The 144,179-nt window shown below is 40.5% G+C and overlaps 1 long non-coding RNA gene across 1 annotated transcript; it reads left to right on the top strand.

Annotated features, from left to right (window-relative positions):
* Positions 1-7,612: 7,612 nt before the first annotated feature.
* On the top strand, positions 7,613-66,114 carry Gm32232. The gene is made up of 4 exons (XR_866197.2): positions 7,613-7,700; positions 9,885-10,063; positions 23,078-23,155; positions 65,868-66,114. It is a non-coding gene; the product is annotated as a predicted gene, 32232 (long non-coding RNA).
* Positions 66,115-144,179: the final 78,065 nt, after the last annotated feature.

Consider the following 144,179-nt stretch of genomic DNA (forward strand, 5'->3'; position numbering starts at 1 on the left):
GGGGATTGCATTGAATCTGTAGATTGCTTTTGGCAAGATAGCCATTTTTACAATGTTGATCCTGCCAATCCATGAGCATGGGAGATGCCCCAACTGGTAAGAAGGACACATGCTCCACTATGTTCATAGCAGCCTTATTTATAATAGCCAGAAGCTGGAAGGAACCCAGATGCCCCTCAACAGAGGAATGGATACAGAAGATGTGGTACATCTACACAATGGAGTACTACTCAGCTATTAAAAAGAATGAATTTATGAAATTCCTGGCCAAATGGATGGACCTGGAGGGCATCATCCTGAGTGAGGTAACACATTCACAAAGGAACTCACACAATATGTACTCACTGATAAGTGGATATTAGCCCAAAACCTAAGATACCCAAGATATAAGATACAATTTCCTAAACACATGAAACTCAAGAAAAATGAAGACTGAAGTGTGAACACTATGCCCCTCCTTAGAAGTGGGAGCAAAACACCCTTGGAAGGAGTTACAGAGACAAAGTTTGGAGTTGAGATAAAAGGATGGACCATGTAGACACTACCATATCCGGGGATCCATCCCATAATCAGCTTCCAAATGCTGACACCATTGCATACACTAGCAAGATTATGCTGAAAGGACCCTGATATAGCTGTCTCTTGTCAGAGTATGCCTGGGCCTAGCAAACATAGAAGTGGATGCTCACAGTCGGCTATTGGATGGATCACATGGCCCCCAATGAAGGAGCTAGAGAAAGTACCAAAGAAGCTAAAGGGATCTGCAACCCTATAGGTGGAACAACATTATGAACTAACCAGTACCCCGGAGCTCTTGACTCTAGCTGCATATGCATCAAAAGATGGCCTAGTCGGCCATCACTGGAAAGAGAGGCCCATTGGACACGCAAACTTTATATGCCCCAGTACAGGGGAACGCCAGGGCCATAAAAGGGGAGTGGGTGGGTAGGGGAGAGGGGGTGGGTGGCTATGGGGGACTTTTGGTATAGCATTGCAAATGTAAATGAGCGAAATACCTAATAAAAAATGGAAAAAAAAAGGATATAATGTACCAAAATTAAATAAAAATAAACAGAAAAAAAAAAAAACCAAAAAAAAAAAAAAAAAGAATGTAGCTGGGCACAATTTTACACATGCGGGCACTATCTCCAGGTTTTCCCTTTCTCGGGATTAGCAAGGTCAGGTGAGGTCTCCCTCCATGTATTACACCATTCAGCTCTCTTAAACTTTGCTCCATTTAACCTGGCTTTGTGGTTCTCACTTCCTATCTTAGATTTCCAAAGGAATCTGACCAAATACGGGGTAAGATATGAAGACTTATGCTTCCCCAGATGACAATAGTTAGAGCAATGACAATAGAAGAAACACTTGGTTTTATGAACTTATGGAAGCGAGGAAGCTACACTGTTTCTTACTCCAAAGAGGTAAAGGTGCCATGTTGGAATGAAGAGATTTAAGACCTGGTGAGGGCTTCAAAATGTGTGGGATGTGTATGCCTCACAAGTGTATGAGGCGATGCAATTAACTGTAGCAATGTACTTGCCTGATACTTTATTTTTTCAAATTATGACTCATGTATATAAAGATACAGTTTTTACCAAAGATCTGAGGGCTGAACCCAGGGCCTTGTGCTTGCTAGGAAAATGATACATCACACAGCAAAAATCTCCAACCCATCTATATAATATATATGAGCATCTAAATGTATTATGTATATATATTATGATGTATTATATAAATGTATGTTTTAAAATGCCAAAATATAATGCTGTAAATCAGGATATTCAGGGAGCATTGGTCTCTAGTATTCAGAAAAGGCATGTAGTATGCCCGTGGTGGACGCAGATGTGTACTCTGCCTTAGCAGGAAGTTCATTTGTCTCTGCAGATGAGCAATGAGGTTCTTTCCTCTCTGACATTCACTTCCCAAGAGATTTCTCTCTTCTGTGTCAATTTTAAAGTGAATACATACCTTAAATATTTTTGACAAACTAAAGTTTTACCTTATTTGAAGGCAACGGGCAGAACAGACACAACTTGGAACGTCAGAAAATCTTTTTATGTTTCCATTTTTCTCTATCCTAAACTTTAACATTTGAGGGCCTTATTTACCACAATTAAAAGTCCCCGTAAGAGTGTTGCCTTATGTGTATGTGCATGTGTGTTTGTGAGTGAGTGTGTTTGTGTGTGTGTGTGTGTGTCTGTGTGTGTGCTACCCATTCTGCCGTTCTCTTGGGAACCTCTCTGTGAAGGGACTTAGTTTCCACTTGGCTCTCTGGGAAAGAAGGCAGGGAAGTGTTAGGGTTTGGATCTTACATGCCCCAGTGTCGCATGTGCCAACCTGTGGCAGTATTAGGAGGTGGTGGGATCTTCAGAGGGAAGGGCTTAGTCAAAGGCAGGTCAATAAATGCATGCCTTTGAAGGGGATATTGGTAACTTGGCCCCTTCCCATATCTCCTTCTTTGCTTCCTGTCCACCATAAAGAACACAATATCAATCCAATATTTTCTCTTAAAGCAATGGAGCCAACTCACAATAAGACCGCTGAACCCAAGAGCCCAAAGAAACGTTTCATTCTCATAAGCTGACTTATCTTAGGCTTTTGTTACCATGATGGAAATCTGAACAGCACAGTTGCTCTCCGCAGCTGAGAGTCGGGAGGAAAGAGGGATCAGCCTCCTGCTCAGCCTCCTGTTGAAATAATCACTGACTGGATTAACAAACCCACAGTGGCCACAATAATGCTGGAGGAGGCCAGCTTCAGCTGTGTAGAAAATGCCCTAGGCGGTGTCTCATTGTTTACATACTTTCTCATTGCCTGGATGCTAAGTGTTTGTTTGGAAATGTATGAAATATCTGCTTCATTCTAAAGGATCAGACATGCTAAAACATGGTTAGCATGGCAAGGACAGGAATTAAGAAACGTTATCTTTCATGCAGCTAAAATTCCCAAATGAGTTTGATAAAATGTTAGAATGTTTGTATCAAACATGTGAAAGTCAGATGGATATTTCTGGTTAATGCAGAAAGAATATGCAGCATTTCATATAATGATGATGATAACACTGGTAATAATAAAAACATCAGTAATGACTTCATTACCGCTAACGGATTTATCTTTTGTTCTTTAATATCTCAAATGGCAGATACAATAGATTAAGAATTCCAGTGGCCAAAGGGAATTTTCATTGTCACACACCAAACCCGCATTTTGTTTAGATCCTGCAGCATTAGATGTTGAAACAATTTCATGGTGTGTTTGTTGTATATATGTGTGCTGCATGCACATGGGTGTGGACATGCACACCCCATACACATTCATGAAGAGGCTGGAGTGTGACTTCATGTGTCTTCTCCTATCATGCCCTCTGCCTTACAATCTTGAAACAGGGTCTGTCACTGTTCCAGAAACTCACAGATACAGCTAGGCTGGTTAGCCAGCAAGCTTTTTTTGATTAGATTCTCTAACTCAGTGTTTATAGTTAAAGACATGCACAGTCATGCCAGACTTATACATGGTGCTATGCATTCTAACTCAGGTCTTCATGGTTGCAAAGCAAATACCCACTGCCCCATCTCCCCCACCTTCTGGATGTGCATTAATCTGGAATCTCTTGCAGAGATACAGGAACCAAACCCTGGCCAGTCTTCAACCGATCTAGCAGAAGGTAATCTGAGCTTAAGGGAATTGCATATTTCATGTGATCTTCATTTGCATATTTTATGAGATCTGCAATTGCTATTATCTGAAAAACAAAACAAAACAAAAGCACACAAACAAAACAAACACTCAATGGCTCCTGAGCAAAACTTCTCTTTCATAATCATATCCACAATCCTTAGAAAAAAATGACATGGGCTGCATTTAAAAATCACAGTGATGCTTTGCTCTTAAGGAAGAAATCTTGTTTGCAACCCCAAATTACCCCTGTCTCATTCGAACTAGTGAAAACATTTATTAAGGTAATTGCTCCCTGGAGCATGCTGAAGGGGGAACACTACGGGATCACTTAAGAGAAGAGATAGCTTTCAGAACTATGCGGGTGGTTCTGAAATGTTACAGTGCAGCAAAGTGTTCCCACTTCCTGCATGCCTCTGAGCAGTGCAAAAGAGAGTATGAGCAAGGGCTTGGCCAGCGTGCATCGCTTCAGGACCGGAAGGGTCTGTCGGGCTGTTCTCATTAATGACCTTCAGGAAGAGAATTTTCAAACATGGCATGTTGAAAGCAGACTTGATTTGAACATGTTGTGGCTCTCAGAATGTCACGGCCTTTGGAAATGCAAGGCACTCAAGACTTCTCCACCTGATCAAAAATGGCACCAGCATCAATTAACGCCAACAACTGCAATTAGGAAGCCGCAGATGAGTCGGGACATGAGAGGCTTTAATTTCTTTTTGCCCAGATATCTGTTCTTGGTGACACCTGTCATGTTTCATTGACGTGAATACTTTCAGAGGCTAGTCACCATCTTTTTGAAAATTGCATTTCTGACCGGAGCTCCCTAGGCACAGTATCAATTTATCTCCATTTGCAACAGCTCCCTAGAGCATCCCTGTTTACTCCCAGGCATGGAGCATTTCATTTGAAGAAGGGTGCAAAGCAAGAACTAGTTGCAGCCATGTAGCTAAATACCAACTTTAGGAGAAATAAAATAAAATTATGTAGAGTAATAGGTATCGTAGACACTGAGTTAGAATATGGCGGCTATGCTTGGGACCATCTTCCCCACTACCAGTCAGAGAATGAGGACCAAGGTAAGTGGTCTCCTGCTTTGAAAATGTCACCTATGAGATTGAGAAGCAGCTTACATTATTATATACCATGATGAGAATGCTATATGGAAAAGTTGCTCGGAATAAGAATCACCCTTCCCTGTGTATATCAACTTTTAAGCCATCATTCATATCTATGCTGTCAAACATGTCACCCTGAAGGAGTCAAGAGGGTGGGACTTAGAGTAAATATACATACTCTTATATAGACATAGAGACCATGTGCACATAACATTAAATACCATGTTTAAGTGAAGCAGACAGAAAAGTGTGTGAAGATCTCTTAGCTCGTAATATCTGAATTCTAGCTGCTTCCATCTCTGACTTTCTCAGGAGATACACTCATTTGACGACATCATTCTCATTTTTTAAAGAACTTGGAAATTGGAGGAGTCAAGTGCAAATACAAGCTTATTCCTGGTTCTCAGCTTTGGTCAGATAAATTAGAAGACTACAAGACAGATAGATTGAATGCTGTTTTTGCCTTCTCTCTTGCTATTGGAAGTCTATTGAGAAAACAATTATCTAGATCTTTCCTTTCAACTTACAGTAATCCATAAACCTTTGCTATGAGGATGCATATTGAATGCATACCTTTATTCCAGCTTCTTAGTTTCTTCCTTGCCTAATAGAATCAAGCTTAACACATGAAATCTTGATGGATGATCCTAGGTAGTTAATCGAATCTTATCTTTCTATTAATCTAATTTTTTTGTCAAGATGCAGTCTCAGCAGTTTATCTTCAGCACTAATCAAATTCCATTTTTAATCCGCGTAAGTTCAAATGGATTTTAACTTCTGAACATTTTTCTTTTTCTCCCAGCATTTATCTGGAGACAATTCTCCACCCACAAACACTTCCCTTATACTGACAGTTATCCACACGTTTCTCCTCATGGACCGTATGTGTGAACTGTACCTGAGAGCAATAGGAGGCAGAGGTGGGAGAAAAGCTCAAGCTTGGGAGGTAATAGCAGGCTGGAGGGGTGCAAAAGCTTAGGACCCTGTCGTTCATCAGACAGAGTCCTCATTTGTACAGTGACACGTCCATTCCTGTCATGACTGAAGTCATGACTATACCAGTGAGCAAGAGGAATGGATGTGTGACACAGAGTTGACACTGACACTAATTGTGCTCCTTCGGCATTCTAACATTTGAAAGCTGCTATTAAATAGATAATAGTTTATGATGTTTGGAAGAAGAAATGAACTATTTAAGTGTGAATTCCGGAGTGTCGTCCTTTTGCCACTTGGAAGACTCTGAGAAAATAGACTAAGGTTAGCGTGGCTATGGTATTCTGGTGGAAGAGTAGGCACTGCAGAGGAGGAGACAGTGGGGAAACCACTCCTGCCTGAATACTTGGAGTGGGGAGAGAGGCCTGAAGGGTCACTCCTCCCACTCGGGTGACAGGAGCTTCTCAGGTATCCTCAGCCCCAAATGGGTGAATTTCATTAGGAACGAAAAGAGGGAGACCATAAAACCAAAAACCATTCAACCTTTGTTCAGTATAGCGCTTTGTTCTCGCTGTTGTTTCTTTCTAGTTTGACTAAGCAACTGGCAGTTGTGCAGGGTGGATATTTGTATTTAAACTAATTCAAGTTAAATAAGTAAGATGATTCTTCAGTATACCAGCTACAGTTTGAGCGCTCAGCAGCTACTTGTGGCAAATAACATTGGGTGGTGTGGTTCTAGACCATGTACCTGATTCAGCAGGTACAGCATGAGGACATTAGCACAGCCCATGGAATATAGCCCATGTCCGGGCCATATAAATGCTGGGTTAAGGGTCTGGATCAGAGCTCCATTGTAAGCTTGCGGTGGGTTGATATTACTCACACTCAGTGCTTCACTGTCCTTGAAATTTAAGTAAAGGTTAAGAACACTCATTTTACAAGTTACAGTAAAGTTCTAAGAAACCTGAGCTAGGTATATAACCCAAGAAACAGCCAGCAAATGGCATGTGTTTAATAACAATAACAACAATAACTCCTACTTTGTAAAACGACAACAACAACAACAAAATGCTGGTTAAAGACACACTATAGATGGGTGGTGGTAGTGCATGTCTTTAATCTCAGCACTCAAGAGGCAAAGACAGGCAAATCTCTGAGCGTTCTAGCCCACCCTTGTCTACAAAGTGAGTTCCAGGACATCCAGGACTAAACAGAGAACTCAGTCTCAACCCCGCCCCTTCCAAAAAAAAAAAAAAAAAAAAACGAAAAAAGACATCAAATAGTGAAAACTTCAGTGTCGCCTTTCTGGTCTAGCACGAGAGGCCAGTACTTGGGGAACTCTTTCCAGAGAGGTATCAGTTCTGTCATAGTGAGGTAAGAGACATCTGAAGTGCATCTGGCTAAACCGAATCTAGACTTCTTCACACCTACTTATAAAGATATATTTGCAGTTAGATTTGGCCATAAGAGAGAAATCTAAGTATAAGTAATTTTTTCCCACAAGAAACTGCAAAGGTTAAATCTTCATTTAAATGCATGTTATACCCTGAGCCTAAGGACCCCTTTCCTACCAAAACCACTTTCCTTTGTGCAGTTATTAATACAAGAGTAGGTTTCTCCCCCTACTTAACATGCAGAATGTACCGTGACAAAAGGTGGCCCCTAGGCAGACTGAAGGAAAAGAAACAGCCGAAGGATTGCTCATTACAATGACAATAAGATAATGCTTTCCAGCAAACAATGTTTTCTTTTGTTTTTCTTATCCTGATAGGAAACCCGTGAAAAGCTATTCAGTACATCCTCTTGGGTTACATTTCAAATGAATCTCTGACAGCCATTTTAGAAGTCCTCAAGTTGAAATGACTATTCTTCAGATTTTAAGAAGAGCAGCTTGGATATGTATCACTGTGTGGCCGGGTTCTGGGAAAACTGCGGGCACCGGAGGAAACCATTCAAACTCCTGGGTGATTTCTAGTGAGTCATCAGGTGGTGGTGTCACCTCTGCTTCAGCTGCCGCAGTGGCTTCTTTGTTTTTGTGTGTCTTCTTCTTGTGAATGCTGTCAAGTTCCTTTGCAAAATGTCTCCTCTTTTCAATAAGGCCGAGGAACACTGTGCACAGTGCAGCTCTGGTATGTTTCTGGGACCCCTTGGCCTTAATGGGAGCCATTCAGATTCCATCTGCTCTGAGCTACAGAGGGACTCTTTGGTCAAGCTAAGGCCCTGTATGGGTGCATCAGTGACTGGCATACTGTCAGCATTAGACTTGAGAAGCATATTTGTCCTGCTGATGATGGTGACAGTTTATGAATGAGTGGATTTTGATAGTGGTTAATTAGAAGAAACTTGATTGCAGCATCTGTTGCCCAGCAGCAAACGGTCCCTTCTGTGTGTTGTTCAGACAGTTTTCCTTATGGCGTACAAACTGGCTAATAGAAAGGACCATCGATACCCCAGGGATGAGAAGACAAACTTTCACATTTTTTTCTGACAGCGGAAGGTCTGTCTTTATGAATCATCTTATCAACCCCCCCCCCCCAATAACTAAGAACAGTAGCAAACCCTGATGCTTGTGCAAGGCTTTTATGCTGGCTATTGTTCTAAACACTATATTGGAGTTTATGCGATAGAGGGACAAGCTTCCTAACATTATAAACATCCCCAATTAGAATACATTCTCTTAAAATGTAGCTACTGAAATTTGAAGAAGATGGTAACAAAAATCACATTAAATGTTGTGACACTTAGAGAATGAAGTGATATTTGGGGCAATCTTCTAAGTTTCTAGTCAGCTCCAGTTGGGTATCAAGGTGCAAGAGCTGGAAGACCAGTCAGTTTGCTATGAAGTTGTGTCTCCTAGAAATGTCAGAAAAACTACACCCATATTGCCTTACCAACATGACTGCCTAAAAAAGGCTGGAATAAGGATGAGAGCAACAAATATGCGAATGTGGACCACCAATTGCTTATCCTATATCAAATGATCATTCCTGAAAACATATATACAAGTAACCTGATACTGACTGAGCAGGTTGTATTTATGTATTTAGGAGTATATGTATACACACACACACACACACACACACACACACACACACACACACCACCACCACCACCACCACCACCACCACCACCAACAGTAACAACAATTAAAAACAGCCATGAATTTCAGAAAGGACTGTGTGTGAGGATTTGGAGAGAGGAAATGATTAGTGGAAAATTATGTAATTGTAATATAATCTTAAAAAAATTATAAACAACGAGAAAAAGAAAGCAGGTTAGTATTCTGGTCAAAAAGCAGGCAACTAAAGGATCCTGGTGTTACACTCAATTCTAGCAAATCCCTCTGTTCCAGAGTATCCAGGTTTTTTGACTTGCTGACCTATGCAGTTATGTAGATAATTTTATGATATGTCTAGTATCAAAGCCGAGCCACTTGCAATAGTTAGCATCATCAACGTAGACATCACAAGCAGACCCGGGTAACAAGCAATGCTCCACAACTCCAAATAACAGGGCACAAGTCCTGTCTACATCTTTTAATCTAATCTCACCTTCTGTACCAAGTTTCTATGATCCCATAACATAAGACACTTTCTATGGTGTGGGTTTTTCCTGTTTAGACTCCTCAACCAAACTTCCTTCACCTTCTGATCTTGGCATTATCCCACTTTGAGCACATTTCTAGATCTTTCCATGCCTCCATTTTGTCATCTGTAAAATGAAGGTGATGGCTATAGTGTGTATCTCCTTAGGCAGTTGTGGTGATTAAATGTCTTAGTGCACATGAGAGACTTAGTACAGTCATTTGGCATTTGGCTTTGTGAATTATCAACCCAAATTATTTATTTCCTGTACTGTACACACGGCCTCAGAAGACATTTTTTTCTGATGCTGTAAAAGCTGCCCACTGCTTCAGCCCTGTACTCCGGGAGGCTCCAGATATCCAGGGAAACTAAGGCACGGAGAGTGAGCATGAGTGATAAGAACAATTCATGCCCCCGCCCGAGGCCTGGGTGGGGCAAAGCCATGGATAACTATGAAAACCAAGCCATAGAGAGCATGTGTGCGTGCAGGTGATAAAGGAAGCTCATAAAGCCTTAGTTTTGATTGGCTAAATTTAACTTAAAAACTCTGGTCTGGTATGGCAAAATCTCTCAGATTTGGGCCCAAAGGAGAAACCGCAAGTCGAGATCCACATGCCTACGGGGACGCCAGCTGCTCAGAGGACAAAGCTTGCACCACCACCGCTCAGCTCCAGAGCGTCAGAAAGCAGGAAACATGGAATCGCGTTTACCTGCGCACTGCCAGAGCCAGGCCACACCTGCCAGACCGGAAAGGTTAGTGAGGAGTTTGTGTAAACGAGTGTGGGCCCGTTTTACCATTTATTTGCCATTTATGAATCAATAAAAGCTGTTAGAACCTTTCCACCAAGTTTCGAGGATTTGTTTTCTGCCCTGTTTCACGGCAGTTCGAGACATGTACTGACACCATTTTTCCTGCCTTCTGTCTGTGCTTGGCCTCTTTACCAGGGATAGCAGTGGTAAGCATAGCTGGAGGTTTGTTTGTTTGTTTGTTTGTTTTAAATAAACACTACAATTGAATACTTTTAGGAACTAGAGTACAGATGCAGCTATTATTTTCTGTCTCCAGAGTTACTTTCCCTGAAACTACAAAACTCTGCTGACTCATTTCTTTCCTAATTCACCTTTTCATATGCAACTAACAACAAAGAGTACATCACGCCTCAATTCTAATCCAACAGGCATGGTGGGTGTGATCGTGGTGGGGTGAAGGTGGGGGAGGGTACTAGAGTAGGAGGAAGATGATGAGGAAGAAAAGTTATTACAAAGAAAAGTAAACACAAAACCAAGCCGAGCACAGGGCAACAATAAACATCTTCACAATATAAATAAAAAATGGTGTAAGGCACTTGACCCTTGTTCAGTCTTTGTGTAACAAAATGTGTGAACAGGTGAGACTCAGTGGCAATGGCATGTTCAAAAGAGCAAGTTCAACATTGATGGCTAGAAGTTAAATATCAAAAAGTTTCTAGCCTAATTTCTCTTGGCAGACTGTCTATGCCAGGGATAAACCCACAGCTTCAGTTATTTTTCTTGTCACATGGACAAAATACTCAGCAGAACAGTTGCAATGAGGAAAGGAATTGGCTCAATGTTCTGGGGGATTTCAACATGCAGGAGAGGACATGGGACTGAGAAGCTGATAACAATCACAGACTTGGAGAGTCATCTACGATCTACCCTTTTTCAGGATGTGGCGCATGGCCAGAAAGTGTGCAATGAATAGGGTGTTTGGGTGTCTGTTTTGAATGCATTTCTCTGTGCACATAGTGTAGAGACAATGGAGCTTCCAGGTTAAGGTGTTCACTTGCCACCGGCAATTTTTGTTAATACAAGGAGTCTGTTCACAGGGCGTTAAGATAACATGCTTTGAAAGTGTATTCAAAGGAACACATTTTTGGATAAGCATGTCCTGTGAAGTCTGCTTCTCCCACATGGACTTCACACTGTTTGCCTGTATGAGCAGTTGTTTCTGAACTCATAGCCAATGCAGCTAAACGCAAGAGGCTGGCTTGCATCGACAAGGCATTGTGCAGGTCTTCTGTTTCTCCGCGCTGCACTGAGAGTTGCTCGGATGGTTCAGTACAGCAACCTTTGTCTTTTCCATGTTCTCTTAGAGGAGACTTGGCCATTTGTGTGTGAGCCATTTGATCATTTATCTCTTCCACCCTCAACAGGGAGTACACACTAAAGGGTTTCCTCCACAATGGCCAGGCCACCCCTGGCTGCTTTTTCACTGGCTCACATCACATCTATTTGTGCTATGCAGATGTCTGGACAATTGGAGACAGAGAGGCATCCTGCATCTTGTGGGCTGACTGAGGAGACTAAGATGGCAACATTCAGAGGACCCTGGCCCTCTGCTTCTCAGGCAAAACCGTGTACAATGGGCCTTTGTTGGTTGGCATGGAAGAGTCTTTAAAGGACTCTTTAATCAATGCAGATCCTCAGGTGAACTCAGTCCCCAGGACATCTTGGCTGGGCTGCCGCCTGGCTTCTGGAAGCAGGCTGAGGTGGTGGTGATATTCCGCTGGAGCTGTTATGCAGAGAAATAGAGCTTGGCGAATATCTGCTTTTATAAGATCTCAAGATGCCAAGACAGACATTTTTAACATCCTATTTTCCATGTAAAGGTAGCAATGCTGTAATCCGGAATAGGAGAGAAGAAAGCAAATCTGAACAGGAACATTCTCAGCAACTGAACCAAATAGAAGGGAGCAGGATGGGAAGCAGTGTAGGTGTGCTGAAACTCATCAGCAGCCTCAAAGCAGTGGTGCTAACTGCTAGCCAGAGACACACAAGGCACAGGGCAAGTTAGTGCCGGGGATGTTTGGCAGATGCATTCCAGATAGGATGGGCAACAAAAGCTGGACCCAGAGTCCTCACAGTCAGTACGATGGAGGATGTCATTGAGTGTAACCAAGACTACAAAGAAGTAAAGAGAGCCTGCAGCCAGCATGGTATGCATGCCTATCTAAAAAGAAGCAGGGGATGGTAACCAAAAGTAGAGCCTGTAGCACGACTGCCCTGGTGTGAAATCTGCACCTGGAACTTACTATCTACTCACAGTCATACTTCTCTGTGGCCCGGTTCCTTTAGCTGTAAAATGGGGGTGTTCACCCTAGAACTTACCGAGCTAAGTTGCTATAAGGTTATGTGAGTTGAATGGGTTTTCAAGCATATTAACAAATTGTGTCTGGTAATGATGTACCGCATGCATGACTGATGACTAAGTAATAAATAAATTATGACTATTTCTAACACATATTTAATATTTGATCATATATTTACTCTTCCTGTTACCCTTTGGCACTATGAAGGTACAGCAAAACACACACATTAAGAACTTGTTCTCGCCCTCTGGTTGGAGAATCAGGTCATAAGGATATAAAAGGTTGAATTGTTCCAAATAGGAACAATAGCATTCAAAAACTGCACATTAAAGTATATATATACCTTGCAAGATTAACTTCTGGGTGAGCACTTCAATGGCCCTGGTGGCAGAGACTGCAAAGAACAAGAAGTCATTTGTTCCTTGACCATCATACCAGATCTGTGATATGATGAGGAAGGTCCCAGAAGGGTGCAAGTTTCACTCTAAGCAGCCAGGCATCTACCCAAGAGTAATTCATGTGATGGGAAAGAAGATGGATCTGAGTACCTTTTTACTGCTGACAGGTTGTTCTGGTCATTCACTCACACGGCCAGTGCCGTACACATTCATTTTCTAGCACAGCCACATCTTGTACCAATTCATCCCAAGGCTCTGTGAGTACAAAGACTCGTTGTTAATCTTCACAGGGTGTTTTTGTACTCCATCCAAAAGGAATACATCCCACAGTAGAACAGAAGGAATACATAAGGCAGCCGGCTTCACTTCCACATCACCAGAACAACAACTTAACAGAATTTTAATGTTAAAAAAAAAGGCTAAAAATATAGTTAGTTGTGGCCACTAGCAAATAGGACACAAATCATCACAAAGATGAACAACACGGAGAGATGCTACATTTTGAGTGTCTTAGTCATTCAAACCTCCATTCAAACCTCAAAGTGCAGTGGGGAATCAAGAGCATCGGCATTTATAATCTAGTGTATGGTAAAGAAATGGGCTAGGGTGAATATGGCTTTTTTATAATAATGGCTTAAACATTCAATTCTTTTCTTGAGACTCTGAGCGATATTAGTAACAATACGTACCCCTAAGTTTCATTGATATAAAAATCCCCCCTTGACACTGTAACAGGAATCTCTAGAACTGATGGCCAGCCTAAAACATGAAACCCTATATCATATATACAGCCCATAGATTTATGAAACCCTATATCATATATAAAGCCCATAGATTAGTCAATGATCTCCTTAGAGTTGTCATACAGTTTTTTAAAAAGAGAGAGATGTAAGACATATATAGAAGAAACACTATTTTCAAAGGCACAGCCGAGTGCTTTTCATATGGTTGTATATCTGTGCAACCCTTACAACTGATTCTAAAATGGTTTTTTATCCTTTAAGCTCAATATCTTTTAACAATCTCTCCTCCTTCATCCTTTTTTTACCAACCATTGGCAACCCTTAGTCTACTTTTTTTTATCCCTATTGATTTATCTGTTCCAGAAGTTTAACACACAAAACTAATTATGTAAGATGTGACCTTTTATGTCTTAACTTCTTCTTGGTGTAATATTTTGAAGTTCATCCATGTTTCATTCCTTATTATGGCTAAATAATATTCTATGGTAAGCTATATCACATTTCATTTCGTCCATTCATAAATTTACAATGTAACAGCACTTGGATTGCCTTCATGGGACGACTATTGTGAATCAAGCTGCTGGGGATTTCCAGAATGTGGATATAAATTTTCATTTCTCTTGGGTACGTAATGAAACTGTAGAGTATCTAAAGCAATAACAACTTTTCTCTAGAAGATGTGCCATTGTACACACCACCACTTGTGTCTGAATATCCCAACTCCACTACATCTCATGAGCATTTGCTGTTTACAGGTCACTCTGGGTTGTGAAGTTGCATCTCAGTGTGCTCTGCATCTGTGTTTCCTGAGGCTGAGCATACCAAACATTGGTTCTTGCGCTTATGGTCCATTTCTATATCTTTCTGGAATAATTGTTTATTCACACTGCTCCTCTATTGATTCTTTAAGTGGGTGAGTTCACTTTTCTGTTCTTATTTTAATATTTCTTTTTATATTATAGATACTACCCCTTTATCAGATACATAATCTGCTGATATTTCCTTCGACTCTGTATGTTGTCTTATAGAATTCTGACTCAGTTTGCTTATTATAAAGTATTCACTGGTATTTGATACTGGGGTTTCTAATCTCTTTGTCACCATTTGGGACATCCTTTTTAATATCTTGATACTTGTTGAGATAATCCATTACCAGGCTTTCCCTTCTCATGTGTTAATTAGATAAGAGTCCTAGAACATGGAATAATACCTAGATATACAATACAAGACAGCAATGCCCAGACTTCCATATGGGTAAAGAATTCATTAGTTCTGATGATATGTGTTTACCATAAAAGCCACATTTAAGACTAATTCCACTCTAGTTTTCACAAAAATTAGTCTGGGGATTATGAGAAGGAAGATTAATCTAGGTGTTAAATACACCATTAAGATAGAGTGGGCTGAGTGAACCATCTGTGTTGTAGAGTACAGATAAACCCATAGCTTCCTTCACTAGAGATCTCAGTGTGCATAAGGTGAAGATTTCAAAAAAAAGGAATGAAGAAGAACCTTCCAAAATGCAGACCTGGGCTTGAGACCTTCTTGGTCTGTAACACTACTTGGTTGTTCTGTGAGAATGGGACCCTCCTCCAGTAACTACAAGGGAAATGCAAGTTAAGACCCACAATGAGATAGGACAGCGATAGTAACAAAACACAAGAGACAATAAATATCAAGAATGTGCAGACTGTGTGGGATTCTTGAAAACCTAAGCACTATGCAGTGCTATGCAAAACATTGCTAAGATACAGGATCAACTAACATGTCACCAGTGGAGAAATGGATAAAGAAAATGTGGTAGACTGTGCATAAAACAATACAATTCTGCCTTTAAAAAAATAAAACATCAGTCAGCTACAGCAAGGCCGATGAACCTGGGCCACTTGCCACAGTCCAGAGCTAAGCTGAGGACAAGCACTGAAGGTGAGCTCCTTACACTGGTAGTGAGCAGAATGGGCACCAGAGCCATGAGAGAGCTGGTGGGACTGAAACGACTTTTGATCAAGGACAAAACGTTTCATCTGGACAACAGGAAATAATTTAAGTTCCTATTGTATAAAATAGGTGACTGTGGGTAGCTAATCACTTAGTCTATTCTTGAAATGCTGAGATTTCATTTGAAGGTTCTCATTACAAAACAAAAACAAAACAAAACACCTCTAAGTATGTGAGGCCAAACATTAATTGGTACTATTTATCCAGTCTGCATTGTGTACATATATTCCATTATGTTATAAATTACAAATGTATTAACATTGATCCATTAAAACATAAGTATTCAGGGCTGCAAATACAAATCCATTTTAAAATATTTTTTTTTCCATTTTTTATTAGGTATTTCGCTCATTTACATTTGCAATGCTATACCAAAAGTCCCCCATAGCCACCCACCCCCTCTCCCCTACCCACCCACTCCCCTTTTATGGCCCTGGCGTTCCCCTGTACTGGGGCATATAAAGTTTGCGTGTCCAATGGGCCTCTCTTTCCAGTGATGGCCGACTAGGCCATCTTTTGATGCATATGCAGCTAGAGTCAAGAGCTCCGGGGTACTGGTTAGTTCATAATGTTGTTCCACCTATAGGGTTGCAGATCCCTTTAGCTTCTTTGGTACTTTCTCTAGCTCCTTCATTGGGGGCCATGTGATCCATCCAATAGCCGACTGTGAGCATCCACTTCTATGTTTGCTAGGCCCAGGCATACTCTGACAAGAGACAGCTATATCAGGGTCCTTTCAGCATAATCTTGCTAGTGTATGCAATGGTGTCAGCATTTGGAAGCTGATTATGGGATGGATCCCCGGATATGGTAGTGTCTACATGGTCCATCCTTTTATCTCAACTCCAAACTTTGTCTCTGTAACTCCTTCCAAGGGTGTTTTGCTCCCACTTCTAAGGAGGGGCATAGTGTTCACACTTCAGTCTTCATTTTTCTTGAGTTTCATGTGTTTAGGAAATTGTATCTTATATCTTGGGTATCTTAGGTTTTGGGCTAATATCCACTTATCAGTGAGTACATATTGTGTGAGTTCCTTTGTGAATGTGTTACCTCACTCAGGATGATGCCCTCCAGGTCCATCCATTTGGCCAGGAATTTCATAAATTCATTCTTTTTAATAGCTGAGTAGTATTCCATTGTGTAGATGTACCACATCTTCTGTATCCATTCCTCTGTTGAGGGGCATCTGGGTTCCTTCCAGCTTCTGGCTATTATAAATAAGGCTGCTATGAACATAGTGGAGCATGTGTCCTTCTTACCAGTTGGGGCATCTTCTGGATATATGCCCAGGAGAGGTATTGCTGGATCCTCCGGTAGTACTATATCCAGTTTTCTGAGGAACCGCCAGACTGATCTCCAGAGTGGTTGTACAAGCCTGCAATCCCACCAACAATGGAGGAGTGTTCCTCTTTCTCCACATCCACGCCAGCATCTGCTGTCACCTGAATTTTTGATCTTAGCCATTCTGACTGGTGTGAGGTGGAATCTCAGGGTTGTTTTGATTTGCATTTCCCTGATGATTAAGGATGTTGAGCATTTTTTCAGGTGCTTCTCTGCCATTCGGTATTCCTCAGGTGAGAATTCTTTGTTCAGTTCTGAGCCCCATTTTTTAATGGGGTTATTTGATTTTCTGAAGTCCACCTTCTTGAGTTCTTTATATATGTTGGATATTAGTCCCCTATCTGATTTAGGATAGGTAAAGATCCTTTCCCAATCTGTTGGTGGTCTTTTTGTCCTATTGACGGTGTCTTTTGCCTTGCAGAAACTTTGGAGTTTCATTAGGTCCCATTTGTCAATTCTCGATCTTACAGAGCAAGCCATTGCTGTTCTGTTCAGGAATCTTTCCCCTGTACCCATATCTTCAAGGCTTTTCCCCACTTTCTCCTCTATAAGTTTCAGTGTCTCTGGTTTTATGTGAAGTTCCTTGATCCACTTAGATTTGACCTTAGTACAAGGAGATAAGTATGGATCGATTCGCATTCTTCTACATGATAACAACCAGTTGTGCCAGCACCAATTGTTGAAAATGCTGTCTTTCTTCCACTGGATGGTTTTAGCTCCCTTGTCGAAGATCAAGTGACCATAGGTGTGTGGGTTCATTTCTGGGTCTTCAATTCTATTCCATTGGTCTACTTGTCTGTCTCTATACCAGTACCATGCAGTTTTTATCACAATTGCCCTGTAGTAAAGCTTTAGGTCAGGCATGGTGATTCCACCAGAGGTTCTTTTATCCTTGAGAAGAGTTTTTGCTATCCTAGGTTTTTTGTTATTCCAGATGAATTTGCAAATTGCTCCTTCTAATTCGTTGAAGAATTGAGTTGGAATTTTGATGGGGATTGCATTGAATCTGTAGATTGCTTTTGGCAAGATAGCCATTTTTACAATGTTGATCCTGCCAATCCATGAGCATGGGAGATCTTTCCATCTTCTGAGATCTTCTTTAATTTCTTTCTTCAGAGACTTGAAGTTTTTATCATACAGATCTTTTACTTCCTTAGTTAGAGTCACGCCGAGATATTTTATATTATTTGTGACTATTGAGAACGGTGTTGTTTCCCTAATTTCTTTCTCAGCCTGTTTATTCTTTGTGTAGAGAAAGGCCATTGACTTGTTTGAGTTAATTTTATATCCAGCTACTTCACCAAAGCTGTTTATCAGGTTTAGGAGTTCTCTGGTGGAATTTTTAGGGTCACTTATATATACTATCATATCATCTGCAAAAAGTGATATTTTGACTTCCTCTTTTCCAATTTGTATCCCCTTGATCTCCTTTTGTTGTCGAATTGCTCTGGCTAATACTTCAAGTACTATGTTGAAAAGGTAGGGAGAAAGTGGGCAGCCTTGTCTAGTCCCTGATTTTAGTGGGATTGCTTCCAGCTTCTCTCCATTTACTTTGATGTTGGCTACTGGTTTGCTGTAGATTGCTTTTATTATGTTTAGGTATGGGCCTTGAATTCCTGATCTTTCCAAAACTTTTATCATGAATGGGTGTTGGATCTTGTCAAATGCTTTTTCTGCATCTAACGAGATGATCATGTGGTTTTTGTCTTTGAGTTTGTTTATATAATGGATTACATTGATGGATTTTCGTATATTAAACCATCCCTGCATCCCTGGAATAAAACCTACTTGGTCAGGATGGATGATTTCTTTAATGTGTTCTTGGATTCGGTTAGCGAGAATTTTATTAAGGATTTTTGCATCGATATTCATAAGAGAAATTGGTCTGAAGTTCTCTATCTTTGTTGGATCTTTCTGTGGTTTAGGTATCAGAGTAATAGTGGCTTCATAAAATGAGTTGGGTAGAGTACCTTCTACTTCTATCTTGTGAAATAGTTTGTGCAGAACTGGAATTAGATCTTCTTTGAAGGTCTGATAGAACTCTGCACTAAACCCATCTGGTCCTGGGCTTTTTTTGGTTGGGAGACTATTAATAACTGCTTCTATTTCTTTAGGGGATATGGGACTGTTTAGAAGGTCAACTTGATCCTGATTCAACTTTGGTACCTGGTATCTGTCCAGAAATTTGTCCATTTCGTCCAGGTTTTCCAGTTTTGTTGAGTATAAGCTTTTGTAGAAGGATCTGATGGTGTTTTGGATTTCTTCAGGATCTGTTGTTATGTCTCCCTTTTCATTTCTGATTTTGTTGATTAGGATTTTGTCCCTTTGCCCTCTAGTGAGTCTAGCTAAGGGTTTATCTATCTTGTTGATTTTCTCAAAGAACCAACTCCTCGTTTGGTTAATTCTTTGAATAGTTCTTCTTGTTTCCACTTGGTTAATTTCACCCCTGAGTTTGATTATTTCCTGCCGTCTACTCCTCTTGGGTGAATTTGCTTCCTTTTTTTCTAGAGCTTTTAGATGTGTTGTCAAGCTGCTAGTATGTGCTCTCTCCCGTTTCTTCTTGGAGGTACTCAGAGCTATGAGTTTCCCTCTTAGAAATGCTTTCATTGTGTCCCAAAGGTTTGGGTACGTTGTGGCTTCATTTTCATTAAACTCTAAAAAGTCTTTAATTTCTTTCTTTATTCCTTCCTTGACCAAGGTATCATTGAGAAGAGTGTTGTTCAGTTTCCACGTGAATGTTGGCTTTCCATTCTTAATGTTGTTATTGAAGATCAGTCTTAGGCCATGGTGGTCTGATAGGATACATGGGACAATTTCAATATTTTTGTATCTGTTGAGGCTTATTTTGTGACCAATTATATGGTCAATTTTGGAGCAGGTCCCGTGAGGTGCTGAGAAGAAGGTATATCCTTTTGTTTTAGGATTAAATATTCTGTAGATATCTGTCAGGTCCATTTGTTTCATAACTTCTGTTAGTTTCACTGTGTCCCTGTTTAGTTTCTGTTTCCACGATCTGTCCATTGATGAAAGTGGTGTGTTGAGGTCTCCCACTATTATTGTGTGAGGTGCAATGTGTGCTTTGAGCTTTACTAAAGTGTCTTTAATGAATGTGGCTGCCCTTGCATTTGGAGCGTAGATATTCAGAATTGAGAGTTCCTCTTGGAGGATTTTACCTTTGATGAGTATGAAGTGTCCCTCCTTGTCTTTTTTGATAACTTTGGGTTGGAAGTCGATTTTATCCGATATTAGAATGGCTACTCCAGCCTGTTTCTTCAGACCATTTGCTTGGAAAATTGTTTTCCAGCCTTTCACTCTGAGGTAGTGTCTGTCTTTTTCCCTGAGATGGGTTTCCTGTAAGCAGCAGAATGTTGGGTCCTGTTTGTGTAGCCAGTCTGTTAGTCTATGTCTTTTTATTGGGGAATTGAGTCCATTGATATTAAGAGATATTAAGGAAAGGTAATTGTTGCTTCCTGTTATTTTTGTTGTTAAAGTTGGCATTCTGTTCTTGTGGTTGTCTTCTTTTAGGTTTGTTGATGGATTATCTTCTTGTTTTTTCTAGGGCGTGGTTCCCGTCCTTGTATTGTTTTTTTTCTGTTATTATCCTTTGAAGGGCTGGGTTCGTGGAGAGATAATGGGTGAATTTAGTTTTGTCGTGGAATACTTTGGTTTCTCCATCTATGGTAATTGAGAGTTTGGCTGGGTATAGTAGCCTGGGCTGGCATTTATGTTCTCTTAGTGTCTGTATAACATCTGACCAGGCTCTTCTGGCTTTCATAGTCTCTGGTGAAAAATCTGGTGTAATTCTGATAGGCTTGCCTTTATATGTTACTTGACCTTTTTCCCTTACTGCTTTTAGTATTCTATCTTTATTTAGTGCATTTGGTGTTCTGATTATTATGTGTCGGGAGGAATTTCTTTTCTGGTCCAGTCTATTTGGAGTTCTGTAGGCTTCTTGTATGTTCATGGGCATCTCTTTCTTTAGATTTGGGAAGTTTTCTTCAATAATTTTGTTGAAGATGTTTGCTGGTCCTTTGAGTTGAAAATCTTCATTCTCATCCACTCCTATTATCCGTAGGTTTGGTCTTCTCATTGTGTCCTGGATTTCCTGGATGTTTTGAGTTAGGATCTTTTTGCATTTTCCATTTTCTTTGATTGTTGTGCCAATGTTCTCTATGGAGTCTTCTGCACCTGAGATTCTCTCTTCCATCTCTTGTATTCTGTTGCTGATGCTGGCATCTATGGTTCCAGATTTCTTTCCTAGGGTTTCTATCTCCAGCGTCGCCTCACTTTGGGTTTTCTTTATTGTGTCTACTTCCCTTTTTAGGTCTAGTATGGTTTTGTTCATTTCCATCACCTGTTTGGATGTGTTTTCCTGTTTTTCTATAAGGACTTCTACCTGTTTGGTTGTGTTTTCCTGTTTTTCTTTAAGGACTTGTAACTCTTTAGCAGTGTTTTCCTGTTTTTCTTTAAGGACTTGTAACTCTTTAGCAGTGTTCTCCTGTATTTCTTTAAGTGAGTTGTTGAATTCCTTCTTTATGTCCTCTACCATCATCATGAGATATGCTTTTAAATCCAGGTCTACCTTTTCAGGTGTGTTAGGGTGTCCTGGATTGGGCGAAGTGGGCGTTCTGGGTTCTGATGATGGTGAGTGGTCCTGGCTTCTGTTAGTAGGATTCTTACGTTTACCTTTCGCCATCTGGCAATCTCTGGAGTTAGTTGTTATAGTTGTCTTTGTTAAAAGATTGTTCCTCTGTTGATTTTGTTACCCTCTATCAGCAGGCGTGGGAGACAAGCTCTCTTCTCTGAGTTTCAGTGGTCAGAGCAGTCTCTGTAGGCAAGCTCTCCTCTCTCAGGGAAGGTGTACAGTTATCTGGTGTTTGGACCTCCTCCTGGCTGAAGGTGAAGGCCCAAAACAGGATCTTTCCCAGAAGCTGTGTTGCTTTGGCCAGGAAGGTGGCCAGTTGTCTGGAGTCGAAGATGTCGCAGCCTCAGAAGCTCTGTGGCTCTTGCCGGGAAGGTGGCTGGTTGTCTGGAGCTGAGGATGGTGCCGCCCCAGAATCTCTGCGACTCTCTCGCCCGTCCCAGAAATGGCTGGCACTCTGTATTCCACACGGTCACCCGTGCAGCCTGCCCTCCGCGGAGTCCCGGAGCCAAGAAGGCTCCCGCCGGCGCCTGTGCCACAAACCTCTCAGGCCAGGCAGACCCCCGTGCTCTCACCAGGAAGGTGGCCGGCTGTCTGGAGCTGAAGATGGCGCCGCCCAGAAGCTCTGCGACTCTCTCGCCCGTCCCAGAAACAGCTGGCACTCTGTATTCCACACGGTCACCCGTGCAGCCTGCCCTCCGCGGAGTCCCGGAGCCAAGAAGGCTCCCGCTGGCGCCTGTGCCACAAACCTCTCAGGCCAGGCAGACCCCCGTGCTCTCACCAGGAAGGTGGCCGGCTGTCTCCCATTTTAAAATATTTGCCCAACATGTATGGGGCCCTTGTTCGATCCTCAGTATTTAAAAAAAATATACGAAATACCTTCATTTTACAATAAAGGGAACGACATAGCAACAACAGGCAGGCTCATCAGCCATTTATCTTAAGCATTTTGCTAAAAGGCTTTCCTTACAGCAACACACACACACTCACACACACACACACACACACTAGCCTGCATCTCTATTTTGCAGTAAATGCACAGCTTATTAATGCTACAGGAATTGACAGGTTGGGAGGTAATGTCAAATTATTTTTAAAGTTCTTATATCAAATTCTCTGGGATCACAATAACCTTTCATCTATTTAAGAACTCCTAGTGTAACTGCAACTGGCAAAGTGTTGCTTGAAGATTATTTAATAAATCCATATCATTTTTTTCTACAAATAAGACATTGGGATACAATATGAAAAGTCATATTTTACAAACAGGTACCTTTAGTCATTTAAATTATTCTTTAGGATTTTGTCTTTTATCTTTAATTGTGAAAAAGCACCTTCCCCTCCCCCCTAAAAAAGGAGAGAAAATTAGAACAATACAAATGACTGACCAATTAGATGAAAAGAGCTTTATTAAGTTCTGAGTATCTCACTGGGACCAACTTCTTTCACACATATCCATTTAGGTCCTTCTGCAACTAAAGGGAAACCATCAAAAGTGTGCTTGTAATAATAGAGCCATTTTGCTTATTTTAAAGGTCAATGGATTTAGAATTCCTCTCCTAAGGCTGCTGGATACACACCTGTAGGATTGAAGCATCTCACTGGTGGATGAGGTAATGGGATGCTAAAGCCCTCGGGAGGGGATGGGAGCTGGAGGAGATGTAGCTCATAGCAAGAAGCTATCCAAGGCCTTGAGGTTCAAAATGATGGGCATATCCAAGGCAGTCTTAAAATGTGCTATTGAACAGTATTAATGGAACTGGGGAGTGCTTGGTTCCTGGACCATCTATTCACTCCCAGTTTGTGTTGGTTTTATTTCCAAAGGAGAGGTCAACCTTTCCACAATAAATTCTGTGGGGCAAACTACCCTGAAACTCACTGGCTTCAGTGATCTCTGTCTCTTAGCATCCTTGCTTTGGTTGGGAACTAGCAGGTCTAGGCTGGCTTTGACTCCTCCCTACAGGTTGAAACCTGGGCTGTCCCAGGAGCTTTTTTGTTTTTCCTGAACAAACTAGTCTCTGGCTTAACTTCTCAGAGCAAGCCTCAAACATAGCACATGGACATGTTCTACTTGCACCATACCTCTTCAAGAACCAACTGAAGGAAGTTAAATGGTGTGCCCTCTGTCAGAGCTCACAGATCATACTCTGGCTATACAGGGTTATACATGTCGAGTTAATAATCAAAAAGCACAGACAGAGAGAGATGAGAGATTTGGGCTATACCATTAATCTACCATACCCAACATGGTGGGAATAGATGGTAGGATTACCTAATTCTGTGCCGTCACCTCACTGTCGTTTTGTTGAGGGGTTAACTTGGCCCTTCTTGACCCTGACATTTCATCTGGTCCTTGTTCTCTTAGACTGCACAGGACTTCCCACCCCAAGGAGTCAGAGCAGTTGTTCCTGTCCTTCCACTTAGGGAAAACATCTGCAGGGCTGTTTTTGTTTTTCTTCGGTTGTCATCTGGATGTTTGGCAGCATGTCAAAGTTTTACTCTGAGAAGTCTGAAGAGTGAGTGCAGTTCATGTATTACTTCCTTTCCAGTTATAATAATACATCGGCGTCTCCCTCAAAAGCTCCCCCTGGGATGCACGCTCGAAAACATGTTGTAGGGGAAGAGCGGAGTAAATCCTACCTTGAGCTCCTTTCTAACAGCGTATTCCCACACACCCAAGCCAATGGCCCCATTTCTAGCCACCTCAGGCGTTGTTTTGTCACATTACAGTGACATTCTGGTGTGTAGGAGACCATTGGTGGCTTTAGGGTTAACAACCACAGGAATATATTTTCACAGTATTCCTGTTCCATAAAGGACACTCATTATTCTATGAAGGTGCATATTTGAATGGTAAGTGCCCCATCTCGGTGTGGCCATTTGCCTATCTAATTGTTAGCCCCTTTACTTTTGTTAGGGAAATTTAACTTGAAGGCCAGTGTTTGAAAATTTGGAAATGATACACATATGGTGAGCTATCAACCTTATGAATGATGCTAGTATTTCCTGACATTTTTTTCCTCTCTGAAAAGATCCCAAAACGATTATGAAGCCAGATATTACTTTAAATCAAATAAAGTACTAGCGGTATCACACACTGATTCATTAATAAACAACACATTTGCTTTGTTTCTCCAGAGCTGATATTTTACATCAGCAAAGTTCTAGAGAATTGAAAGACTAAAGTATTAGATACAGCTCAGGACACAGTCAGGTATAAAGAGTGTCTTGTGTCTGGTGGAATAATATATAAAGAGAGCTAAGACAACAAAGAACAGTAGAATATTTATTGTAGAATAAGACAGATCAAGGAGATTGAGAGGAAAGGAAGTAATGGATGCAGACCATGAAAGGAAGCAGCTAGCATAACACCGCATGGCTTAGGATGCTACGTCACACGGCGGCACCCTCCAGTCTGGCTGTAGACACTCTGACAGGTTGGGGTCATAGTGGTCCCTTCCACTATGTCATGCACTGCTGGAGAGAAAAGAGCACATCTTCTCTTTACTTTTTCCAGTCTCTGGTTTCTAGAACATTGTTTGACTGGGGATACATGCTCAATACATGCTTGATGGAGAGAAAGTACGAAAATACATGGAACCTCTTGAAGAAGAGCCTGATATTTCAGGACACTGTCAGACACTGAGGTGTCTACCTGCTGGCATGGTGGAGAAGGTCACAAACTCTGAATGTCTTTTAGAAGACAGGGGCTGTAGGCATGTTTGCAGGAGAAATACCTATGTCCTGTGATAATGCCATAATCTATTCATAAATCTGAGGAGGGGAGGAGGGAGAGTTTACCTAGCAGGAGACTTAGACATTAGATGGAGACATGGAAACAGAGGAAAAAAAAGAATAAACAAGCAAGATTCCCTTGTGAGTGTCCTAAATATTGAACTAGAAAACCTTATACATTCTTGAACCCAGAAATTGTACGTTTGATAGAGGCAAGGTCACATGATCCTCACTGTGGAAAGGCAGGACGAGACAGTTAGGAGGTCTGTGAGGGCAGGCCCTGGTATTCACTTTAATGTGTTGCAGGGATGTTGAAAAAAGTCCTTCTTAAAGTCCATTTGAACAGTGCTTAAAACCGAGATAAATATGGAATGCTGTGCTACCTTGGTTTAGTATTAGGAAATACTCAGATGCAAGTAGTTCACCAACTTAAAGGAACTCTTTCTAATCTTTGCAAATCCCCAAGAACCCTGTAAGAAATTTGTAAATGGGCTCATTTGACACTTCCAAATCAAAAGAGATATTTTCCCATCAAAAGAGGTATTCTGTCTACTCCAGAAAAATTAATGACACATCAGAAATACATAAATTATAGAACCCCTAATCAAAAATAAAACCATTAAGTGAGTCCAAATCTTGTTTCATAGGCAGTGTGAAGATAAGAAAGGGCTACATTATGGGACAGAGATGTGGGAAAGAGAGAGGAGATCGAGGAGAGAGAGAGAGAGAGATCTCCACTGACTAATAAAAACTGAAGCATGTGTGGAGAGGGGAAGAGAGCACAGATTACCTTTGAATTAAGAAAATAAGAGCCAAGTGTACTTTGTTGATCTTTGAGAAAATATTTGAAACCTAAATAAGTTGCTAAAACACATTCTGGAGAGCACACAAAATGAAGTTGTCAGGGGACATGGACTGCAGAAACTCCAGCCCAGACAGTTTCGTCAGTCGTGTGATAACGTCTGAAAGAAACAAGAAACTCTCGGTCTGCTTAAAATGTTTCTGAGCATAGAGGAAAGAAGGAAAGGCTGTAGTATGTATGTATGCATGTATGCATGTGTGTATATTTTATAAAGTCACTATTTTCAGAACCTTTTAACAAAGCACGACTCAATAAAATTAAATTAAATATTACCTATAACATCAGTTCCAAATTCAAATGGAATCTTATCAAATAAACTACAGTTACATATATAAGAACGATTATAACATAACCACCTTAAATTCAAAGCAAGGATTCAGGGATATCTAAACATAAAGATCTGTTAAAGTAGAGTAGTGCACAGAAAGCAGTCACTTCAGCATTTTTATATGTGGCCAGAAACCATTTGATGAATTTTTTTCTAAGACAGAAACAGAATCAAGATTCTCTATCATAATACTGAATCTTCAGGACACTAGATAGTTTCCCATTAAGCTAGATATAAACGAGTACTGCATAGCAGGACAGTGTTGGCTAAGATTATGTAGGCATTGGCAATTATCTCTGGCCAGAAAAGAAGGAGAAGGATGAGAAAGGTTACAGGGAGAACCTTGATTCATTATTGCCAGATTGTAATAACACTGGATTATGTAAAAAGATCAACTTTGGCACAATTATGCATCCAGAAGGTTCTTATAGATTACACATAAAACTTTATTTCTCACAAGCCGCAGAAGTTGGAATGAAGTACAAAAAAAAAATCTCACCTATCAATAAAATATAAAGAACCTAGAAATGCCAGACCTTTATCTATTTGAAAAACGTGAAATGTTCTGTCACACCTAGGACACTGGGGTAAATGTAAAGACCTGGCCAAGCCCGGGTGAGAACCTGGACTTCCTGTAGACGGAACTGGCCCTCTGTTTTCACCATGCCTCACATATTGTCTGTTTGTCTATCTCCTAAACACAAAAAGAGTACATCTGTTTGTTTTCCTCCCAGGGGCATGTTTTGCATTTTTAAAGGTACTGCAACTCCTGGGTGGCATATTTGACATACACCTCCCTTAATCAGTTAAAAACTTCAATACCAGGTAAAAGAATAACAATAATTCCTTGAGACAGATTCAGATTGGGCAGGAATGTCCTCAAATGAAGAGACACAGAACCCAGGAGTCATACAATTAAAATGTATAGGCTTTGCATAAAATAGAAATGTTTTCACTATTAAGAACACAAAAAATGTTAGAACAGAAGCATACAGAAATATATATTTGCATTTTATATGTAAATATAAAATTGATAGTCCTAGGTAATATTGAGTCCTAGTAAATCAACAATAAAGATGCCAGTGACCAAAAAACAAAACAACAACAACAACAACAACAACAAAAACAGTCAATAAGCACAGAAAGAAAGGAGACAAAAGTGGTTTATAGTTGTGAAACATGCTCACCCTCACCTGGGGGAGAAATTGTTTCTTAGTTATCACACTAGCATTATGTTTTAATGTGTCACAGGGGTGTATAGGAGCAAGAAATCTTAGCCATGCTTATAGATGTCTACATCAGAAAGTCTGTGTTAGCAAATTTTATCAATTGGTGTGAAATTGTATATTCTTTGTATTGCTCTGTTTCTCAAGTGTTGAGATAAAGCCATGATCAAAATTAATGTGAGAATGGAAGGGATTATTATTACATCTTCATGTACATAGTCATCCATCATGAAGGGAAGCCAATGCAGGAACCTTGAGGCAGGAACCGAAGCAGAGGCTATAGAGGAAAATTGCTTAGTGGCTTGTTCTCATGGCTTACTCAGCTTGCTTTTTACACAATTCAGGACCACTTGCATAGGGGCAGCACTGCCCACAGTGGGCTGTGTCTTCCTATATCTGTTAGTAGTAATCAAGAATTTACCCTATAGACATGCCCTGATGATTTTCTTCAGCAATGGTAGCATAGAAGGCTGGGCTGCCAAAAGAAATGGATGGGGATTTTGAAGAATTACTGTACTGTGTTGTTTTTACGAGGGTAACTATTTTGTTTGTTTGTCCTTGGTTTTGTTCTTTTGAGAGTCTCATTCTGTGGCCTAGCCTGAGCTAGATCTTACTATGTATCCCAGACTGCCCAAGATCTTGCAGCAATATTTAAAAGAAAATCTCTTGTTTATTTTTTAAGTAAAGGGATTTGTCTCCATGTAGCAGCAGACTTTGAAATTTTAATTCAATAGAGCTTTTTTTTTTTTTTTTAAGTAGCATAATTGGCTGCAGAGGTCAGAATAAGATGAGATGATCTTCCTAGTATGCAAATTATCTACCTAATTTAAAGAAAAGCCGTACTCTAAGTAGAAGCAGAAATACTGAGAGACAACCTTCAGGAGAGATCCAGCATTGCTAAAACCAAAAACATAACCCATACTTAGTCAGGCTACAGTTCTTGACTGGTTTCCAAAGATGGAATGAGTCTGAAGAGACTGCATCCTGGCATTACTGTGAGTCTCTCATCTAACAACTAGAAGGCCATTTCACCACCTCTGCATGCAGAAGAATCCTGTTTCTGCTAATAGACTGGAAGAAACAAGTGATAATCTATCGCCTGCCTTCTCAGCACTGGTGTTCACATGGCCAAGCTTGGACACATTCCGCCATGCATCCTGTGCCTTCTTGGTCCCAGTAACCACCTTCATATAAGCTCACCACTGGGGAAGTGTTTTTAAGCACTTTTGGCCAATGGGCCAATCAGATCCAACTGTCGAATCTAGCCCAGCACAACAAATGTGACTCGGCACGGTGCTTGTCACTGCAGACAGAGCAGATGTGATGCTATTGATGCCAACTTTAAATTGTTTCTGAACATTTTCACTTCCAGAGCTACAGAGAGCCAGGTCCACCCTTGGCTTTGGCCTTGAGCAGCCCCCAGAGCTGACATTACCATGTTGTTACTAGAATGGTTCAGTTGTCTCTGATGTTAAAAATGTGTAAGAGCTCAGACTGTATAGCAAGGTACCATTGACTAGAAATTGCAAGACCTTCAAAATACTAATTCTGAGCATGGTTGTGTGAGCAAATAATTCCAGATTTGGAAGGCAGAGACACAGGGAGTGCTACAAGTTCAAGGCCGCTCTAGGCCACACAATGGGCTATGAGAAAGCTGGAATAATATAACAAAATCCTCCTTCAGTAAAGGAGAATATTCACTTACAGGTCAATTCAAAGCACAGAGACATGTCCTAGTCTATGGTATGGCCAGAGGCTTTCAATTATAGTTTACAAATTTTGTATTAGGAATAGATTCTTTTTATGAAATGAAATTCTAGGTAGACTCTCATCATTCAGGATACAGACAATGGCTTGCAGTATAGGAGATGAATAGACTTGCAAGTGGCCTTCATCTCTATGTAAACTGAATTGCAATTACAGGAGCCATGGGAGTCAATTTGCACTTCAGTGGTTTAAGTGGCACCCAGTGTGCCTTTCCTGTTCTTGCTCTCTCTGCTTTCTGCAACATTCTTCTGTCCTCTTCAATCCCCAAATCATCAAAAAAAATTTTTATCTTTGATATTAGGAGATTCACTCTGAGAATCAATACATTAACCTTGATCCCCGGAGTTAGAGTCCTTATAAAGTATACAGGGTATTAAAGTACACAGGGTGTTTCCTAATACCACAAGCAACATGGCTAAGTGGATTTTCACTTTTCTTATCTTAAACTCATTATATAAGCTATAATATTAGACAGTATAAGCCCCGGCGTTGATAACCTATTATTTATAATAATGACCTTAAGCAAAAAGAAAAACTAATTACTAAAAATGATATCAGAGTGACAACCAGTCTTCAGAAATGTGTATTAAAACTGGATTAAAATAATGCCTTCCATGGAGTAAGTATCAAATAACTTGGAAAGAAGAGTTGATAAAGACTGCTAACTATGCAATTGTGATGGCTAGTCTTTATTGGCAACCTTATTGGAACTAGAAGACACGTGGAAACCCTCTCAGATATGTCTGTTTAGGCAGTGTCCAGGAAGGACTATGAAGAGAATATCCACCATGAATGTCCAGTCCCATGCCTGGCTGAGTCCCCCAGCAGAGTATAAAGGAGAAACAGAAATAAGCTCCACAATTCTCCAATCTTGGTGTCCTGTCTGCCTCGAGCTGTTACTTCCTCCCTCTGTAATGAACTGCACTCTCAGACTGTGAGCTAAAACAAGCCCTTCTTCCCTTGCCTTCATCAAGTGCAGGAGCACTATGCCTTGAATCCATTTCTTGCTAGTACCAACACACAATTTGAGCTGTTTTCATGGTAGACCCGTTATGCTATGGCTTCCCTTCTCTGTCAGTCAAATGTTACTAACCCCTATGAGTCCAGAAGTATGAGATGACATACAAGAGGTCACTTGTTTTTCATGAATCTGTGCTCTGCAAAACCTGATCCGCTTCATATTTGTGTCATTTCTGTCAAAAAAGGGACTTTTGAACATGTCTGGCCTTATGACTTGGGGAATCTGGTAGGGTCTTAGATATTTGTGTCACTCCATGAACAGAAGTTCAGTGTCTCATTGGGAGCTGCTTTGAAAGGAGTAGGTTCTCCCATACCCAGCTCTACCTGACCGTCAGCTGCCCTGCATTTCTGCCATCAGCCTCTTATTGACTTGGCATTCAAACATCATGGACACCTATAGCAGTCTTCTCGGTCTTGTGAGTGGAGGGGCAGAGCCATGTGTGCAGTTAGTTTGAAGCCAGTCATGGTGATTCTGGAATGTCTAAACAGAGCCTGTTTCTTATTCATTTGCAGATTGCAGCTATCTTAGTACAGCCATTTGGGGGGAAACTGAAATATGGGGGTATATGTAGTTTGTGGATGTTGTTATTTTAAAAATGAACACATGTGAGTTGTAGTTATGGGGTAAAATGAGATGCTGAGATTCATAAGCACAGTGTGGAATGGCTAAATGGAACTGATGTGTTTATCAACTCACATGCTTATTACCTCTCATTTTCATGGTGAGAACACTTCACATCTACTCTTTTTACAACACTCAAGGAGAAAAAGAGCATTCCTGTGGACCTTAGTCACTGCTTTGCATGGCGAATCTGTCCAACTTATTGGGCCTACATAATTGAGATGTAGCCTATGACAATCGCTCTTTTTTCTCCTTCCTTTAGGACATCACAAACACCACATTAAACTCCCGTATTTATGATTCTCACATAAATGTGACCATGCAATATCCGACTGAACATGCAGATTTATCACATTAAAATGTTATCCTCAGGTTCCATCCACGTTTTTGCAGATTGAAGGCTTTTTTCTTTAAATTGGAATGATACTATATTAGATGTATTCTTTTTCAACTTGAAGGTTGTCTGAAAATGACATTCAGCAGAAAAGACATTTTCCATTTCGAGGTTTCATCTTTTCCTATGTCTTAGGTATGTTGTAGTGGCCTGCAGAAGTGCTGGGAACTGCTCAAAGGTCCAGCTCCTACTCACCTGATCATCAGGGTGAGCAGCCTCCTGACAATCCCAGTGTGTTGAGCACCGAACTACCGTAGGGGAAGGTTGAGTGTGCACTTTGCACTTTCTTATGTAACTATGTATTCCCATAGGAAGACAAGGAACACTGTAGACCCAGAATTACTGTAGCATACATTCGAGGAAATTCCAATTGTTGTCCACAATGGTGATTGTACTTTCAGTCTCCATCAATGATGTGCAGAGAGAGGTTCCGTTTTCTGTGTGTGTTTACCAATACTGTAGTCCCTTACTCTTTTAAATAGTCATAACAACTATGAAGGAGACTTCACTGTGAGTTTAATTTGCTTTTCCCTGGTGCTTAGGGATGGTGAGTAATCTGTATGTCTTCTTTTGAAACATGTGTTTTCAGGTCTTTTGCCTGATAGTAGTTTTTTTTTAAATTTCTATTTATTCTTCTCTCATATATTACATTAGACAATAGTTTCCCCTCCCTTGTCTCCTTCCAGTCCTTACTCTCCTTTGCTTTCCAGTTCTCACTACCACCTTCCCTCTCCCCCAGAATCACTCTTTCTCTGTTTCCCTTCCAAAAAGAGCAGGGCTCCCAGGAATATAAACCAAACATGGCATAACAAGTTACAATAAGACTAAGCACATACCCTCATATCAAGGCTGGATGAGGCAACCTGGTAGGAGAAAAGGGATCATAAAAGCAGGTACTAGAATCTGAGGCATTCCCACTGTTAGGAATACCAAGAGAACACAAAGCTATAAACCTGTATAGCATATATACAGAGAACCTAGCTTGCTGGTTCAGTCTCTGTGAACCCTTATGAGCCCTGATTATTTGATTCTGTATAGGCTTTGTTCTTGTGGAGTCATTGGCCCCTCTGGTTCCTGCAACCCATCCTCCCTGTCTTCTGACATATTCTCCAAGGTCCAGCTAATGTCTGGAATTGGCGCTCAGCATCTGTCTCTCTCAGGTGCTAGATAAAGCCTCTCTGATGGTAATTATGCCAGGCTCCTATCTATGAGTATAGCATAATATCATGAGGAATCATTATTAGCTTTTTTGCCAGTAATGTTTGGATCTTTCCTAGGTCTATGAGCTATCCAGTCTCTAGTTCCTGCCCCTCCAGGCAGTGTTAGAGGTAAGCTCCCTCTCATGGCATGGGTCTCTTGGTGGACCAGTCATTGGTTGGCAACTCCCACAATTACTGTTCCACATTTACCGCAGCACATCTTACTGGCAGGACAAATTGTAAGTTGAAGGTTTTGTTTCTGGGTTGGTGCCCTAGTCCCTCCTCTGGAAGCCTTGCTTGGTTATAGAAGATGGTTAGTTCAGGCTCCATACCCCTCAATTATTAGGAGTCTAGTTAGAGTCACCCTGTAGATTCCAGGGAGTTCCACTACACTAGATTTCTACCTTGCTCTCCAATTCCAGGAGTCCTCCCACTAGGCTATCTGTCCACACCCCACCTGATCCCTCCTGTTCTCATATCCATCTGCCCCTAGTCCACTCATGAAATCTATTTCATTTTTCCTTCTCAAGAAGATACTTACTTCCTAACCCCCTGAGCCCTCCTCGTTACTTAGCCTCTCTGTGTCTGTGGATTGTAGCATGATTATTCTTTATAGGTAATATCCACTTATTAATGAGTACATGCCATGCTTCTCTTTCTGAGTCTGAATTTCCTCACTAAGGGTGATTCTTTTCTAGTTCTATCCATTTACTTGCAAATTTCATGATTTTGTTGTTTTTAACAGTCAACTACTACTTCATTGTGTAGATGTACCACATTTTCTTTATCCACTCTTCTGTTGAGGGAAATCTAGGTGGTTTCCAGTTTCTGGCTATTATTAATAAAGCTGCTATGAACATAGTTGAGCAAGTGTCCTAGTGGTAGGAAGAAACATCCTTTGGATACAACCCCAGGAGTGGTAAAGCTGGGTCTCAAGGTAGATTGATTGCAAATGTTCTGAGAAATTGGAGTATTGGTTTCCAAAGTAGCTGTGTAAATTTGCACTCCGATCAGCAATGGAGGAGTGTTCCCCTTCTCCACATCCTTGCCAACAAGAGCTGTCACTTATATTTTTTATCTAAGCCATTCTGACAAGTGTTAGATGGAATATCAGAGTTGTTTTGATTTGAATTTCCCTGATGGCTAGGATATTGAACATTTAAACGTTTCTCAGCAATTAGAGATTTCTCTGTTGAGAATTCTCTGTTTAAATCTGTAACCCATTTTTAATTTGATTATTTGGTTTTTGGATGTCTTCTTTATGTTTTTTGGATATTAGCCGTCTGTCAAATGTGAAGTTGGTGAAAATGTTTTCCCAGTCTGTAGGTTACTCTTCTGTCCAAATGAACGTCTCTTTGACTTATGAGTGCTTCTCGGTTCCACGAGGTCCCATTTCTTAACTGTCAGTCTTAGTGTCTGTGCAATTGGTGTTCTGTTAAGGAAGTTTTTTGTTTGTTTGTTTGTTTGTTTGTTTTTCCTGTGCCAGTGCATTCAAGACTATTTCCCAGTTTCTCTTGTGTCAGGTTCAGTGTATCTGGTTTTATGTTGAGGTCTCTAATCCACTTGGACCTGAGTTTTGTGCTGGTGATAGATACGGATCTATTTGCATTCCTCTACATGCAGACATCCAGTTCGACTAGCACCATTTGTTGAAGATTCTGTCATTTTTTCCAGTGTGTATTTCTTATTTCTTTATCAAAAGTCAGATATCAGTGTGTGAATTTAAGTCTGGAATTTGATTTCCTTGAGTGATCAATTCCATGCCAATACGATGCAAGTTTTATTACTATAGCTGTGTAGAAGAGCTTGAAATCAGGAATGATGAAACCTTTGGATGTTCTTTATTTTGCAGGACTGTTTTAGCTAGTCTTTTTTTTTTTTCTTATGAAGTTGATTATTGTTTTTCTGAAGTCTGTAAAGAAAAAAAGTTGTGTTGGAATTGTATTGAATCTGTAGATTTCTTTTTGTAAGAGCCATTTTTTACTATATTAATCCTACGGATCCATGAATATGGGAGATCTGTCCATCTTCTGATATCTTCTTGAAGTTATTGTCATAGAGTTACCACAAGTTATTTTATATTACTGTGGCTATTGTGAAGGGTGTTGTTCCCCTGATTTTTTTTCTCAACCCATTTGGTTTTTGTGTATAGGAAAGGTACTGATTTTTTCATTTCTTTTTGTTTTTGTTTTTTTAAGTAATCTTGTAACTCTCACTTCACTGCCAGGCTGTATCAGCTGTTCTCTGGTAGAAACCTGGGGGTCACTTATATGTACTATCATATTGTCTGCAAATAGTAATACTTTTGACTTCTTCCTTTCAAATTTGGTCCCCTTTGATTTCATTTAGTTGTCTTATTGCTCTAGCTAGAACTTCAAGTACTCTATTGAATAAATACAGAGAGAGTGGGCAGCCTTTTCTTGTTCCTGATTTTAGTGAAAATGCTTTGAATTTCTCTACATTTCATTTGATCTTGGTTATTTGCTTGGTTTAAATTGCTTTTACTATGTTTAGGTGTGTCCCGTGTACTCCTGATCTCTCCAAAATGTTTATGATAAAGGGGAGTTGAGCTGTGTGAAAGGCTTTTCCCACATCTACTGAGATGATCATGTTTTTTTCTTCCGGTTTGTTTATATGATGGATTACATTAGAGGAGACAATCCCTGTGTCTCTGTGATGAAGCCTACTTGATCAAGGTAGATGATCTTTTTGAATGTGTTCTTGGATTTTGTTTGCAAGTATTTTATTATGGATTTTTGCCTCAACGTTCATGAAGAAAATTGGTCTGTAATTCTTTTTCTTTGTTGAATCTTGGTGTTGTTTGGTTTTCAGGGTGACTGTGGCTTCAAAAAAAATGAATTTGGAATGTTACTTCTGTTTATATTTTGTGAAATAATTTGAGGAATTATTGATATTAGCTCTTTTTCTTAAGTCTGGTAGAATTCTATGCTAAAACTCTCTGCCCTGGGCTTTTTGTTGGTTGGGAGACTTTTAATGACTACTTCTATTTCCTTAGGGTTTATAGATCTATTTATACTTTTTATATGATCTTGATTCAACTTTGGTAGGTGGTATCTATCAGTAAAGTGCCCCCCCCTTTTTTTTTAGATTTCCAATCTATGGAATGCAAGTTTTTGAAGTATGGCCTAGTGATTTTTGGATTTCCTCTGAGTCTGTTGTTATATCCCCCTTTTCATTTCTGATTTTGTTTATTTGCTGTTAGCCTTTTAGTTAGTTTAGATAAAGGTTTGTCTATCTTATTGATTTTCTGAAAGAAGCAACTCTTTGTTTCATTGACTCTTTATACCATTCTCTTTGTTTCAATTTATTGATTTCCCCAGCAGTTTGATTATTTTCTGCTGACTACTCTCTTTGGTATATTTGATTCTTTTGGTTCTAGAGCTTCCAAGTATCCTGTTAAGTTGCTAGTATAAGATCTCTCTAATTTCTTTATGAAGACACTTAGTGCTCATGCTATGAACGTTCCTCTTAGCACTGCTTTCATTGTGTTCCACAGATTTTGGCATGTTGCACATCCATTTTCATTGAATTCTAGGCAGTCTTTAATTTCTTTCTTCATTTCTACTTTGACCCAGAGTCATTCAGTAGAGAGTTTTCCAGTTTTCATGAGTTTGTAGGCTTTTGTTGCTTCTGTTGTTGAAATTTAGCCTTAAGGCATGATGATCTTATAGGATATAGGGGGTTATTTCAATATTCTTGCTTTGTGACCCCATATGTAGTCAATTTTGTAGAAAGTTTTGAGAGGTGTGGAGAAGACGATATCTTTTGTGTTTGGGTGAAAGGTTCTGTTGATATCTGTTACCTCCATTTGGCTCATAATGTCTATACGCTCCATGATTTCTCTACTGAGTTCTTGTCTGGGTGATCTGTCTATTAGAGAAAATGTTGTACTGCCATCTCTCACTATTAAAATGTGATGTTCGATGAGTGATTTAAGCTTTAGTAATATTTCTAGTTGTGGCATAGATGTTAAGAACTGAAACGTTAACCTGGTTTAATTTTCCTTTGGTGAGTGTGAAGTGTCTTTTCCCATCTCTTTTGGTAAAATTTTGTTTGAAGTCTAAATTGTTAGATATTAGAATAGCTACAAGAGCTTGCTTCTTGGATCAATTTGCTTAGAAATCTTTTTCCAACCATTTACTGTGAGGTAATGTTTATTTCTGATGTTGAGGTATGTTTCTTGTGTGCAGCAGAATGATTGATTCTGTTTTCATATACATTCTGTTAGCCTGTATCTTTTTACTGAAGAATTGAATCCATTGATATTGAGAGATAATAATGACAAATGATGTTTAATTTCTGTTTTGTTGTTGTGGTGGTGGTGGTGGTGGTGGAGGTGGTGGTGGTGGTGGTGATGGTAGTGGTGGTATCTGTCTATCTGTCTATTCCTTTTTTTTTTTTTTTGGTTTTGCTGGTGTGAGGTTATTTATTTCCTGTGTTAACTTCCTTGGGTTAAAGTTTCCCTTCTACTATATACTGTAGGACCAGATTTGTGGATTGATACTATTTAAGTTTGACTTTGTCAAGGAGTATCTTCTTTTCTCCACCTATAGTGATTGAAAGTTTGGGGTATAGTAGACTGGACTGGCATCTTTGGTGTCCTAGGATCTGTAATATATCTGTCCAGGTCCTTCTGGCTTTTAGCACTTTCATTGAGAAATAGAGCATATATCTGCCTTTGAATCCTACTTGGGTTTATCCTCCTTCAGCTTTTACTATTCTTTCTTTGTTTAGTACATTTTATGTTTTGATTATATGTGGTAAGGGGACTTTCTTTTCTCATCTAATCTATTCGGTGTTCTGTAAGTTTCTTGTATCATTATAGATATATCCTTCTTTAGATAATGAAAATATTCTTTTATAATTTTGTTGAAAGCATTTTCTGGGTCTTTGAGTCAGGATCCTTCTTCTCCTTCTTCCAGTCCAGTTATTCTTAGGTTTGATCCTTTCATATTGTCCCAGGGGTTTTTTTTTTTTTTTGGCTGTTTTGTGTCAGGACTTTTTTAGATTTAACATTTTCTTCGACTGGTGTATCCATTTTTTTCTCTCATATCTTCTACAACTAATATTCTCCCTTCTATCTCTTGTGTTCTGACAGTGATGCTTGTGTTTCTGTAGTTCCTGTCCCCTTACCTAGAGTTCTATTTCCAGAATTCCCTCAGGTCTTGGCTTAATTGTTTCTATTCCCATGTTCAGGACATTGACAATTTTATTTCACTTCTTGTTCCTATTCATTTTTGTTTTCCTGTCTTTCTTTGAGGAATTTATATGTTTGTTTATTTGTGTTTTCCTGGATTTCTAAAAGATATTTATTCATTTCCTCTTTAAGGGCTTCTATCATCTTTACAAGGTTGCTTCTAATATTGTTTTCTTGTGCTTTAGCTGTGTTGGAATATTTAGAACTTGCTATAGTAGGATAGCTGGGCTTTGGTGGTTCCATATTGTCATAGTTGTTTATTGTGTTCTTGAACTGGCAACTAGGCATCTGTCTTGGTGATAATTGTAGCAATAGGTGACAGTTTCTGAGTTTATCTTTGTTGGATGGGTGCTTTCCCCCTTTGTTTCTGTTTTCTTTTTGGGCTTCTGCTTTTTGTGGCCTAGATTTCTGGTGGCTGAGTGACCTCTGACCCAGATGGGGCCGGGATGGGGGCTGAACTCCCGACAGTAGCTTGATTTTTGGTCCAGTGTCGGTGAGGGATGTGGGGAGATCTATGCCTGAGTTGGGGTTAGAGTACAGTGATGAAAAAGGAATAGAGGCTGGGGTTAGTGTGGAGTGATACTAGGAGTGTGCAGGAGGTCCATGGATAGACCACCCATCTGGAGTTCTGGCAATAGGTGTGGACTTTGGTCTAGCAGTGAGTCTCTGCCTGAGTTTGGTTATCTGTTTTTCTGGCTTACGTGGCCTTCCTGTACTCTTCTGACCAGTGTGGCCCACACCAGCAATGAGCTTTTGTTGTTGTTGTTATTGTTCTTGTTGTTTTCTTGTTTGGTTTTTAATTATTTTTATTTTCTTGCTCTTGAGTTGTGTCTGTTCCTTACCTATTTTATGTGCTGATCTTTCAACAGATGAACAGTTACTGAATATTTTTGACATTCTTTAAAGACCATGGTGTGTTTGTGTGTGTGTGTGTGTGTGTGTGCATAAGCCATAGCACACATATGAAGGTCAGAGATAGAATTTCAACTTCTCTGTTGTTTGTGACAGGTTCTCTTGTTCACCGCTGCATTTGCCAGACTCCCTGAATGCCTATGAGCTTCCAGGGTCTTCTCTGCTATAGCAGCCCCCTTGCTCCAGAGCCCTGGGATTATAAAAGCATGATACTGCATCTGGCTCTACTTATGTTCTGAGGATCTGAACTTGGGTCCCAGTGCTTATGAATCATCCCCTCAGCTAAGTTCTCTCTCTATCCCACGGTTTCATTTACTGGGTATACTAGTTTTAACTCTGACATATGATTTATTTGTCATCCCATTTGTTTTCAGTACTTGTAGAGTTAATATTTTTGACAAGACCCATCTCATGAAACTCTGTTTTGAAAGGCATGATAGTGTACATGTATAATCTCACTTACTCAGGACACTGAGGCAGGGGACTAGCATGAGTTTGAGGCCAGCCTAGCCAACATAGTGAATGCAAACAAATCTAGACTACAGGGGGAAGTCCTAGTTTTAAAAAGAAAGAATATTTTTTGTCCTATGAATCTTTAATATTTAATCCATTTACCATCTGGAGTTATTGCTGGGAGCCGGTATACATAAAAATGAAAAAAGGTTGCAGTTTCATTCTTCTGTGTGTAGACAGGTAATTCTTGCCACATTATTCTTTGAAAGGACTGACCTTTCCTTATGGTGTGTTCTTGGTTTGTTGAAATTCAGGTGCCCATGTTTGTGTGGAATTTTTTCTGTTCCTTTCATCCACATGCCATGATTTCCCTTTGCTTCTGTGGTCTCTCCCATAGCTTTCTTTCTCACTGCTTTGTATGTGGCTTCTATACCATTCCTCCAATCTCCAACTCATGTTCTTCCTCTCCCTCTATGAGTTTGAAAGATGTCTTAGTTGGGGTTTTACTGCTATGAACAGATACCATGACCAAGGCAACTCTTATAAGAACATTTAATTAGGGCTGGCTTACAGGTTCAGAGGTTCAGACCATTATTATCAAAGTGGGAGCATGGCAGCATCCAGGCAGGCATGGTGCAGGAGGAGTTGAAGTCTGTTAGGAGAACACTGGTTTCAAAGCAGCTAGGAAGAGAAGCAGCTAGGAAGAGAGTCTTAAAGCCCACTCCCTCAGTGATACACCTACTCCAACAAGGCCATACCTCCTAATAGTGCCACTCCCTGGGCTAAGCATATACAAACCATCACAAAAGATATCATTGTAATTGTGCATAAATTAAGAACAAATGACCCCTTAGGTAAAGCCTGAAGTGATCAATAAGAAACACAGACAGCATGCTTTGATATGTCTGTTTTATCTACCTGATGGCCATGTGTTTTTTCCTGATTTTTTTCATTATCTTCTGACCGGGTGAAATGGTTGGAAACACAAGTTATTAGTTAATGAAGAGTATTGGAATGGTCTTATAACTACACTATTTCTAAATGAAGCTAAAACTTTAAATTGTGTCAACTATAATATTCTGTAAACGTTGTAGTTATATATAGTCACTCTTGAGTATGCATCCAGTCCACATCAAGGAAATTTATAAAAAAAAAAAAATTAGTTCCAAGTTAATTTAGTTCAATCTCATTACATAAAAAGCATTAAAGGGCTGTTAAACCATAAATAAAAATATTATGAGAAAACTTCCAATACAGAATTCCAAATAATATTTTCTAGTAGAGAAGCATATTTCTTTTGAAAATGGAATACTTAACTTAGAAATATAAAATGTCTACTTCCTCTAAAATGCTTCACAGAAGAGGAATCAAGACAAAACTAATAATGAAAAAATTGCACTTCAAATGGATTTTATCTTTGGTGCAGTCTCTAATAGTTCAAATTAAGCAAAGACTAAATTACAAATGTTGACTTTTGGTGTTGGCTGCATTTCCAGGGTCTTTGAAATGTTTGGAAATCAGTCTGCACATTTCCTTTCCTTTCTGTTTGGAGAGCACATTGTTGCCTGCTTCTCTTTGATTCCAACATCTGGAATCACTAACTACACAGCTGGGAAGAGCTGCCAGTGATATTTTGTTTTCTTGACTAAGAATCAGAACCTTGACCTCAACAGAGGGTAATTATCTGGGCAACCTAATGATGAGAAGTGACAAGGCGGAGGCTCAGGCACCAGAAGTTGTGAGATAGGAAGCTAGTTTAGGGCTGTGTTTCACTGACTTCTACAAGATGTTACAGGATTCACACTGTTTATCAAACCTCCTGGGTCTCTGTTTGCTCACACATGCCCTAATGCTGCTGAGGGACAGGAGTCCAGACTACTCTCTCTCCACAGTCACCCCCACTGTACATACAGTACACCCGAACCAACAGAAAGTCAGGAAAGAATCACGGTGTATCTGGAGAAAATGGAGGAAAGGGGAAACTGAAACCAAAGGCTAAAAGGAAGTCTAAGACAATGAGGATTGTAAATCGATGGAAAAAATTGTTTTAATATCCTAAAGCTTCCCTTAAAAAGGAAATAATATAATAATAAATATGGGCTCAACAATCTTTCCTATTTTACCGTTTAAGCCACAAAGGGGAGTAAATCAGAACCAATACTTATGCAAAAAAAATGGACCATGCTCAGCAGACATCTGTTGTGGTAAGATCATAGTGTGGGGCATTCAGGATGCCACAACTAGAATGAGGTTACACACAGCATGGACGAACCTCATGCAACTAACAAGAAGGCAGGAAAGTCAGGCACTAGGGGCTTGGCTTGTATGCTTAATCCACATGGAGTTCAGGAGTTTTGACTAAATATTGCAATAAGTGAGACATCATTAAGCTGGAGTGAGAACATTGACTGCAAAGAACACAGGGAGCTCCTGGGATGCAGGCAACATTATCCATCTTTATCTCAGTGTCCACAGAGAAAGGCTATGTGCATCTATTAAAATTCTTCATGTGCACACAGATTTGTGTTCCTTTTACTATAAGTCAAATATGAATTACAATGAAAAATTATGTGAGAACTTAATAATGATATGTAATCAAAGTGTGAAATTGCTATAAGAATCAATGATATATGAAGAAGTGATTATCATATTTGAAGAAATTTCTACTCTGGGAAGAATTCCTAAAATATATAAATATGTCATTTATATATTTAAATATAAATATCAATTCCATATTTAAATATGAATATATTATATATTCATAAATATATATGTAATATGTTAAAATAGTAATATGTAACATATATGTGCATATGTGTGTTGTATGCCTGTGTGTATGTGTGTGTGTGTGTCCGAATCCAAGCATCAAAGCATTTAAATGAATGAAGTCACTTGAAGCAGACACCATGGAGAACTCTGTTTGAATTGAACTGACTTGATTTTTAACTGTGATCCTTCTCTTTAGAAATTGATTCGCCTGATCAAGGGAAAACTGTAGGTATACATGTGAGTCAAATATTTATCTTTGAACTTATCCTAAGTTTTAACTTGAAATTATTCTGGTATGTACAGAGGATTTGCATCATGGCCAATAACATTTTTATTGTTGTTCAATAGACAGGTATGACTGATCACAAAATAATGAGAATAATGATGTTTGGCTCCAAAAGTATTCTGAAGGCTAATTTAAAAGAGAAGTCACAAAGATCTGTAATTCTCTTCTAGTTTAATGATTAAATGTTTATTGCTCCTGACAGCTTGACAGATTTGTATGGGCAAGAAGACTTTGTCAAAAAAAAAAAAAAGTCAAGATCCAGAAACTAAACAACTTCATATCCATTTTAGCAATTCCAGTGGGAACTCAACAGTGGCTCAGCCTATTCTCAGGAATTATGAGCACCTCAATTACTGTGGATTGAGAAAGTCACACTAAGGCCCCTATCTCTACTTTACAATTAGTCTCATCTCTCTTTAGAGGAGGCTATCTTCCTCCACCTTTGTTACAAGGAGCCCACTAGAAATCACCATTCAGACACAGTTGATTGAAAATTGAAAGTCTTTATTCCAGCTGGCTGGACTAATTTCAAATATTCAGGACCTAAGTGTAGCTCTGAGCATTTAAACTGAAGGTTTTTTAAAATCTATTAATTTTTTATTTTATTTATATGAGTACACTGTAGCTGTCTTCAGACCCACCAGAAGAGGTCATTGGATCCCATTACAGAGGGTTGTGAGGCACCATGTGGTTGCTGGGATTTGAACTCAGTAACTCTGGAAGAGCAATCAGTGTTCTTAGCCACTGAGCCATCTCTCCAGCCCCAACTGAAGGACTTTTTAAAGGCAAACCTCACACCTTGCTACATTGCTCAGTAGCTGCAGGGGGAGGTTTCACAAGCAAGCAGTTTAACAGAAGCTAAAATAAGCAGTTAGCTGGAGGGCGCTTCTTCACAAGCAGGCAGTGTGACCGAAGCTAAGGGAAGTTAGAAGGGGTGTCTTAGTCAGGATTTCTATTCCTGCACAAACACCGTGACCAAGAAGCAGTTGGGGAGGAAACGGTTTATTTGGCTTACACTTCCATACTGCTGTTCATCGCCAAGGAAGTTAGGACTGGAACTCAAGCAGGAGCTGATGCAGAAGCCATGGAGGGATGTTCTTTACTGGCTTGCTCAGCTTGCTTTCCTATAGAACCCAAGACTACCAACCCAGAGATGGCACCACCCACAAGGGGACCTCCCCCCTTGATCACTAATTGAGAAAATGCCTTACAGTTGGATCTCATGGAGGCATTTCCCCAACTGAAGCTCCTTTCTTTGTGATAACTCTAGACTGTGTCAAGTTGACACAAAACTAGCCAGCACAAGAGGTATCTTGGGCTCAGGTCCTAGAGTAAAGTTGGGTAACTTCCCATCAGGTTTTCTGTCAAGGAGATCATATCCTAGTCACACCTGAAATGGCCTCATCAAGAGCATAGGATGGAGGAACCTCTGTGCTGTCTTGCCGTGTCATACCCTCTCAGGTCCTACATTACACCAGGGCACACCTCCAATTTTCAAATCATATACTTGGTTTAACCAAGCAAATATTCATTCTGAACACACATTCTTCACATCTGCCACTCTGTTTTGACTCTTCTATTTGCAAAATGCAACAGAACTTCAGACAATGTGATCACTGGCCCACTTCCCTATAGGGGAATGTTGAAAGGGTTGTCCAGGATCTGCCTAAGCCTCCATCTCTTGTTTGAGAAATGGTGATGTAATGCTTACCTTGCCAGATTGCTGGGAAATGTTTAAGAAACATTCTCGGCCAAGATCCGGGAAGATTCCTTTCTTTGCTATGTCTTGTGTTAATTACTTGGCTCATTGAAGACATTTTTCAAATTCTTAGAGAAGCCCACACTAATTTACCTCACAGCCTTTTCATTTCTGCTGTAGATGGTGTTAAATATTGTTCACAAGTCTTCTGTGCTAGATGCTCACCCACCTTCTTGTTGGGAAACTTCTTTACAGAGAGTCAAAGCTCGGAGGAAGCAAACACTCGGCCTTTCCAGCTCTACACCCTAGAGTCAAAGGCCTGAGATGAGAGCTCATCTTTTTGAATAAAAGTATAAAAAAAAATCAACATTTACATTTACCTTGGCAGAATGAGATACAAATGTTTTGACAAATATCCTATATTTATATAATAGTGTAGTACACAATATTGTCTGGCTCCATAAAGCATTTCTGCTCCCTAAGCACGAGTGGACATGGTATTCTTAACATAGTCTCATGGGGGTTATTGGCTTAGCAACGTTTCTATTTTATAGATTCAAACCAGCCCAGAGTACACTATTCTAGTTGCTAATAAATATTTGCCTTGTAATTGAATTTTCTCAATTTCTGAATCTGGGCTTTCTCTCCTTTTATTAACTTCATAAACAAAATTAGGAAAGAAGGTTTTATTATAGATCAACCCGATGCTGACTGAAGTTTGTGCCACTCACTTCCTTTAACAAGCTATGGTGACATTCCCTGTGATCAACATCAAATAAACTTCAAATCAAAATGCAATATGCTACTTCTGAGGTATGCTATCTTCCTTCCTGGGAAAGCACAATAAATTTTGAGCTGCCTATTTTATAGCCTCTAATGGGCACTTAGAGATTTAGTTGGTTTAATTAAAGCAGCATACGTGTAATTGCTAGCCCCAGTGCTAGCAATTCTGCATTCATTACAGGGGAGCTGGGGTGACAGCCAGTGTCTCCCAGAGCACTGAAATGCTTTAGCTTATTTTTTTAAAATCTTTGTCATTGTTGCTTCCTTGTCTGACATTTTTTAGTTTTAGTGTGTCACTTACAAAAATTACAAAACAAAATTCTGAGACTCTTGTCTAATCTACCGAAACAAGTCAGTAGCCCAGTGCCATATCCAGTTAGGTTGTGCTCACAGACCAGCATGTAAACATGACAGCCAGATGAAGAAGGTAAAGGAGCTGGTACTTCTACGGGCCTGAGCATTAGGACCCTCCCAGTCAAACTGGGTAAAATTGGGGTGTACGCCCATGCCCCAAAGCTGCTGGCACACAGTTTTAGAGCTTTCAAATAAGTTCCCAAGCTAAGTCATCCTGTATGGACTTGACAGTTGAAAGCAATGACTCATATTTTAAAAAATGTGCTGCTCAGTTCTCTTGCACAACTCATCATGAGTTGAGCTCACTAACTCATTCATGTTCTCTCCTTCTTTGACTCAATGTGGATTGCTGGATGGCCCAGCTGCCTGTGTCTCTCTCTGGGCATCAGAGAGAAGTACTGAGTAATGTCTGGCAAAAGTACTCTTTGTGAGCTTTTGTAACTCTCTAGGTCCGTGGGTGGAGCTAAGTCATCCCCAGAAGAGAACAGGGTGCCAGGGTTTATTCCATGTGGATGTCTTCAGAGCAATTAGGTTATGCTGTAATTACTGAAGAGCCTTTTAAATTCCTGCAGACACTTTCGGACAGACTGGCACCATCTTTTTGCTTCACATTTCTTGGTCTCTAAAGATACAGAGTTTCTAAAATACAGAGTCTTTGCTTCTTGGTGCCATAGAGCAAACAGTCATGGTCTTGAAGTACTACCAAAGAATTTTTGATGTTTTTAACCACACAAAAATATCAAGAAATATTATTAAATATTTTCTCATGTGAACTGAAACATTTTTAGGTAAAATTAGATATTTTTTAACATATCCTTTGCCCCTTTTTCGTGTTATTTATTCAGTATCAGTTTGGGAAGTTCATAGAAAAAAATAAAGCAATATCTATACACATTTAAACAATAAAACATCTACGAAACTAGCAGAGGCTAGGCACTGCCTCCTCTTCTTTTTTCCCAGCAAGTATGAGGAGATGGTGCAATGCCGCTGTCAGACTGAGCATATGTGTAGACAAACACATCACTGGAGACAGAGACATAGAGTTTTAACATGCTAGACAGTGGATTTCATCCCACTAGAACGCACTAATTGATATACATCTTAAATTTAGATATAAAATTGATTCTATATTTTTACAAAGCTTGAAACACAGAAGTGTAATTTAGTGACCCAACAAAACTTGACTATTTAAAGAAAACCATGTTGCTATTTTAAAAATCCAAGCTAATCATTAATGTGTTTGCCACTCAAGTCGGGAACATTAGTTTTATCCTCAGAAACCACGTAAAATGAAGGACATGGGTCTGAGGTTACAGACCAGTGGACAAAGCTCCTGCTACATAAAATGAGGGCCGGAGGTCAAATTCCTACACGTCACATATATCTGGTTGCAGTACTCCCTGATACTCTTAGTGCTCCTGCAGCAACATGAAAGGCAGATACAAGAGAATTCATCGAAGCTTACCAACCCTTCTAGCCTGGTTACAATCCCCCACCACAGTTCCCCACCTATACACACATATATCAAACATACACACACAAACACAATGTGGTGGCTTTCTGGAGAGGAAAGACATGTTAATCCTTGGGTAGTCAGCTCACCGGCAGTCAGCCTAGCTTAATCCGTGAGTACCAGACCAGCAAAAAGACCCTGTCTCAAAATGCAAAGTAGTCAGTTTCCAAGGGCAGCACCCAAGACTGACTTTGGGCCTCCACATGCATGTGTACACACATGTATATGCATACACATGTACCTACATACATATAAGCATCTGTATATATGAGCACATATATGCACACACACACACACACACACACACACACAAAATACAAGCCAAATCATATTATTAATCTAGAAAACAGTCACAGTTTAATTTTAGATAAAAAGATCCAGGTTACATAAATAAAGTGTATGTAAGAAATATAAGGACACGTATACACATTGAAAATAAGGGACTTCTAAAAAGAGTCATATTAAAATATGAACAGTATAGAGATTTTGGATTTTCTAAAATTAATTTCATATGTGAATTGAATTTTATGTTTCCCACACTGAATGTCTATTCTCTTAAAGGAAAGCAACAATTACTTTATTATTATTATTATTTTTAATTAGGTGTCTTTTTCATTTACACTCCCAATGCTACCCCAAGAGTTCCCCAAACCCTCCCCCAAACCCTCCCCCCCACCCACTCCCACTTCTTGGCCCTGGCGTCCCCCTGTACTGGGGCATATAAAGTTTGCAAGTGGCTCTCTCTTCCCAATGATGTCCGACTAGGCCACCTTCTGCTACATATGCAGCTAGAGACATGAGCTCTGGGGTTACTGGTTAGTTCATATTGTTGTTCCTCCTATAGGGTTGCAGACCCCTTCAGCTCCTTGGGTACTTTCTCTAGCTCCTCCATTGGGAGCCCTGTGATCCATCCGATAGCTGACTGTGAGCATCCACTTCTGTGTTTGCCACACACTAGCAAGAAAGGGAATCAACATAGTAAAACAATCCATTCAAATCTCCTGATGAGATCCTGATATCAAAACATCTGGCTGATTGAATTGCCCAGCATCAACCCAGCTGTTTGGTGAAGCATGCCCACATTGGTTCATTTAAGAGCATGCTCTCCGCGTAGCTCAAAGAGAGGCCTTTTCCCAGTTACCTGATTCTCTGGGTCCAGGATGAGCTGACAGCCTTCAAGTGAAATGTTACCAAGGCTGGATGCTAGGTCTGTCAGGGTAGCCTTCTCTTTGCTGTGTATAGAGACAATTTTCAGGCAGAGGTCCAAGGAATCCAGATGTTAAAGACCATGAACAGACACGGGACAGTTCATGCCCTTAAAACAGAGGAGACACAACAAAATAATAAGCAAAGTCAAATGGCTGCAGGAAAACAGCTCTTTGAAGGGTAAGCTTAAAGCATATTTGTTTATTATGGAAGGTCAAATCTGGAAGCCCTGTGCCAGTTAGTCAGCTTTTCCAATTTACTCAAACTTATTTAAACTAATATAGAAATTGCTGACATGTTAGCAAAACCAAAAACAAAACCTTGGATTTTTTACCATGTATCAGTTATTACCCTAAAGTGTGCCTAATTTTTTGGATCATTTTTCCTTTTGAGAAAAGTAGTGACCAAATGATAACACCAGGAGGTATTGACCTTCCTTCTTTCCCTTTCTTTTCTGTCTTTATTTAGTCTCACTTTCAATGACTGATTGGACCTAGGATTTAGCCAGGGAATGTGAACATTCTGCACAGCCACGCCACCTTTTTACCAAGAAATGTGGAGTAGATTCACAGTCAAATGAGCAGTGCTCAGGATCATTGTTAAAAAGTCACACCTTAATAAAGTATGTCTGTGCTTACTCATCAGATTTGCTGGATATTTCACTCCCTGTGTCTGTCTCTGTGTCTCTGTGTGTGTCTCTCTCAGTGTGTGTGTGTGTGTGTGTGTGTGTGTGTGTGTGTGTGTGTTTAAAGAAAAAGAAATTGTAGGGTTCTGAGAGATCGCTTCATGAGTAAAGGCCTGTAACCTAATGACCCGAGAGAACTGACTCCTACGAGTTGGTTGATATGGCCACACAGGCTGTGGCTGTGGTATGTGTGTCACAACACATATACACAGGAAAGTAGATAAATAAATACCACCACATATGGAGTACAGAACCATAAACCTGATAATCCCCAGGCCTACATTTCATCCTTCTCCTGTAGGCATGGTAATAAACAAACAAGCAGATAGTTCATGGCTACAAAGTAAAACCTTGGTTCTATGGGTTTAAGCTGACCTTAACAGCCCAGGGTAGAATAATGTTTATTTCTACTGCAAAATGTGTACTATTTTTTTTGAGAATTTTCTATAGTGTATTGTGATCCTTTCTTCCCACAAGCCATCCTTCTACATTCCCAGACCCTCTTCATCTTTTTCCCCCACTCCCAATTTCATGCTCCCCCTTTTTAAATAAAATAACCCACTGCATTTACTTTGTGCTGCCCATGTTTTCATGAATATGGGCTCATTCACTGGATCATGGCACATCTACCACAGGCTATATATACCCTTAAAGAAAACAGACTTCCCCACAAGAAGTCAGCAACTGTGGAATAATGATTGTAAAGTAAGACATTCAGAATGTCCAAAGAACTGTCTGTCAAATTGGTGCTATTTCACTATCAAAGGAGCCTGACAGATTTCCTTAACTAACCAGTTAATGATAGCTTAATAATAAATAAAAATAATTAATTAATAACTTATTTATTTAAATACTATTGAAAGTTTTTTTAAGTGCTAGGTTTTAGACAAAACTCAACAGGCAACTAATCAGGTATTTATATGGAAATGGCTGACCTAACTAATGGGAATTGTTCTCTAATTGGCTTCATCCCTATTGTTAACATGTAGCTATGTGACATGTTACATGCTACACAAGCCCCTGTTATATTGGTTTCCCTGGTCTAATCTAAGTCTCCTTTAATGGCCAGTACTTGGTAATTTCTAGGACAGTATGTAGTGTGCTGACATGGTATTGTAGCATGTAGCTTTTGCTACCTTGCTTTAAGCTCCGAGGGGACTGTGCTACCAGCCCCCCACCCAGAGAATAGTGGAACCACGAATGAAAAAGAGACACACACATTGCTCAATTTCAACCTATGTTATTGACTCAATTTCTGGGCTCTTCTAAGCCTTCCTCAGCTAATACGCCATTCCCAATACTCTTAGCTCAGCACCTCTCAACCTGCCCTCAGCTTCAGTTGCTCAGTTACCTTTAGTCCCAGCTCAACATCCTAATCCCCCCACCTGGAGACATCCTCCTCCTCCTCCTCCTCCACCTCCTCCTCCTCCTGCTGCTGCTGCTGCTGGTGGTGGCGGTAGTTCATGCTGCTGCTGCTGCTGCTGCTGCTGGTTCATGCTGCTGCAGCTGCTCTACATCTTGCCTCCCACTCTAGGGACCTGGAAGACCTCTTTCCTTCTGCTCAGCAATTGGCCCTTGACATCTTTACTGATAGATCAAGAACCAATTGGGGACTAGGGTCTTAGCATCAAAACCACCCCCCTACATGTTATATCTTTTACAGTCATCCTTGCAATAAACTATAAGGCCCATGAAGTCACATATTTCTTGCAGTGCACCTGTCAAACCTATTCACTTGGACTCACGACAAGCATGCATCAGGTACTCATGAAATCTGCTGTGAATATTCGATGCTTTGTGTGTACCACATTCAAATGAGATTGCAGACACGCTCATAAATATAAACCATTCCATTTTAATGCACAGGCATGTTAACCCTGGCGTTGTATGGTTTTGTCTCTCTGGAAGGCTGCTGAATGTTCAGGCTCAGAATAACCTTCATGCTTACCTTGTGGCTCACCTTCCTCGCTGGGCTTGTGTGCACTTATGTAAGATTTAGGCAATTATTTCTTTCCTTGAGGCAACCAAAAAACAACTTTTTATGACAGTGGGTTGACTTGTATTTATGAGACATTAAGAGATTATGTTGTGTTTTGCTCTTATTTTCTGTCAAAGATACAGACAAAATTGGGTACACATGTGGGCTCTTTCCTTCCTTTTATATCCCTTTCCTGATTTCAACAGGAAAGCAGGCTTCTTGCTTTCTCTCCCCACTCCTCCTATGCTGCTTCATTAAGCAAATCTGCTGGCAAACAGCCTGTGCCCAGGATGCTCTTAAAGTTCAAGCTCATAGTGGGCCTACACCAGATGTTACCTGGGCATGGGGAGTAAAGAGGTACATTTGACAGGAAAAAAAAAAAGATGAGAAACTACATAAAAGAAATGCCAGTGGCTAGATTCCATCCTCCCACACCCCTGTAATTCTCAGTAGGAGCTGGTGGGTAGCTGTAGACTAGAGTGCAGAATGAGATATTGGGCTTTCACTTTAAGATGCTCACTGTTTCTTTGTTGAGAATGACAGTAGGCAGTGGGAACACAGCAGGGATAACTGTTGGGAACTACTACACTCATCTGAGGAAGAGATAAAGGTGCATTGTCGGGTATTGTAGCTCATGCCTATAGGCCCCCAAGATACTGGGTTCTGAGATGGTAGAATCAGAAGTTATAATGTGAGACAGGATGGTCTGGGCTAGACAGCAACACCTTGTCTCAAAGAAACAACAACAGCAACAACAAAAAAAGATGACAGTGACTTCAACTAAAGCAGTACTATAGGGCTGGGGAGAGTATTCAAATTTTGAGAAATAGGCCTTTTAGTAAAATTACTTTTTAAAAATTCTGGTTATAAAATAAACTCTCATAAAAATAGTACCAATTATTTACTTACTTATTTGCTGACTATAGTTCTTAATGTACTTCTTTTAACTTTTAATTGAATAAAACAGTTGATAAAATAATGCATTTCACTATGACATTTAACTACTATCTTCTACCTTAATTTTTTTAATTTTTATTTTATTTTATTTTAATTAGGTATTTTCTTCATTTACATTTCCAATGCTATCCCAAAAGTCCCCCATACCCTCTCCCCCCACTCCCCTACCCACCCACTCCCACTTCTTGGCCCTGGTGTTCCCCTGTACTGAGGCATATAAAGTTTGCAAGACCAATGGGCCTCTCTTTCCACTGATGGCCAATTAGGCCATCTTCTGATACACATGCAGCTAGAGACCCGAGCTCCGGGGGGAGGGGCGGGGGTACTGGTTAGTTCATATTGTTGTTCCACCTATAGGGCTGCAGAACCTGTTAGCTCCTTGGGGACTTTCTCTAGCTCCTCCATTGGGGACCCTTTGATCCATCCAATAGCTGACTGTGAGCATCCACTTCTGTGTTTGCTAGGCCCTGGCATAGCCTCACAAGAGACAGCTATATCAGGGTCCTTTCAGCAAAATCTTGCTAGTGTGTGCAATGGTGTCAGCATTTGAAGGCTTATTATGGGATGGATCCCCGGGTGTGGCAGTCTCTAGATGGCCCATCCTTTCGTCTCAGCTCCAAACTTTGTCCTTGTAACTCCTTCCATGGGTGTTTTGTTCCCAAATCTAAGAAGGGCCAAAGTGTATTCAGGTGACAGCAGATGCTGGTGAGGATGTAGAGAAAGAGGAACACTCCTCCATTGTTGGTGGGATAGCAAGCTTGTACAACCACTCTGGAAATCAGTCTGGCGGTTCCTTAGAAAATTGGACAGAGTACTACCGGAAGATCCCGAAATACCTCTCCTGGGCATATATCCAGAAGATGTTCTCTTACACGCGTTCTCGCAACCGGCCAGGAAGAACACAACAAACCGGAATCTTCTGCGGCAAAGCTTTATTGCTTACATCTTCAGGAGCCAGAGAGCAAGAGAGCAAGAGAGCAAGAGCAAGAGAGAGCAAGAAAGCAAGAAAAAGAACAAGAACAAGAAAGCAAGAGAGAGAAAATGGCAAAACCCCGTCCCTTTTAAGGAGAATTATCCTCCGCCTAGGACGTATTACTCCCTGATTGGCTGCAGCCCATCGGCCCAGTTGTCATCACGAGAAAGGCAGAACACATGGCGGGAAAACTGCCCCTGCACGTGTGCAGATTATGTTTACCACTTAGAACACAGCTGTCAGCGCCATCTTATAATGGCAAATGTGAGGGCGGCTCCTCACAATGTTCCAACTGGTAAGAAGGACACATGCTCCACTATGTTCATAGCAGCCTTATTTATAATAGCCAGAAGCTGGAAAGAACCCAGATGCCCCTCAACAGAGGAATGAATACAGAAAATGTGGTACATTTACACAATGGAGTACTACTCACCTATTAAAAAGAATGAATTTATGAAATTCCTAGGCAAATGGATGGACCTGGAGGGCATCATCCTGAGTGAGGTAACCCAATCACAAAAGAACTCACATGATATGTACTCACTGATAAGAGGATATTAGCCCAGAAACTTAGAATACCCAATATATAAGATACAATTTTCAAAACACATGAAACTCAAGAAGAATGAAGACCAAAGTGTGGACACTTTGCCCCTTCTTAGAATTGGGAGCAAAACACCCATGGAAGGAGTTACAGAGACAAAGTTTGGAGCTGAGACGAAAGGATGGACCATCTAGAGACTGCCATACCCAGGGATCCATCCCATAGTCACCCTTCAAATGCTGACACCATTGCACACACTACCTTAAATTTTTTAACTAATGCAAAATACATAAAATTTTATATATTTATGGAGATGACATTATTCTCCTGGTAGAAGTACATAATATATAATATTATAATCAGGTTTATATACCTCTCAACATTTATTAAATAGATTTTCATATTTCTTCAACTTTCAAAATCTCGATGGGTGTGGTAAAATATACCTTTGATTCCAGGACTCTGAATGCAGTACAGGCTGATGCCTGTATTTTAATCCAGCCAGGTCTTCATAGTGATTTCCACGATACCCAGAACTACCCAGTGAGACCCTGTCTAAAAGAAAAACAATTTTTTTCAGAATCTTTGTTCTACCTTTCTGAAAGATTTATTGATTTATTTTGTGTATATATGTGCATAAGTTGTATGTGTACTGTAGGCATGCAGGTGCCCTTACGTGCCAAGATCCCTTAGTTCTGGAGTTCCAGGCTACTGTGAGCAGCCCAATATGGGTACTGAGAACTGAACCCAAGTCTTCTGCAAGAGCAGCTGGGAGTGGGGGGGCTTTTACTAGTAAACCTTTTCTTCAGCCCCTTTTCTAGCTTTTTGATGTCCACTGTTTATTTTATTTTTGGTTAACAAATAATAATTGCATTTGTGGTTTATACAACATGCTGTTCGACTGACAAATAATAATTGCATTTGCCTTGATCATGTATACATTGTGGAATGACTAATAAGCCTATTAACATGCCTGTCACCTTGCCTTTTACCTGTCATATTTTAATGTTGAGGCATTGTAAATGTACTTAGTTACTGTGAAATATACAATATCTTATTTATTACCATAGCTATATTAAATAAGAATCAAGACAGGGTCTCTTTTGGCTTCTTTCTCTGTTGTCTGAGTCACCATAGCATATTACAGGGTAGATTTGAGCCTGATCCAGTCTATCCATGTAGACACAGCATAACTAACAGAATACCTGGCCTTAACAGACATGGATCAGAGATATGATCCTTTAGCTGCAGACCAAATAAGTTGGGGTAAATACAGGTCAGGGCTCACTAAGAGTCACACTGCCATTTTACCCTTTGGCAACCTCATATGGAGTCGTTGACATTTCTTTGTCTTTGTTGTTTAAACAACATTAAGTGCCTATAAGATGGACTTAGTACAGGAAGGTTTACAGAGAGTTCTAATATCCAAGCCCTTTCCTTCTTGGACTTTTGCAACATCTCTTCAAAAGTCACTTTTACCATGTCCACTGTGATAGTTTTTTTTAATTGAAAATTAATTAAAAAATTTAAAATTTGATCACTTTTCCACAAGGGATAAGTTTGCCTTCTGGGCACACAACTGTATGTTCTAACAATCTTCCATGGGGTGACTCATACGGAAATCCGATGCGGATAACCACCCCTGAATAATAATTTTTAGGTCCTTCTTTACCTAATGCTCGTGTTCCTTAGCAGGAATGCAGTCATGTGGGTGAGAACATGCCAACTGGAAGGCAATTGGTTTGTTTTTCTAGCAGACTGGCTTTATTAGGAGGCCCCTAATGTGTTACACGTTTTGTTACAAAGTGTGACAATTTATGGTGCATTTTGGGGATTTCAGAAAAGGGAGAGATCTTGCAAATTATTATCTGTGACAGAATTATAATTTTACAAATGATTAATCTCAATCATCCGTCTCTTTTCTCTCTTGGGTTAAGCGAGAAAATTATATCCTACAAAATTAGCTGTCAAAATGTGAACCTGTGGTTTGGAGTATTTGTACATGAAGAAAACGGAGAGAAGATCTTTATTAATGAGCTGGGTTAAATAAATAGAAAGGTTACTGCAGGAAATGCGAGATGCACTGCTCTGCTGGACCAAGTGCTTCACACATTCTCAGCAGTCAGTAATATTTACCAATTCGGGTCAGGACAGTATGTCTAGCACGTGTTTATGAGCATACCCTGTCATCTACATGTGAAGTGCCCCATTTGGACTGGGTGTAAAAGACAGTGTGATGTTACTGTCCATTGTCATTGGAATACTAGTGACTAGAAATATAAATGTTAACAATAGAATTCCTGGAACAGTATTTGAAAATGGAGAAAATTGGGCACATATCCTCAGACCAGTGTTTATGTCAGAGGGTAGTGGTTTGGGGAAGGGGAGATTATTTGAATAGAATATTACAAAACATATCGAGAATCATGTAACAAACCAAGCAGTCTTGATCAAGCTCAGCCACTTCCCCAGTTATTATTGCTGTGCAGCCTGGGGACAAGAAACTCTAGGGAACTCATGCCCCAATGGGGTATGTCTACCACTTTGTCTTGTAATTGTGTGTGTGTGTGTGTGTGTGTGTGTGTGTGTGTGTGTGTAATCTCCCAAGTAGTTAAACTGCAGACTCAAATCTGAAAGGATCATAGATGGATTAAAACAAACGAAGAATTAAGAACATTTATAGAGAAGAAAATAGGAGGGTGTACTGAATAGAGCCAATGACGAAGAATACCTGGCTCATCAACTGTGCTGTTTTACACCTAAACAATTCATGTCCTGATGGATGTTTTAATCTATGAAAAGAGCAGGAGCCTTTATGTTTCCAAGCTCACACAATAGTGAGGAAGAAACAAAACAAAGCTGAAAGACAGAGCCATTGTGAAGGGTGACTTTGTCTGTGGCTGCTCCTATATAATGTGATCCTGTATTTTCTAATTCTTGCCTGTGCCTAGTGATCCTCATAGCTTTATTTTAAAAAAATGAAAATTTAAAAACTGGAGGCTTGGATTCTACCATACTTTTTTTTTTTAATTCTAAACTTGTCAGAACCTCCAAGACTCAGTATATTTGAAAATTGCACAGGTCTCCACAAAGGTGGCCTGGACTGAGGATCCCTGGCTGAGGACGGGCTGTCCTTTGTTCTGAGGGGGGCAGGAGAAATGCTCAGTTGGCCCCCTTTGCACCTTTCATTTCAATCTGCATCTTAGCTGAAGGAATAGAGGCACCCAAATGAGGTACCTCACCAAAACAGGAGTTGGTCATAAGGATATGCGTCTTAGGACTGCAACCTGTCATAACAGAAGGCCACTCTGGAGGTCACATTCAAGTTCCTTCTCTTCCCCTAGTCATGTGGCTGCATGAGTGCCCCTCCTTCCCTTCCTCCCTCCTCCTTTCTTCCTTCTCTCTTTCCTTTTTTCTTCACTCTTTTTTTTCTATCTTCCAATGCCAACGATTCCTAAATTATCCCATATCTAGTTACATGGCTGGGTTTTTCTCTTCAGTTTCTATTTCTTTGCTCTTTATATTCTGGCTTTGGGGGGGGTCAAAGCTGGACTCTAATTTTTGCTTTCCAGCTTCCATTTTCTCCTGACCCATGAGGACTGTCTTAGCTCTTTACCATGATGACCATCTCTTTAGCTCATTACCTTCTTCAATATCAAGAGAGACTCTTCCTTACTCAGCCCATTGTTTCTCAAATGGCTGCATCTTAGTTTACTGCTAAAACACCAAGGGTCAAGTGTCCTCTATAACACAGTCAATCCAGGACTTGGTCTGGGAGTCAAGATGAACAAAGCCTGGCCGCCTCAGGAAGATCTCTTCAGAACTATGGTAGGTACTTGGCATGTCATAGACTATGTCTCACCATCTGCTGTGGATTTGGGCTTTTTAATCGACAGTTAAATGTCTCATCTTCTAGTTTTTTGTAGTTCTAAGACTACGGTGCATTTTTAGGTTGTGAACCTGTCAGTATAATGGCCTTACTTTTAATGTCCAAAGCTGCCTGTTCCATTGATTGTATATTTATAGTCTTTGTCTTTTTGCCATTGTTATTTCTTCTTTCTCCCTCCTTTTTCTCTTGACTCTTCTTTTCATCCTTTCCTCGCTTCTTTTCAAAAGAGGAAAAAAGGCTCATTGGGGACTATTTCATGTGCTATCACATGTGATATGAAAATCATAAAGACATATTTAGTGCCACCAAGAGGCTCACACTTGAGTACGAAGCCATTATGTTCAAACTGTGCTTGCTCCTCAAGTGACTTTTCCTTCTTCTCTTTCAAAGTTTGCTAATTTCTTATTACTTCCTTACTTCGGGGTGGAAAACATAAGAAACAGATGCCAATGTTTCTTTTTGCCTTTTGTAACTGCTTAAAGTCATTGCACTGATGTCTGTGTGGCCAGGAAATCGAGAGCAATGGGCGCATACCCCTGAGGACAGGAGAGAAAGGAGAAAGAGTCTGCAACAGCTGGGGAAAGTGTATCCTCAGAATTGTGAAGAGCTTGTCCTTCCTGTGCAGTTCCCTATGGAGATGAGTCATCTCAGAACAAACCATTGTGAACTGTTCAAAGAGATTCCCAGTCTCCCCACAGCCCCAAAATAAGCAGAGTCCTTTCACCCAAAGCTCTTGTTTATGCTAGATCACTTGTAGGGACTAAGAAATGAGTGTCCAGAGAATCATACTACTGGGTTTCTCCACAGAAACAAGCACAGAGTATTTATGTTGAGGAATGGGAGAGAACTTTATGCTAGCTGGGCAAGGGATGGCTTAGAATGACATTTAAAGGCAAAGAAGACACATATATCTATTCTTGTAGGACTAGGATGAACTGTTTGTAAACTCTGAAATCCAAAATGACCCAAAAGACACAGCCTGACATGATGGCCTGTGAAAGAATCTCACATATATGATCATTAACAGGATCATAGAGTAGTTTAGTAGTGCGTACAAATGAGTTTTGCATCCAAATGGTGATCCTGTCTCTGATATCTCTTTTTGTATAGACAGATATTCAAAAAGCTTGAAAAGTAGCCCACATTTCTGGCTTGAAGAATTTCATATAAGGGCTATTCACCCTGTACATGCAAAAGATATGACGGAAGTGCAGCCATTTCTAATGGCAGTCGCTCTAACACACTCTCCATCCATGTGAGAGTTGGTGATTGAGTCCAACAGAAATGCTGGCTTCTAGTGTGAATCTGTACTGTGTTTCTATGGCACTGCAGTTAAACTAGCACAAGAGACTAGAGAAAAAGCACACTGCAGAGCTACATGCTATGGAAGGCATTTTTGAAGCCTCAGGAGAGAAGCCATTGAGGGTTGGGCTCTGCTCCCAGGAGGTAGGGCTCGGTTCCTCACTGTTCCCACATCCGTTTGGTTGTCTGGCTAATTCACATCCCTGGAAATGTGACTTTGCTTCTTCTTTTGAGAAACAAAGGAAGTACTCCGTGGAAATTCTGGGTGTATTGATTTTGTCCATGAAGAGGTGTTCATAATTTATTAAATATCTTGTTAGATGCATGTGTCATCAATAATTTACTTGGATAAACAAACTGCATTTGCTCTGTGCCTAAAACATCCATGATGGTGGTTATTTTCTATGTTTCAAAAATCATCCCTGGGATAAATGTTGTCTAATTCCCTCATAATATAGGTACTGTTAAATACAAAGGCATGGGTAGCATGGTAGGCGCTGTGGATAAGGGATGAGTAATGGGCGAGGTTCTTCTATTCAGAGAGAAGACAGTACTGTGGAGGAAGTCCATCATCACACAGACCTGCAAAGGTTATGGGAGATGCTACCAATGTCATGAGTGGTGTGTTGAAGGTTATTAGCATTTGTCACCCTGAATATGACATTTGTCAGGAAGATAATTAAGAATTTGAGGGAATGTGAAATCATTAGGGGCAGGAACAGTTCTGCCTCCCATCTTATCTACCCATAGCAGGATATAAATGTCCCCTGGAGACAGTTGAACTCCTCACTCTTTACCCATTGCCCCAAGGAAAGGAGAGTGACTCTGACCACAAAAGATAGGGAGTCTCTTCGAAGAAGGTTGACCCAAACTAGTCCTCACTAAAACACCTTTCTCCTGCCAGAGTTTTATAATATCTGTTCTTTCATTTTTCCTATCTTATCATTTCCCAAAGCCCAAACCTTCTTCTTTTTTTCTTTGAATCTATGTGCATGTAGATCCAAATAAAAACTGCATGTCTCTTTTCTGTTAATCTGTCTTTTGATAACTACATTTGCAGGCCGCTAGAGAAAAAGTTAGGTGCTAGAAAGCATTGCCTCCTTGGGAGACAGTGTTTCATGGGATACTGAAAGCCGTGGGCTTGTTATATGGAAGATAAGCTCAAGAAATGGAGACACGTCATGAGAAATGAAAAGTTGAGTGAAAAGAGGAGCAAAGTTCTGAAGAATGAGCAAGGGCCAGTGCGCCCTCCCTCCCTCCCTCCCTCCCTCCCCCCCCCCTCTCTCTCTCTCTCGTACCCTTTTATGCTTAGTCATTTCTTATGTGTTACCATTCTAAGAACCTTACTAGTGGCATTTAAACCATGATTGCACAAAGCTCTTTGGTACTAGCAACTGACATGGGAAATAAAAGCAAGTGCTATCACATGTTCCATGTAGATATAATGTACAATTTTGAGCACCCCCTACATATGAAACGCTACACCATAACTTCTGTGGTCTTAGAATGATTATGGCGCTAACTTTCATCTTGTTCAAAGCAAATATTTTTGCCAGTATCCATCTCTATATCCACAGTTATTGTTTCTTGGACATAAAAGTTAAAGAATCTACACTGTTTACACAGCTAATTTCTTATATTTTTGGTTGTGAGCCTAGCCTTTCATGACTGAGCCATCTCTCCAACCCGCTAATTTCTTTACTTAATTAGTTCACTGTAGTTAGTGCTTCCCCTGCATAACTGTGGACTATAGTCTAGTGTCTTCCTCGTCTTAATGATAAAAATATTAACTCTTACCGCATTACTTAGGTAACAGTAAAAAATCAACATTGATGTCACATCTTACTTGGGTTCGCTGTTCTGATCCATCCATAGACGTATAGTCTCCAAAGCAGCAGCATCTCCGTTACAAGCTCATGGAGACAGAGTGATCAGGTACAGCCAAGCAAAATGGCTATCTGCTGTGCACGGTGCCACACTCTTCCCTTCACTCTCAAGTTCTCACTACCTCTACCATATGGCTTTTTGAGTACCTTAGGGTTAGGATTTTTTTTTCTGATAGAAATAGGCTCCAATTCTCTTTCTACTCATCTTTAATGATTGCGATTACTGAAAAAGCTACACAGCCAAAGCTATTCCAAGAGTTTGTTTTGATTGTTTAATTTAAATGCTGCCTTCTCTCACACAAAGCTGAGTTTGAACAGAGTAAAATTGAATTAGATCATAGGCAAAACATGGTATAGATATACAGGCCTCACAGACACACACATGGATCTATTTGAATAGAACATTATATAGAAGAGAAAAAGAGTGACAGATCTTTACCAAAAATAAAGTCTTTTTTTTTTTTAATGTAAGTTAGAGGACACAAGTTTAATTTTCCTCCTTTACATTTGAACTGGACAGGACAACATGTTTCCTAAGATAAGTATTAAGATGAAAAGAAGTAGCTACTTAACAATGGAGAAACTGTGTCACTCCGGCCTTAATCACTGTGAGCACTACTAATGATGAAGTCTGTTGATATGAAGGACCTGCAGACAAGTGCCGGGCATATACTGTACATCTGAGGTATTCTTTCTCAACCCAACATCCCTGGACTAAGCTGGAGAAAAAAGTAAAAGAAAAAAAACAGGTAAAGTCGATCTTGAGCACTTTACAAAAGAAACCTTCTTCCAAAGGCCAGTGTTATTCAAGCAAGGTAAGTCTGGAGTTTAGTCAGCAGCAATCCATCACTGTCAGGTTCTCGGTCTTCACAGATGGACTGCAATTATGTAAGATGTTAACTGGGAGATCTAGGCCAAGCATAGGCAGTGGGATGTCTGCAAGCTTTTGTGAATCTGAAATTGTTCCAATTTAAGTTTCTTTTAACTAAGAAAAGATGTGAGTGCTATTTTATCTCAAACAACCAGATTCTTTATTTGCAAAAGGTTTTGCAAGCCGATGCAGAACATAGTGCATAGGTGTTGGCTCTTTGTACTGTGCCAGGTGCTGTGCTGTCTTGGCATAATACTCACATTTACAATATAGGCGCTGAATACAATCCCTATTCCCATTCAACAGATGAGACAATTAGACGAGTGACATGACTTGCTAGATGTGCCCCTACTGATAAATGCTACACAACACTCACAAGATGTATCATTGGCTAAGAGACTGGTACATTTAAAACTAATGGAAGAGACCATTAAAACTAAATTAATGCTACATTAAAACCGTAGAATTGAATGTTGAAAATCAAGAATTTTTACTGTGTAGCGTATTCAATTATGAAGAGAACCCATTTTCTAAATGATTGTACTTTTGTGTGTATTTGCTACAAAAATTTAAAAAATGCATTGTGCCTGGGGTTTCTTTCCATCAGCTCTTCCCCTTCGGACTCTTGATTTCTGATATAGAAACTCAAGCAACTGTGCATTATCTCCAGCAAGTAATTCTGCCCAGTTCCCAATCCCACTCTGCTCTGTGCACAGAGGGAGCTCATTGTACAGGACAGCCCCCAATAGGAACTGTGGCTGGGCCGCTCTGCTCAATCAGCAATGTTGGTCTGAATCAATCGTTCCTGGGGTTGAAATTTACATTTGAAAAAGTATATTCTAAGTATCACAGACACAACTCTTAAAAGAAAAAACAGTCCAGAGATATGCCCAGTTTCTTGTTATGTGTGTTTTGTTTTGTTTTCTGTTGTGAAATTTAATATTTGGTTTAAATATTTTCATTCTGAACGGATCCAATTAATTAATTCAGTAGTACTTTTATCTTTGCCTAAGTACTTTCAGAGAGGAAATAACACACACACACACACACAGAGAGAGAGAGAGAGAGAGAGAGAGAGAGAGAGAGAGAGAGAGAGCTCTCAGAGCAAATTAACAGGACAAAATGGATCCATCTGTGTTGACACCTTATGTGTTTCAGTCCCAGATTCCCCTTAACTCCTATCTTTTGTAAGCCCCTGATTGTGCTCTATGAGTGTTTGCCAGAATTGCTATAACTCCAAGCCTCTTCAAACACAACCCTGCTGTTTGCCTCACTGGCTTGCAGTAGCTGTTTACACAACATGCAGATAAATAGAAAACCCGTTCTGCTTATTTTCAGCACACACATTAGCAAAACAGAAGTTAATGAAGGACACCAGCAAAGGAAGACAGTGTGTTTAAGAAAATGCTTTTCCGCAGGAGGGGAAAGAAATGTCTGCCTGTGAGACTGGAGGGCTTATCACTAATGCAGAGTCTCTCTCCAGCCTGGGACTTTGTCTTCCTCCCTCCCACAAGCTGCTCTTTCAAGCCTGATGGTTTGCTTTGTAGTCTTCCCTGCTCTGGAAGGGAGTGCTGGAGCCGGAGAGTTCATTAGAGGTGTTTCACAGTCGCTCAGATCCCAGGGTCTCTGTCTCATCTTCTCAGATCATGCTGCTCATGGAGGGTCTTTCTTTATTTTGTTTCTTATCCGTGCACTGCCAGAAGTCTACAAAGCCCAGCCTCCTGCCTGTCTCCATTCATACCAGAGGAATGCTAGCACAATTCAAAGTGTGTCCTGTGCCTGTGGGCAGTTTCTGGCTGCAAATCAGCTTATTGTATTTTTTTAAAAATTCAACATATTCTTGAGAATGTGGCATTGAAGATGAAAATCTTAATTCTGAGAAGCATATTACAAAAAGGGATGAATAAAATAAAGAGATAAGAGAGAAAGCAGGAAGAGAGAATAGAACAAAGAGAAAACAGACAAATGGCAAGGGAGATGATCAGGATGGATAATGTTGTCCGGAGAGCTGATCGGTGGGAATCAAGTCTTCCTTAAGCATTGAATTGATTTCTGTACATTTGTTTCTTTTCAAAAAACCTTTCTTCAAAGCCAATCAGGATTGCTAATGTGTCAGTCTCATTTTGGTCTCAGGAAGCAAAGCTAAGCCGAGGGTTGTTAAGGGCTTTGTAAATCAGGAGTCAGAACCCATTCTCCACCAAGTGGTCCTTTCTCTCTCCTCTTTCCTGAATGTGGACCCTTGATTGGAGCAACTTCTTCTAATCAGATGGTCTGCTTTGAACCCCCGGCTTTCTGCCTAGTAAACCAACATCCATTGATGATTTTATCACTGACTTTTTTTCTGTGGTTGAAGATGGTCATTTGCAGTGTTCACAGGAGCCGCCTGCTCAAAGAGAACATGGTTAATGCTATTTAATGAGAACTGTACATTTTTATGGATCCAGAGAGGAATTCATCTCATTTTCCCACTGATGAAATGAAACTTCTGACACCCCCTAGGACATTGGGATGAAAAACAGACTGAACACTCTGACTTGGAAACTTCTAAGTTCACATGTCTGCCTGAATGGAGCTTTTGGTTCACTGAATCTTCGTTACGTTCAATTCTCACAAAGTCCAAGACAAATGTCAGGGCAGGTGATGTAGAAACTGCCCACAGATGCTCTTTCTCATGAGAATTTGAGAACTCCCCAGAGGCTGCTGTTACTTGCCTAGAGTGCCTGCCATTTGTACATCTAGGTGTAAAGTTAGGACAAGAATTTATGTGAGGGCAGCCCTACAGCCACATGAGAATATGTGGTATAGAACACAGGGATGGGGGTTTGTCGTCAAATGTTTGCAGAAGCAAGGAGTGATATGGGTTCAGATGAATAGAAGGAGCTCAAACTAAATGCTGCCCTTTGATGCAATCTTTTCTGACATAGTCTGTTTCCTCTGGAGCCAACGATGCACTGATGCACTCCTGGGTCCCTCTGGGGTGATGCTGCCGTTCTAATATGCTGCCCTGCTTTGTTCCAGTTGCTGTGCTTTTCCTGTCGTTTTCTCCCCCTTATCTGCACTCCCTATCTTAGACTGGGGAGCTCTTACACTGTGCATTTGCAATTCTGTTAGTTTTCCTCTGCAGCCAAATGTGCTCCCATTCTTGTTCACCAAGTATTAATAAAAAGGGTATGTGCCCAGCAGGGGATCACATTCTCATTTATCTCTGGGCAGAAATGTGAAGAGGGGAACGGTCTGATGGTCATTATCTTAACCTTGTGTGACTGCAGACACTCTGAAGTCCTGGAAGAGACGTGTAGACCAGGAAACCCTCATTACATTTTTCTTTGAGCACCAGACTGTTGAGCAGGTCCCCAGTCCATTTCTTAGCTAGAACACGTCACAATAAATAAATATAAGGTTATTTTGTAGTCCAGACAATTGAGCTTCCTAACTTAAGGGCCGAGAGGCATACAAGTTCCATGCTCTCAGTGGGAGTTACATACTACAAGTATCCTTCTCTGAAATTCCTCCCTCCCTCCCTCCCTCCCTCCCTCCCTCCACCCCATTAAAAAGAAACATTAAAGGTGACCACAGTGCACCTCTCCTGTGAGGTCCTACCCTTCCTATGAGAGGAAGCAAGCCCTACATGGCTGCCTCGATAGTATGTCTTCAGGGCCAGCATTTTCACATTCAGTTTCTCTGCAAACCAAATTCAAACAGAAGTGGAAGGAAAGGGGATGAGTGTATTGATATTATCCTCAACATGATTATAAATAATTCTGAGACTTTAGTCTCCCAAGGAGAACCCTGATGGCACAGTGAATAGCAATCACACACATGTGAGGCCATTCAGTTGTGTTCTCTCTCTCTCTCTCTCTCTCTCTCTCTCTCTCTCTCTCTCTCTCTCTCTCAACTAGTTCCACACTTAAAAAGTCTTTTAAGCATTTCTGAAGATGCAAGTGAATTTCATCAATAGACAGCAAGGACCAGATTATTTTTAGTCTAAGGATCTTAAAGTAATAAGATGAATCAAATTATTCTGGCTGCTCCCTCATGACCACATATCTTAACTCAGTAGAAAAGCAAGGGAAAGGGAAAGAGACAAGCTCTGGTCACCAGCTCCTATTCTGAAGAGCTGGTGGGCAGCTAGTAAAAGCCTTGGCTGAATACTGATGCCAAGGAGAGGGTGCCATAGAGGGAAGGGTATATGGCAGATGTGGAAAGGTGTAATAGGAAAGAGGCTAGAAATCGAAGTATTAGAGGTACTGTTCTCACAGGCCACACAGTTTGAAAAGAGATTTGATGGTTAGAATAGGGTAGACAGAAATAGATAAGGACCTGCATCAAAATGCTAAACCAGCTGGTTCTCTGGGGTTACTTCTCACAGAAATAATGCTGGCGCTCATGGGTTTCCATGCCATTCTTCCTGGCTGTTTGAAGGGTTTCTTCATAGACTAGGGGAGTGGTGAAGTCCCTGTCTCTTTTGGCCTGCAGGGGTGTTGTCCATCTACCATCAGAGGACTTCTAGACTCCTTCTTTCCCTTCTAGGCTAGTAGATGCCATTCTTTCTGGAGGTCCACACGCTCCTTACAGACCTCTCCATCTTCAGGCTACAAGAGCTAGTGCAGGAGTCTGTGCTCTGAAGGAAATGCTGAAGGGTGAACTTGTTCGTCAGCTGAATGTCAAAGTGAAACCGAGGAGTTGCTTGTAACAGGAAGCAGAACATAAAGGGTGATAATAAAAACAGAGGCTTCGATAAACAGGAAAAACTAGTCAGGGAGTGTGAAGGGGAGATGTTAGTGCACTGGGGATACTAAAAAGCAAGGTGAGAAAGATGTTCAATGTGTTTTAGACTAACAAAAACAGAAGTGGCATATTCTGTATGCAGCTATAGTTTTGCTTCTGATCCTAGGACCTAGCAGGATGCCAGATGCCCAGACTTGTTGGAGTCTCTGCCTTGTGCCTGATGCAACTGCTTTGCAATAGTCGGCGTGAAGTGATGATTCTGGAACCACAGAAAACTGAGTGCCTGTGAATGATCCCAAGTGTCTTTGCTGTCTCCATTGCAGTGGGCCAAGTGTGGTAGGCAAGTCGCTTTGGATGCTAAATAAATTTCAGAAAGAAATCATGACTCGCTCTCTGTCTCTGTGTCTCTGTCTCTCTCTGTCTCTCTTCTTCAGATGTTATCTAGAGTTTTTCTCCACATGGAGGTGCAAGCCTCCATTTACTTAAACACTAATGACTTTATTCAATGGGGTATGGGAAATCTGGATACGGCCCCAAAAGCATCCTCAGGACCTCAGTCCTTGCCATGGTTTGGAGCACTTTCTAGAAAGCCACTAACTGGCTGATCATTCAGTTTCTCCTCCTCCTCCTCCTCCTCCTCCTCCTCCTCCTCCTCCTCCTCCTCCTCCTTTGTTTCCTTTTGGGTTTTTCTGAGTCAGGGTTTCTCTGTATAGCCCTGAGTGTCCTGGAACTCACTTTGTAGATCAGGCTGGCCTCGAACTCAGAAATCCGCCTGCCTCTGCCTCCCGAGGGCTGGGATTAAAGGTGTGTGCCACCAGCCCGGCTCAACCATTCAGTTTCTTGTTTGCCCTTGCTACTGAGGAGTTGCAGTCGTGCTTAAGGGAGCGAGCTTGCAACACGGCTGGATCAATAACAAGCAGTAACTACTGAAGTGGTCACAGACCCACATGCCTCATGCCAGCATTCCTGAGATATGAAATGCTTGGGAATATTGGATGGAAGAAAGAGTGTCAGGAGGGGTGGTTTGGTTTGGTTTTTGTTTTTGTTTTTTTTTTTAAATTGGATATTTTCTTTATTTACATTTCATATGATTTTCCCTTTCCAGGTCTTCCCTTTGGAAACCCCCTATTACATCCCCCCTCCCCTTGCCTCTATGGGAGTGCTCATCCACCCACCCACCCACCTGCCCACTCCCATCTTCCCACCCTGGCATTCCCCTACACTGGGGCATTGAACTCCCATCAGGCCCAAGGGCCGCTCCTCCCACTGATGTCCAACAAGGCCATCCTCTGCCAGATGTGGCCAGCTATGGGTCTGGAGGGGTGTTCTTAACCTGCAAAGATATTAGGAGGTAACTAAATACAAAAATGGGTGGTCTGAGTGTTTATCCCAGGATCAAGACAAAACACCTTCTTCCAGGAATTTTGGAGGCTGTCTGTTGATGTTCTCTGAGTATCAGGGGTCAGAGAGAGCCACAGAGTAGCCATTAGCTCAGCAGCTACAGCCATCAGGAGCTACTGTTCTGTGAGATTTCTGGAATCTTCCTGGCCACAGTTTCCCTCAGCAGCTGGATGTTTCAGTGTCTTTGAATAGCAATCTTGGCACTGAAACATCTGTGGAGCTATGTTTGATGTGTTGATCCCTAAGAGCCATTTATCACCGTTCCTGGCTGTTTCTCACACTTCCTGCTCAGAAACGACATTTGATAGCAATTAGGAAGACTGAACCTTTGAACCATGCAGTTCACCCACAGTGGCACATGTAGGCTCTGAGCCTGGGGCTCTGAAGGGTACAGAGGAATGTGAACTCCTTATATTCCACTCTCTGTAAAATGTGGCAGGTCCAACAGAGGAGATGAGAGAAACAAACAGAACTAGCCAATCTCCCGAGGCTAGAAATTCAGCAACACATTCTCCCAAAGATGAAAGCTACAGACTAGGGGTAGCCCACCCCGGTGAAGGCTCTTGCCTGGGGCCTTGCTTTAGGAACTGGTCCTTGAGCCTCGTAAATAGATGCTTTGCAAAAGAATACAACTGGGACGTGCTTTGGTTTTTTGGGGTTTTGTTTTGTTTTGTTTTGTTTTGTATTGTTTTCCAGAACTGGGGAGAGGGCGTTGATTGAAAGTGTTTGACACACTTTATTTTAAAATTCTTTTTATTTTTACTTTTTACTAATTTCACAGTTTATAGTTTTGTTGACATTTTTATGTTACCAAAGTAGATTTTTATTTTATATATTTACAGTTATATCCCCAATCTTCTGGACAACTGTGCATACTGAATAGTTGCCACTGAACAATTGGTTGACTGATTCCAGAATGATACAAGTGCCCAAGTGCAAGTCAGGGCATTGCAGCTATGAGCAATTGTCAAACTTCCACTTTACCTGCCTCCTCTTGGCTCAACAGCTGCTGCCTGGCTAATGAGGTGGGGTTGAAACGTGTCTCTCTCTTTACTGTAGGAGTCTCTATAGGATTTGCTTGACTGGTCTGCTTAATTTAGCTAAGCGTCATGTTTGCCCAGCACATTGCATGGGGCATGCACAGGTTAAAAATGGAATGAATGAGGAAGCCAAGGCTCGCTTAGCTCAGATACCAGTCTCACTCCCCTGTCTTGTGTGATCACTTCAGACCGCTGCGAATGCTCTGTGCTCTTGTGGCTGACTTCTAACATGGGAGAGGGGTGCAGAACAGCACCTAATGACCTCAGAGGGAGGGTGGAAATGTAGATGAGCTGTGCTCCAGGGAAGAGAGAGGTGATGGAGGAAAGAACTCATCAAAGAATGCATCTTCAACCTGAACTTACCTATGTTCTCTGCATACGTAGCTTATTATCACTGCCATGTAAAGGATAGCTCTGATTGACCATATATGGGCACAGAAGCATGATGACGATAAATCTTAGAACAGGAACTCATTTTGTGACCTCCAGTTACACCCATCAATCCAACTAAATCTCCTTCCTCTATGGTTCCCAGGGATTCCTGGGACGTAAAGTGCCCGCAAGTGCTTGCTCCGGTTATGGGACCAATGGGCTAACAAATGTACATCCCTTGTTCTGGTAAACAACGTTTCTATGTGGCAATCAAGTTGCAAATGGAAATATTTGCAGTGCTCTTATGACTCAGGATAATTGCATCTACAATGCTTTAAAGCATAGTCAGAGTTCAGAGACCTCCACAGAGGTCTTAGTCAACCCTTGGCCAGGGTCTTCCAATATTAGAAGCAATGTACAGTTTCTCAAGAGTACCTAGGGAGTGGTGAGAGAGGACAATACAACAGAGCTGCTTGCTTTATTTAGAGAGAAGCCAATGCCACTGCTAGGGATTGACTGTGTCAGTCAAGTTCTTGCACTGGAATTTGAATCCTCAGTGAAACCAAGTTAGAAGATGAAGCTTAAGGAGACATATTATGTCATAAGGGCTCCTCTCGTGGATGGCTTACTGTAATCATGGGAGTGGGTCAGTCATTTCAAGAGTGGTTCTTGTCTCTCCTATATTTGTTTTCTTGCATTGTGATTTCTTCTATCATGCAGTAAACAAGACTATTGTTTTATGTAGCTTCTCCACCTCTCTATTTTCAGTGGTCAGAAATAGCCTTCAAACGAGAGAAAAGAGATGCCAAGCATCTGGGAACGGCTATCAGTCCCTGTTTTCCTTGTCTTTCTGGTTAACTACTCTACTTACAGTCGTGGCTGGGCCATAAGTCCCTTTGCTCCTAGCCCTCACTCTAGTACCTTGTCTGTCTATGTAACTATGTAATACAGCAATAACACTCTATTAAGTGCTGAGGGACAATATGACCTTGTGTTTTATTCTGAGTCAATGCTTTGACTCATAGAACCAGTGGGGAGTGTAATAGGCCCCAGATCTTAGTAGAACTGATGCTATCTATATTAGAGGCACCATTCTGACCTTAAGCCCAGCACATAGGCCTCAGTACCTGACAATATGGGAACAGAGACCTAATCCATCAGGGACCTGGTCCATATTTCTATGTTCCAGGAAAGTCTCTATGTGTACTCATCTTGCTTTTTGCCTTCTGCAGTTCTACTTCTTACTGACTGAAGTGTGTCATCAAGGAGGTGGGTTTTGTGCATAAAAGACAAAGAACTGTGATGATTGGTGCTACATGATTTGAGCAAGGTCCCCATGTAGCTGTTGGCCAGTGATGAAGACTTTGTTTTCTGTTTTAAGAGTGTCCGTGTATTCCCTGGTGGGTTTACCGACCATGAACAGGAGTTGACAATACCTTTCCTCATATGTTTAGAATGTAAATTGGCAAAGACAAGACAATAGTGGAAGTCATGTATGCAAAAGCTTAGTTTCTAGGGAGAAGCATCTATTTCACAGAATCTCCAAAATCTCTACTCTTGGTTTTAATCACAGGACCCTAAAGCCTTCTGAAATCAACAAAGCTGGGAAGTGATATCACCTTAGACCTCCCTTTCGGACTTAATTTTATTTTAAGTGACTTTTCTTGCTTGAAAAGATTTCTTTCTTTTCTTCCCTTCCTATTTTTTATTATGTTGGAAATTATAATTCAGTCCTCAGTCAGGGACGGGTGTTGGGGGTGGGTGGAGAAAGGAAAATAAAATTGGCCAAATGGATATCTCAAGCTTACAAAAACTAAGTCAATACATCTCGATTAAAACTAGGAATCCTTCCAATGTTTACATTGGATTTGCTTCCAAATGTTGCCATCTTAATGGGTTGTAAATAAATTGGGAGGAACACAGCACTGGAACATTTTAAACACGTAGGATACTAACATCTGAAGACAAGAAACAAAATGTGCAGGAACAAGCCAATTTTCTGTTTTTTAAAAACATACATAATCTGGCGTGCAGTTAATCTAGTGTTTTGAGAGAAAGAAGGCAAAAAGTGGGCCTACATAAAAAGAGACTTGAGAGTTGGGTTGTGTCCATGGCTTCTTGAGAAACAAGAATTAGATGCTTCTATATTATGGAAACTCCTGCTCATATTGATTGCATATATAGCTAGGAGTTGCTAGCGTGGGGACCTACTGCTATCAGGTTTCTGGAAAGCAACAGGGGGAGGGGAGGGATTCTTCAGTCTGGAGTGGCCAGGATGAAGAACAGAGGTCAACTGAGCCATGAAGGGAAAAGGGTGTTTCCAGATGTACTTAAAGTGAGAACCATGGCCAGCTACACTGGATCTTGCATATTCTAATTATCTATCAAGAAGTTTCACTCAGTCAGTGATGTAAGTAACAGAAACCATCATTTCCTTTCACGTCGAGGCCTGTCTTACTTCAAATGAGTGTAAGTTATGGGAACCAGGATTGCTTGAGTAACAAAAAGAAAATGTAAAAAATAAAAATACAGAGACAAGAGCCAGTTTGCATTTTGTTCACAGATCTGGCACGTTGTTAGAAATGATTTTTCAAATAATTATCAAGAGGAGAAAGTTCGTGAAGAGAACTGGACACTTTCCATCCCCTATGGACTCTGAGTTAACGCCAAACTTCCTCACTTGGAACCATGACTGAGAGGAAACACTGTCTAGAAGCCACACCGAGTATTTATGTTTATTAAATTTAACTTCTGGGTTTCATGAGAATGAGTATATGTTAGGTTCGTGGATGTTGGACCTGCATGCATGTCTGAGCAGTATTTGTGCAGTGCCCTTGGAGGCAAGAAAAATGTGTCAGATTTCCTAGAACTGTAGTTACAGAGGGTCTCGAGCTGCCATATTGGGGCTGGGAAAAGAATTTACATCCCGTGCTAGAACAGGCAAGGCTCTTAACCACTGAGCTACCTCTCCAACACCACTGAAGCCATTTATTTTCTAAGGAAAATACCCCATATAGAGTGTCTCTCCTTTGGAATGTTTGATGACTAGAGTCTACATTTTGCAAATTATGATTTGCACTGCTTACTCTTATTTTTGAAATACAAGGCTAAGGTAGGGAAAGCTTATTCATGTCTGTAACTATTATAATTTTTTAATTCACTTCTGATGTAAGACTAGTATAATTGTTGTACTAAAATAATGTTAATGATTATTTAATATTTTAGTGACTGCTTATTTTAGGACCCAAAGGTAAATAAAACAATAAACACACATGCATATAGGTAATTTTTTCTATTTACTTCGTTGTACTAAAAAATAATGTTAATGATTATTTAATATTTTAGTGACTGCTTATTTTAGGACCCAAAGGTAGATAAAACAATAAACACACATGCATATATGTACATTTTTTCTATTTACTTCATTTTAATAGTTTATTTTTCAAAACTCTACATGGTTTCCTTAGATATAGCATCTGAATTCTTTTGCAGAGTAATAGTGACCAGAAATATTGAGTAAAAATACAATACAGGCAATTTTTTAATAATATTTTTATTCTTTGAAAATTTTGCATACATATATAAAATATCTTGAATTTATCTACCTTTTCCCTCTAACTCACTATGGGGCCTCAATATATCTCTTTCTCAAATTTGTGCCAACAAGGACAAACTGTGCTGTGGTGATTTTTCTCTTCTGCTAAGAACAGACTGAATGATTTGGAATTTTATAAGAATATAATAGCGATTAATTTGTAGATAAGGAACATTCAGGTCTGCATTTTAATGTTCAATACCATGGCACATTCACATAAAGATTTCCTTGAAACAGTCGTTATTTCCCTAAGAATTTCTGACCCCCCCTTCTCTACAAAGTGTCCACAAACTTCCAAAGGGAAAAGCTAATGCTATTGTGCATCCCGCCCCCCTTGGGTTAGGTGTCCTTTTTTAGATGACCAGGCATTATGTCAAGCCTGGTCATCAAGTTGTTCTTCATTTGTCCCTGGCTGAGTGATTCTTTGGAGAGGTTAGTTAGACTAAAAATATGAAGCCTTGAAATGAAATCATCTTTCAAAGGGAGACAAAATGTCAGTATCTTGTCAAATCTGATTTCCCAAATCAGATATCAGAAAGAAATTTTTTTTTTACTGATGTCTTTTTTTTTTTTTTTTGAACACCACATCATGATCTGCAACACAACTTTAGAATAGCAGTGAACCTGAAAGGGTTCATAGGAACACATGGCTTAGAAATCAGTGCCCTGTTGATATCTATTTTTCCATATATCTATCTCCCTACATATACCTACATAGATACATATAGATATAGATATGCCTTTTTCTTTAAAGGTTATAACCACAGGTTATTAAAATATAAACATACCTTGTAATTGATAGGTGGTGTTGATACAGAACAAACTTCTTGTTCCTTACTATGTAGTAAATTTAGCTAATTTTGATATTTTTGATGATGAGAAAAGAAAAAGGAAGCCACAAAAATTTTGGCCAGCAAGGAAAGGTGGTAAAGGAGCCTGTCGCCAAACTTGAGCCAAAACTGAGAACCTGAGTATAATTCCTGGAACCCACATGGTCAAAGAAGAGAGCTCCTTCAAGTTGCCCTCTGACCTCTATACTAGTGCTATGGATGTGTACATATACATGTGTGCAAATGCACACACACACACACACACACACACACACACACACACACACACACACACAAAATATAAATAAGTCTCTCTTAAAATCACATAAGAACAAGTCACAATATAAAGTGACATTGGAGATGGAAAGTTCCCAGAGTGAAGCATTGTTCCCACCACTGTATCCCACCTTCAATAACAATTATCCCTCTTCCAGAACTGTGCTGTTTATATTTTCCTCAAGATACACCAGAGTCAAAAATACTGTGTGACATTTTTGATGAAAGGAAGTTTGGAGTTTAATGAGAAAGGGAGTAGGAAAGTTACATGTCTCTTCCCACAATTTTCAAGCCATGAATAGGCACTAAGTAAATAAATCTTCGGTTTTAGATAAAACAGAAGCCAGGAATTATTGCTGTGCATGCAGCAGTGGAGAATCTCCATAGGAGGTTTTTTGTTTGTTTGTTTTTAACTGTTTTGCAACATCAAATATGAGCCTCTGTGTTCTCAAATCCAATTTCTTCATGTACACGACCGTGTGAAGACATTGAAGTAACCTTGGCTTTCTCCCTTAAAGAGAAATGGTGAGGCCTGCATTGTCTCTTTCTACAGGGATCCATTGAGGGTTGTGTGAGGAAAGGATTCTGGTGTTTATCTGTTTTTTCTAGAGCGTTCTGTGGAAAACAATGTCCTGTCTGCACCAAAAGATGAAACTGGCAAGATGTGCAGGCAGAAAACAGACCACATAGGCTTTCCGTTGACATTGTCTTTGTGTTGACCGAGAAGTGAGTGAGTGTGTACCATTGAGCTTCCCAGCCCAACCATGTGTCTATTGCTCCTCCATAGCACTGTCACTAAGACTAGCCTCTCTGGACATTTATGTGGCTTCATGGATCTATTCAGTCTTTAAGGTCTATTTAAATCTTGCATGTTTAGAATCATATAGACAAAAAACTTTTGGACTCTAGTGTGTTCTACATTTGATTACAAAATATTACCATCTTTGGTATCTAGAGGATATTTCCCTTTGAATGAGGAAACCTACATGTAGGTTTTTAAGAAACCCAGTTTCCACCAGAGCCAAAGTCCTGGAAGATAGGCCTTGAAATGGAGGCATGTTCATCACCTTACTCTGTACCTAGTGGTACCCATGTCCCTCCCTCAGGTTCATCTCTGCAGTACATTAGAAATGGCAGCTGATGCAGCCTTACAGAGCAAGCACATTTTTCAAACACTCGCTCTCCAGGACGTAACACAGTCCCAAAACAGGGAGTTTGCCTCATTCCAAGTCAAAGATTCTGTCTGCTTGCTTGTCCAGCTCAACAAAAGAATTTTGATCAGAGTTCAGTGTAGGGAGTGTAGCATCAACCCTGGGGCTGGAAGAAGGGAAGCTGCATGATTAGCAAATGGGAAAAGCTTTCTGAAGCCCAGAGAAAGTCTTTCCACAGCCAATTAGACAAATCACCCTAAAGGGGAAACATATTTCCTTCTTGAAGCCTGCCAGCATCCAATATTTCCCAATTAGTTCAAAGAATACAGCCACATATGTGGGCCAAACTGTGCTACATCCTTTGGAAGTCCTATATCAATGACTAGAATCTCTTTGATTTTATGAATCAGTTTAATGCTGTATATGAATATGCCTTCCCTTGAAAAAGCAGAGAGCCATCTAATGGGAGACCAAAAAGCCAATTCTCCCACTGAAAATGCACAGCAGGACAGATGTTTTAACACCAGTGTACCAAAATGGACAAAATGATGAGTACAAATTGAAATGCCAGAGTTCCAATTTGGCACACCTTTGACCTAAATCCCACCCAAAGCGCTATGTAAAACACCCTTTCTACCATTAGGAAGGTTGCTGTGTTTAATAATAAGGCAAGGTACCAGATTAAATCTGCATGTCAGATGAACTAGGAACAAGCCATTCATGTGAATGTGTCTCAAGTAACTTGGATCACAATTTATTCCTCATTTGCCTGAAACTTCATTTTAACATGTACTATATTTAATCTAGCGACATAACCTAGGAAAGGGTAAGATGCCATAGGTTGGAAACATGAAAGCACACTCGCACACATAATTAATGCTGCCTGGCAAACGTCCCACTTAGAATTTCTAACTTGGAGGACAGGTCACTAGAATAGCTGTTAATGGTCAGGTGCAGATTCCATCTAGAACTGCTAGAGGCTTCATTCATCTAGAGACAAGAAAAGAAGTGGCAGAAAGGCCACTGCTTCGCCATGACCATATGCTTCCTTGTTCTTTTTCTTCTTTTCCTAAGTCACCTCTCTTGCCTGGTAGTTAGCTGGTCCTCTTTTCTTTCTCTTTTGTCAACGTCATTTACAAAACACTTAGCCAAGTGATATTAGAGTTCCACAGAACATATTGCAACTTAATTCTGTGTGTGATATTTTTAAGTGTGTGAGAAGAGATTCTCATTTTCACAAATGTTTTATCCTCTTCATATGTTAAAGCTAGAAAGCCTATGTCTAACCTAGGCTTTCATTGCTGTGAAGAGACACACGATGACCATGGCAACTCTTGTAAAGGAAAGCATGTAATTGGGAGTGGCTTACAGTGTCAGAGGTTTTAGTCCATTATCATCATGGCAAGAAGCGTGTAAGCATGCAGGCAGACAGGGTGCAGGAGAAGGAGCTGAGAATTCTACATCTTAATCTGCAGGCAGCAGGAGACTGTATGTCACAGTGGGCATAGCTTGAGCGTATAAGACATCAAAGCCCTTCATTCATCAAGGCCACACCCCCTCAAACAAGGCCACACTAATAGTGCCACTCCCTTATGGGCCTATGGGGACCATTTTATTTTAAACCAAATCTTGTCTTTCTCAAAAATCATTAAATTCTTTCCCATTACGGTTTCATGGGATGCAATGATGCTTTCTTGTTGGTATGTGGAGTGATACACAGCAAGAGCTAGAGTTAGCACTGCAGTGATGATCCTGGCCTTATACTGCTGTGTCATGCCTCTGCTAGAGTCTTCTGTGACTAAGAGTACATTACAATCTACTTGGTTACTGTTTCCAATACAAACAACTCTTCTATCTTTTCTGTCATTTCACTCAGCGTCCATAGGAGCCACAGTAGTGCTGGCTGTGGCTACAGACTCACCTCAGCAGAACATTGCAGGGAGAAGATTCAAATAGATTTCTGATTTCTCTCCAATTTTTGGCTTGACCTTTCATTAAAGACTGGGTAGCTAGGAAATTTCTCTTGGAACATCCTTTTCTCACTTGGGAATGGGGGAAGATGATGGTACCTACTGCAAGTATGACTGCGACCGTGACACAGAATACAGGGGCAGATTCTCAGCCCAGGATCCAGCACGAATCAAGCCCTTAACAACCATCATTCACTTCCCCAGTCACAGAAAAAGAACTACTTGCTGTTTGCCCTACGCATGGATTTCCACCAGAAACCACACACTCAGCCATTTCAACTTGGAAAGAAATATTTCAAGCATTTCCTGTTAGAGGAAGATATAATATCCCATGAAGTAAACAGACGATTTGAGCCAATTATCTTACAAAGCCAGCAAAACAAGCCCATTCTTATTGTTCAGGACTCCAGTCAAGTTTTTCCAACAGTCTCCCACAGTGGTGAGAGTAGTTAGACTACACATTATGTATAGATGTTCTCTCTTTCTCTCCTGTCCCTCCAAAGTATTCAAATGTGTCTGGGCTATTTTATATGGGTTATTTAAACAACTGTATCCAATTACACTAGTGAGTCATTTAATGATAATTAAATGTGTGGGTAGCAATGGTACAGTGCTATTTCTCTGTACAGCGGCATCTCTTGGTAGCACTACCTCCCTTGTACTCTCAAGGTTTCTTTCACTATTCTACACCCTCAGTTTTTCATGTCTTTGTAATTCTCTGACAAAAAAAAAAAAAAAAAAAAAAAACCTAGTAAAATTACCCCCTATACACTGGGACAGGCCATCCAGGGCCAAAATGGCCCGTCGCTATGATTCTTCCCTACATATCTATTAAACTTCTCATTTTCTAGGACAACACATCAATTGTGGTATTAATGGAAATAAACTTAACTAATTCAATAGAAAGTTTGCTAGACCGATGGCCAAGGGAATCTAGGCTGTGTTTTTTCTTGGCCTTTGCTTCAATCTCCAGCACTGTCGGGGAGGGAGCAAGGGGGGACTGTCAGTCTATTAGACAGTGGAGTCTTCTGAACTTCTGCTCTACTTTGAAGTGGGGTTGTGTGAGAGAATTTTAAGCCATGTGAGCCATGGAGGGTAACCTAAATGTCCCAAATGCTCTCGGCTTCAGGGATCACTCATCTCTTTAATACCAGCTGACGTGGAATGTGCCCTGTCTTGTACTGCTGTGGCAGGTCAGCTTTCTCCTTCTGTCTCTACAAATCCTATGGAATGCGGACATATGGGAGAAATCCACCCAGCAGTGATGCACAGGTTCCCTTTCATCTGTTTCTCTGACTGACTTTTGCTACTTACTCTCTGTTTGGTGATCATACCCTGAGCTGCCGCCATCTTACCCTTATATGGTAAGAGATCAAATGTTGAAATAAAACTAGTTTCCCAAAGTGCATCCCCAGGCTGTGTTGTTTTGTAAAAAATGTACTAAAAATCACTCTAAAATTCAATATTTAGAATCACAACTCAGAATCCAATCCATATACTTTCTAAAAAGAGGTGGTTCCCCGTCTATTCCAAGCCTATGAATGCACCCCATGCCACCCAGAATTCAGCTCCTCCTCCTATTCTACAGCAGTGACAGAAGTGAGCCAGCTAGGTGGTTCCCAGAGTCAACTAGAGGAGCTGGACTGTAGGATAAAAGAACATTTGTGTAAATCAGGTGAATAAAATCTTTTGCCAGAGGGATCCTACACTATGTTGGCCATGGGGTGATGTTTGGCTCTAGAAAACAGGCATCTTGTAGGAACTGCTTCTTAAGTGTATTTTAATGAAAAACAAACAAACAAGCAGGAACCAAAAACATTTTCTCAGGTTAGATGTCTCCTCAAGAGTTGTTCTCTCATTCTCTCTGTTTCCTCTCAGCTCCCAGTATAAAAAGAAGATAGGCATGTAAGATATATGTGTAGGTATGTATGTGGGTAGGATGGGAGTAGAGAGGAAGTAGAGGAAAAGTGTTTTGCCAAAGGACCAGCACAAGCAGGGCGTACTGTGTGCATTTCACACAGATGTAAAGAAACAATTACCACAACCCAACCCAACCTGCCAAACCACAAACAGACAAACTACCAGGGATGTGAGGTGGAAAGGAGAGGGAAGTGAGAGGTGAGATCTCAAGTAACTTCCTTTTAAGAAATGGATAGTTAAGGCTCAGCTGTGCGCATCTATCTTATCCTAAGTGTTAAGGAAGTAGAAGACAAATTTGGGTTACAGTACTTCAAATCTTACTCTGAAGAGATGGCAAGTTGACAAAAGTAGACGTGGGGAGACAGTTATTGGGTTCTACTCAGGATGGAAGGCGTTCTGAGAGCAGTAGATGCAAAATGTGAAAGGCTCAAGGAGCAGAGGGGGACTCTGTGACCCCGAGGTTGTTTCAAAGAGTGTTTTGACAACTTGAAAGTGGTCTGGGCGCTGGTGGTGTGCAAACTCCTCCAGCGCAGAAGCTGGTCAACTACGTGCTGCAGCTGCCCACCCTTCACACTCCTGGACCACACTAGAATCAAATGTGTAAGCATCACTTCGCCTAGGCAGCAGCAGAGGAATCTGTAACCATTTTTCCCCCCACTGGGGCCAACCTAGCTGAGGAGGGGAGGGTGAGGCATCAAGAAGCCCGCTCTGGTGTGTGAACACCAAGGTTTCTAAGTCACCCAGGGGCCACGTCATGTGCACAGCTGTGTTTGTGCATCTGGGCCTTGCAGGGGAGACCTGAGGATTAATGTTAGGGACTCTTTTCATTTTTAAAATTTTAGTGCTGCTTCCTGAGAGAAACCAGATAGGAAATAATAAACAGACCCTCTAAAAAAAACAAACTATAGGAAGTTGAATAGGTTTATAAAATCTTAAGACTTTTTTACACAGACTGACTCCAGTTTCTATGGACATTCCAAAGGCCCAAAGGGGAACCGTAGGGCTATTAGGCTTTCAGTCCATGTAACACAGTCTGATTTTCTGGCAGAAGAGAAAAATAATAACCACGAGGAACTTAATTTTTTAAAGATTTATTATTTTTAATTAAGTGTGCATCTGTGCGTCTCTTTCTGTGTATTTCACATGCCCTTGGAGGCAAGAGGATTTGGATTCCCTAGAGCTGAGTGGACAGATGGCTGTGAGCCCTCTCACACAAGTCCTGGGAATAGAACTAGGATCCTCCACAAGTATTGTACACTCTCTTAGAGCTATCTATCCAGACCCAACACTCTTTGTGTTTAAGATCTTGATTGACTCAGAATTTATTATTTTACCCTTTCATAGAATTATAGTCAATATGACAATATTGACATCAATGCTTCAGCGTATGACTCTGAAGGACTAAATAGAATGAAGAAAAATAAAACAAAACAGAATAAAACAAAACAGAATAGCACAGTGCCTTCTTAAACTTCTGGGGAAATAATGATAAAGAATATTCAATTGAAATGCTCTAAGATCTAAACACCATGGTCAATTACAATAGCAATTAGCAACCAATGGCAATCCATGCACCCACATGCTCCAAAATTGTACTTTATAAAATCAACATAGAGAGATTATACGTATAAGCATCATTTCTGCAGATCATTAAAATGGACTCAGGTTATAACACTGTGAATTATAATTATGCTGTGGATAATTAAAATAAGACATCATCTTTTTATTCATTGTAGGAACCATTTTCCTAGAAACTAAATCGTCATTGAATTCTTGATAATACACTACTCTGTGTCACTGTGCATTTTAAAATATTAGAATTTCAGATTTCAGATGGTACATCAAAATGAAAGTAGATATATTGTTTTTTACACTCACACACCTTCTGTTATTGGCATACATGGACAATATTAGGAGATGACAATTACTATGGAGAATAGTTAAGAGCTGCAAACCTGATAGGTATCTGCCCCATGCAGAAATACATTCAGATACAAATCCACCACCCACAGGACACAGACAATCTTCAGGCTATTATAATTATTTCAGAATGGGTTGACAGCAAACTGTGTAGAGAGTCAATCACAGCATTTAAGCTGCCTCTGAGTTCATCATGGTGAGATATACACAATCATTTCTGCAGCTCTGGAAGAATAATTTTCTGGCCCATCACCATCCAGTTTATACCAAGTCACCAGAGATTTGAAAACACTTTTGAGACTTCCATATCCCAATAAATTATACAAATTATCTGTCAAAGGCATGTTTGATTTAGTAGGCACTAGTGCCAGGCACAATACCCAGGGAAACAAACTATAACCACTGATAGAAAATACAGAAAGATTGGAGGGGCACGAATTCAGTAGGAAAAGATACAAAGGCCCCATGACACCATAGAGGACATGTGGCAGTCATTTCCTTGTGTACACACATTTGTGTGTGTGCTTTTAAGAGCCAGGGTAGATTCCTTTAGAGAAGAGAGTAAGAATAGCACAGTTGTTCAGCACTTGGAGATATGAAAGAAATCTTACAGGGTAAAGGGATGTTACAGAAAATGAGGTCATATACCTTCATTTTACATAGTCACTGAAGTGCTGAAAAGTATTGGGCAAAGTCCAAACTCAGTTTATTGGCAAGAGGCAGATGAAGATGCTGGCACGCAGTGGGCATGCAAAGCACAGCGGTAGAGTACCATGGACCAAGCAAGTGAAGCCAGCAGCAGGGCCAGGCTCAGGCCCTTCCCATCCACAGAGCTATAGGATCCAGGGCTGTTCTCCCTGCTTCTGTGTCACAGGTTACAGAATAAGGGTTGTGCTAGGAGCTTTAGTGTAAGGTTAATTGAGAACTGGGTGCATTCATGAAAAGCATATAAAATAATGCTTGCTAATAAGTAGGTCCTTAATAAATATCAGAAATTCTTATTTGGGAAGAACTAAAACAACTAGCTTCCTGACTAATTTTCCTCTAAACTACCTATTTCATGTTTTGGAAGGCAGAAAGAAGGAATTTGTAATGTGGGCCCATGACCTTACTTGCTACACTTCCATGTTTTACTGAGTTCAAGGCTGGCTCTATGCTCTGAGACAGCCTGGTTTCTTCTCTGCTTGTGAACCTTAAATAAATACTGTGGCCATGTTTTTCCCTACTTTGGGAGTCAGGAAACAGTTCTAGAGACACAAACATTTATCACATAAATTTCTTTTCCTTGTGAAAATCATATGCCAAGCTATCCGTAATCTATAAAATACACTACAATTATGTAGTTGTCCTTGGGCCTTTTGTCTTACTAGTGTGGCATCCAAGGCAAAGTATCTGGGGAACAAGGGTGAGAAGTAGAGGCCACCCTGGTTGCTGGACATACACTGTGCAACGAAAGCCTTCTCTTTTGAGGCCTATTTTGCTTCGTGTTAGAACCATCTGACTTCTCTGTCACAGTTGCCATGTGCAAAAAGCAAGCCAAATGCTCTAGTATCTATTCTGATGATCAAATCCCATTTCTTCATGTTTTAATAAATCGAAACAAGCTCTTTTCCATTGCATTAAAGATTTCCTTGGGTGGTTCCCACACAAGGAGAAAACGAGATGCACCAATGACATATTATGTCATCTTACAGCTGTGTTCTGTTTACATAATGGCGCTCCCCAAAGAACAATTGACTGTCTAGCTGCAAGTGACTCAACTGCCATCTTCCTGCTTCTCTTTTTAAAGCTCAAATGATGTCAGACTTGGCGATTAAGGACTTTTACCAATTTGGATATTGAATCTAGTTCATAATAAAACAATAATTTTCAGCTGTGGAAAACTCACTTCTGTGACTTGAGAGAAGCCTCCATGCCTAAGAACACTGGCTGCTCTTCCAGAAGACCAAGATTCCAGCCCCCTCCATGGCATGCAATAACCTTCTGTAACTCCAATCCTAGGGGATTCAACGCTCTCTGCTGGCCTTAGTGGGTACTGCATGTTTACAGTGTCCAGACATACATATAGGCAATACATATACATAATAAATACAATCTGAATTCCCCTCAAAATCACTTCTGTGAGGCAGAAAAAAATAGAGATATAAGTAGAAGTCACACTGAACATTGGTTTTTGTTCTGTTGGTCTGGAAGAATCCTTCCCTGTAAATAGAAAGGCAAAAAGCCTCACTTTACCTATTGCAGGCAGTGTAGAATGTAAATCGCCTATTTAGCAATTTTTCAATGAAGACTTTACAAAGAGCTAGTCAGATGAAAAGTGAATCTATATTCAACGCTGAAAAGAAATCTTTTGCTGTTCTTGCATCACATACACTTAATACTGGCTGCAGCCTGGGTCTGAAGTGGTTTCCAAAGGCCCATGTATTGAGTGCTTGCTCTTCCACCAGGAGGGAAAGGAACTTTAGGGAGTTGAGCCCCTGTGGGTGTGCCTCTAAAGGCTCTAAAGGATCAATATCTCTCTCTCTCCCTCCCTCCCTCTCCCCTCTCTGTTACTTTCTCTGTCTATTTGTCTGTCTGTCTGTCTGTCTGTCTGTCTGTTATTTGGTCTCACTCTTTTCTGTATGTGTCTCTGTCTCTGTCTCTGCCTCTCTCTTCTCATTAGAAAGTAAGTGGATTTATTTCCAATGCAGACCCCCAAATCCACAGCACCAAACAACCAAACATTAGTGAAACTGTCAGGATAAGTTAATTTCTCTTAATTGTTTTAAATTGGTTTATTTTGTCACAAAAAAAACCAGAAGGTGAGCCAACATAGCACTTGAAATTATGGAACATGGCAACTGTCAGAATAATCTAGGATTCGGTCATGCAAAATTCATAAAAGTGATGCATTCATACTGGGGATATGTCACGTCTGCTCTCGACCAGCAAGAACGACACGACCACCAGTCCTGCTAACAGCAGTTTATTCAGCAAACTTCAGTCTTCATCTCTCTCGCTTCAACTTTATCTCTCCATCTTTCTCCCCCGAACCCCGGGCCTCTCACTCTTATATACTCTCAGTCCCCATCCACTCACAACAGGCCATGTCACCTCACCAGGCACGCAGCTTCAGCCATTCAGGGCGGCAGGGGCATGTCTCCACCAAATATGGACTTGTTTAAACTGCCAGCATCATGGTGCACCTGTGCAGCTCTCCCGATGGTCGTGGCTTATTTTCAGGCTTATTGTCAGGTGCAAGTCATAAGTCATAAGACTTAGCTGCAGTCCCGGGCGCCTTCTTGGGACTGCTGCCACACTCGCTCCTCACAGGGATATGTTTTGATTTGTGCAATAACACTATCTCTCTTAATGTTCTAGTGTTCGCTCTTTATTGATGATGACCACTTGTATTTTTGAACACATACGTACACTCATGCATAATTTGCTCATGAGGCAGGTTGTCTTCCTGGACCTTGTACTGCAGTGGAAGTTGGAGCTTCAGAGAAGAATGGGGTGGATTAAAACATTTTCCTACTGGGAGTTGGCATCCTGGCTCCTGAAACAGCTTAGAACTTGTCGGGCAACACAATCATTCCTCCATACAAGGGGCTGGTAAAGAATAGTTATGGTGAAAAGTTTAGGAACATATTTAATGTGCTGTTACATATTTAAAATGGAAAAATGATCTGTAGTAGATATTCTTCATTTACTGAACACCTACTATGCATTAGACCACAAGGCAACATTTTATTTATGATACCCTTGTTTAATTGTGGGATCTGATGAGTCATATGCTAATAATTTCCATTGTACTCATATATTAGGAATATGTTTTACCCAAAGTCAACAGCTCTTAACTAAGAGGGTGGATGTCATTGTAACCTGGGATCCAAATCCATGTTTCACATTATACCAAGACGCTCAACAAACTATGGCTGATACAAGACATCACTGCAGCAGAAAACATTCCAGGAAATAAAGTTCATCTAGAGCAAAGGCTGCTGAGATATTTTTTTAAAAAAATAGGTAAATATTTAAAATTCTGCTCTTAGCAAACTGACTATAAAATTAGCATTTGCAAAGATGCTTAGGGTCATGCTCCAGGCTCTTACCCAGTCATGTGATCAGAATGCTTAACACATGGGACAATTGGGTGGCCCAGAGTGAGAACACTGTTAAGAGGATGAAGAGAGAAATACAGCATTCCTTCACGCTGTGTCACTCTGGCTTCCGCAGTCAGAGACAGTATTGCAGGATGCGTTTTGAAACATCCAAGGATCATTTGATTACAGAACTGTTTCCTCCATCTTCTTTTTTCAGACAACTCCCAATTCTGCAGCTAATGAAGCTAATGCCTGTCCCCGTGGAAAGAAAGAAATACAAGAATAGCCTTATTCTTTCAAAGTCTTAGGAAGAATGCCAATGGTAGAGATCAGTGCTACAAAAGAGGACAGGGCAGCTGTAGAATGAGTGACAGGTGCCTTCTGCAACGGCAATCGTGAGTGCCACCTCAACAACTGCATTCCTCAAGGGATCAGAATGTTCACAGCATGATAGGCTATCTTCATGTGAGAATTACACGAATCTATGTAGAGAAAATCTACTGTGTCTATTTTGAATAAGCTTCCAGATAAAGCCAAGTAAAACCTAAACAATTTAACAATAAAACAAATGTCCTTCTTCCCAGCATTTAAAAAAAAATGTGCCCCATGGTTATCAGCTTCCTTCCCAAGGTACCCAGAGAGGTGTCTACCTACCTTGCTCAGGATTCTCTGCAGCCTAGGAAGTCCTGAAGAGGGAAGCCCAGTTTCCTGACAGTTGAAACTTACACAGCTGGCAGAATCCCCAACTACTCAATGGAACAGTGTGCCTTTAGATTCTAGAGTATAGGAGGGACAGTGCTGCTCTACATATCTTAAACTGGAAAGGGGTGGAGCAGAAACTTCTATGGGGAACTTATGCTACTGGACCTACTGAGACCACTGATGAAGTCAGTGTCTTATCCTGCAGATGCTCTACTGATGGTCCCAGCTGTGTGGAAGCCATTCCTCTTGCAGTTCCCATCTCTCTGAAAGCAACATTAACCAGATCCAGTCTTCTAGAAGCCATTTCTTCTGATGGAGACCGATAGAAAAGCCTGACCATCTGCCTCTGACAGAGATGTTTTATGTCAACTAGCCCACCATTGCTCTGCATGAGATCTACCCCTGTGCTGTGTGGGCAGCACCATCCCAATCTCACTAGGTAGAGCTAATGTGTAGAAGCTTGCCCTAGTTTGCCATATATATGGCACACCCAAAGGAAGCTTTTGTGCTCCATCTCTGTCTCTACAGAGACCCCCCAAAGAAATCACAGAAGGCAAGCAAGCTGCTGCGGCAGGAAAAGCGGTGAACCAGGAGTTGTGTGGTGTGAATGTGTTCCTAGCTCCCGAGTTCACTGCTACCCAGTCTGATGTAACAGGGCATTCTGTGCCTGTTGAGCAACTACCTCCTGTAGGCTGGAGGACTTGGATACCACTAAGACCTTTCTACAGCTCTCTCTGCTCAGTCATAGTTGGGAAGGAACAACCACTGAGCTCCAGCCTAAAATGCAAATGAAGTTGAGGCTGGATGACGAACCACATTGAGTTTCAAAAGCGGTATATGTGGGGGTTGCTTGGGTGTGGTGAGGGAGATGTTATGAGCATCCAAATCAAAGAGAGTTCCATAGATCCTGATGACTGTGCAAACATCAAAGCTGGTTTTTATCTGAAAGACCAAATCCAGAAGGTCTGGAGCTTCCATCCATCCATCCTGGGACATCAGAGAGCACAGAGATCAAGAGCTAGGACCAAATTGTTTTCTTACTTCCACACAATGCTGAGACACAGAGACTCTCTGGTCTCCTTACCCTTTCTTTCCCCTTCACCCAATAAATCAGCACTGTTATCTGATGGCAAAGAAGAGAGTGGACAAAGCAGATGCCTTTCCTCTCATCTTATCTAGAAGGTGGAAGGACGCTCCAAGTTGTTATCTTCTCAAAGGAACACTCCAAGTGCCCTCTAAGATCCCTGAGCTTTCTCACAAGTGGTCTGTCGAGAGTTTACCTTTGGCCCTTGTCTCAGAAGCAGTACCGCAGGCAAAGCAAGCCAAGCATGCACGACCATAAACAGTGGTCTGGCTTTTCTCTTCTAAATCCCAGAAACAAGCCTGTGGGTTTGGTCTTCACTGATTGACACAAAGGCAGCTGCTGGAGCTGCAAAAGATGACTTTGCCAAGAGCAGCAGAGAAGAGCAGAGCCTGACAATAACATTTACTTATTTGAAGCTGATGTTGGTAGGTCCTTTGTACATACAGTAGCCACTGCTGTACCTAATTTACCAACATTTAAACTGAGACTAAGGAAGGTCTAAAAATCCCACCACATTCATACAGCTCATAGACAAGTCCTAATTCAAACACTGTTTTGTGTGCCCATATTGCAACCTCTGCCTGAGTTGCTCGGTGGTTATCTTCTCTGTTCAGTAACTCATAGTGGGGCATGGGGGTATACTTCAGAACTTATGAGCAGCAGCAGCTGCTCTTGTGATCAACATTCCATCAACCTACTCCCTAGCACTGTATTGAAAGAACCTCAGTCTAGCTAGGGCTTTGTATTGGACAGACTATCTGTGTTTAGTGTGCTTTAGATAAAGACTGTTCCTAAAATGAGGACATTTCATAACTTTTCATCTGTTATTTATTTACCAGCTACATGATATTAAAATGGCAGTTATAGTAGTATCAGGAAATACTTTTATTTTAATTGAATAAGGATCACAGGTGCTAAGGTACATGATCAAAAGACTTCATGCCACCCCAGGACATAGAGATTTCTTATGAGCCATAAGGACTGTGACATGAAGTCTTGGCTGTCATGCTGTGAGTTAGTAGTTAACCATTACAGAGTAGGTGTGCTGCTTGGCTTCTAGAAACCATGGAACACTCTTCTGGAAACCTACTCAGTTTCACCTATCGCCTTTTCTCAAAAGCCTGAAACCTGCTCAACTATAACATATTGACTCATGTTGAGGGAAAGTGATGAGAAAGCTGGTCTGATGATCTCCCCAAATCTGCTTGCCACCTGCTGGGACTTTCTGAATCATGCCATGAAGAACAAAGTACTGCCAGGAGTGTCTCAGATAAAGTGTCAAAAGTGTCTGACTTAATTGTTAGCACAGGGATTTAAGATGCTGGGTTCTAACACCTTCCATTGATCCTGGAACATTTCCATAGTGTTTAACAAAAAAGAACGGCAGTATTTATAGCCCTATCACCGGGGAAGAGAAGCATTTGCAATTTACACTTTCAATTTTGACTCTTAGCCTTCTTTTTTTTTTAAACACCCTTCAAGTGGGTGTCAGACTGCAATTCAATGACAGCCTCGAAAGTAGTCATGTATAACACATTCTATCCACACCCATAAACATTCCAGAAGGCCCCCTAATCCTGTGTTAATAGAACTCTAAATTGGCAAGCTCTGGACCACACTCTGTGTGTATGTGTGTGTGTGTGTGTGTGTGTGTGTGTGTGTGTGTGTGTGTGTGTGTATTTGTGTGTATATGTGTGTGTGTGTGCGTGTGCGTGTGTGTACAGGATGGTCACCAGGCACAGACTGTGCTCCCTCATGCTCTGCTGCAGAAATGTTTCTCTCTGCTTCCTTCTTTGATAAAATAATCCAAGGCAGTACTCCCTGACTGGAATCAGACTCTTAACCTGAACAGACGTATAACCCTAAAGAAGAGCAGAAGAGGCTCCTTGGGAGGTTTGTAGTTATGTTACTGGGTGCATGCTCCCTTTCCTCAGATCATATGTAATATACAAGCTGCCATGTTTATAACAATTTTGACATATGGTTCACTCAGATCAAGTCAACAAAAGTGGCTTGTATTCAATGGGAAAATAAAGGAAAGCAGATTCACTGACATCAATGTGAATTTTGAGTTTTATATAACGATGTCTGATCTTACACAATTCTGAAAATGTAATCTAAACACCAGTGAGGCAACATTTCACTCCTCAGGAGGTAAAACTCTGAAAATTTGGGGTTGCATTGTGTTATTACGAATTGTGCAATCTGAACTCTCATATATCCTAGAGAAGGCAATAATATAGCAGGTATCATTTTATCCTAGAAAAATTTACCACAATCCCTTAAAATGCAAAATGTGTATGCTTTTGACATAATAATTTAATTTTATATACATATGAACAAGTTAAAAAATAGTACTTAGAATTTCTCTGGATAAACATGAAATAAGTTTAGCAAATAAATGTATATGCTGAGGCATCAGCAAGTGTGTGTCTCTGTGTATGGGTATACATGTGGTATATGAAGTGTGTATGAGTGTGTAGAGTATATGATCTCTGCTTAGTATATAGGTATAGGGTGTAGTATGCATGTGAAGTATGTGGAGTGTGTTTATATGTGTGATATGATTGTAGTATGTGGTATGTTTGCTGTATATGTGAATGTTATATGTGTCTATGTGTGTATTTGGGTGTATGTGTTGTATATGTGCTGTGCCGATGTAAATGTATGTGTGATACATGCCTGTATCTTCACTCATAGATTTTTATTGACATTATTTACAGTAGATTTAAATTAGATACAACCAGCTCATGAATAATTAGGATGTGTGAAATTATATAAAATTATATCTGATGTAAGTAGAGAAATATTATTTGAAACCTGACTCTTACTATAAAATGAAAATATAAAAATACTATGAAAGGAGCGATGCAGTGTCATGCCCACTGGAAACTGTGTAAGAAATCAGCAGGTGCTTATCAGATAAAGGAGGACTATGGCAGGTATAGTGGACAGGGGAAAGGAGATGCTTTGTATTCTATCTGTTGACATTTTCTAGCCTAGGCCTTAATTTCATGTTATAAAATGGTAACTGGGTTGGTTATCTGAGCAGGGACATTATAATCTTGCTCTTGATTCTGTGTGTATTTTTATAAATAGTAACTGTTAACTGTTACATTGAAATATGTATTACCATCTTCGTTCTTTTTCTCACAAGTTGGGAATCACAGTTAAATTCTTCTACACGTTATATAACTGAAGCCTGCATGATTAAAACAGAAATTACCTATGGTCCAGAAAATAACCCCATGCCCAGGTATATGCAAGAAAGCCCACTTAAACTCAGTGAGTGGTTTGAAAAGGGACATGAAAGTAGATGGAGGGGAGGTTAAGAAGTAGGATGCAGAGAGAGCAGAAGGGGGTGTGAGCATGATATAAATATATCACACATATCTATGGAATTGTGAAAGAACAAGCAAAAAAATGGAGAAGTTCAAAAGTGCTCCTGTTTTTGTGTCACGTTAGTGTATCTGGAACAATTACCTTACTACTGACCCATGTTCCCAGCTCACGAGCAAGAGTGAAAAACCAAAGCTAGCTCTGAACAAGTCCCTCAGTGTTCAGACAGCAATGAGTCTTCTAATGAATCTCTGGATCTGATTCCTCTGCTGATGTTGCTTCACATCTGAAGATGACTCAGGTGCCTTTAAATACTTAAGAAAATTCAAGCACAATCCATAAAACCTGGTGGCCATGTTTGATTTGATAGTTATTCATTAATTTGTCAAAAATGACATTTATTATAATGCACAAAATTAATATTTCGATATATTCATTAATATTTTGTTATGTGGCATATATGAGTTATCATCACAGTCTTAAAATTTTAATTTTATATCACCTCATATAGTTATAGTTTATAATTCATGGAAATATGCCTCAACTCTATTGGAAAATATCTAATCTTCTATTAATATGTAAGAATAGTGTCCCTCATAATTATTAAGATCCAGTCTACATTTTTAAACGGATCCAAGTGTTTCTAGCATCGTGATGAAGTAGATGTTAGTATGCCCACCCATACAACTAAGGGAGGGGAATACAAGCTTTATCCATATAGACAAGAAGCTGTTCATGGCTCTCTTCAGTATCAGCCCCATTCTGATTGGTCCTATGATTAAGAGTCTTATTTTTAAGGGCATCAAACAAACAAGGTAGCCAAATCAGCGGAAAAGTAAAGAAGATCTGTCAGTTACAGGCAGCAAAATAGGTGTCTACAAGACAGGCTGAAATTCAAGAAGGGCAATGAAAAACACAAGTAAAATCAATTAGATAATGTGAATAAAACAGACAAGTTTTTTAAAAGACAAAAATAACTAAAACAATATAAAATGCGAAGGAAATTTTAAATAACTTTATGTCCATTAAACAAATTGAATGGCTAATTAAAACCATAGGCAATCACCAGATGCCTGTTGGAAGTGTTGACATATGAACACTGGCAACAACTAAAATACCCCATATGTAATAGATCTGGGGACAACAGTATGAGTTCATGTTTTGATTAATAAGGACACACTTTGTAATATACAAAAATACCAGGAAATCACACACTGCCAGGGTCGGAGGGTACCCACGCCTGCGTGAAACACTCATCATGATCTCTTACATCACAGCAATAAAATTATATGAATACATTAATTGTAACCAGAAATGTGTTAATTATGAAAGGTACAAAAATAAGAACACAAATTTTTGTATCCTTGGAGAAGACAAAGGATTTTAGACAAAATGCAATGTGATGGTTTTATTTATTTATTTATTTATCTATTTATTATTTTTATTTTTTACTTATTTTTATAGCTTTGACAAATGCCTGAGGAAAGTATGGAAGAGAGGTCTATGTCAGCTCACATTTTCAGGGCTTGTGTCCGTCAAGCTAGGGAGGGGGTGGCAAGAACAACTCAGGCCAGAGGAGTCAAGGAGTAGAGGACCTGCCTACTCTGTTTCCCTCTTATACTCCTCCTGGATCCCCAGCCTATTGGATGTAGCTACTCACATTCAGGGTGGGTCTTACCCCTCAGTTAATCCTTCTTGGAAATGCCTCATGGAAACACTCAGGCATGTGCTTTCTAATCTCCACAGTGCTTCTCAAAACTCTCAAGTTGACAGTCAAGGCTAACTGGCACAAACAGAGTGAGCTTAGTCATCAATAATTGATCCATTACTGTTTTTATCAAAGTAAAGCCTTTTCTCTTTGAAAAATACCAGGATGAAGTGAAAAGGTGAGAACAAAGAGGAAGAAAATATTTGCAATATATCAATCTGACATAAGACTAAATATACATAAAATATAATGTAAGTACTAAGTATGTAATTAATAAAATACATAAAAATATAACATAAGTCAATAATGTGACAAATAGCAAATAAGTGAGAAAAATATTTGAAAATAAAACAGAAAAAGGTTTATTAATAAGTACATTAAGAAGTGTTGTTTTGGCTGGGCATGGTGGTGCACGCCTTTAATCCCAGCACTCGGGAGGCAGAGGCAGGCAGATTTCTGAGGTTGAGGCCAGCCTGGTCTACAAAATGAGTTCCAGGACAGCCAGGACTATACAGAGAAACCCTGTCTCAAAAATCAAAAAACAAAAACAACAACAACAACAAAAAAGTATTGTTTAGCCATATAAGCCATATAAGCCATATTAGAAATAGACTCAAACCACAGAGGGTGAGAGCCACATATCCACACAGCAGCGGACCTTAAAATGACTACCAATATAAAGGGCTGGAAATATGATGCAACTTCATGCTGTTTCATTAAAAACAAATGAAAACATTGGTTTGGAAAAGAAAATGAAACATAAAAGTAACTTTAAACCATAAATGTTAAACTCAGGTATGTGCCCATGGAGATGAAAGCGCAAGGCTCCACGAATAATCGTGCACAAATGTTCCTGGTAGCATCTTTCATGATGGTCAGAATGAGTTTGGACATAGAAACTATTATGTTGATTGAAAGGAACAAAACCACACATTCTATATTCTCTCTATTGTACGCACGTTAGAAAATGGTGGCAATCATAATGACACAAAGCTGACCAGGAGCTGTCTGATGCCAAAATCCAAGTGTAGGATGCATTTTATAGAGACAAGATGATTTAGGGGATATTCTGTAACTTAATTATGGTGGTGGCTTTGTGGGTATATATCATTTGCAAAGTGTGTGTGATGGGCTTAAAGGTAGCTCAGCTAGCTGCAAGGCACTTGTCTAACACGTACAAAGCCCACCTCCACTGATACCATTTATTGTCTATAAAGTATACTGTGATAAGGTTGTTGCTGGCAGTCAGGTACCTATGCTTTTCAGACTAAAGTCATCAAGAATCGAAAAGACTGCTCCCTGGAGTTGGAGTCCAGGTTAGGAACCAAGTCTGAGAGCTAGCTAATGAGTCTGAAGAAGAGAAAAAAGGAGAATGGTATCATAGAGCCACACTCACCTTGCAGTCCTGCCTCGCAAAAGGTAGGACTAATTGTTGAACTAATGTCCCCTCCTAGGAACAGCTGAAACTCACCCAGTGCCTCTGTCTGCACACACCCTCCCATTTGAGATTTTTGGTCTTCAGCAGAACATCCTGACTGTGAATAGACTCCCTCTCTCTCCCCAGTGGATGGTGTAGTTGGAGCACTGAGTGAGCTGAAGGATGGAAGGAGGCCCAGTGAGTAGTTTCTGCAAGCATGAGGTCTCGCTTTCACTAATGGCCTAGTCAGTCTTACCAAGTCATAGGAGAATGGCGACACTGCACTTAGCTAAAGGCACATATTGAACGGAGAAAATGATCTTTCACCTTGAACAAAAAGCCCACTCTCTCTTCGTTGACAAGCACGAGGATGTCACCATCACAGAATTTCTAGGACAAATGGCTTCTTTCTATACAACTTCTTAGTCTTTCTACTGCTGTCTCAATCCAAAGTTCAATAGACAGCTCACTTACAGATAGAGGAATAGGATGCACTACCATGACCTCATCAAAACCCTAACTTCTTTCTTTCAACAGCTTACCTGTCTGTAAAAGCAGCCTAACAGGCTCCAAAGATCTCTTTAATCATGCGTATCATGTTGACTGGGTGGCTGTTTTACTGCCCTTTCCTTGTGGAAGATGTTAATATATTACACACCCCCAAATTATATAATGTACATAGCAATTATTTTACTAATAATTTTCTTTCGTTTGTTCCTTCTCTTAGTTCAGGATAAAATGGTTTGAAATTTGTGACCCCAAAACAATGTGCTAAAGTCCCACTCTCCAGACCTGCAATTGCCACCTCATTTCGAACTAGGGCTTTATAGTGAGTGGATCACTTAGAAACCTCAAGAGGAAATCTCATGGGACCAACTATGAATCCTAAATGCACTGGCTGGTGTCTTTAATGGTGGGATGAAGAACAGAAATACTGCGTGCAAGGCTGTGTGAAGAGGCAGAGAGCTTCAAGTTAATGAATACCAGGAGCCCCCAGTGGCTTAAAGGATTCAAGAAAAGCTTCTCTCTGAAACCTCCAGAAGGAGAGTGGACCTGCTATTGCTTGCTTCTACATGAAGCCTCCAGAGCATCGGAAAAAAGCATCCCTGTTGCTTTCTCCCACCCAGTTTGTGGTCATTTGTTTCAGGAATATTACACAACTAGATATTCAGACCAAGCCTACACCCTCCCAGATCAGCATCAATGATTAATTCAGACCACAATCCAAAACCACGTTAGAAATGAGGAACCAGAGAATGAGAATCAAGAAATGTGCACACATCCAGCCTAGTGAAAAAGCAGAAGAGACTAAGACCATGTAGGAAGTGAAACTAATGCTAAGGAACTGCAAATTGAACATAATATTTTGGAAAGCAGTCTACTGGTTTTCTTGTAGGGCTTGTACACACCATCTGGAAGACATGGCTACAGCAGGAGGGGAACAGCTACACACTGACTGATAGGTATAAGGGCCTTTCTAAAACATCATTGTTCTCTATATCAGGAAACAACTCAAATGTCCAAAGCCTAAATAGTAATAATAACAATAACAATAATAATAATTATATATATAATGCCCTATATCCTACAAACTGAAGGCTATTCTCCAATGTATTTTCACAAAAAAATGCCCTATGCAGTCTGAGTTGAATGACCTTTCAAGCATAGTACTGAACCAAAAACATCACTACATGCAAAATGTAACTCAAATTAGGCAAAACTTGAGAGCAGTACTCAAAAATAAAACATTGTGTTTGGAGGTCAATCTCACATAGCAAAACTATAAGCCAGATTAAGAATATGATAACTAGATTCCACCAAGACTGGTTTGCACAGGTGAGAGTGTGGACTACAGAAGCTAACAGCTTCTGGGAAAGGCGGGAGCCACAGAGCTTCTGAGACAGCCCCTGTTTCAGGCTCCAGACATCCGGGCACCTTCCCTGCCAGAGTAGAGGTGTCTGCCCAGCCATGGAGGGAGCTGCTGGAGCATCTGCAGGAGACATCTTGGTTCCCAGATTCCACCAAGACTAGTCTGCACAGACATCCAGGCACCTTCCCTACCAGAGGAGAGGTGTCAGCCCTTCCTGGGAGGGCTTTGCTGGAGCACCTGAGGGAGCCATCTTGGTTCCTGGATCCCTCTGAGACTAGTCTGCACATGTGAGAGTGCTGACTACAGAAGCTAACAGCTTCTGGGACAGGCACTGTTTTGGGCCTTCATATTCTGCCAGGAGGCAAGTCTGAATGCCAAATATTTGTGCACCTTCCCTGAAAGAGGAGAGCTTGCCTGCAGAGAGTGCTCTGACCACTGAAACTCAGGAGAGAGCTAGTCTCCCAGGTCTGCTGGTAGAGAATAACAGAATCACGAGAGGAACAAGCTCTAACCAGAGACAACTATAACAACTGACTGCAAAGTTTACCAGATGGTGAAAGGCAGATGTAAGAATCTTACTTACAGAAACCAAGACCACTCACTGTCATCAGAACCCAGCACTCCCACCTCAGCCAGTCCTGTGCACCCCAACACACCCGAAAAGCTAGACCCAGATTTAAAGGCATATCTCATGATGATGGTAGAGGACATCAAGAAGGACTTTAATAACTCACTTGAAGAAATACAGGAGAACACTGCTAAAGAGTTCCAAGTCCTTGAAGAAAAACAGGAAAACACAACCAAACAGGTGATGGAAATGAACAAAACCATACTAGACCTAAAAAGGGAAGTAGACACAATAAAGAAAACCCAAAGTGAGGCAACGCTGGAGATAGAAACCCTAGGAAAGAAATCTGGAACCATAGATGCAAGCATCAGCAACAGAATACAAGAGATGGAAGAGAGAATCTCAGGTGCAGAAGATTCCATAGAGAACATCGGCACAACAATCAAAGGGAATGCAAAATGAAAAAAAGATCCTAACTCAAAACATCCAGGAAATCCAGGACACAATGAGAAGACCAAACCTACGGATAATAGGAGTAGATGAGAATGAAGATTTTCAACTTAAAGGGCCAGCAAATATCTTCAACAAAATTATAGATGAAAACTTTCCAAACCTAAAGAAAGAGATGTCCATGAACATACAAGAAGCCTACAGAACTCTAAATGTGGACCAGAAAAGAAATTCCTCCAGACACATAATAATCAGAAGAACAAATGCATTAAATAAAGATAGAATATTAAAAGCATTAAGGGGAAAAAGTCAAGTAACATATAAAGGCAGGCCTATCAGAATTACACCAGATTTTTCACCAGAGACTATGAAAGCCAGAAGATCCTGGACAAATGTTACGCAGACACTAAGAGAACACAAATGCCAACCCAGGCTACTATACCCAGCCAAACTTGCAATTACCATAGATGGAGAAACCAAAGTATTCCATGACAAACCAAATTCACACATTAACTTTCCATGAATTGAGCCCTTCAAAGGATAATAACAGAAAAAAAATACAAAGAAGGAAACCACGTCCTAGAAAAAGCAAGAAAGTAATCCTTCAACAAACCTAAAAGAAGACAACCACAAAAACAGAATGCCAAATCTAACAAGAAAGATAATAGGAAGCAACAATAACTTTTCCTCAATATCTCTTAATATCAATGGACTCAACTCCCCAATAAAAAGACATAGACTAAGAGACTGGCTATACAAACAGGACCCAACATTTTGCTGCTTACAGGAAACCCATCTCAGGGGAAAAGAAAGACACTACCTCAGAGTGAAAGGCTGGAAAACAATTTTCCAAGCAAATGGTCTGAAGAAATAAGCTGGAGTAGCCATTCTAATATCTAATAAAATTGACTTCCAACCCAAAGTCATCAAAAAAAGACAAGAAGGGGCACTTCATCCTCATTAAAGGTAAAATCTTTGAAGAGGAACTCTCAATTCTGAATATCTATGCTCCAAATACAAGGGCAGCCACATTCATTAAAGAAACTTTAGTAAAGCTCAAAGCACACATTGCACATCACACAATAATAGTGGGAGACTTCAACACATCACTTTCATCAATGGACAGATCATGGAAACAGAAACTAAACAGGGACACAGTGAAACTAACAGAAGTTATGAAACAAATGGATCTAGAAGATATCTACAGAACATTTTATCCTAAAACAAAAGGATATACCTTCTTCTCAGCACCTCATGATACCTTCTCCAAAATTACCATATAATTGGTCACAAAACAGGCCTCAACAGATACAAAAATATTGAAATTGTCCCATACATCCTATCAGATCACCATGGACTAAGGCTGATCTTCAATAACAACATAAATAATAGAAAGCCAACGTTCATGTGGAAACTGAACAACATTCTTCTCAATGATACCTTGATCAAGGAAGGAATAAAGAAAGAAATTAAGGACTTTTTAGAGCTTAATGAAAATGAAGCTACAACATACCCAACTTATGGGACACAATGAGAGCATTTCTAAGAGAAAAACTCATAGCTCTGAGTGCCTTCAAAAAGAAACTAGAGAGAGCACACTAGCAGCTTGACAATACACCTAAAAGCTCTAGAACAAAAGGAAGCAAATTCACCCAAGAGGAGTAGACGGCAGGAAATAATCAAACTCAGGGGCGAAATCAACCAAGTGGAAACAAGAAGAACTATTCAAAGAATCAAGCAAACGAGGAGCTGGTTCTTTGAGAAACTCAACAAGATAGATAAACCCTTAGCCAGACTCACTAGAGAGCACAGGGACAGCATTCTAATTAACAAAATCAGAAATGAAAAGGGAGACATAACAACAGATCCTGAAGAAATCCAAAACACCATCAGATCCTTCTACAAAAGGCTATACTCAACAAAACTGGAAAGCCTGGATGAAATGGACAAGTTTCTAGACAGATACCAGGTACCAAAGTTAAATCAGGATCAGGTTAATGATCTACACAGTCCTATATCCCCTAAAGAAATAGAAGCAGTCATTAATAGTCTCCCAACCAAAAAAAGCCCAGGACCAGATTGGTTTAGTGCAGAGTTCTATCAGACCTTCAAAGAAGATCTAATTCCAGTTCTTCACAAACTATTACACAAAATAGAAGCAGAAGGTACTCTACCCAACTCATTCTATGAAGCCACAATTACTCTGATACCTAAATCATAGAAGGACCCAACAAAGATAGAGAACTTCAGGCCAATTTCCCTTATGAATATCGATGCAAAAATCCTCAATAAAATTCTCGATAACCTAATCCAAGAACACATCAAAACAATCATCCATCCTGACCAAGTAGGTTTCATTCCAGGGTTGCAGGGATGGTTTAATATACGGAAATCTATCAATGTAATCTATTATATAAACAAACTCAACGACAAAAACCACCTGATCATCTTGTTAGATGCAGTGAAAGCATTCGACAAAATCCAACACCCATTCATGATAAAAGTCTTGGAAAGATCAGGAATTCAAGGCCCATACCTAAACATGATAAAAGCAATCTACAGCAAACCAATAGCCAACATCAAAGTAAATGGTGAGAAGTTGGAAGCAATCCCACTAAAATCAGGGACTAGACAAGGCTGCCCACTTTCTCCCGACCTATTCTACATTGTACTTGAAGTCCTAGCCAGAGCAATTCGACAACAAAAGAAGATCAAGGGGATACAAATTGGAAAGGAAGAAGCCAAAATATCACTTTTTGCAGATGATATGATAGTATATATAAGTGACCGTAAAAATTCCACCAGAGAACTCCTAAGCCTGGTAAACAGCTTCAATGAAGTAGCTGGATATAAAATTAACTCAAACAAGTCAATGGCCTTTCTCTACACAAAGAATAAACAGGCTGAGAAAGAAATTAGGGAAACAACACCCTTTTCAATAGTCACAAATAATGTAAAATACCTTGGCGTGACTCTAACTAAGGAAGTGAAAGATCTGTATGAAAAGAACTTCAAGTCTCTGAAGAAAGAAATTAAAGAAGATCTCAGAAAATGGAAAGATCTCCCATGCTCATGGATTGGCAGGATCAATATAGTAAAAATGGCTATCTTGCAAAAAGCAATCTACAAATTCAATGCAATCCCCATCAAAATTCCAACTCAATTCTTCAATCAATTAGAAATGGCAATCTGCAAATTCGTCTGGAATAACAAAAAACTTAGGATAGCAAAAACTGTTCTCAAGGATAAAAGAACCTCTGGTGGAATCACCATGCCGGACCTAAAGCTGTAGTACAGAGCAATTGTGATAAAAACTGCATGGTACTCGTATAGCAACAGACAAGTAGACCAATGGAATAGAATTAAAGACCCAGAAATGAACCCACACACCTATAATCACTTGATCTTTGACAAGGGAGCTAAAACCATCCAGTGGAAAAAAAGACAGCATTTTCAAAAAATGGTGCTGGCATAACTGGTGGTTATCATAGAATTGATAAAAGAATGCGAATTGATCCATTCCTATCTCCTTGTACTAAGGTCAAATCTAAGTGGATTAAGGAACTCCACGTAAAACCAGAGACACTGAAACTTATAGAGGAGAAAGTAGGGAAAAGCCTCGAAGATATGGGCACAGGGGAAAAAAAATCCTGAATAGAACAGCAATGGCTTTTGCTGTAAGATCGAGAATTGACAAATGGGACCTCATAAAATTGCAAAGTTTCTGTAAGGCAAAAGACACCGTCAATAAGACAAAAAGGCCACCAACAGATTGGGAAAGGATCTTTACCTATCCTAAATCAGATAGTGGACTAATATCCAATGTATATAAAGAACTCAAGAAGGTGGACTCCAGAAAATCAAATAACCCCATTACAAAATGGGGCTCAGAGCTAAACAAAGAATTTTCACCTGAGGAATACCAAATGGCTGAGAAGCACCTGAAAAAATGTTCAGCATCCTTAATCATCAGGGAAATGCAAATCAAAACAACCCTGAGATTCCATCTCACACCAGTCAGAATGGCTAAGATCAAAAACTCAGGTGACATCAGATGCTGGCAAGGATGTGGAGAAAGAGGAACACTCCTCCAAGTTGGTGGGATTGCAAGCTTGTACAACCACTCTGGAAATCAGTCAGGCAGTTCCTCAGAAAATTGGACATAGTATTACCAGAGGATCCTGCAATACCTCTCCTGGGCATATATATTTAGAAGATGTTCCAACCGGTAAGAAGGACACATGCTCCACTATGTTCATAGCAGCCTCATTTATAATAGCTAGAATCTGGAAAGAACCCAGATGCCCCTCAACAGAGGAATGGATACAGAGAATGTGGTACATTTACACAATGGAGTACTACTCAGCTATTAAAAAGAATGAATTTATGAAATTCCTAGCCAAATGGATGGACCTGGATGGCATCATTCTGAGTGAGGTAACCCAGTCACAAATGATCTCACACAATATGTACTCACTGATAAGTGGATATTAGCCCAAAACCTAGGATACCCAATATATAAGATACAATTTGCAAAACACATGAAACTCAAGAAGAATGAAGACCAAAGTGTGGACACTTTGCCCCTTCTTAGAATTGGGAACAAAACACCCATGGAAGAAGTTATAGAGACAAAGTTTCGATCTGCGACAAAAGGGTGGACCATCTAGAGATAGGCATATCTGGGGATCCATCCCATAATCAGCTTCCAAACGCTGACACCATTGCATACACTAGCAAGATTTTGCTGAAAGGACCCAGATATGGCTGTCTCTTGTGAGAGTATTCCAGGGCCTAGCAAACACTGAAGTGGATGCTCACAGTCAGCTATTTGATGGATCACAGGGCCCCCAATGGAGGAGCTAGAGAAAGTATCCAAGGAGCTGGGGGATCTGCAACCCTATAGGTGGAACAACAATATGAACTAACCAGTACCCCCAGAGCTCGTGTCTCTAGCTGCATATGTATCAGAAGATGGCCTAGTCAGCCATCAGTGGAAAGAGAGGTCCATTGGTTGTGCAAACTTTATATGCCTCAGTACAGGGGAATGCCAGGGCCAAGAAGTGGGAGTGGGTGTGTGGGGAGTGGGGGGGAGTGTGTGGGAAACTTTTGGGATAGCATTGGAAATGTAAATGAAAAAAATACCTAATTAAAATAGAATATGATAATTATAAAGATTAAGGTTGTAGTTAATAAGAGGGAGTAAGGGATTATATATGTAAAGATTTGTAGGGCTGGGGGGGGCATAATCATGTTGATAATAATAGTGTGTGTGTGTGTGTGTGTGTGTGTGTGTGTGTGTGTGTATGTGTGTGAGCGCAGTAGTGCATGCACATGTCTCCATCTCATGGATATGCACAGATGTATGTGCACATAGGTCTGAATACACACAGAACTTAGAATTTGAACATCCTCAGCTATTCTCTGCCTTGTTTCTTCAGACAGGATCTCTTACTGAACCTGAAGCCCTCTGAGTCTCCTGGTTGGCCACAGTGACAGCCAAGGATCTACCTATCTGAGCCTTCACAGGTCTGGGCTAACAGATATATCCCATCCCTTTCAGGATGCTTGTTTTATTTATTTTGTTTGTTTGTTGTTTTACCCATAGTTGCTAGGGAACCAAACTCAGGTCCTCATGGCTGTATGGTAAGCATTTTACTCACAGAGACATCTGCTCAGCCCTGGGGGCATTTTTTTCCAAAGTAGGCTATGTAATTATTTTATGAATTTTTATATTTTTACTGATCTTTTATTAAATATATTGTTTTACTAATTATAAAATCGGGGGAAAAATACAGAAAAGAATGACAGAAGACTTAGAAGTATTGGGCGTGCTCTGATTTACCTTGAGGGACCATGTGCTTTCCTATGGTTCTGTCTCTTCTCTTTTCCTGCTCTGGCTCCCAGTCTATCTATTCAGTTCATATTCAAGGCATCTTCTATCAAAATCCGATACTCTGGAAAAGAGCAGCAATATGATAAAAACTCAACAGATTCTAACTATTGCTTTAAACTCAGGGTGATGTGGGGCACATGGTAGTGGTATTCAGCTATATTAGAGGCCCACTGCCCCAGTGATGCTCAGCAGTGACTGAGACTAGCTAGAGATGTAGGGCAGAGCCAGTAACAGGCAACCATCCATCATTGCCAAAGGCTTTCAACATGGACTCATTTGAGCTTCATCCAAGACCCATGGGAGCATTTTTGCTTCTATTCTCATGAGTGAGCTTGTTCACTGGAGAGGAGTTAAATCCAAAGTCACAAACAACCAGGCAAGTGTTGAACACCATTGTCAATACAGGTAAGAGAGGAGGCTATTGTTGAGCAGTTCTCAGGTTTAGGTTGTTATGACCTGGGCACCAGGGGCTCTGAGAGTCAATGAAGGGTGTAGACATGGCTTTCGCTAATCACAGGACATCTGAGAATATTTGCTTTTAGTCAGGCTCTACCTAAAGCATAAACCACAGACAGCATCGATATTGCTTGTGGTAGTTCATATGAGCTAGCAAAGCCCTCTGTTTATCTTCCACATGGTTGATATCCCATCTCCCTGTCCAAATACTTACACACCCTCAGCTAAACCTGCGCTCTTTGCTGACTCAAAGAAATGAATCACTTAGCAAATCACTTCAGATAAACAGACATAATCAGGGCTCTGCTTGGATTCTTGCTGGAGACAGAGTGCAGACCCTAGCTGGTTCATATCACTGCCCTCTCTGCCAATAAACTGGCCATTGTACAATATTGCTTTTGCCAAGAATTCCCCAGGCCCTAGTGTGGTTTCAACAGAGGATATATGGAGAGACTGAATAAATATCATTTTGTTATCCCTACTCGTGTCCTCAAAGCTTTTGCAAACTATCGAGTTATTTTTTTTATGATCTCAATGAATTGTGGAAATTGATTAAATCCATCCCCAGTACTCGTATTTTGAGTTTAGATAAAAGTTATCCTGCTTCAAGTGCCTTAATAATTTTGACATTAAATAGGAACAAAAATGGAACCGACAGGAACGGTGCCGGCAGCACCCACACAGAGGTTCTTCCTGCTACATCTTGTTGAGTTTCTTACACTATGAACCACAGACATAAGTCAATGAGTTAATGATGATCCAGAAAGCAGAAAGCCCCCTGGACCTGAGGAGATGCTTTGTAAGACCCCTAGTGGACGCCATGCTTTTTCCTGTACACACATGTTCACGATAAAGTTCAATTTATAAACCAGGCACACTAAGGAATTAATCATAACAATAAAATAGGTGAGTTCTATAAATAGCCTAATAGTGATGTGGCAAAGGAGAATAGTGTAAACCCTTGTAAACCGGAGGCCAGGCCCGAGTGCTACCCATCCCCTACTCTAGGACAGGTTTGGCCACTTGAGTGTTTCAAAGAACATTTAGCTCATCTCCTTCACCACCCACATTCCCTAAAAGCTATCTTTAATAGTTCAATTGCTCGTTTCCCATCATGTAAAAACATAAATTCCAACATTGCCATTCTTTCATTTCAAAGGAAACATACATTGCTGCATTAGAACATTTTCTTACCTTCTTTGAAGAATCAGAAAGCCATCCAAGCGTAGTTTACTTTTTACCAAGTTAGAACGGCACGTTTCACATAACCAGTACATTAAAAGGGGGCATATTTAGCTGACTGTCAGAGGTCTGGTAGAGTCTAAGGAAAAGCTATGGAGAGGTGATCCCCTCAGGGACTAGGTTCCAGGAAGCATCATGATCAGTTAACTGGCAATGCAAGGACAGTAACTTTGTCCCATGTCCACACTGTATTGCTATGAGTCAGTGAAGCTGATTTTGCTAGGAGAAAAACCAAGGAAATAAAGACAGCAAACCAGGAGAAATGGCAGTCTGCAGGAAGACAGTAAACCAGGAGGAATGGCAGTCTGCAGGGAGACAGTAAACCAGGAGGAATGGCAGTCTGCAGGAAGACGACTGTAATTTCTGATCAGAAGGAGCTCTTCAGGGAAATCACTCCCCAGCACTGGACACTGCACTGTGAGCCTCAACACCCTCCTTTGTAAAATGAAAGTAGTGGTTGTCCCTTCTTCCCTGGGTGACTGTGGTTCAAGGAGACCCTAGAGTGTACTTAACAAGAAGCCTAGCACTTAACAGTTAGTAAAAAGTCTATCCTGACAATATTTTCTATATCATGTATTCATTTACAAATGGAATCAGGTTTACTAGAATGGGGGGACACATGAAGGTACCTCATGCTGGAGGGCTGTTACCAGTCACCAATCAACTTTTCTAATTTCTGCTCACAGTCGTCTTAGACCCTATAGTTTCAGTAGAAGAAACCATATCCTTAGAGAAATTCATAGAAAAAAATAAAATAAGAGAATATTGTCACAGGTTTCTTTTGTCTGGCAGTTCTTGAATCTACCTAGAGATGGGTTACAACTGCTTTAATGAATATACCTTTACAGTGTATATTTTTATAATTTTGATCATGATAAAAGGTTCTCTAAGTAGACATGCACGATTCAGAGAAGTCTCTTTCATTTTCCTTTTGTATCTCTTTCTTTTTATGATGTTCAAGGGGTAAGGGCAGAAACATGTATGCAGTACATGCAGAGGCCCCTTCCCGTTTCTAATCAGCAGGAACCTTTCCCAAGGGAAATGAAACAGAGGCATAAGAAATCTAGTGGCTTTTTTGGTTTGCTTGCCACTCCCCCCCCCCAAAAAAAAGCCTTTTCCAATTAACCACAGAATAGGTTAATAATAATTTATTGTAGGAAGATTTGCTAAGTCAATGAAGTGTAACTGTTTTCATGGGAATTATGCGATCAAAATGACAGACATGGTGTCTTAAAATAGCACATGACACCTAGCCTAGGTAAGGAGCTGTGCTAGCTCCAGCCTACCTGTTCATCAGCAGCATCTGGAGTGTTTAACATCTGCCCAGTCTTCCATCCAGCAGCACAGACTGCCATTAATTATCTGCCCTGGGACTCAAAAGGTGGCATGGCGATAAAACACTCTGGGTGTTTCTAGATTGAAGCTGTGCTTCAGGCTATGTGACTGATGCAATTCTTCACCCCTCTTCAAGAACTGTAATCCTACTTAAAACACTATGCATTTAAACTGCATTGGCTTACAGTGTGTGTGTGTGTGTGTGTGTGTGTGTGTGTGTGTGTGTGTGTGTGTGTGTGTGTCTTACAGTGTGTGTGTCTTACAGTGTGTGTGTGTCTTACAGTGTGTGTGTGTATGTGTGTGTGTGTGTGTGTGTGTGTGTGTGTGTGTGTGTGTGTGTGTGTGTGTATGAGAAGGCCAGAGACAGAGACTGACCTCTGATACCTTTCTCCATTTCTTTACGTAATGCGCCTGAGGGATCTCCTATCTTTGTTTTCCAGTGTTGGGATGGCAGGTGTGCTTCCCTGGGCCCAGCCCTTTACATGGGTTCTGGAAATCTGGGCTTAGGTGCATGTGCTCACATAGCAAGCATGTTACCAACTGAACCATTTTCCTAGCCTCATGCATAATTTTTTAAAACTATGTTAAATGACCTAACCATTGATAGACTCATTATTCCATTCTCTTCTTTTCCTGTCTCATTTCTTGAGTAATAAAATGATCGTAAGCCAGACTCACAAAGAAATCATGTCTAGGGAAAAAAATATGGAGAAAAGGCAAGAGCCATTTGAAAATGTGCTTTGTTGAAGACAGCTTTAATCCCAATGAAAAAGAATTTCTTCTTGAGAAAGAAAACGTGCTTGCAAAGTGTCCAAGAATAATAATGGACGCTTTGGGGATGTGTTAATTGTGAAAACTGAGCATTAAGAATTGATTGTGCAGGTTTTATTTAAGTCTCTGTTGATGCTCATTTGTTTGCTGATAAAAGCAAGGGCCCAGGTTGTCCCATTAGCTTCAGCTCCATCTCTGCCTTCCCCACTAAGCCCCATGGAGCTATAACTTGAAGCCAGTTTTGTTATGACACCGTGAGGAACCAGGCTCGCCCTGTTCGTAGTCTATGCCAAATGCTGGAAGGGTCCCAGTGGAGAGAATCTGATTCCAATTTAGGGATGAAAGTACAATCCCCCCTGCCAGGTTTAAATTGAGAGCATATTACTCATTCTTAAGCTAATTTCTCAGCTTGCAGAATTATTCGGCACATGTGTGCAGTATATGTTCTCTCAGCTTCCTCCTCGGGGACCCTGACCTTGATGGGCTAGTTGTAGCTGGAAGGAAAAGTTAATCAGTGAGAAGCCTAGTTAAACACTTTAGTTAGGTAAGAAAATAATGCATTAAAATTAAAGCAAAGACCTTACAGAGGAAGTGAGAGTTGTGACTCAGACATGTTTCTTGTCGCTCCTTTCTACATGTCAAGTTCTGAAGCAACAGGAACCAAATGCTATGGTTCTCAAAGCACTCATAAATGAAAGAATTATGATTAAAGTACACCAGTGGAAGACCCATGGGAAACAGTGCTGTCCTCTGGGCTTAAACCCAGTGTCATACATAGTCTCTGACTTCAATCTGTGTGTGTGTGTGTGTGTGTGTGTGTGCGTGCGTGTGTGTATGTGTCAATTGTCTTCCTCAACTACTCTCTGCCTTAATTTTTGAGACAGGATCTAGACTAAACTAGATCTTACAGATTCGGTGAGACTGACTGGCCACCAAACCCCAGAAAGTTTCTTGCCTCCATGTACAAGCACTGAGATTACAGGTCTATTTGCTGCAATCATTAACTGGCATTTCACACGAGTGTTGGCATTATAACTCAAAACCTCATCTTTGAGCAGCAGAACTTTACCAACTAAGCCACGTCTCAAGTTCTCTGTGCATCTCCCTACTTGCTCACCAAAATGTCTCTCTGTTCAATAGTCTATGATCACTCTTTCCTTCAATAACAAAAAGCAATTCCCAAGTTCACATCCTTTGTGTCTACTGAGCATTGAGTGTGTCTCATTGTTCCTGAAGAATTCTGAGAAGGATGCATCTGTACTTTCAACCCTCTCTTCTTGCCCTTACACCATACCTGACCCTCTAAACATCATCCTTTCGTCTGATCTCATCTCTGTAAATACGACATAAGTTCATCGCTATTTGCTAAACTACTATTAATCCTTATTGCTGCACTGAGGGCTTATACTTGGATGTGGGCAAAGCAAGAGGGTGACATCACATCAAGTAAAAGAAGAGTGTTAAAGGGAACGTTGGGCATTGCTGTGTAGCCAGTTTGTTAAGCAGTCCTTACCCTTGCTTCTTGGGATCTGGGCTAGCTGAGATATCCTCTCTGTTAACCAAAAACATATCCCCCACTCCAGCATCCCTTCTTCTTTCCACTGCCTTGGATTTCAACTGTAGCAATACTGATTTTAATTTATGTAGGTTGTTAATTTATTATATAAAGTCATTAATCCCTGCTGCTATGCTACTAACCTGCATGCTTATCCCACCCTCCACACAGTGCTTTCTTCTTGCAATCTTCCCACATGCCGGTCTCCTTATAATATCCTAGTTTGCTTCCTCACCATATCTATGGCTGAGAACTTGTTCTCTGGCCATTTACATTCCCCCATAGGCTCTCACACAGTGTGATCAGTGGTCTACAGCCAGCCTAGTTTAGAAATAGTCGATCTTTCCATCAGTAAAACTGTTGAGTGGGAAAATTTGGCCTTTGATGTTGCTCAGTTCAGGTAAAAATTTCTTTCCTTTGACTTCACAGATGGTGTTTCTTCCTCCCCCTCCCCCCACCTTCTGCTATTAAGCTGATGGACAATTACAGAAAGAGGTGGGAGAGAAGGCATAAGATAAACTGTCAAATCTCCCAGAAGCATTACATTCTAATGTGCAATGCCATCTCAAGCCATATGTACATCAAGGGTGTCTCTGGCTGTGGACATCAATCATCCAAAGCCACTGGAGAACATGGCTTTGAGGTTGAGGGGCTTTCCAATTTCCTGGAATTCTGCAGCAGCACATAACTTCTGTCCCATCTTTCTCTAAGCCATCTTGCTCATAGACGCCCTCAGTCTGACAGCAGATTAGAATGTATGAGATGCAGAGCCATGCCTTCCTCTTGCAAACTAGCATATTGGTTTGATAGCTTGAGATCGCTTTTCTTTCATTGTCATCCAACTGCATCCCAGCCCTGACTTCCTAGCTAGGCAGTGCTCAATGGATACTCAGGTATCAGAGTTTTGTTTTTTTTTAAATCCACCCCTGATTGCCAAGAGTTCTAAAAGCATATATTTATCTAATCTCTTTCTTGAAAGTTAATTAAAGGGAGCGGAGACGATGACAACTCAGTATGAACAGTTCATGCCATGGGTGTGCAGACCCAAGTTTACTCTCTAGTCCTCATAGGGACAGGGGGTAGGCAAAAGTGAAGGGGCACATTATAATCCCAAGACTGGAGAAGCAGGCATAGAGGCTCCCTGGCCAGCCAGCCCAGACTACTCAGCCTGTCTTAAATGTAAGGTAGATGGATCCTGGAGAAGACCCTGAAATTGATTTCTATACTCCTTGTTCATGCATGGACACACATACACACATATATACACACGTCCCATACACATTAGAACACACTTGATACATGAAAGTCAATTAAATTGTTTTAGTGTAGTTCCAGATAAATATCCAGTGAGCAGCATTATGACACAGTGATTAGGGCAAAGATTACAAATGAGACGTCCTGAGTCTACAGATCAGTTCATATAGTAAATAGGTGATTCAGGGTAGATGATTTAATATCTCCGCCTTCGTTTCCACATATATTAATTGGTGATAGTAAAGTACCTGCCCCATTAGTTTGCTGTAAGATGGAAATGACAGTTTCTGTTGATCCTTAAAACAGTCAGTAGCAAAATTATATATCTGATACTTCATATCTATTTTTTGATGAGATGTCTATACCACAGAAGCAGACATCAGGATATAAAGTAAAATTTTATAATACAAAGCAAAGAGCAATGAGTAATTTGCACATCTCGAGAACTCTCAGACTTCTTGAAGCCATAAACTGCAAAAGGAGGCAAGGGCGAGGCTCCATGTAGAAAAATAATTGTTTAGAAAGAATCGAGAACTGTACCTGCTATATGCTCTAAATGTTTCTTTGGCTTTGTGCAGTTGTCCTGTGTGGTTCCGTTTTCACACACATGGGTATTAGCTTTCAGGTGAGACAGGGCTTCAGCAGGATCCATTTGAGACCTGAATATGCTTCATTTGGGACCAGAGAACTCTGGGGTAGGACACGTGAGTTTCCACAGCCACTGGAGATGGACGAACATATGCAGCCAGTTTCTATGAGCAGGGCAGGAGGAATCATGTGCCCGGTGCAGGTTGCAACTTTTCTCTGGACAAGGGGTACAACAGCAGCTCATGTTTTGAGTGATATAGACCATGAATGCTATCTCAGCCCAGAGACAGGTGGAAGGTCAGAGCATCAGAAACTGGAGGATAGTGTCGAAAAGAATCACGTATAAGCACCCAACACAGAGATAGATCAGCTGTTGAAAGCATGCAGCGCTGCCAGCCTCTGTGATCAGTCTGGAGAGGGAGCAAACATTTTACGGGAAGTGGCTAGGTGCTTCAATATTTGCCAGACTCTGGGGACCACTCAACAAAAATCCTTTCAAATGTGCAGCCTCTACCCTGTTTCCTTACTACTGCTGTAGCTTCTGTGGATCACTCTGGCTGGCAAGCTGTTGGTTGTATCAGTAAGGACTCTACAGGAAAACGTGTGTGCGTGTATGTGTGTGTGTGTGTGTGTGTGTGTGTGTGTGTGTGTGTGTGTGTGTGTGTGTGTGTGTGTAGGTATGTGTAGGTATGTGTGTTATACATTGGAGAGGGAGAGAGGGAGAGGGATTTATTTTAAGGAAATTGCCTCATTGTGATCAAGGAGTTTGGAAGTGTGCAAGCTGGCCTTGGGAGGAGCTATAGAACTTGTTATTCAGAAAAATCAGTTTTTGCTCTTTTAAGCCCTTAAACTGATTAGATGATGCTTGGCACATTATAGAAGGTAATTTGCTTTCTTTCATATCTAAAATGAAATCTCCACAGAAACATTTAGAATCTTATTTGCTCAAATTCTGGGTACCATGGCATCACGAAGTTGACACATAAGCCTAAGCAACATCACAGGTAAAGTGTAGAAAAGTCACGCACCAGGAGATAAGAGGACAGCCACACAGGTCTTCTAATTTTACACATTAAAGTACCTGCATAACCTCAAAGAAAGATACAATCCAGCTTGATAAGTAAAAGATGTTAACCTTTCTAAAGCACAATGAAAAATCCACTAAAAGTTGATTATTCTGTAAGTACTCACAGAAGATATACTACTTAAAGTGCTTAGGACCTAGCTAGCATTCAATAAATACTCATTATTATTACTCGTCTTAGTTAGGGTTTTACTACTGTGAACAGACACCATGACCATGGCAACTCTTATAAGGACAACAATTAATTGAGGCTGGCTTACAGGTTCAGAGGTTTAGTGCATTATCATCAAGGTGGGAGCATGGCAGTGTCCAGGCAGGCATGGTGCAAAAGCTGAGAGTTCTACATCTTCATCTGAAGGCTGCTAGCATCATACTGACTTCCAGGCAACTAGGATGTGGGACTTAAACTCATGCTCACAGTGATACACCTACTCCAACAAGACCACACCTAATAGTGCCACTCCCTGGGCCAAACACATATAAATCATCTTTGCACAGGCCCATGTGAATTTCACCACGAACAGAACAGGATATAAAATTCACAGCCTTATACAGTTTGCTTGGCTAATGGCTGCACATATATATAACCTGAAATGGTAGCAGGTATAATGCTGTCATGCTTACTGGGTGGGAAAAGCCATTTTAAAACATATTTACTTTATTTTTTAAATTAAAGGTTAACATAGTGTGCCATGTTTTGGGTTGTCACCTACGTATGCCCTACACTTTACTCTGTTACTATACATGTATGAAGCTTAAAATCTGAATGCACTGACATTATAGAAACAACTGCATTGTTGGTATTTATCATTGTCCATACCCCATGGGCACCATTGATTCTTAGGTTAAACAATGAGGCTGCTCAATGGAAATAGGCAGGTGGAATTAATGGATTCCTTTATTGTTCTATCTCTACTTTCCCTTTTCCTGATTTGTATCTCTCTTATCAATAAAATTACCTCCTCAGGTCCTCTAGATCTTAATCTTCAAGGTTAGATAGAAGTCAGGAGTCCAGTTAATTCCAGCCAATCATGGCCTTCTGGGATAGCTCTCTCTCTACTTTGCAAGCATCTTTTTAGAAGATGCTTCACAATTGGAGGTGAAGGTAAATAAGAATAACCTTGATGGCAAGAGAGAAGAAGGTAAAACATCTGAGTTACCGAAGTGCAAGTTTCCAGTTGTGTCATGTGATGTGTTTTGCTGAGGTAAGACCTGTGAGAGGACATGTGATGTCTGCAGAGAGTATAAATAGGATTCAATGGACAGTGAAGGGTTGCTTGCATAGCTAGCCTGGCAGTGCTTTGTCCTTTGTCTTCATCTTTGCTTTTGCTGAACGTCACTTTGTTGAGAAAGATACAGAAGAGAACATCTCCGGCTGGAGTCCTGGCAGATCTTGGCCACTCCGACTAACTCATGGAGGCTGTTTCTGCTGGATCTTGCCATTGCTCCTGATTCGTGTTTGCTATCTTGACACTACTGAACTGGACTGCTGGTATCCTGGCAGACAGAGATTGGGATCAACACCAAGGAACTTCTAAACAGGTCCACATCCCCTTTTCCTATTTACCACCTTTTCTACCTTATCTTTGGACACTGGCCTAGAAGTGGGGAAGGTCAAAGCATTTGAGAAACATTATAAAAAGTAGGTTTTAGTGGTAACCAATAGATTAGGAAAAGATCTTTATCAATCCTACATCCGATAGAGGGCTAATATCCAATATATACAAAGAACTCAAGAAGTTAGATTCCCGAGAATCAAATAACCCTATTTTTTTTTTAAATGGGATAAAGAGCTAAACAAAGAATTTTCAACTGAGGAATATCGAATGGCAGAGAAGTGCCTGGTATGCACTCACTGATAAGTGGATATTAGCCCAAAAGCTCCAAATACTAAAGATACAATTCACAGACCACATGAAGCTCAAGAAGAACAACCAAAGTGTAGGTGCTTCAGTCCTTCTTAGAAGAAAAACAAAATACACACAGGACCAAATATGGAGATAAAGTGTAGAGCAGAGACTGAAGGAAAGGCCATCCAGAGACTGCCCCACCTGGGAATCCATTCCATATACAGTCACCAAACCCAGACACTATTGTGGATGCCAAAAGTGCATGCTTGTAGAAGCCTAATATAGCTGACTCATGAGAGGCCCTGCCAGAGCCTTACAAATACAGAAGCAGATGCTCGCAGCCAACCATTGGTCTGAGCACAGGGTCCCAAATAGAGGAGTTAGAGAAAGGACTGAACGAGTTGAAGGGATTTGCAACTCTATAGGATGAACAGCAATATCAACCAACCAGACCACCCAGAGCTCTTGTGGACTAAGCCATTAACAAAGGAGTATACATGGATCTTGAGCCTTGTCAGGCATCAATGGGAGGAGAGGTCTTTGGTCCTATGAAGGTGATAAATGCCCCATTGTAGGGAAATCGAGGGTGGGGAGGTAGAAGTGGGTGAGTGGGAGAACACCCTCATAGAAGAAGGGGGAAGGAGGATGGGATAGGAGATTTCCCAGAGGGGGGAAACCAGGAAAAGAGATAACATTTGTAATGTGAATAAAGAAAATAACCAATAAAAAAAGTAGATTTTTAAAAAAATCGAAGCTTACAGATTACAAATCTTTACTATTTTTAAGTTTCTGCTAAAATACTGCCCTGTCTCTTCCAAATGAAATATGTTAGAATACATGTAATCCCATCCAAGATAAATTACTATGGTGGAGTACTACTTAAAGACAGAGATGGGTTAGAGATGGCATTGTGCTAAATCTTACTTTCCTGAGCAATATTGAGAAGAACTTGGCTGCATCCTTTGGCAATAAGCTGCACATTAAATAATTTGCGGTTGAGGTTTAAGCAAGATTCATGTTGGAAAGTCCAGCTGTTTGGGGGAGTTTTATTCTTCTCCCATCAGACTATGTTGAGAGGGGGGAAATTCTGCCAAGGTATTGAACGTGGCAAAGAAAGAATGTTACTGTCCCCTTGCCTTTGCAGTCCTGTGTAAACCAGAAGGCTTGCCAGCAAGAAAGGAAATGAGTACCAGAATTCACAAGGATGTAGCAGTTGTCTCTAGCAAATGTGAAGTCTCAGAAACTGAAGTTCTAAGGCTGGGATCATACACAGCAGCAGGAGGTAAGGCCCTCAGATTTTTTATTGATTTAAGTAGCTGGAATCTTTTGACAACTTGTGGATTGTATTAAAGGTCTGGAAAGTATTTATAATAATGATAGTAATAAGAACAGTATTTCTTTCATCCTTTATGCCATAAATCATGGTCAGTTGGTATTTCTCGAACATTTGCTGAAGAGCTATTGTAAATATTAAGAGTATTGAGTGACTTTGCCATGAAGGAGAAAATGAGAGGTGGGGAGACCTTACTGTTAGATAAAACAATAAATGGGTTATAAAGGAAATGTCTACATGAGAGGGAACCATCTCTTAGTCCCATTTCCCTTTGAGGGTCACTGTAGACGATAACAAATTGCTGGCTGTCATTTTCAATGAAGGGCACTAGCAGACCCGAACATGGGAATCATGGTGTGGACACTTTTTGCCTTTTACCCTTCTTCCCCTTTCTAAATCCCATTAAGTAACATTCCTAAAGCTAACCCCACAATCTATTCCCTTATTTGACCATTTTCTCCCCCCCCCGTCCCCGTACCCCAGAGTCTGACCACTAATGCCCAGCCATCAAAGTATTGAAGTCCAGCAATCAAAAGCCCCCTTTGGCTCATCTAATTAACATGTGCATTCAAAATTTAAAATGTCTCAGCCTAGCACAAGGTTTCCCCTCTTACCATTATAAACTGCCATTCCTAAGTGGGCTTTGTCTGTCTCCTCTCTACCCATAGGCAGTCCTTTGTCCTCTAGGACAAATGTCTTTTTCCCCCTACCCCTTGCTCCTTTCTCCTGCTCCCTCATCTTTTGTCTCTTATTGCCTGGTTTGGTCCCTCTGGGCATGCTTAGAACTTGGTCTTGGTGTGTCCTGTATTGACTCTGTCCTTTCAGTCAGCCTATCTGAGTTCCTTTCAAATGGGGAGACATCCTACTGCAGTATCTAAGAAGCATCTTTCTTCCCTACCTTAGAGAATCTCTTCTCGTGGAGAGTTGATGAAAGCCAGGTGCTGGCAATGGGCTGAGAATTGAAATGATGAGAAGATGGAAAAGCTAGCCAACCTCACCTCCCAGCATGCACAGGGGCTGTCCAATGAGACTACCTGGAAGTGTATATACTGCTAAGCAGAACAGCAGGACCTGTGAGAACAAGAACAAGTTTCCCAGTCCTCTCTGTGTGAAGACAGTCAATGAGTTAAGCGTCTCTCTCTAGAGGAACCACAGAGCATCAAATGGGGCTCAGAGGATGGCAGGCAAGGAGACAGATGGTTTCTAGGCACACTTATGAGGTTACAACCCTGCAGGACATCTTTGACTTTCTTCACTACTCTTGAGGTCATGGTAACTCTGGGAAGCATCAGTTAGTCCTAAAGCAATTCGTTATGAAACCCACTATCCTGCCAATTTCAAACAGCAAGAGAATACTTACAATGTATGTGATGTATGAAAAATGCAGGGCCTCTCTCATTTTAAATGGGTCTTTGGTTAGGACAGAGCATGCTGAACTACTGTAGTGCTTTGGGGAGCTTATTTCCACACAGAGAGCTGGCAGCAAGCATCTTTTTAATACAGATGATAAATAAATATGGAATGAGACTTTGGGGCCAAATTGGAATTGGTATCATTTAATTTCTTCTTATGTTTCCAGCCAATTAAATGAATGGGTGCCTGTGGTAATTAAACTCACTTTGATAATTAGACACTGAGGATTCTTAGATTACTGAACATTAATGAATATTTCCCCCAGTATGGTCCCTGTGCCCTAATGCTGCCAAATGAAATTTCCCCTCTAGCCTTAACATTTACAATTCTTTTCAAAGATTCCAAATGTGGAGATAGAAACAAAAAAAAAGTAATAAGATTTGATTCTGTTATAATTTTTTAAGTAAGTCGATGGCATTTTAATACAAATCACATAAAAGCAATAACTAAACTTACTTTCATGGAAATTGGAGATCACATCCAGTGTGCAAGTTAAAACTATTCAATGGAGAGACTGCTGCTTTGCTACAACTACAAACAAATGAACACTGTGTAGATGCCCCGTGTGTATGCTAGAAGTTGAGGCAAAGGCAACCCAAGGAGCTGGGTCTTACACGGTTCACCCATGGGTACAGTGCACACAGGGACTCACCCAGCTCACACTTTTCCACTGAATGAGCCACACCAACTACTCTTCCCTGGAAGCTATGCTCTCCTTTTTTCACGGGAAGATTGTACAACCATTTGGATGCAATTTGGTCCACAGGCTTAGCAGTCCAAAACATGCTTAATTCAAACATTTTCTGTAAATACTGGATAGATGAAGGAGTCATTTCTAGGGTACACATTATATATAGTTATGTATTACAAATGCTTTAAATATATGAGTATTCCAAATATTCAAACGCTTACTTATAGAAGGACAACCACATCCTTATATAAACTTTAGTAGGAGGCAATTAGCCTTTCTTGAACATTCTGTCATCTGAACTTTATGCCTTCTCAAAACTCAGATGGTATATGGCTAGCCCATATGCCAATGTGACAGTATTAGGTGGGATCTTTAAAAGGTGATGAATTAACAAGGGTGGCACTCTCATGAATGGGATCAGTGTCCTTTAAGGGAAAAAAAAAACAAAAGCAAAAAATCCATAGATCTGCCAGCACCTAATCTTAGCCTTTCTAGAACTGTAAGAAGAACAAATTCTGTTGTTTGACCTCCACGGTCCATGTAATTTGTGATAGCAAAATGTGTGTCACTGTCCTCAGCTAGCACTAACATGTCTTGACTCCATCACTGTGGAGTCCTGGCATATTGATTTTGAATGTGCATTTCTGCGGGACAAAACCATGTCGTGTGTTAGAAATAATCCAGTCTATAAACAGTGTCCAATCATACTGTATAAAGCCGTATACTCAGAGTCCTGGAGGCTGAACTGGATCCCATTTCATGACCATTTTGAGACCCTTCCTTGGCCTTCTCATGGTGATCACATAACACCTATAAATTACAGGTTACGGGGGTTAGAGAGATAATTTGGTGGTTGAAAGTACACACCACTCTAGGAGGTGACTAGAGTTAGTTCTCAGCATCCACACTGGGCAACTCACAATCACCTTTAACTTCAGCTCCCGGGGATTCAATACCCCTTGCTATTCTCCATATCCACATGTATTCACAAGTGCATGCATACACAGAAGAAAATGCAATTAAAATGTTTTTGATTTTTACAAATATACAGAATAAGGCCTTGTTAAGCAGAGTAAACTAAGAAGGCCACAGAGATTCTTTGGGTCTTTAATAAATCTCACTTGCTGTCCTTCTTTTCTACCTTCACAGACAATTAAGGAATACTCACTTTTTTATGTACTCAAAGTTGGCCCTAAATCAGGCTATATAATACAAACAAAATGGAAAGGATGCTATGGTTCACGGGAGGGTGAAGAATAACACTGGCTCTTGGGTTTTCAATGGTTTTCCTGTTGTTTCCCAAGTAGAAAGGTTCTCCTTTCTTTCACTCCTTCCATCATTCCATGCATCCCTACCTCCATGAATATATTTCTCCTAAATTTATTTTTAAAAAATTATGTTTACATCCCATTAGTCAAAACTTCAATATGGAGTCTTACTTATTCTCAAGGCCATCTGACAATAGTAATAGGAGGTCATATGGCAACTGAAAGTTATGTTCTTTTACATACAGAATGTCACATGACACTGCCTCAAGGAGGAGTGGTACTACTCAATATGAGAAGTGTACATAGCCAGGATTCTAAACACATTGTAAAGCTGTAAATGAATGAACTGATTGATTGTAAGACATGAGAATAAGCAAGGGCTGATGTTGTGGCTTTAAGGACTGGGCAGTGAGATTCTCCAAACCCAGAAAGGAAATAAAATTGATAAAAACCATCAAGCCAACAGATAGTCCAGCCACCAGGTATCATAAAATATTAAGATCAAATTTAATACCCTTCCTGGATGAATGAAATCAGATTGGGCTAAAAAAATATATATGTAGCTTATTTGTTCTAATAGGTCACCAGGCCAAAAGAAGATAGAAACCACAAAGAAATATGACTATCACAATAGAGTGTGTATGAGAAACATCCAAACGAAATGTCATTGTAGGAGCCTCTCTAAATCTTGGATCTGTGGGCTTCATTAGGTGGTCTGTCTAGCAAGAATTCCGTAGCTAGAAAAAGGAGTGAAAAAGAAATGAAAAATTTCTCACACAAACAATGCAGAAGCAATCCATTGCTGAACATCCTCCTGTGATATGTTATACGAAGTTGTGTAGGCAGATGACACTGAATGCCAGTCACAAACTCGGATCCCCAAAAAAAAAAAAAAAAAAAAAAAAACGAAATTAGGCTGGACAAGATGTTGCATACTGCAATCCCAGTACTAAGGAGACTGAGGCAGGAATATCATGAAACTGAGGCCAGCCTGGGCCACCTAGTAAGATTATGTCTCAAAAATAAAAAAGTCAACATCAACAATAAGAATAACAATGGAAGGAAGCTGCAGTGTGAGGGAAGCAAGGAGGGAGGGCTCTCGAGTGAATCAAGGTGAGATAAGGTTCAAGGTGCAACCAGTTTGCATAAACGTAACTTCTATGGCAACAGTAGATATAAGATCAGGTAAGACTGGGCACATTCTCTTTCAGTCAGTTGCATACACATGGAACATTAATAATATCACTGGATGTTAATTCAGATCAATTTAGATTTTGTATTGTAAACTCTATGAGAGTCACCAAAGACTTTGTAAAAGGAGATGAAATTTTAACTCATCACAGAAGATAAAATGAAGTTATGTCACCAAGAGAGGCATACAAGGAAGGAGAGAAAGAAAGAAGGAAAGAAAGGAAGGAGGGAGAAAGGGAGAAAGGGAGAGAGAGGGCGAGGGAGGGAGGGAGGAAGAAAGAAAGAAAGAAAGAAAGAAAGAAAGAAAGAAAGAAAGAAAGAAAGAAAGAAAGAAAGAAAGAAAGAAAGAAAGAAAGAAAGAAAGGAAGAAAGAAAGAAAGAAAGAAGTAACAAAAACAAATGTAAAGATGGGAAACAGAAAGATGTTTGACTTTTAAAAAGTTTAAATAATAGTAACATTAATGTGATCACTTCAGATATGAAAAGTCTAAATATACCAGTTTAAAGGTAAAACATCATTCAAAAGGCAAATTGAATAAAGGGCCAGATAAAATGTCTATCTCCCTGAGTCTATGACTCAGCAGTTAAGAGCATTTGCTGTTTTTCCAGAGGATCCTGGGCACCAATATAGCACCTCAAAACTGTCAGTAACTCCAGACAATTACCTTCTGCCTGTGTGGACAGCAGGAGTCCTGTATGTAGTACACAAATATAGATGCAAATAAAAGATCCACGTGTGAAATAAAATAATTTTTAGTGATTATGCTACTGATAGAAATTCATTTAAATATAGCAATATAAACTTATATCTCCAAATATTTTACATTTAATAAAATAAACAGTTTATATATCAAACAGTATAAAACTTAGAGTATGAGCAAGGAGGCTGTCTATTTTCTGCACAGGATACATATGCATAGGATATTGACATAGGAACCTCTAAGGCATTGTTACTATCCCCTGCTTTAGAGACCAACAAATCGTAGATTTAAAAATTAAATAACATGTCCCATATTTCCTGGTTAATAAAAGACAGAGCTGGAACTAACAAGCAGACTGTTTAATTAGACATGCCACACAGACACTCGCTGTTCGGAACCACTTCACAGCTATGACTACAACTTTAATGCCTGCGAGTCTATTGATCACGATTGATTTCACAATCGTTTCCAGTTCTTCTGAGTCATTATGAGACCAGGTTCGTTTTATTATGGAAAAGTGGATGGGGGCTTAGCCAAAGCCTCAACTTAAATTAATTTCAGCTTCACATTCCAGGATTTTATAGTCTACAGTAACATATTTATAACTTTTTAACAATTTGAGTTTACCTTGCCCCAGTGATCTTAATGTCTCATGTACTAACATTTTCTAAATATTAACTACATTACGGTATTTATTTTACCCCATTCTTAATTCTCTTCTGTTTTGAAAATAAATATTGGCCGGCCAGCATGCACCATACTGTGGCAATACCCAACTTTCTATAAACATGGATATCAAGTTTTCGAACACTTTATCTATTACTTGTATACATTTTGAATCCATTAAGCTTCATAAAAATATTCATGTAAAGATAATTCCAAGAACTGGAAATAATTTTATGGAAAAGTTAGAATACTGCAAATGAGGGGGAGGAAGGCTATAAGAATATAAAGGCCTATAGGCTAATAAGATGTTTTTCTTCAAATGTAAGTTATAAATTTTGTATTTTGGCGTTTCTTAGCTGTGATTGACTCTACAGTCACAATACAGAAAACAAGCTTGTATTTTTTCTTAATAGTCACAAGGGTACATTTGGATTGGAAAACTGCAAATTCATTTTTTAGCTACAGATGGTTGCTGTAAAGAAAGGTAAAAGTGGCCATAAAGTGTTTGGCCGATAACCACAGTAAAAACAATAAGGTATGTTTGGAACAAGCTGGTTTTAATAGCATATACCACCCATCAGAATCTCCAGTGCCCGTTTCATCAAGAAAGAAGTGAGTATCAACTAGGGCTGCTGTTGTTATCTTGGCAGAAATCCTAGGCACTAGCACTTAACTAGAAGTGGGAAAATCCCAGAGGAAAGTGCTGCCTGCCAGGTAGCCAGGATGTCTTCCTACGGTGGTCAGAGAGCACTCCCTACTCTAGAACTTTCCTAGCTCTATAAACAAATTCTTCAAGAAAGTCAGCAGCATTCACATGGAAAATACATCCTTAGCCATGCTTTCTGGTCCCTGAAACTCCTGCCATATTCTATTTAATCAATCAGAAACAATGAGAGGAAAGGAGTAATGGATCAAGTGAATCTCACTGTAGCCCAGCTGGCTAACCGATGCGCTCTCTTTTCAGCCCTTAGTAGACAAACAAACACCACATTTGTTGGTCTTGACTTTCAACTAGTTTGTGAGATTTCTACCCAAACCCAAATTCTCCTATTGATGGATGGTGAAAACACCTTGGAATACATCTATACTTAAACATTGTATTGTCTCATATTCCTCAGTTGTATCATCTTTCAGACACTGAAAAAAATTACTTTAGCAATAGTTTTTCATTTGGCTGTCTTCAGAAGTAGGTTTTAAACTATGAGCACTTCACAGGCGGAGATAGTAAGAATGAGAAAGTAAAATATCTCCCTGACACTTCTAGTAATTATCTGGTGATCTTGGTTTTGAATTCACAAGTTCATTTGTCTCCCTCTTAAGAAGAATGGCCCATGTAGGAGCACTCTGCTCACTAGGCTCAGAAACAGCCTAGATCTCAGCACACAGTTTTCTGTTCATTACGCACTAAATTACTGACTTAGTTTAGGAATTTTAAATATCATACTTCTTAAAATCATTTCATCCGAAAACTGTTACTCCAATATTCTCAAGGTCCAGGTAAAGTTTGCTGTGTCTATCAGACAGTCTTATCCACTTAGCCTTATTGTTCTGCTAGCCAGCTCTGTGCAGAAGCTGGAGAAGATTAGCGAAAGTGAGTCCCTACTGTCCAAATGGCTACAATCCTGAGGCCAATATCCTTGGGATTGTGTGTGTTCAAGGATACTTCAGGGGCTTTAATAAAAGATATTAGAAAGTCAGGAAAACAGAAGGAAGGACACATGACATGAGATTTTTTAAAAACTCTATGGACCAATCAGAACTAACATGTCAATAAGAATGGGTGAAATTAAAAGTCCAGAGCATGTGTGGCCAAGAAATAATTTTGTACAAATGCAGTATGGATACAAGTAAGGGACAAATATTGGAGCAGTGTGTCAGGGTACAAAATCATAGGCATGTTGATTGGCCGCAGAGAGACATAGGCTTTGAGAACACCAAATAACTTGAAAATGTCTAAGGACAGGCACATAACAGAATTGATCTTGCAGATCTGACTGTAAGAAAATCAGTAGCTTCTGCAATAGAGCTGCTGTAATACAGGTACCTGAGCCCTAAATATGTGGGCAAAAGTGAAGAGAGTTGGCATGAGTAATGCTTGGATGTGAGATGGGAAAGGATGGAGAAAATGATTAAGATAATACATCAGTGTGGGAGTGAAGATCAGAGTGGCAAAATAAGATAGGGAAATTAGCAGAGCTGAAAAATATTACTTATTTAGTTTGGAGATACATAACATGGTTAGATACTGGGCCATGTGGTTACTAGACATGCAACAATATTCAATAAACTTAAATTCAGTGCATAGAGTGATATGAATGACATAATGTTAACTCCTTAGAGTTATCAGAAGATAAAATAGTCCATGAATAAAACTGAGAAGGAATGACAAGAAGATGCACAGAGACCAGGTGGTTTAACTACACCCGGAAGTCAAGGTTATTGAATTGGAAAACAGTGAAATCCCAGCAGTGCCTCGGGAACAGAAAGACCATGCGCTACTACAATGAACTCGTGGTCAACTTTGCTATCTGATCACTGAGAACCTCGGAGAAGGACAGTTTGGTCAAGAGTCAGTCTTTTGACTATGGTTACCTGGGGGAAAATAGTTGAAGCTGTGACAGCAAGAACAGATTTCTTTCTGGAGGAGGTATTGGTCAAGAGGAAACTGCGTACATCTGACAGGAAGTACAAACATCATTTGTTCTTTGTTCACGGGACTATCTTGTTATCTGTTTAAGGGTTGTGAGAAAAACATGCTAGCTGATTGCATACACATTTCCCCTCAAAAGTTGTGTGGTGGTCAGGCTAAAACTTGTTACAGTGGATTGAAAAGCAAACAAATGATGAGGAAGAGAAGCCAGGGAGCTTATTATTACTAGAGCTGTAGTAAGAGTCTGTAAATGAATTTTTCCCCCCAATGGCACACATCAGACTCCAAGACCTGAAGAAAACGCATCCCTAAAGTATGTGAGTCCTAAATGAGATAGCAAAATTGTCCCTAACTTAGGTCTTTAAACCGATCTGTAACAAGTTGCTCAGCTAAAAGTTACTTTAAGATCTAGTTGTACAATTTGGCCACTCGTGTGCTTATGTGTCCTTAGGACCTAGTCAAGTAAAGTAGATCTCTGATGAGGCTGTCCGTTCACCACTGATGGTACCCAGGCCCCACATGTGTGCTTCCTGTTTCTTCATGCTACCCATCATGAATTTTATATCCCCCTGACTGCTCTTGTACCTTGATTTGCTAGGACCTTCTCTCCACTCTGTGTTCAGGTGGACACAAGAAAAGCGCCCCCCTGCCATTATATCCATTCTGTTGGGGATTTTACTTCCATAAAATGTATCACTTTTGCTGTGATGGAGAAAATGTCTTTTTCTAGTTTATTTTTATAGAGGTTTTATGTTTTCAGTATTTACTTCATTTAATGTGTAGGAGTGTTTTGTTGCATATGTGTTGCATGTGAGTTTCTGGTGCCTGAAGAGGCCATGAGAGGGTGCTGTGAGCCACTTTGTGGGAGCTGGGAACTGAATGCAGGTCCTCTGGAAGAGCAACCAGGGCTCTTAATTGTCGAGCCATCCCTCCAGCTCCACTTTTCCAGTTTTTCTGATGTTGCCTCAGTTTTATTCATTGTGTTTGATTACAGCACATTCTGGTTGGAAACTCTAAGGTTAGAGTTTGTGAAATTCAGAGGCTCCATTATATTATAAACTTAACAACTAGGATTCCCATTTTGGAAAATTATTAGGATTAGTTGGGTTGCCTATTAATAATCTCCATGTTAGAACGTATAGTGGAAGTAATTAGATTCAATCAATATCTTTTGAGAAAAGCTTGTTTCTTTGAAGGAAAGCAAGACTTTATTTGCAGATTTTAGTTTCAGTGTGAAATAATAATGTCAGTGTGTAAAATTTTAACTTATGTAAGTGTTCATCATAAGATATTAAAGATCTTGTGCCCAGCCATAAGGAGAACTTGGTGTGAGAAATCACAGTGGGACCCATCCTACCAGAACAAACAGTGTGGTCCTTAAGTCACATGCTAATAAGAATCATGTTCTTAGCTATGGAGTAAATCTAAATCCTTTTGTAACTATTGGGTGGTCTCCCTTCCTTATTCAGAAGGTGACAGGTTGGGATAGAAGTGGTCTAACATGTTCTGCTGTGTCTGAGCATGAAAAGTTAAGGTATTTCACCATACTTTAAAACCAAATGCATAACATGTTAGACGTCTTTCGTTAAGTGGCACCTGTCACCTTCAGAGTCAGAAACACAAATATGACCTTGTCCTAGGGACACAGTACAAACAGTGATTGATGCTGCTTGGCCCACATCCTGCCAAACGTCTGAAATAGAAGGCTGTGGATCAAGGCAGGATAAGGATGGCTGTGAATCTATAGACCCAGTGCAAGTCCAGACAGCCATTGTGCTGATGAAAATAGAGAGCCAGTGTGTGTGATGAAACTCAAATCCAGTAAACCACAATTTTTACAAGGGATAAGCAACATTTTATACATCCTATATCATGGGTTTTGAGAATCTGTAACAAAAGTATATTCGTACCCACTCATTTTGGCCACAAGCACTCTGGTTAGCTTACCTAGTTCTACAGATACAATTATAAGCTCTAGAAAAATGGGAATATGCTAACATTTTGATGGCTTGAGCATGCATAGGCATATGTTTCCACTAAATTCACTGTGCCTATGTTATGCATAGAAATAGATTATGGAGACTAAAGAGGAATTTATCTTGCCAATTTCAGTAAAAGTAGCATTTTACTTCAGAAAATCTTAGTCATTTCACTAAACTTGAACAAATCAAGATATGATTTTAAAAGTCGGGGGCTGCTACAACATTCCAGTAAACACGCAAAGAAAATCACACAGAAAGTGGTACTGACAAAAGGTATAAACTGTGGTCCAGAAAATCCACACTAGACTTAAAATGATTTGACTTGTTTATAGCAAACGTCAGTTCAGATCCTCAAAGTGTTTGTTCACAACATTATGAACCACTGCAGTCTCTTCTAAAGCAAAGTCAGGTTGGGAGCGAGGCAGGCTGACAGGTCCTTGTGGGGGGTGTGGGCTGAGATATGCACATGTGTAATAGAGCAAAACCGTTCTTTGATGGTTCTGATCGTGCATTTGTAAGGCAAGGGGGCCTTGGCTGGAGCATACATAACTCACAGCATTGTTGAAGACTTGCCCTGAAGGATGGAGATATACTTCAAGATGAATGCTTGTAGCCGCTCTCTGGCTTGTCAGGCAGTAACAACGGAAAAAAGCAACCATAGAAGCACTTCACACACATTCTGCAGACTGAGGCCTGTGATTGATTATTTTCTGATGCTATTTGAACAAGAAGAAAGATTAGTTTGGATGAAAAGCTGAACAAAAATATCTCCAGGATACCTCCAGCCAATCTGGGGGGTGGGGTGGGAGGTGGGTGGTTAAAGGGTAAATGGAGATTCAATGCTTTCTTCATAAAGAGGATTTGTTTGTTTGTTTGTTTGCTTTTGTATTCTATATGATTTCTTTCTCATCAGTGAACACCAGCATTTTCTTGTTCTTTACCTGCCCCCTGCTTCTGAAACACATGTTCTTTTTAAAAATATTTATTTATTATTATATCTAAGTACACTGTAGCTCTCTTCAGACACACCAGAAGAGGCATTAGATCTCATTACAGATGGTTGTGGGCCACCATGTGGTTACTGGGATTTGAACTCAGGACCTTCGGAAGAGCAGTCAGTGCTCTTAACCGCTGAGCCATCTCTCTAGCCCTGAAACAAACATTCTTATTGATCCTGCTTTCCCCTCTCTCCTCCAGTCCCTTCCCCTCTTCTGCCAGTCACCCTTGGTTCACACATGCTGAGCAGTAACTGAATAAAAGACTCCATCAGGAAAGATCAGCCTAGCCTCAACATTTAAGGATTACTTTAAAAAGATAAAGCTTTCTTGGCTTCAATTATTTTCTAGCTCTTACAAATAACCCACCCCAGACTTCTCTCAACAAATCTCATGAATGGAAACCTAGGCTGCAGGTAGATAAGGGATGTGCCTAGTGAAACTGGCAAGGACATCTAAAGGATTGTCTTCTGGATTAAAGCATTCTTGGGGCTGGAGAGGTGGCTCAGTGGTTTAAGAGATGGCATTGCTCTTGCAGAGGAAGACAGTTTGACTCCCACTACCACACAGGATGGCTCACATCATCCTGTAACTCCAGCTACAGCGGGCATCTCATGCCTCTCACGTTCCCAACACCTGCGTGCACACAAGTGCGAATCCACCAAAACGTATGACTAAAAATAGAATAATAAATGTAGCATTATTATTAGCTCAATACCCTCCACAGAAAGAAAGGCATAAGCTCTTTGGGGGTCTGTTTCTATATTGCCTGTGCTCTCTCTCCTATCCCTGCCATCCTATTCTCCTTCATGACCTTGTTAACCTTCTCAGAACTGCTGAGGCATCCAGTGATGACTTAGGCCCCAGGGTATTACTCGTGACGCCTTATCCTACCACAAAAGTCTCACAGATTCCCAGTGTGTTCTGCCTGTAGCTTCATGATATCAGGCAGTTCCTAAGCTGTGCAATTACCCATCAGTGAGGTTTCTCTCCTATCACCCTGTGAGTTCTGGAGAATAAAAATGGCGGCTTTGGATCTTTGCATTCCTAGCAAGAATGTGAAAGAAACTAGCATCGCAACAAATTAACTTCTATTTCTAAAATAGAGAAAAGACCACAATATTTTTCCCTATTGCTGTACAAGAAGCCTGCATGGGCTTATTGGTTTATGGAGTGATTGAGTTTGAGTCAAGCCCATACCATTGTTTATGTGTCCTTTTAGGAGGATAATACATTGTAGCTGGAGTTTTACATTTGCTAATGTCATCATGTCCAAAGTACGGTGCCAGAATATAGTATAGGCCTGGTTTAATTTCACATGATCTCTGTGGCCTTTTCTTTATCTTAAGGACTTGTTTTTGACAGCCCAGATTTAAAAAAAAAAAATCATTTCTCTTGGAACTTTAAAAATGGCTTGTTTTAGCTCTCATGGAAAGATGTTTAAACAGTTAACAAATAACTACTATGACATGGCAGTTTTTAACACTGTGGTATAGAGGCTAACCCTGGGTTTTTAATAGCTGAGTGGTACTCCATTGTGTAAATGTACCACATTTTCTGTAGCCATTCCTCTGTTGAGGGACATCTGACTTCTTTCCAGCTTCTGGCTATTATAAATATGGCTGCTATGAACACAGTAGAGCAGGTGTCCTTATTACAAGTTGGAGCCTCTCCTGGGTAAATGCTCAGGAGAGGTATTGCAGGATCTTCTGGTAGAACTATGTCCAATTTTCTGAGGAACTGTAAGACTGATTTCCAGAGTGGTTGTACCAACTTGCAGTCCTACCAGCCATGGAGGAGTGTTCCTCTTTCTCCACATCCTCGCCAGCATCTGCTGTCACCTGAGTTTTTGATCTTAGCCATTCTGACTGGTGTGAGGTGGAATCTCAGGGTTGTTTTGATTTGCATTTCCCTGATGATTAAGGATGTTGAACATTTTTTTAGGTGCTTCTCAGCCATATGGTGGTATTCCTCAGTTGAGAATTCTTTGTTTAGCTCTGAGCCCCATTTTTAATAGGGTTATTAGGTTTTCTGGAGTTCAACTTCTTCAATTCTTTATATATATTGGATATTAGCTCCCTATTGGATTTAGGATTGGTAAAGATCCTTTCCCAATCTGTTGGTGGCCTTTTTGTCTTATTGACAGTGTCCTTTGCCTTACAGAAGCTTTGCAAGTTTATGAGGTCCCATTTGTCGATTCTTGATCTTACAACACAAGCCATTGCTGTTCTGTTCAGGAAATTTTCCCCTCTGCCCATATCTTCGAGGTTCTTCCCCACTTTCTTCTCTATAAGTTTCAGTGTTTCTGGTTTTATGTGGAGTTCCTTGATCCACTTAGACTTGAGATTTGTACAAAGAAATAAGAATGGATCTATTGGCATTCTTCTACATGATAACCGCCAGTTGAGCCAGTATCATTTGTTGAAAATGCTTTCTTCTTTCTTAATAAGGATTCAACCTCCGCTCTAGCACACTACCCATCAGAGGTAGTGGAAAAGAAAGGTTATTAGAAATCAGAGGAAGTGGACCTGTTTAGAAATAGTTTTTTGGGGTGATTCCAGTCTTCGTTGTTCTCAGTACAGTCCACTAGCAAACACCAAACATGGATCAACAGCTGCAGTCCTGTCCACTTGGCAGACCCCATACTCGAACAAACAGCTGCAGTCCTGTCCACTGGGCAGATACCGCACGGGAATCCTCAAGGGCAGTCCAATCTAGAAGGAACTGTGAGGCTTGCCGACTGGCATGAGTCTGCAGAAGTGGCAAGAAGTCACAAGTTCTTTGGTGAGTTTCTCTCTATTAAGTCACCACAGGCTAAGCTCAGCAATGCAGCATAAGGAAGAACCAACAAACGTGTGCCCTCAGCGGAGAACTGTGAAGCAGAGCAAAGAGAACCAACGCTGCAGCTCCCACGGTCTGTGTGGTCATATTTATATTCCTTCTAAACATCATGTGTCCTTTCACATGTCGGCTATAGCAAAGCATCCTTTCACCTGTATGCCCCAGCAAAACACTGGACACAGCTGACTTTCCACAGAAACCAGAAGTTTCGACTTCAAGGATAAAATTGTAACGCCTTCAAATGACTGTGGGGATAAATGAACTAAAGTATATGTTAAGCTGCTGGCACATCCGGGGGCTCAATGAATACAACTAGTATAGTTTTGGGTGTAATTACTACATACCCTTGTATACTTTTGCAACTTTACAAGACTACAAACTTTAAAGAAGAACGTGTTCTGTAGGTGTTCCCTTCGATTTGATTAATATCTATACTGAAACATTTAATATAAATTTTATTTTTTATGTTTATTTACTGTGTGTATGTGAACATGAGGGTCACATCTTCTATGTGGAGGTCAGAGGACTGCTTACGGGAATCAGCTCTTTTTTTCCACCACATAAACACTAGGGTTTAAACTCAGGTTTTAAGGATCGGTGACAATTGGCTCTACTGGCTGAGCCACTTCATTGTCCCTCATTTAATATTTTGAATTGAAATTCTAGTTTTGCCTATTGACATTTAAAACATCATAAAGTTGGCGACTATATGTTTTTATCTTTTTAACAACTCATTTTATTAGAAATACTTTGAACATTGCAAAAGTGAGGAAAGAACACAGTTGAGTTTAAGCCACTGTTTATGGAGAAATCTGCTGTTGATGGTGAATTCAATTTCAAATGAAATAAATACAAACAAAATTACTGTCAGCAAATGATTAATAAATTTGAATAGAGACTAGATCAATTGTTTTTTGCCAAATGTTGCTGTCAACTGTGTTTGGCTCTTATTTAAAAAAAAAAAAAAAAAAAAGACAGGTTCTACTATGTCTGTATTGCTTTCTGTTATAAAAACCAGATTAAATTAAAAGTTTTCATCTTTAAATGGTTCTTTATTTTCTCTAAAAAAAATTTGATTCTCAAGATCCAGGGATACTATATTCAAAAACCTGAAAATTGTAACAGTGACTGAATCATTTAAAATAGAGGAGAATTTAGGTGCTGGGAATGTTTAGCCTCTTTAAGATGAATTATGGTCAAAGCCTTAACATATTTTAGATCTTTTGTATGAAAGCATGATCCATATTGAATAGTACTTTCGTGACTGAAGGTAGCAGATGGAAATATGGAAACCCTGCATCCAGACTGGCTTACAGAAGATTCTTGAAATGCAGACCCAATCTTTTCTGAAATAATGAAGGGTTATCAACCCAGAGATTCCATTTTATCATGTAGAGAAATTTAAACTGATTTCAGCAAAATGTCAATGACATCTCTTTCAATTGTTGATTTTTATACTATGTCGTAAAAGGAAAAGCTACGTTATAAGAAACTTAACCATTTCCATGTAATTTTGTAATGACTATGGCAACCGGAAGCAGGGACTAGCTACACTCAGTCCTAAAGGACAGCATTCAAATCATCTTTTTTTGCATTGATAACGATATCTTATACTGCAGGGCATAGTGACACACCCCTTTTAACTCCAGCAACTTGGGATGCAGATGCAGCTGGATTTCTGTGAGTTTGAGGTTAGTCTGGTATAAAAAGCAAGTTCGAGGACAGCCAGGGCTATACAGAGAAACCTGTCTTGAAAAAGGAGCTAAAGAAAGTACCCAAGGAGCTGACAGGGTTTGCAGCCCCCTAGGTGGAACAACAATATGAACTAACCAGTACCCCCAGAGCTCCCTGGGACTAAACTACCAATCAAAGAAAACACATGGTGGGACTCATGGCTCCAGCTGCATATGTAGCAGAGGATGGCCTTGTCGGTCATCAATGGGAGGAGAAGCCCTTGGTCCTGTGAAGGCTCTATGCCCTAGTATAGGGGAATGCCAGGGCCAGGAAGCAGGAGTGGGCAGGTTGGGGAGCAGGGGGACAGGGGAGGGGATAGGGGACTTTCGGAGGGGAAACCAGGAAAGGGTTTAAAATGTAAATAAAGAAAATATCTAATAAAAAGAACAAACAAACAAACAACAACAAACTCACACACCAAGCCATATTCCCCCCAAAAACTAAGATATCTTATAACATGTTATACATTCTCCCCTCCCAAAGGCATGGGTTACCATAGAGAAAAAGTAGAAATTAGAAAGAAAATAAAGAGAATCATTTGTTCTCGAGACTGTACATCATTCTGTCCCTTCCCGCCCCGGCCTCCTGGCACCCTTGCCTTGCAAATTCCTTCAATAGGCGTAACCTTCGTAGCAGAGCACTCAGATGGCAGCACATGCGCCTTTCTGTTTGCTTTGGCAGGCTGCACCTCTCTTAACAAGACTCAAGTAACACATGAAAATCAATAAAAATACAGCCGGTTGTGAAAGACGGCAGCCTTGCTTGCTCGGGGCTCGTGTTCCACATCCGGGGAAGAAAAATTCCATGGGTTTTATGTCTCTTGTCGTTGGTCGGCACAGTTATTGGCGCAAACAGATGAAGACGGGTTATACATTGTGCATGGCGGCTTTCCCGGGTGCTGATTTTCTTTACAAAAAATAAAAAATAAATAAAAAATAAATCATAGGCACGCTGGATGTTCTGGAGCAATCCAAGCATTCCTGGGGACTAACTCTGTTCGTCTTTTTCCTCCTGCATGTCTCTTATTTGCAGTGTTTCTCAGGGTCTTCTCTGAGACTGTCCTCCAACAATCAGCATCCAGTGCAATGGCTTATCCGTTATCCATCCTCTCGGGTAGCTGTGTTTACAGATTGACATGGGGTTCTCTGACAAGTAAGTCTGTTAAAAACTGCATTTCAAGGAAAAAAGGCAGACCAAGAAAGAAGATAGGAAAACATAGACAGCCTGGAATCCATTCTGGGTTTTATTCAGGAGTTCAGTCTCATATTTTGACCTCATGGCTGTTCCTGAGAAGAAAGAGCATAGGCTGTGGTGTTCTAGTTTTCTCTTCATAGATATAGAGGGCTGCTTTTCCTACTGGAGTCTCCTGGGTCATCCACAATTCAACTTCAGAACATACATACTGAGCTTTTAAATCTCCTAGCCTGCTTTCCTCCATGAAAGTGAGTGTTATTTCAACAAACTCTCAGAACTGAAACACTGAAGCTCTTAGGTCGACAGAATGCAGTCTCCCGTTTCCATGTTAATATCAGATATGGCCCATATTTGTTACTTGGCCATCTAATTATAAATCCTACAGTCTGAAATGTGCATGCTACGGTGTCCTCCAAAGAGATTTAGCTTTCCTTGATCAACCATTGGCTCATTGCTAGCATGTGGGTGTTGGATTAACACGCAGAGTTCCGTTCACGACAGCGTCAGAACATCTAATGGCAGTCATTTTTGAAATGAAGTCTTTACATCCATGAATGTTGTAAGCTCATGGATTGGAAGTACACAGACGTTTCTTCAGGCATGTGAATAAATGAAAAGGGATGTTTGTATTCACTGGGAGAAAGACCAGAAAAGTCAAAGTAACCTAGCAGGACTGTGTCTGAATTGCTTTTTCTATTGCTATGAGAAAAACACCCGCACAGAGACAACGCAGAGGAAAAAGGGTTGATTTTAGCCCACCCTTCAAGCTACAGGACAAGGAAATCAAGGCAGCTGGAGCTTGAAGCAGCTGTTCACATCCTACACAGTCCCCCATCGCTTCATTCACACAGTCCAGGATCCTGTTCAGGAAAAATTAATTAATATAAAAATTATCCACCAAAGGCCAAGTGTTTCTAGATTTGGTCAAACTGGCAAATAACACAAATCATATCTCATTTTAAATCTCCTTAAATCAGCTTGTAGTAGAATGTGAATCAGGAGGATTGGAGCCATAAAATGAAGAGCATATTTTGGTAAAAGGCAGCTCTACACTCCTAAACTAAGCAGTAGTGGGCTCTCAGGAAACAGAAAGTCAAGTGCAATTTCAAATGAGGGAGATGGAGGTGTGTGTGTGTGTGTGTGTGTGTGTGTGTGTGTGTGTGTGTGTGTGTGTGTGTGCTCATTGTCCTGCACCCCCTGGCCCCACTCTCAACTCATGTCACTCAGACATTCTGGCTCTGAGGCTCACCAGTCTCACTCTTTTAGTAGCTGAGTTCACCGTTTTCAATCACTGACCCAATAAACATCTTTATTCACAGTTTTTACATGATGTATTACTGCCTGGCCTGATTCTTATATAAGAATCATCTCTTGTTTCCTTGAGGTGTGTTTCCCAAATGATGACTTTAGGATATATAATCCATTCTGAGACCCTGCAATGCTGATCTTTTCATATTTTAAAAATAATATTAGCACTTAGAATTTTGCAGTCTTACAAGATTCAAAAGGCCTGTTGCCTTTACACAATGAGAGGAGGGGACCACGTGTGTTTGGCTCTTCATGCCTTCATCTCCTGAAGCTGGCTATGTTGTTAATTTAATTTTTTCTTCTACTTATCTTAAAACATTGAAACAATACACTTCAATATACATTACTTAGTTTCTGTGCTTAATCAATATGAAATATGATAAATGACCTCATCATATATCTTTCTACCTTCCAGCACATATTAATTATACTTTTTATAGATTCCTAAAGTTTTATTCCTTTTGATAAAAAAAAAACTATAATTGCTATAACATTGGAATTCGTTTGTTGTCAGTTGTTCATGCAAATGGATTGTTGGAATCCAGCCCTTCCTCCGGATGTCTTTCTCATTCAGTTTAATGGATCAAGGCAATGAGCTGATTCCACAAATAGGCCTCACCCACAGACATTATCGTTGTTAGAAAATGTTTGGCTTTATCAGAGGTACACTCCACTTGTTCAGGCCCTTGCGTTATTTGAATGATTTCTGATGCAAGAAAGAGAGCTAAAAGCACCCAGATTTCTGTCGTTTTTCCTTCATAATTAAAGATCAGGACACAGATACCTTCAGACCAACCATTGGTCAAAGAGAGAACCTGTCCAGGCCTCAGATCATCTGTATTCTTTCTGACTGCTGAGTTCAGCAAGCAGCTCTCTACCCAGGCTGTCTGGTCCCATGGCTTTCTGAGGTAGCTGCCACATTTCTACAAGCCACATGCAGGTACCATTCAGAGACACTGAAAGGGGTTCACCATTGTCTATGGTCCATTTTTATTAGGGACACAAGTTTTCTAGAAGTGTCCATTTTCTAAAAGCGCATCACTTCTCAATCTTAAAGCAAGTTTAATAATAGGATTGAACCATAGCTTATCATAATTAACCTTGAAGTTCATGGCCACCCCATAGGATCACAAACCCTAGGATATGCTGGCACAGAATAAAACCAGGTTCAGGGATGTGCTCAGGGTTGAGGGGGAGTGGTGACAGTAGTGTACTTTTGAAGGAGGCAGTCAAGAGTCTGGGCTGCCTCAGATACTGGTAGAGCCTGCAAAGTATGTGTCTGTCCTTGACGCTGTCACCTTGGGTTTGGCAGTTACTGTGGTATGCGATTATAGCCCTTTCCTGGCTTCAGTGAGGACAGTGTCCTTTTATTTTTGTCTTCTTGTGCTCATTTTGGTGGACTTCAAGGACAACCGTGGCAATAGACATCTCATTCTGATGCCTATTCAAGCTGCTAGTGGATCGAAAGGATACCATTGTCTTAGAGAGAACTGATTGGTAAAGCCGTAGAGAAAAGCTTTGCCCCATGCCAGAGTGAACGAGACAGGCCGAGGAGTTCTTACACTGTTAGAAACACTTCCTTCACAGGAAACCTCCAATTCTTTCTTTTAAATCTCATGAAAACTTCACAACGGAGAAATGGAGCAGACACAATTACTTGATTCCTTTAGGTTGCTGGCAACAACCATATCCAGAGAAATTAAATGTTCCCTATATTCTTATACTGCTTCAAGTTTTCCAAAAAAAAAAAAAGTAGAAATTTTTGGTCAAATCCAATATCTCAGATCTAGAGTTAACTATTCACTCATGAGAGGGGACAAAGACAAAGATGGCTCAGATTCCATATCTGGTGCGCGGCTACAGGTGAAGGTCTCAGCCAGGAGGCTATCTGTTTATCCTTTTCATAACCTTTCTGGGTCAGAGATTGAAGGCTGATGATGCAATCTCCTCACAGGCTTTCCATGGCCTTCCCCCCATTCAACTGTACTCTGGGGAGACCCACTAGACCTTAAGCAAAGGGCCAAGTCCCTTTCTAAATAGAGTACAGGACATATATCAAATAAACAGACTCTCCAAACACAGGAGTCCTGCACTTTTCTTTCAATACAAACAAAGCGGATATTGCAAAGGACTCATTGACCCTTGGCCAACTTGCTTCAGAGCTGTGACTCCAATCTCTGTGCATTCCTTTGCTACAATGAGGATAAATAATGGCCTGGTGAAGGTCATGTGTAAAGAGCTGTTTGCTGACATCTCCCCTTCCAGAACTGCGTTGTAAGGGCACCAGGATGCTAGAAATGAGGGTAGAACCTATTATCATTAGTACATCAATCTTATTATTACATCAATAGTACCCTGGCTTTTAGGGGGCCAAAGAACATCGAGGGTATATGTTCATACTTAAATAAATATCTCAAACCTAAGGCAATATAGGCCGACCCCACCGGTTCTCAGCAGAATCCTGCTATGGTGAACTGCTTGTGGGCAGAAGGCATCTTTGAGACAGAGGCACCAATTTCATGGCGAAGACCGTCATGGTACAAAAGAACCACTCTGAGCACACTTGTGGGGGTAACTTGACTGAATCAGCAGGTACCCTAAAACAACTCTCACGAAGCATATGGACCCTGTGATTTATTTGATTAAAAAAATGAAAAAGCAACCTAAAAGGACATCTTTGTTATAATGGGGCCTTGGAGTAGAAGGCAAGAGCAAGCTAGCTAGACAGGAAAGCTACAGCAACATGGACGCGCTGTGCAGAATGTATACGGGAATCTGCTAGAGTAGTTAATTAAACTCTCTGCTCATTACACACACACACATATACACACACACACATAATAGCCCATGGAGCATCACTTCTGCACAACAAAATAAAATGCTTAATGTTATAATAAACATAATAAATACCTCTACCTCCTTTTACTCAGAAATCACATTATTAAAAAAGATTTCTTTATATGAGTGTATATATGCGTGCATGCGTGTATGTGTGTGTGTGTGTGTGTGTGTGTGTGTGTGTGTGTGTGTGTGTGTGTGTGTGTATGCATATCTATGGCTATGCAGAGACCAGAAAGGGGTATCAGGTCCTGCAGAGCTGGAGTTATAGGCATTCCTTTGCAGGGTGCCCACCTGTGTGGGTGCTGGGTCTGGGTTTCAGTCCTCATAACTCTGCAGTGAACACTTCACAGGTGAGCTAATTCTCCAGGACCCAGAAGTTACTTTTGATCTTAGATTTCTCATATTCTATAATCTACACTTGCATTCGTATAGGAGAAAAATCGGAGTTTTATTTTTAATGTCTCAGGGGCACATTCTGCTTTAGGTAAGGCCTACAGAGGGAAGTGGGGTACATTAACCAGTGTGATTGATTGATTTTGAACCTCTTTCATCATTCTGTTCCCTAAACACTAATCAACCAAAAGCACCTGATTTTAACATCTGCCATAGACAGTTTCCACAGCTTCCTGAGAAATTGCCTTTAGGTTGGATAAGGAAGTAATATTCTCCTTAGAGAGAATAAGACGTATCATTCAAATTTTTGGATATTCTTGATAATTATCTCCTATTTCCCATACAGATCTATATGTGGAAGCAAAGCTCACACAACGGCATACATTTAAAGTCTGGAAAGGTAAAAGATCACCTGTTTCTATGGTTTCTGTCTCCATGGCACCTAGTTATAAAAACATACTCATGACCCAGAAGGGCTTTCTCCTCTAGCTGATCTTGCTGGCATTACATATGCTTTATACAATTTCAATTGGACTCCTTGCTTGAATCTTACCTTTAAAACAATTATTTCTTCCCAGTGTCCTCTTACGAAATGAGACTATTATTTCAACCATGACCCTATTTCTTTCTAGACCAACTGAAAATGACCTCTCTCATCTCTTTTCTAGTTCACCAAATATGTACCAATGACATCAGGCCAAGGCAAGGTACAACAACTGCTGTGTGACCATGGGGAATAGTCTGGAGACACCAACCTCTGTAGACAGCAGAGCTCACTACAGAGGTCTTTACTGCCACGTGGTACTTTGATTGTTCCTGTAGTTAAGCACAAACCCTTCCTCTGCATATATGTTTTGTGAGCCGTGGTTAGGCGTATGTGTGAAAGTAAACACTGAATAGTGAACGGTTAGTCAAATAACACATTCCCATGAAAGCAGCTCTCAGTAGAATTAAAGGCAAAGGGTAGTAGTAACGGTGCCGGTGCTATTGAAGGTGAACTGGTTAGCTTCCTCTGAAACTAAAATGAAAATCAACAATGATGTTGACAATCCTGATATAAGATAAAAAATTTTAAAGATCCATTTATTAAAAGCAAGGCACTATTCTTGATTACTTTCTCCAGGGAGATTGGAGATTATTTTTAGCCTCTTGGTTTTGTTCATGTTGGTTTGTTGGGGTTTTTTTTTTCCCCACAGGCCGAAAGAAGCTCTGCATCTTGCCTGGACTTGCACAGCCCGTGAATGCTGCGGACTGGACGTGAACAGTAAAGGAAACCGAAGCTGGGTATCTCCAGGTTCTGATTTTGGCCACTGTGCTGTGCCAATTAAATGCAAAGTAGTCATAGTGCAAGTAATGGGGAAAGGAGGGAAGGTGATTATGAAAGGTACCCGTACCTGAGGCACCCCCCTTGCCAGAACTTTAGGTACCTGTCCGTCACTCATAGCCCAACCCTCGTCATCTCAGAGAAATCAAACTCCCTCAAATTATTTTCCTTCACTGTTTCATTGAATCAGGCTTTCCTGCAGCCCAGGGTGACCTTGAACTTTCGAAGCAGCAGATCAACTCCTGATCCTGTCTAAGTGTTAACCCCACGGGAGTGTGCCTGGAGGATGGAAATAAAAGAAGACACTTTGTCATTTGTCACTGGATAAATAAATTTTTGAACATTTAATTCCATTTTCAGGGACACTGAGATGTGTAAGACCTGAACACTATGAAATGACAGTCATATTTATCTGATAGAAGGGCAAGACTCTGGGTTTAATAAAATAGAGAGTAAGCTAAGAAAGTTCTTCTGGAGGGTGGCTGTGAGCTCTCCTGGGCAGGCTGGACTGTGTGTTCCCATTGCCTGCCTGGAAGGACTGCGCGTTAGAGTTTCTTCCGATGCTGCTTCTGGTTTTTCAACCCCTGGGCTCCTGTTCCTAACTGTGTTGGCGTCCTTGTGACACTGCTTGGCATGGAGCTGTAGCGCTGGAGATGTCCAACAATTTTAATTTATATTGAGTTGGTGAAACCTGGTGACAGTCCCACAAGGTAGGTTCTGACATCATAATAACTGTGGAAATGAAGATAAATTAAGGAAAGTGACCTACCCGAGGCCTAACACCCATGAATGCGTTCAACAAGCAGTTTGCCTATTCTCTGTGCTGTTCTCTGTGTCTCTCAAAATGTCTGGCTTTACAATACTTTTTAAAATTTTACACACTGATATTTTCTACCAACAGTCCCTGAGAGAAGGTTTGTCTTAGATTAACATACACTGTAATTCACCTCATAGAGAAATTTACTGCCCCAAGGAAATATTGTCCAAGTGAGTAACTTATTATGTGTCCATAATTCTGAACACACATTCACACTAATAGGCCATATGTTGTGATAATTCAGATAAAACATGCATTATATTGATTGAGGGGAACTAAATGTTTACTTGTAAAATACGGAAATCACGTGGTTTATGATCAAGCCTTCAAGTCAAGCTAGCTAATAACATCTAGACTTATACAAATGTGACTATGTGACATTTATTACTCATAGGGTGCCTCCTATCTCTGAGCATTTACTTAAGTTAATTATTTCCATAGCTATCCTGAAATAATGCAATCTGTTGTAAACTCTCCTCTCTCTCTCTCTCTCTCTCTCTCTCTCTCTCTCTCTCTCTCTCTCTCTCTCTGTGTGTGTGTGTGTGTGTGTGTGTGTGTGTGTGTGTGTGTGTGAAGTAACTCATCCAGAGCTGGGGACTATAGCCAGTCTCAGAGCTCTTTGGCTGCAAAGCTTGGCTAAGGACTCTGGGACCCTCAGAGCCACCATAGCACTGTTCCCACAATAGCCTTGCCTGTGCACAGTAGATATTGCAGATAGGAAATGAGTATCAGGAATCTTTACAAATGCATTTTGTTCCGTGTGATTTGCTTTTCTGGCTATCTCCAAACACTTCCTAAGATCCTCAGAAAGGAAGGTCACGTTGTAAAGAATGCAAAAGGGAGACCTCTTCCAAGAGTGAGAATTAGAACTCCTCATTTAAACAAAGAAAATGTTGAACCCTTCAAATACATAACTAACCACACACAGTCTCTGTTCCTGCCGCCTACGTGTGGTACTGCCAACTTTGTTGGGGCCTGAGGTTTGGCTTTGCTCCTCCCTCCGTCTAGTCTTTCCCTTGTGCTTTTGTGTGACTGGTTTTGGCTGCTTTGATTCAATTACCTAGATCCCTGCTCCTCGGAGTGTGGTTTGTGGAATGGCACCAGCAGCATTTCCTGCCTGATAGGAACGGACAAGCCTGCTCAGGCCCTTTCCCAGCCCTGGAGATTTAGCGTTTGGAATCTGCAGGTTCCGACAAGATGCCCAGGGGTTCTACATTCACATTTGAGAAGCTGTGTTCATAAAGAATGGTGCCAAAATCCTTCCCTAACAAGACAGTCAGAGCAGCTCATCAGCTGGGGGCGAGGGGGGGGGCGGGGGAGGGGGTCAGGGGAGGAAAGACAGGACAAATGAGGAAGAAGAAATGATCCCTGCATTGATACAGAAGAATGTCTGGATTAATGAAATAAATGAGGTGTCGTAAAATATTCACAGCATAACCTGGAGAGGAGTAGCCCATTACTGAGTGTCTTCAAAATGCCTTAGAAATGAAATCTACTTAAGTTCTCCTGATCAGCTGAGGTTCCGTTTCCATTTGACACAGTGAGTTAAAAAACAGTTGCCAGGTGCCCAGTGAGTTGAGATTCCTATGTCCCAACTTCAGTAGGCCCTCTTCTACAGGATGCTCTGGCTATTAGCTGTGATGGAGAGCACACAGCTTCAAGTGATGGGAGTCATCCCTAAGGTATACTTCTGGGGAATTATTTCCTATAAGGATGCTCTTTTGTGTCAGTGCAAAGGCAGTGAATGTCGGTGGATATAGTTTAACCAAGCAGAGAATGTAAGCCTGTCAAAAGAAGAAAAGGGGGCATCAGGCTTGGCATGGTTACCAGTGATGAAGACAAAGCCACTCAGCAAGGAGATGTGAGTCACCTTGGATACTTAAGAATGCTTTCAGATAGGGTGGACCTCTGGAGAAGGTCGGAAATTCTTACCCTTACGTAAGCATCCTGAGATACCGTTGCATCCTTGTGGCTCTAGAACTTTATTTGTGTGCTCTGGAAGACTTGCTCTATTTGTTCTTCCAAGAAAGCTTGGATTTGCACAAGGACTCCATGGGTAAAATAATTATTATTTTACTTTCACCCTTAATTAGGATGGGCTGATGAGGTGTGCGGTACTTAAGGTAATAGCAAGAAAACAGGATGCTGAGGAAAGGTATACCTAATGCCTCAGGGACAGTTAATATCTGTAAGAATCAAGGATGTGTGTTGATCCATCACATACATAAAAATAATCAAAATTAGAGATGTTCGTTAAATGCAATGTTTATTAAGAAAACAGGGCAAAAGAGCCCTGTCCTTGGCTGAATTCAAAACCGTTCCAGCTAGCATTTCTTCCATTGCTGTCAAGTCCTTTGTGGAGAGGGAATGAACCTCAGAGACACAATGCTTGAAGAGTCACCAGATCAGCTCTATGTCTTGAGCCCTGAGGACTGACTCCTCACTGTTACCTGTGTCAGGGGCACCTTGAAAAGAAGCCACTGCCTGAACTCCTGAGGAATATGCACCTGAAGGAGTTCTTAGTGTGGCTGTGTTCCGTTCTATTTTGGGATCATTGGAATTCAGAGTCTTTAGACATGACTCCTGCAAAGGCAAGTCTCCTGAACAACGATGTAAGGAAAAACTACTCCCGGGCATTACTGGGGTTGAAGCACAGATGTGCTGTTTTGATGCAAAGCGGGTTATTGAAATCATGCAATAAATATTTTCCTATACTTCCCATGCTCAAGACACAGTAATACTGTCTCTATGACAGGATTGGAAAGATTAAATGGGAAATAATTTGTGCCTTGATCTGCACAGATTTACAGATTGCCCTGATTGGAGCCACAAGAAAATGAGGAAAAGGCAGTCACAGAGATGGGTATAGAGAAAAGCGTGGATCAGTGGAGCATGAGCTCTGACGGAGACATACCACCACAGACTCAATAGCGGGGGACTAGAACTCAGTGTGTGTATTTTATACTTCTGAGTCTGGTGGACACAGATTTATTGCATATAGCTGAAGGAGGAAGCAAGTTTGGCTAATCTCTATCAAGGTCTCTGTTGGGAGCAGTCTCAGGCTGTAAGCATCCAGGAAGAGGAAGCTGTGGTCCGTCTTCTGCAAACATTGTTACCATCCTCAGGCTGACTGGGGGAGGCTTCATTTACCTCATGTGCTACCCCTAAGCCTGATTAAAGAAGGCTGTACTATTCCCATAAGTCTGAGGCACTGGGGGGGGGGGTCCTTAACATGGCTGTGCTCATGTCAAACAAAACACCTTCACTCATTTTAAAGCTATTCCTTTCAGTGTCTTAATCATATTGACCCTTGAATACATTTGAGTAGAACTACCGTGTTAGTGTAAATAATCAGAGGTACCCTTCCATGACTTGATTACACAGCTCCATCATTGTAAACTGAAGTGACTCTAGGACATATTCATAAAATGATATAGCACACCGGTCAAGTCCCATTTCTAATGTAAAGCATTCATCACATCCCCCTTTCCAGACCTACCACTGCCAATTTAAAGTTTTCTGTGTACTGAAATTTCACCGAATTAAGCATCATCCAATAACAACAATAATGTCATACTTTTATATATCTTAGAAAAACATTTTTTTCCACATTCATTAAGTTTAAATGAATTGTTGACAGTAGGCTTGGAAAATTCTGTTTTGTGGAGATTTGAGGACGTAAAAATATTTTTTAATGAATTTGGTCTGGATCAGCAACTGAAGTCAAACAATTAAAACATCCAATTTGGGGGATTTTTTTTGGTAGCTTTCCAAAACGCCTCATGCTTTTATAATCAAGCTGTTATATGATAGCACTTTTTTTTTCATTATGCATGAGATTCCAACATTCAATTTGAAGCAATTATTATCTGTGAGACAATATAATCAAAAGGCTACTGCTATTTGCTGAAGGATTCTTTGTTTGCCAAGATTATTAATAAAGTTATGCCGGGAGCACATACAGTACTGCTTGGCACTCAGCAGCTGGCTCAGGAACGGGAAAATAAATCAGCATTCTCCATGCTTGTATTTTTCAATATCCCTGCCAGTGTGTGGATTGGAGAGTGTTTCGTATTAAATAGCACTAATTGCCTTAATTGGCTTATGGCTAACAAGCCCACTGTCGTGTTGTATGGTAAAAGCCATTGGGGCTATTGGATGTTTAGGGGGCTTCGTGCCCTCCATCTTCAGTGGTTCAGATGGGATGCAAAGAGTATCAGTGGGGTAGGTGGGTGGTGTGGAATAGGGGAAGGGAGGGTGAGATGCCCCCTCAAGTTAGCCCAGAGTATAATTACTAACACATTTGTGTTAAGCAAACAATTTAAACATGATATCAGGGCCAGTCTTGACTGAGTAGCCAACCAGCTTACAAACAAGCGAGAGTTCTCACTTACTCTTGGGACAGCTGTGCCTATAATTGGAAGAACCTTGTTTTAGGTGTCGAATAACCAAAGCAACAGCTCTTATCAAGTTGCCTTTCCTTTTTTCAGAGCCCCCCCCCCACACACACACACACACTAACCCTGCCACTAATCTAATTGAGTCCTTTCATTTGATTTTTACAGAGATACATTTGTCCGAGGGGTTAGCCCACTGTTCCTCAGTAGGGTCACATGAATGTCACAGCCAACTTCCTGTGTTAGCTCCCCTCCCAGACTGCAGATGTCAGAAGGTCTACAGAAAGAGGTTAGCCTGTGAATATGAGCACCCCCTCTGATGGATTCTGTACACAAGATGCCCACATAAACTTGCAGGCATCCACATTTTAATGCACTTGTGTTTAAATTGCTGAACTAGAACTTGAAGAAAGTGTTTTAAGGTGGCCCTAATGGGAAAACCATTAGCATCAGGTGTAAATAAGAAAAGAGCTCATGATACCCACTGTCACTATAAACTATCAGGTGCCACCATTATCAGGAAGTGACAGTATACTTTATTTGCTAATGAATATAGCTAAAACCCAGCAAAGATGGACCCCCAACTGTTTATTATGCCAATAATATTTAAGAAATAACTTCATTGCTTAGTGGTTTTGAGTCCAGGGCTAGCAACCTTTGTAGCTGGAAATGGAGCTGACATTTCACTTCAGGAAGAATTGTGATTGCATCCAAGCAAATGGGAGAAATACCATCCCAGGAATAAAGGTAGACAAAAAATCATATAATTGATGTTTGCTTAATCTCAACATGATTCTTGTTGCACACACACACACACACACACACACATACACACACACACACAAACTGTTAAATCTCAACATGACTTGGTAGTTCAACCCATTACAAGGTAATTCTAAGGATTCCAAATTAAATATATATAATCATTTTCCTTTTTAAATTAGTTCTTTGAGAGTTTTGTTTCTTTGTCTGTTTTTGTTGGGTTTTGTTGTTGTTGTTGTTGTTGTTGTTGTTGTTCACATTCACCATCCCAACTCACTCCTCTTCCCTACCCATGCAACTTTGTGACGTCTCTTTTAGTCCTCAGCATCAATTTGTGCCACCCAAATGCTCTTGGCTATGTGGTCCTCACTGTAGAGTTGTCTAATTACCAGGGACTGTGCTCTAAGAGAAAATGGCTTCTTCCTCGCCTTCTCCCTCTCCCAGCCACTCACAATTTTCAACAGTATTACCACTTGGGGTAGGATTGTGTGTTCAGTTCTTCCTTCAATGCTAGGATTTGACCTGGCTTGGGTTAACACAAATTTTATATATGCTGCTGCAACCGCTGTGAGTTCATGTGCGTGGCTGCCCTGGTATGTTGACATTCCCATTGCTATGACTGTAAGATGTAAGGTACCTACTTGGAGACAGATATTACTTAAGGGTCTGCATCTGCTACTTCACTTTAAATATCATACTGACAAGAAAACCAAGTAATAACAAGCTATGCTTTTATAACTCAGTTCTCCTCTCTTCGTGACTGCTGTGTGATGTGCTGAAATCGCCTCCTAAATGTGACATCATTACTAAGAACCTTTTCAAGGTGATTAAGTCATGGGAGTGGAGCTACTGTACCTTGTCCATCATGAAGGAACACAACAAGAAAGTGCCATCTATGGAGCAGGACATCAGGCCTCCCCCAGAACTAGACAAGGCTGATCCTTGACATTGGACTTCTGTCTCCATAACAAGAAATAATGGTTTATGTGCTTCTTAGCCTATGCTGTTTTATTGGAGTGGCCACACAGATGAAGATAGTGACCCAAAAAGTTCTGACTCTAAATCACTCTCCAACTTAACACCCTCCCAGAACTTCTGGTACTCACTATGGAAAGATGTAGAAACAGTAACACTAAAACTCCTTCACATGACTGACTTCCTGATAGACTCTGACCTGGGGACTCTCAGCCAGACCATCTTGGATACAGTTGGCAACTCTAGGCACATCCCACTGTGTGGTCTCTGCAGGGCACAAGCCCTACTTCTATTGGAAAAATTCCCTCCTGTATCACACTTTCTTGATCACCCTATCACAGCTTCACCTGTGTATCTGTACTCAAATCCTAATTCCTCGAGAAAGATTGGTTGGACCACTCAAATCTGAGGAATGGACATATAAACAAAAGCTTAAGAACCACTGATAGACCAGGCATGTGCAATGTGATAATCCTTCCTAGACTTATTAAGTACTTAGGAACAGTGGGTTGTTTTGTTTTGTTTTGTTTTGTTTTTCACGTGTGAGCTCCGTCTGCACTTTGGTCAGTATTGTGCTAGGGTGATACAGAATATGAAGCTGTATATGCTAAGCAGAAAAAAATGTCCTCAATTTCTAGGGAGCAAACAAGATTGTCACACACTGTCAGTGTTGATTATATATGGATTACACAAAGTCTGGCAGTCTCTTGTGAAAAGTGTGTTGAGTTTCTTCACACATAGAACTTGCCAGAGAAAGGTTAGTTCTTTTATACTTCTCAGTATTTGGCCTTACATTGAACTCAGCAAAACTATAACACACAGTAAAAATTTTCCTATAAAATTAAAAAAAAATAAAAATAAAGTGTGGAATGTGGATGATGTATAAGGAATATTTTGACATTTTGCTAAATTCTAAGTACCATATAAAATATGAACTTTGCTTGGAAAAGATGGCCATGACTAGTTAAAATAATAAACAATTTAAGATTTGTGGCCTAAATTACATTCACTAAAAACAACAACAACAACAAAAACCAACAAACAGAGCTCCACATTGAACCTGAGACTGAACCATTAAAGGAACCACTTGTGACACATTCAGGAGACATCTAAATTTGGGACATCCTCATTACTCCCAGCTAAGGTATGACATTAAACCCCATTGTCATTCCTCGTATTCATGTCTATGATGTAACTGAACCCCATTAAATGCAGTCTGCTACCCAGAGATGAAGTCTTACGTCAATGTTATAGCTTAGGTCTAAGGAAACCC

Source organism: Mus musculus, chromosome 2 (assembly GCF_000001635.26).
Source record: "Mus musculus strain C57BL/6J chromosome 2, GRCm38.p6 C57BL/6J".
NCBI lineage: Eukaryota > Metazoa > Chordata > Mammalia > Rodentia > Muridae > Mus > Mus musculus.